Source organism: Dioscorea cayenensis, chromosome 19 (assembly GCF_009730915.1).
Source record: "Dioscorea cayenensis subsp. rotundata cultivar TDr96_F1 chromosome 19, TDr96_F1_v2_PseudoChromosome.rev07_lg8_w22 25.fasta, whole genome shotgun sequence".
Classification (NCBI taxonomy): Eukaryota; Viridiplantae; Streptophyta; class Magnoliopsida; order Dioscoreales; family Dioscoreaceae; genus Dioscorea; species Dioscorea cayenensis.
In genome coordinates, this window is record NC_052489.1 from 2413076 (window position 1) to 2534071 (window position 120996).

Consider the following 120996-nt stretch of genomic DNA (forward strand, 5'->3'; position numbering starts at 1 on the left):
ATCGACGAAACCGTGATCCCGTGAGCATAAATTATGTTCTTTATATAAACAAATTTCGACGTTATAGAACTACTTGCCCAACATAAGGTAGAAATATGTAATGTTAAGAACATTGATAATGTATTTTCTATTTGTACTTGAATGTAATTAATGTTTTCTAAACTACAAATAAATAATTCAATCAAAATAATAATAATAATAATAATAAAGTTATAAAAATAAGTTTTTAATAATAATAATTATTATTATTACTTAAAAATAAAAATATATATAAACCAATAATAATATTAATAATATATTTTTAAAATAAAATGCCGTTAAAAAAGTTTTGGTATTTTTAAAAAAATAATAATATATATTTTTTAAAATAATATATCTTTTAAAATAAATCTAGTTAAAAATTATTTTATTTTTTTGGTTATTATAAAAATAATAATAAATATTTATTAATAATAACTTAAGAAAATGATTTAAAAAATAAAAATATTTTTTGTTTTGTATTTTTTTTAAAATAAAGGGTGTTTTTGAAAAATGCCTGATATTTTATATTTTAAAAACACATGAGTGATGAAATGTGGTTGATTTGATAGTTTCACGGTTAGTTTGGTTAATATATTTTAAGTAGGGTTATTTTGACAATTTAAAAAAAAATCATAAAGCTATTATAAATAAAATAAACCAGAATTGAGCGCAATAGACTGAGGGGAGAAATGTAAATTATTATTTTTATAAAAATATATTAAAAATATAGGTGACATTTTTTAAAGTGTAAAAAAAAAAAAAGAGCTCAGTTTATCTGGTTCTTCAACCAAGTAAAAATCTTCCAAACTTCCAATGAATTTATGTGGAAGGAAATGGTTGAAGTGTATTGCAGATAATGTTTCATGATATTTATATTTTTAACACAAATATTGGATTCAATACATCAGTCATTCTAAAACCTTCCAATAAAAAAACAAATAATGTCAAATCATTTAAATTGTGCCTAAACTTCAAAAAAGAGAAAAAAATACTAGTATGACTAAACTATATAATTTGAAACTGATTGCAACTTTTAATTTATTATTTATTTTTCATATAACTCATTGACTAGCGAATTGCTTGAAAAAGTTTGTGAATGAATAGTCAATTTGCAAAACATGATGTAAGACTTAATCTAGATTGATGACGCATGTAATAAATTGGAGTTTATTAATTACATGAGAAGATTAATTTTGAATAATAGATGAGCGCTTTTTTTATCTTGAATATAAAAGCAGATCTAAAGACGATCTCGAAATTCGGATGTCGGTGTATGTCGCGGTATATAGATGTAGCATATGTGAGCGATCTTTGTCGGGAGGGATTTGAGCCCACGACATCCCTTATCTTTCAGTGATCGTCCAGTTTGACATTTTATCCGATGGTTATCGACGTCATACTAGCGTCAAATTTTTTGAAAAAAATATGTCGATTTCTTCAATTATTTGATATATTTTTATATTTATTAATATTTTTTTTTAAGACAAAGCTTATGCTACGGCATGAATCATGGGATCATGGCAACGAGTGTGGATGTCATTGTATTTAGTCAAAAAAAGAAAAAAAAGTAAGACAAAAGGAAAATACATTTGAGTACATGGGCCTATTTATAAAGTATATGTTGATTGATTAAAAAGTGTATTAGTTGGAAAGCATGATTTCCTTTTTTTTTTAAAAAAAAAAAAATCATTGTGGTTAAGTTAATTTAATTGACTTGGTGAGCCAATCTGCCAATGGGCATGTTTCATGGCCTAATCATTTAAGAGATGGTTCAAACGTTACACCTATTCGGAAGTGGGAACATGAAATTCATTGCGAATCTCATTTTTCATGCAAAAATTTGCAGAAATATTTGATCAAGAATGTATGGGAAAAGTGTTTTTATAGGAAGAAATTTAAAAATAAATATAAGAGACAAAAAGATTCATGAGTTCATATTACATGTTTCGAACTAGGGATATTCTTTAGTTCTAATCTCATCACTGTCCCTAACATGTGTGTGTTTTATTTTTATATGTTATAATTAATCAAAAGACACGTGTCAGGTTGTGATAAGTTAAAATCAGAATCACTCGATTTTAGAACCATGCAATATGAGCTCATGATTCATAGCTTGATCACATTGGTCTCACTGTGAAAAATATTGGTGTGAGACATTTAAGTTTTCAGTTCAAATTTTGTTGGACATATTGACAATAACAGATCCTCAGTTATATGGGTGCAGATTTGCAACCCAAATTACATGTCATCAAGTAAAAGTACATCAGCCGAATGATCAATTATCAACTCATACGTATGCCTTGACAGCACTACACATGTCGTATTTATAAAAAAACAAAAATGATATATATATATATATATATATATATATAAGAGATATTAATTATGTTTACATCAATTAGTGTTTAGTCATGGGACCATGATGGAAATTGTGTTACCAAAAACATAATGGAAAGGAAAAGTTGATAAGACAATAATAATAATAATATTAATAATAATTAAAAAAAAAATACAAATGAAGGTTAGGTTTAGCTGATATCTCCACTTCTTGAAATATAACTCGATCGAATTATTTGCTATTAATTTCAAGCAATATAATCCACATAAACTCTTTATCTTAAGTAAGTTATAAATCTATAATATTCAAAACAGTAAATATTCAAACAAAAGAATAAAAATTAATTTTTTTTAATTATAGTTTTCCGAACAAATTAATTTCCATGAAAAATGCAACACATAAAATATTTTATATAATTACATGCATATTTCTACAGCCTAAACGGTTGGAGATCATGAGATAAATTTGTTCGATTTTATGTTAAATTTTTATTTTATCAAGTATGAATTTGAGGGCAACTAACGTATTGCACCAACTTGATCACCTATTAATTCAAAACAATTTGAATTTGATCAATGAATAAAAAATGGTTTGAAGGTGGTTGTCTATAAAAGGTTATTATGATGTTAATAAAATTTTGCTAAAAATAATATAGTGAGAATGTCATGATAGTACTTAAAACATCACACTTTTTATTTGTGAAGGAAGAAATGGGATTAAAAACAAGTTTTTATATTTCTTTTGAAGATTTTGATTATTTAAATATATTATTTTATATTAATTGATTAAATTTAGATTATTATGGATGATTCGAGGTTAATCTCTTTTGCAATGAAGTAGGGGAAAAATAGTATTAAAAATATTAGTGATGCATGAGAGTTTTTCTAGCTAAAATGCAATTTCATAATATAATTTAATGAAGTAATTATTATGAAATAAAGTTTATATGACATCTTTAAATGGTTCTCCATGATTCATAGCCTTTGCATTTGGCATGGAGCTATTGGAGCTCCCTGATTTTAAGTGCAGATATTCATGAGAAAAATGATTTTTTTTTATTATATATATATTTGACAAATCGTCACACTTTACATAATGTGGGACAACACTTATCGTATTTGTAAAAAAAAAAATTTATTTATATCTAATTTATGCATTATAAATCCAATCCTCGACTTAATTACATCATAGTCAAATACCTTAAACTCTATATGTGATAGTCTTTTCTTAATTCAAAGGGTCACTTTATGGTAGGGTATGTTTGGTGCGGGGATTAATTTAAAATTTTAGGAAATATAAAGGAGGTAATTTATTACTCACTTACTCCTATGTTTGATATAAATTTATAAAATTATTCCCACATACATATCATTCCCACAACTAATGACCTTTAATATTCCCATTAGGGTTGGATATAATATATTCCTATATGTTATTCACATGTTTAATATGACTAATATATTTCAAGAATAATTTTTTTTAAACCAAATAAAAAAATGAAATATTTCTGGGTTTATTATTAATCTATATTTTCATAGTAATATTTCAAATTTTGTACCAAATGACCCCTTAAGGTATAATGTTAATCTCACACAATTATTGAAATAAATGGAGCCATTAATTTATTCCTAAAAAGTTTAATATGCTTGTTATCATATATGCATTATAATTAATTAAGATATTTCCATAATTAAATCACAACATGATCATTGACTTAATGATTTTTTGTTCTTAGGCTTAATTATTGTTAAATTTGAAAAGAGAAGAATACTTTAAATAGAAGAAAAGTATTTGAGAGAAGTATTTGTCATGAAAATTAATAAAAAGGAGAACCTGTATCAAAGTTACACCAAACCACTTACTTAACTTAAAGAAAATGCAAACCAAACCTTAAGAACCAAGACTCCATTAAATAGCAAACTTAATTTGAAAGAAAACTCTCTAAACAAAAAAAAAATGTAATGTATGGTTTTTTCCTTATAAAAATCATAGATTATTTTTTTTAAATTTATTTGTGTTGTATTTTATTTTGCTCTGTTTATAACTACTTACAAATTAATTTTTTAGTATTGTTAAGATAAATAAAATCAAGATTGCAGGGTATGATTGAGCTAAAAATCATAGGGATAATAATTGAATAGAAAGATATTTTACTTTGACATGACGTAGTTAAAAATTTAATGTGTCAGTGTGTAATAATTCACATTGTGAAAAAAATCAAAAGTCATGGACAATTTTTACAATATTTGTATTTTAACAGAATGCATAGTTTGATTTTTTATTCACTTTGAAATTTTTTGACAAAAAAACGCAAACAATGTCAAATAAAAAATTTAAAAATATTTGGGAGTCAATTATATAATCTGAAACCGAGTAAAACTTTTATTTGTTTATTTATATTTATACAAGTCATAATATGATTATTGACTGACCAAGGCCTTCAGAAGTTGGTAAATGAAGTAGTCAATTGCAACTTAATGTGATGCATGACTTGATCTTGATTGATGACTCATGTAATTAATTGGAGTTGGATGCATGACTTGATCTTGATTGATGACACATGTAATTAATTGGAGTTGTTCAATTACCTGAGAAGACTAATTAGTTATGCATAATATATCAAATTTGTTGTTTAATAATTTTTATAGTTTAATTTTGTTTTAGACAAATCTTAATATTGTTGGGCATGAAATGAATGATAAGATGAGAAATAGTGTGAGCATAATTGCATTTAGTCAAAAAGAAAGAAGAAAAAAGGGAACATGTTGGCATCATGGACCATTTAAAAGATGTTCATTCAAATGGATTTATTCGGAATGTTGTATACCTTCTTTTTAAAATGAAAGCATGAAATTTATTAATCTCGTTTTCATAAAAGCATTTCCAAAGATGTGTTTTATCTAAAGAAATTTAAACAAAAAATAAAAGCTATAAAGTAAGAAAAGAGAGATACCGACCTTGTTTATATCAATAGAATATATATCCAATATTAGGACCACAGAAAAAATTGAGTTGCTAAAAAACACTTTGAAAAAATGTGTAACACAAAAGATGAAGAAAAGTTAGGAAAATACAAATGAAGGTTCAGTGATGCATACTCATTGAGATTTGACTCTAATATTTTATTATTGATTTTGACAAATATAATTTACTAGAATTGCCCGTTTGGTGGACAGATAGAATATGGACTAATATAATATGAGGACTAGATAAGAGTAGAAAAGTATATAATATATCTTATCATATGTTTGATGCGTGCACCGGATAAATCATTAGATAGCATTTTGTTATTTTATTTTATACTTGAAGTGGATAGAATATGATATGCATAGTATGTAAATCATACACAAAGTCATCAATATCAATATGGCATAAAAGCTAGAGTAATAAACTCGAAAAATAAATAGATTATATCAAAATCTTTTGAAAAAATTATCATATTAGAGAAATTTAAAATAAACATGATTAAAAAAGAGATTTATATGAAAAATAATTTGCTCAAGCACGAGATCAACGGAGAAACTCTTTAAACCACTTCGAATGCGAAAAACCCTACTTAAAATAGTAGAATTAATGTCATATTTATTTCTTAACAAGTTTCTTGTCTCAAGTATCGTGTTTGAAAAATCAAAAGAAAAAAATACAATGAAAGAGATACAATGAAACTCTATATAAAGGAGGGAACCAAATAATAGAGAAAAAAAATAAATTTAATTTTTTATCATATCCTACTTATTTCTGTTTTGAGTTCCCACATAGGATTAATTATCATGTCAATGGTAGGATATATTGGGTGAAATGGTGAATATGATATGAATATCATATCCTATTGGTATACCAAACAAAGGATAATGGTAAAATATAATAGTCTATTCTATCATATCATCATTGTCATATCCACTAAACGAATCTTTTATATTAAAACTAGTTATAAATATCAAATTAGAACAATTAAGGCTATTTTATTTGCAAAGGGAAGAAAAAAGATTAAAACAAATTTTTATATTTTTTAATAAGTTTTTAAAAATTTATGATCATTAGATTTAATGTATTTTTGCAATGAGGTAAAAAAAAAAAAGATTAAAGCATTCCTTGAAAGGACAAAACGAAATTATAAAGATGAATTATGAGCCAGGGAGAGCTGTACTTTTATTTATTTATTTATTTATTTATTTATTTATTTATTGAGTTGATGAATGCCATTGTATAATACAATATAATGAAGTAATCATGAAATAAAGTTTACATGAACTTCAAGTGGTTTTCTATGATTCATATCCTTTATATTTGGCATGGGTCTATTAAAGCTCACTCCATAATTGTATATATTTCTTATTTTGTAACCACACACATTTTTAATTAAGGGACTGATATACATGCATAATTATGATAGCTTGCAAATCTCCTAAAAATATTTTTTTTACCATATAATCTTGAAGAGGAGAGAAAATGTTCCTTACACAAACTTCCTAAAAGAAACCTTGCATATTGTGAATTGAAGGGTTTAAATTTGAGATCCATCAAACCCAATGCCAAGTGAATAATGTTGGGCTCCCTCAAAGTGTTCATATTTGATAAAAAATCATTCTTCTCAAAACTCATTCCCAAATTACTTTTTTTCTATGATTTAGGTTTTTAATACTTGGAGAATATCATCATTGATTCAAATTCAAAGTGTCATAGATGTTAATATTTGGTAATGAATGATTCTTTGTCTTTAGCATTCTAATGTTATGAGTTTACTTATCAAATGTATGAGTTAATTTATATATATATGTATGTATGTATGTATGTATGCATACCTTTTAAAATTTTAGTACTTACCAAAAGTCCTTTGAAAAGAATTATTCATTCTCTAATTTATTATATGTGATTAGAACTTAAAAAAGATGCCACACACACACACACACACACACACACAATCAGTGTGTGTGTGTGTATATATATAATAAAATGGAATTGATTTATGACATGGGGATAAAATTGCCTTTTTTTTCTTTAAGGATTTTTTTTGGAGTAAATATCCTAAATAATTACCCAATAAAACTACCATTAATATTTTTTAAAATAATATACAAGTCTGTATTGGTGCCAATTAGAAATCAAGAAATCAACATCAACTGGTTGTGTAAGTTTAGTAATATTACTTATACACCCATCATATATTTGGCTATTTATGTGCACATGAATTAAGATAAATGATCGAAAAAGGTTATGAGCAAATAAGGACCATACAAGGTCTAGTGGAGGGTTTTGTGTGAAAAATATAAATTTAATTTTAAAAAATCATTAAAAACTATTTGAAAAGTTTAACTTAATTTTTTAGAAATATTTTTATTCTAATTTTTAAATAAGCAATTATCTAAATATTGACATTTTTCACTTTTCTCATAATATTTATACTATTTTTCATTATCCAAACTAACAAGTCTTTCACCTTTGAATTCTCACCTCAAAAACATAATATTAGATTTATATAAGAATCAACTCTGTTTCTATTCATTTATTTATTTATTTTAAAACCCTCTTTTTCCTCCCACCCTTCTAGTTTAATTAAACATATGTAATTTCATTATTTATATAAATATACATATAATTACCATTTTCTAGGGTTCCCACATGCAATGCAAAGTAGAAACCCTAATTTTCTCCATGATTGAAAACTCTTAAGTTTTGTTTTTTTGGAATATATATATATATATATATATATATATATATATATATAAAAGACATTAAATAGCATGAACATTTTCTAGTGTGGGGACTATAAACAATTTACTGCTTCTCCTGCACACTCTCTGTCTTTTTTAGGGTTCATGCATGGCAGCCATTGAAGATAAACCAACCTCCATGAATTCACATCTTAATAAATAAATTAATATTTATATATATATAGCAGACAAGTTGTGGTTATTCCAGAGTATCTCAGAGAGCAAACTAGGGTTTGCACTTGCTTGTCCAAAGTCCTGAACATCACAATTCAGTACTGCTTTCACTGTTGTTGTCTGCTCATGTGAATCTCTTATTCAATGTTCATGCATTAATCAGCCCCACATGCATCTTCATGTCCTCCATTAATATCATCTTAATTTTTTTAAAATAAATATGATATTCAGAGTTTGCACAAACGTAAAATTAATATTATATATATATATCTCAATAAATCTATATTGTCGACTGAATTTTGAACTCGCTTTTTTAATAAAACATGAACATTCTACATTAAAAATAGGTTAAGATTTTTTTTTACTATTTTTAAAATTATTTCAAGATTTTTAGCGGCATTAAAAACACACTGTCATAAAGATTGATTTTTAATTTATTGAGAGGATGAGAAAGTGGTTTTTCATTAATTTATTTATGAAATAGTACATGTTTTGGTTGAGTTGGATGGACTTTGAAGTGAAGGTTATTTATGGTTAATAATAATAAAGATAAAAATATATTGTAAATTAATAAATAAACAACTCACTGGAATTAATGACTAGACAAACCACATGTCTCTATGTCAAAAAAATAGAAACATGGACCATTTTAGAAATTATCCTCTGAAAAAAATACTAAATAAATATATATATAGCACTGTAATTGTAAAATAATAAATTTTTTTATTGGAAAAAAGGACAAATTGTTCACAGAGACAGCCAATTCTTTTTGTCTGATATTATTGCCAATAAAAATCCAAAAGAAAATGTGAAACTTTAGCCATCTGGTCATGTGATGATGTTTATTGTCTTTATCTATTCTATCCGTGAAAAGTCTTATTTACTCTTTACGTGACAGTGCACTTACCCTTCAACAAGGAGAATGACGGGAGGGTAATTAAGTCATTTAAACAAACCGGATCACGTGACCATTTTACAACGCTCTCGTTAGCTCGCCCATTGGAAAACCATGCACCTGTTCTGGTGTTCCTCCGGAACTCTTAACCAAAACACATATTTCTCTAAATAAATTAAATCTGCTTCAATATTTGTCATAAAATAACCTATATATATATCTCTTGATTATAATAAATAACAGAAATGAAAACAATACCTTTATTTTTTCTATATAAATAAAAAAACAAATATTAACTTCAAATATAAAATATATATATATATATATATCCATTGCAGTAAAATTAATGTTATTAGCACAATTACACTTTTTAAAGTTATATTAAAATACATTATTTAAAACATACTCTTTATTAATAATCTAATGAAGTTTAAATATACCACCTTTTTGTCTCATTTTGCGGCTCATCATAAGTTAAACAACTACAGCAGGAACACCATAACAAACTATACTTCACTTCTTAACTAGTTCTCCCTCCTGCCTTTCATTTCCTTCCTCACTTCCATCATCTTCCAAATATATCCTTTCCTCTCTCTCTTCATCTCTATCTAAATGAAGGGTAAAAGGGGAAAAGGAATGCTATGCCGATCAGATTCAGCAACGGCGGTGTGCATTTCCGGTGATCGGTCAGTGGTGGTGCCAAGAAGATCAGATCATAGAGCTTTGGTTAATGATCACTCAAAGTTAAGTGACATGAAGTATTCAAGGTTAGTAGCAGACTCTCAAAGCTTCAACAGTCCAAGTTGCCAAAACAATGGAGTCCTCACCTTGCCTGTTCACTCCAAGAAGAACAAGCATCTCCCTCTCAACCCTAACCCTAACCCTAACCCTAACCCTAACAATATCACCACCTTTCAGGTATATATATATACATACATAAATATTTTATCATTTCTTATATATGAACATAACCTATACTTTCTTTTCTTTATCTCTAAAATACTGAAACACTTTGTTTGATCAACAACAACAACAACAACAACAACAACAACAAGTCATGAATGATGTTATATATGTTGTTTTAATGAGTTTGGTTGGATGTAGGTTGTGGTCATGAGAGTCTCATTGCATTGTCAAGGGTGTGCAGGGAAAGTGAAGAAACACATTTCCAAAATGGAAGGTGTGTAGATATATATATGTATGTATTTATTTGTATAATAAATAGAAATGAAGTTGATTATATATTGGTGTGGTGGATTATATTATTAAATGAATGATGATGATGAATGGCAGGGGTGACATCTTTCAGTATTGATTTAGAGGCAAAGAGAGTGACAGTGATGGGGCCATGTATCTCCTGATTGTGTTCTTGAAAGCATCTCAAAGGTGAAGAAGGCTGAGTTCTGGTCTTGTTAATTAGACTGCAGCTTTAATGTATTTAATTAATTATATATATATATACTTTCTTTAATTGTGGTGTTTTATATTATTTTTAAGTAATTGTTTCTTTATGGATATTATTTGTAGCATTTAATTTGTTTGTGTTTAATTAATGAGTTCATGTTATTCATAACCTTTCCCTCTCTCTCTCTCTCTCTCTCTCTCTATATATATATATATATATAAATATAGCATGGTTTTTGTATGAGACAAATTAAAATACCAAAGTAATTATAAAAAAGTTTTTTTAAAAAATTCAATTCATATTTTATTCTCTTATAAATTAATGAAAAATTTATAAATTAAAAAAATCATGACAAGAAACTCATTGTCATATTTCTTGCTTAAAAAATTTGAGTGCATCACAGGAAAGGAAAGAGAACTTTAAAGCAGATATATTAAAATGAAGTTTGGAATAACTCATTAAATTAAAGTAATTCACCTTTGAAACACACAATAATATAAATATATAAATATATATATAATAACCTATTAAAAAAATGATGAGAAAGAAATTGATATGACTAGGTACTTTTACATTAGTTCATCAAAAAATTCCTTTCATTTTATGGTTTTAATACAAAAATCAAAACCAATTAAAAAAAACCCCAACATACTCAAATGGACTAAAAAGTAATTCTATAAATTAATTATATAGGACCTTTCTGCAATTATCTTAACACGAATCACAAAGCCATAAGTGTGTATCTCGAGGCAAAGCTATCCATGAAGATATGGTCGTCTCCTCGCGGCGCTGAAGGCCATTGAACAATGGCCCTTCGCGCGCTTCTTGGCCTTCATCTCCACCACCTCCTTCTTCGCCGGAACCCTAAATTCCACAAATTTCCAAATTTATTCAACCCTAAGTCCCTAATCCCTCGTTCTCGAACCCTAATTTCACGTTTCTCCTCCACAGGTACCTTCGTCTCTCTCTTAAATTTCAACCCTAATTTCAAAGTTTTGATTTTTTTCTCTTTATGACTTCAGTTTGTTCAGGAAAAAACTTAATTTTGACGAAGGATGAGAGGGCTGGAACTTCGGGGACGGTTGAAGGATCGGGGACTATCGCCGCGATTGTGACATCGTTGGGTGGTGGTCCGGCGGCGGTTGGGATTGTTCGGTTGTCTGGGCCGATGGCGGTGGATGTTGCAAGCCGGGTTTTTAGGCCTGCGAAGAGGAATGGTGAGGTTCCTTGGAGACCAAGGAGTCACTTTGTGGAGTATGGCCTCGCGCTCGATCTTGAAGGCAATGTCATTGATGAGGTTAGTTCATAGTTGTATATATTTACTTGAAGAGTTTGCTTCTGTTTTGATTTCAATAGCTTGGAAATGCGAAGTCTAGGTATGTGAATTGACATGACTATCTACTAAGACAATAAATTGATACTTGTTCACTAAAATCTAACACAATTCGTAATAGCGTCAAAGATTATCCCATATAGGGCCTTATAATGTTTTACTTAAATTTACCTTTTCCGAGTGGAATTATCATACACAAGTGTTTGTTTTTTTTAATTCTGTACTCAAAATGATATCATGCTAGTTGATCCTTTAGTTAAAAATGTGATTTTTCTGGTGGTGTGATTTCTAATCCCTTCTCTGTTCGGTCTACAATTTCGTTTTAGGTTTTAGCAGTACCCATGTTAGCACCAAGGTCTTACACCAGAGAAGATGTGGTTGAGCTTCAATGTCATGGGAGTGATGTTTGTTTACGCCGAGTGTTAAGAGCTTGCTTAGAGGCTGGGGCAAGGCTTGCTGAACCTGGTTAGTTCCTTCTTGCATTTTTGATGTATTTATCATTTTTATCTTGAACTTCAAAGGTGATGGTTTTATGAGAGCCAATGTCTTGCACTTATTAAACTTCTCTTCATGGATGACGCTCTTGCAAACTGGAAAAAATTTCACTCGTGCATCCTAGTTACTTGATATCTATAACTTGATCAATTGAGTCATATTGTGGTTGTTTTTAGTATGCCGTGTAAAACTGGATGACCGTGTGAGTTTGCCGGCAATTCAAACACTGCGCTTGCTCCCAGAACTTGGGAATGGAAGCCTTTTGTAGTTTAAGTCAATTATATTCAGAAATTCTTGTGTATAGCTGAATAGCTGCTTTGAGGACATCAGTAACCAACTCACCCTTCCTCAATGGGTGTCTCGGCAATGATCAGACGTGCATATTCGAATATTTAAAATTTTTTTTATTTTATGTGTTATTTTAAAATTTATTTGTGGTTACAAGAGGTTTCATAGGGATCATTTTACTATGCCTGTTAGAAACTTTTATCACTATATTTATTTATGTATTTTCATCATGCTTACAGACAACAGATTAACTCAGAGTGTTTGATCTGTAGGTGAATTCACACTCCGTGCTTTTTTAAATGGACGCTTAGACTTATCTCAAGCTGAAAATATTGGAAGACTGATTTCAGCCAAGTCTGTAGCTGCAGCGGATTCTGCATTGGCTGGGATGCAGGTGATTTAAGTTTATTAGTTTGTGTACCTTTGGTCTTTATATCATAGGCAATAATCTTGTATTTGTATAGGCTTATTCAAGGTGCATATCATAGGATTATCATAGGCAATAATCTTGTATTTGTAACTTTGGTCTTACTTTTTAATGAAAGCCCTGATATTTAAAACTGTAATTTATTTATCTGTTCTTTTAGGGAGGCTTTTCTGCATTAGTCAAAGGACTTAGAAAGCAGTGCATTGAGTTGCTTGCGGAGATTGAAGCTCGTTTAGATTTTGAGGATGAGTTACCAGCCCTGGACTCAAGCATATTGATTGACAAAATAAATCTCATGTGGTATGATGTCCAGCAGGCCCTGGATACTGCTAACTATGATAAACTTCTACAATCTGGTCTACAGGTATGATTCTATTGGATTTCTTTTTTTATGGATGCATCTTCACTATCTGTAGGGCTTATTCGGCATTGTTTTCTTAACCACAACACATACTTCTGAGTTATCTGTATCATTTTCATTCACTTATTTAACTAATTAGTATTTGTTTCTGCATCCCCTTCTTCTGTGTCTCCATTCACAATATGTGACAATGCATGATGTGAATGAATTTTTTTTTTTCTCCTCAACTTCCTGAATCTGAATTGAGTAGTTTTAATCTTTTGCAGATTGCAATTGTTGGCCGGCCAAATGTTGGAAAGTCCAGCCTCCTCAATGCATGGAGTAAAGTAGGTTGCTCGAGCTATTTGTGTCAATCTGAAGCTATATAGTTTAATTTTTTTATTTTGCTGATATATATTGGATGATGTTCCTCATTCCATGACATCTTATTGCAATTTTTAATCTGTTTTACTAGCATTCAGAGTGATAGAGCAATCGTCACTGAAATTGCTGGAACAACCAGAGATGTGGTGGAAGCACATGTGACTGTTCAAGGGATTCCTGTCACTCTTCTTGATACAGCTGGTATCCGAGAAACTGATGATCTTGTAGAAAAAATCGGTGAGCACATGTATGTCTGAAATCTACACATCTTTGTATCTTAAAGCCTGTCATTGAACAATGATCCCTTTTACTCATCAAGCTAGCATGTATCTGACTTGCAAGATGAAGTAATATTTTTATCTAGTTGATGGTGTAAACAATACATACAGGTGTGCAGCGATCGGAAGCTGCTGCAATGGGTGCTGATGTTATCATTATGACAATAAGTGCTTCTGATGGGTGGACTGAGGATGATAAAAAACTTATGGAACACCTTCAAATGAATCAGGTATTTATCAGAGCCTTTTTTTATTGAGTTCAGTTTTTAAAGAAGTTAAAGAAGCTATTTTCATGGTTTAGCTGCTAGAAGTTGACCACGGTTGGGATTTTTGCAAGTCTGACCTTGTGATCTACAGATGTCCACAAGTTTTGCTACACCGATCATCCTTGTCATCAACAAGATAGATTGTGCACCATCCATAACAGAGGAATTGTTCGAGGTCGATACTGGAATCTTCAAAAAACATGTCTGCACATGTGCTGTAACCGGGCAAGGAATCGTAGAATTGGAGAAGGCTATACTAGAGGTTAGGGGCTTGGATTCTATTCCTGCCGGGGGTCGCCGCTGGACTGTAAATCAGGTTCATATATGTATTATATCTGCATATTTGTTTTTGTTTCCCTCTGTTTTCATGAAAACTCGAACTGAATCTTTAGTGTTAAATTTGCTGATACTGTCCATGTCACAGAGACAATGTGAACAGCTTCTTCGCACCCGGGAAGCTCTGTCAAGACTTAAGTCATCCATATGCGAAGAACTGCCATCGGATTTTTGGACAATAGACCTGAGGGAAGCAGTGCTGGCCCTCGGCGAGATTAGTGGCGTCGACATCTCTGAAGAAGTTTTGTCAAGCATATTTAGCAAGTTTTGTATTGGTAAATGATTCATCAAATACAATATGATCTTGTAATTGAATCTTTAGTGGTTAGAATCCCTTTTTTAAGCTATACTGATTTACTATGCTATTGTTTGTTTTTCATTATATAATATTTTTATTTATTATTTTAAGTTTAGTTTTACAATCAAGCCGCCCCAGTTGCTCCACTTTTTTTTGTTTTTAATAAAAATTTTGAATGAAGTATTTAATAAATATAAAGCAGAAGAAACAGAAAAAGAAGAAAGCCAGAGTTTTATTTATAAATTTTCAGTCAATTTCTTTGTGCTGTCTGATTGTGAACTCTTGTGTTTTATTCTATATATGATCTGCTAACTATAAAGCCACTAAAATAAAAGTGTCAAGTTGCTGAGTAAGTTATAATATTTGATTAAATAATTATCCAGAGATTAATTAGTATTCAAACATTAAAAACAGACAAACAAGAATAATCAATGAGCAAAGAAACTTTAATAACAATACAAACAGTACAAAGAACTTGACTGAAAATTTATAAATAAAACTCTTCTTAATAGTGTGTTTGTCGCCTATTATTCAAAAAAAAAAAAATATAGACAGTAATTAATCTTCTTAATTTGCATTATGCTTCTCAGGATTAATTTGCATGCCATGCAAGTTAACCTGATCTTATATGCACGTTGGAGTTCAATGAACATATGGGAAAGAGGAGCGGGGTGAACCCACTGAGAGCACTAGGGACTTGCACTGGCTCAGGGTGGAACAAATGGGGACGGGCATGCCACGTGCCAAAACCACCCATACACAACCACTATTCACAACTCCCTGGAATGCGCTCACCGAGAATCGAACTCTCACCATCTCGGTGAGAGCTCTATCAGCGACCAGTGTCATCTAATGAGACTCGAGGAACTCTTGTTTCTTTGAATTGGTAACATATATAAATAAACAAACAAGAGAATTAATCAAAAAGGATGCAAGACATGATATACAAATGCATGAAATATTGGAAAATAGATAAGAAAAAAAAGGAATTATTCACATTAATATATATTAATTTCCATTACTAGTCTTCAGTTTTTCTCTTCTGTCAGACCTCAATCTGAGTTCATGAAGCTGAGCTTGCCATCTTTCTCTACAACACTTGATTCTCAACTCATTGTCATACATGCTTCTCAAGGTTGGATTAGATAAAGTCTCATAAGCTTGTCGGAGTTCGATAAACATTTTCGTCGACTCTTCTTTCATCGAAGGAGGACAAACATCGGGATGATATCGACGAGCCAAGCTTCTGTAAGCGATCTTTATCTCATCTATACTTGCTGTTTCTGATTCAAGAGAAAGAACTTTGTAGAAGTTTGTCTTCATTGACATGTTTATGGCTCTAGTCTTGCATGAAATAATAAAACTACTCTTGAGTTTTGCCTTTCTTGGTGTTAATACTACATCACTCAAACTCAAACTTAAATTATAACAACAACCCATATGAACTATATATGATCACTTACAAACACACACACACACAAATCAAACAGACAAATAAAAAGATAATTAAACAAGAATTGAGAAGATAGGATGAGTGAGGAAGAATGAAGAAGAGGAGGAGGTTATGATATATATATATATATATATATATATATATGGAGAAGAGAAGAATAAGGAAGGCAAACAAAGAAGACTTTTCAAAAGGGTGGTATGTTTGCCTTTTTAGTTTGGTTTAGGGACAATTGGACTAGTTTTTAACGTTATCAAAGTGTTTGGTGTGCTTATTAATATATTTTTTTTTTTTGAAATAATGTGGATAAACCACAGATTTATTGAATAGGAAAAGACAGTACAAAGTAGGAAACTACTCTCACCAGGGGTGAGGAGAAACGGAATACAGCAAAAGGAAGTAAAAAAACGAGGAAAAAAAAGATCTAGGTAGGTGGAAGACACCGTCTGGCATTGAGTTAAACTCTTTCTCTCTCGTTTTTTTTGGGAAGAGGAGCGGGGCGAACCCACTAGAGACCCCAGGGACGTGAACAAGCCTCGGTGGAACAAGTGGGGACTGGGGCCAGGCTCACGCGTGGCCTGGGAACCACCCGTACACAACTACTATTCACAACTCCTTAAATGTACTCACCAAGAATCGAACTCACCACTCGGTGAGAGTCTCATCGATGACCCATGTACTAAGTAGATCCAGGTGGTCTGGCACTCTCTCTCTCTCTCTCTCTCTCTCTCTCTCTCTCTCTCTCTCGTTAACTTAATCTAAATTAACTCATTTATAAGCATGATTAACACAAACCACTCTTAGAGAAGAATAAGATTAATTGCAAGAGTTTACCTTTGAGGTAGAGCTTTATTTCTTTATATTTTGTCTCCTATTTAAGCATGATCATGCATGCTTGTAAATATATGTTATTTACGCTTTTAATTATAATTAAACTTAAGTAATAACTTATGATTTTTTAAAAAAGAAAAAAGAAATATTATTGACTTTGCATTTGCCGGCCTATCTCTTCATGAAAATGTAGCTCAATGGGTAAACCTTGAAGTAATTGAATTTTTCATAGTGTAAAATAAAAATTAATTAATAAAAACAAAGCGTGTTGATACAACTAAAAAAATTAACCTCTATTTATTCTAAGTTGGATGATAAATTGAGATCATATAAATTCACTTGAAATAAATTATAAATGTTTCATTAATTCTTAATTATGATTCTGCCGGCCAAAGTGTGCAAACGTAGTCAAAGTCATGTTGATTAGGATGGCAAACACGTGAAGATATATAATACTTAATGATAGTAATTAATAATCATAACAATTAATTAAATACTTAAACAAGAACATGTTCATATAAATGAAGACAAATATATATATAAACAAAGAACAAAAAGACAAATTGTCAAATTGGGTGGCTAAATAATAACATAAACCAAGACGTGCGTTTAATATTTAATACTTCATGTCTAACCTTCAATAATTATAGAAACAAGCTCACCTAATTTTGCTTATTTTATAACACTGAAGATAACAGATACAACTCTGTTAAATTTTGCTTATTTTATCTAGTTAATTACATTATCAGTTCATCTTATCTTAATATTTATTATATATATATACTTGTTAATTAATAAAATACAAACCAAATTAAGAGTGTACATGTATTTATTTAATACTATTTTTTTACAAAAAAACGGCAAGCGCCGCCTCAGAAAAGGGTTGTCAAGATCAAACAAATATAATGGTGCACTGATTAGGGTGTTTTATTGGGATTTATTAACTCTGTCAGATGTCACATGGGGGCGATTATAGTTCTATCACGTTCGAGCCCAAAAGATTTCAAAAACTAACAATGAACAATGAATGAATAGTACTACTACAAGGTGAAAGAAATGACATCCTTGCACAGGGGATCCAACGAACAATGAATGAATAGTACTATTACAAGGTCTGTTTATTCACCATTCAAGTAACAATTCACTCTACTAGGTTGTGGTTGTTTAGATACTACCCTTTAATCAAAAGGTTTTCTTTTTATAGCATGATAATACTAATTATTTCTTGTCTAAAAGTTTGTAAGAGTAACATTACTTTAAAGGTCTAAAATTAGTTGTTTAGCTAACACTAGTATAGTCTAGTGATAACACATATTCTTTTCTGTACAGAGGACTCAGTGTTCAAAAATCCCAATATGCACAAGATGAGAGTAGATAATGCATTCAACACATACTCGTGCATGTCCTTGACTTCTTCGAGTGGTTTATCTACTTAGTCAAAATTAATAATAATAATAATAATAATAAAATTCATGGCTTATATGCATCCTATATATGCAAACAGAACTATAATAATAATTGATCTCAAAGGACAAGAAAGGTAGATTGTATTGTTAATAAGACCATGCCAAGAAGAAACAATCAAATAAACTATAATAGTTTGTTGATGTTTTTTTATATGACCAATAAGTAATGTGATATATATATATATATATAATTCTTGCTCATTACTCTCATGCAGCAAGGTCAAATATAGGATGCATTGGATTATCTGGATCCAACCAAACGAATGCAAAAAAACAACATAGACTTGGTTTTATGGGTATTAATGGTTTTCTATGAGTTTATTATTTATTTAATTGTCATCATTGACCACTTCCTTAAAACATGATGAATATAAAAATTAATGCACGTATAAAATAATTAGTGTGTTTAACATTAACATAAAAAATTGTTTTAAATCTATATATATATATATATATATATATATATATATATATATTAAATGAGGAACAAGAAATTATTGGAAAAAATAAGATACATTTGTTATTATTTATAAATAAACAAATAGAAAAAATGTTAGAAATTAACTTCTTTATTATTTAAACAGATTAATATAAGTTAGTCAACATTGGGAAGTTATGTTTAGTTATAAAAAAAAACAAGATGATCAAAGATTGGCTACGAGGTTAAATTTGTTATCCAAATAACAACGAAAAATCTTTTCATACTAAGTTTTACAAAAATATCTTCCATATAAATTTTTTTATTGTAGTAAATAAGATTTAAGTGGACAAAAATAATTTTTAAATTAAAACATAAAAATAGGAAAATCTCATTCATGTTTTCTTTTGATTTCTTACTCCTTAATCTCCTCATTATTATCTACAGTTACTAACCTCTCTTACTATTTACATTAAATTATAATTTCTTCATTTTTATTAAAAAAAATAAAAAATAAAACCAACAAGTGAATGAGATTACAAGCTCACTCTCAATCAGAGAACTCCCTTAACAAACCAAGTTATCTTCATACAACAAAAAAAACCAAAAAAATATTACCAAAAACACAATAAGAATCACAACAAGATTTAATCTCCCTCATCTATATAACCACACAAATCTCCTCTCAATTCCCCCCCATTGTTTTTCACAAACAAATGCCACCAATGAAAACTCCATTCCTCTTCCTCGCTCTCCTCTTCACTCTCTTCCTTCCCTCCCTCACTCATTGCCAAGATTCTTGTAAGTCTAATTTTCTTTCCCATTCATCTATATATATATATATATATATATATACCACATGTCAAGATTGTCTGCATGCATAGATTTTTTAATTTAACATATATTAACTCACACTCCATAATACCGATTATTTTAAGCCTAATTTTTTTTTTCTATTCATATATATATATATAAATCACATGTCAGAGTTGTATGTATAGATTTTTTTTTAAATATAGCATGGACTCATTTTCTATAGAGCCAATTATTGTAAGCCTAATTTTCTTTTCTATTTATCTATATATATATAAACCACATTTCGGAGTTGTATGCATAATTTTTTTAAAATATAGCATATATTAAGTCACACTCATAGTGCCGACTATTGTAAGCCCATTTTTTACTATTCATATATATATATATATATATAAAACCACATGTTAGAGTTGTATGCATAGATTTTTTATTTTTTTTTCACACTCTATAAAACCGATTATTGTAAGTCTCATTTTCTTTCCTATTCATCTATATATATAAACCACAGATCAATATGTGCATATATAGATTTTTTTAAATATAAAATTAATCCTCATTCTATAAAATCCAGAGAAATTCAACTCCTGATCTTTGACACGATTCAGTGCCAATAGACTAAGCAGAAAGCAATATTAGTATTTTATACGTATATAAAATTTATTAATAATAATAATAATAATAATAATAATAATAATAATAATTTTTTGCAGGGATAGCAAAGGCACACACACCATCTCATCCACCAAAACACTCACCGAAGCACTCTCCGGCGCCGCACAACTCACCGAAACATTCACCATCGCCACACCACCATTCTCCGACACCGGCACCCACACCGGAATCAGTACTACCATCACCACCATCATCTTCTACACCACCACCACCACCACCACCAACCTGTAGTTGTAACTGCACCTGCCCATCACCACCACCATTACCACCACCACCACATTCACCACCACCACCTCCTCCTTCTTATCCTCCTTGTACTTGTAACTGCAGTTGCTCACCATCACCACCATCACCATCACCATCACCACCATCACCACCATCACCACCAAGTGCAACACCACCTTCTCCTTCTTCTTATCCACCGGTTCACTCTCCTTCTCCGGCCCCTTCACCGATGCCGGTCTCTGCTTCATGGTCTTTCCGGCAGGATGCTTTTGTTTCTCTTTTTGTACTTATCTCTTTTCCCTTCTTTTTTTTTCTAGTTTAGTGAGTTCTTTTTTTAGTGTTTGAGTTCTTGTGTTTTTACTTGATTTAGTTTGGCCTATATGTTATTTGTGGTGATTATTTTTTTAATTTATTTATTTACTTTTTTTACCATTTCTTTGATTATTGAATAAAAAGTTTTTTTATTAAATAAATAAATACTGTGTTAACAGTTTATTATTTCATATTCTTATTGTTAATTTTTTTTTAAAATAGATAAATCACTCTGATTCATTGAAATAAAAGAAAAGATAAGATGATATAAATTAAAATTAACTAGGCTTGTGAGGATGATGGAGAGTTTTAATCTATAAATTATGATTATAATTATAATTAATGTTACATGAATAATTTAATAAAAATTAGAAATAAATTTTATCTTAAAAAATTACATCATAACCGCGAGGATTGTGTGGTTATTATTAACTTCCTAATTGATATGTCACTATCTTCAATGATCAGTTAAAGAGAACATGCATGCAAGCTTGATTGTTTTTAATATAATTTATTTATAATTTATTTATAATTGAGTGAGGAATATTTTTTTCTTAAATATTTCATTCAAAAAAAATTCTAATAAAATTAGTTATCATATGAGCCATGATCCAAATATATATAAACAAAACATGAATAATGTAATATAATTTAAAATAATTTCTATATATATAAAAAATAAAGGTTCCGAATATTTTAGCAATCTAACAAATCATATCAAAATAAATAAATTAAAAAAATTCTATCCTAATAAAATAGTAATGCAATGACTACTCATATTTATTTAATATAAAAATAGCATTCGCAAGAACAATCTTGGTCTTATTTATAATTAATTGATATTTTACCTTTTTCTTGAGAAAGAAAGTTACATTATTACCATCCTTAAAAAATTCTTCCTTAATATTTGAAGGAGGTTATGGATGTCTTTTCACGTGTTTATGGCATCACTTCATGCAAATAGACACACTAATTACTAAACTAATGGGCAAAAATCACATTTCATTTTTCTAACTTAAAATGGCCCTAAAAAATTCCTTCAAATTTCACTCATTCACATATTATTCCGCCAAATTTGAGTGTTCCCAAGGAGTCTTTTTTTTTCTGACAATATTTTTTTTCTATCATAAAAATAATTGATGTTGATATAAATAGTTATCAACTTTTTAAGCATAAACACATAATATTAAACGAAAATATACTATATATTAAATAAAAATAGAAATTATACATTTTAAGCAATGAATATTAGAAGATGAATAAACCCGATCGATATTACAGTAATCGGGAAAAAGTAAGTGTAAAAAAATAGAATGACGTGGCAATCAAGTGTCAAAGAGTCTGTCTAAAACGTTTTGAAACTTTCAGATATTTATAATTTATTTTCCCTTTCACAAAATTAAGAATCTAAATCACTATAGGATCCTTTGAACTTGTCTCGTTAAGCTAATCAAAAGCTTGATGACATTTGATAGTGGCTAACCCAGCCAATTAGCACAATATATTTATATTTTTTTCAAATCATAAAATTATATATATATATATATATATATATATGGCATCGTGAGTTTATTAAATGATATAAAGGTCATCTTTTTATTCTTGCTAAATTCTTCTGAATAATAACCTATGAATTAAATTTACTCTAGTTAAATTTTATTTTTTCCGAGTCTTCAATTACCAATAAAATTATCATTAAGATTTAATAATAAATAATAGTTAAGTAGATTATCACTCCCAGGCCTTTGTGTATAATATATACCTCTAAATTAATAGAATTTTACTTGCAACATTTTTAATTTATATTTTAAGTTTTAACTCATTTAAAAACAGAATCGATACAAGAATATAATTTACGGGATAATAATAACTCCTTTTTTTTTAAAAAAATATGCACATAAGGTCGAACCCTCTATAGGGAAAAACAACCAATTCTCTAGTTATAGAAGTGGTTAATCTATCTAGTTAATTTCAAAATTTTTACAACAGTGTATATATATATATGTATATAAGGCACAAATTATAAACTTGATCTAAATCCTTATTACTAAAAAAAGAAATGAAGAATAAAAAATAAAGCACAACAATAGTAATAATCATATATATAATTAAGTCAATAAGAGATAGCATTGCATTGACACTTTCATATGTGTATATATATATATATATATATATGCCAGGAAAACAAGAGTGCATTTGGATGCTAATTAAGAGACTAATTAAGAAGAGGGTTCAAATGTCCCAGTAATCAGTGATGAAGGATTTATAATGTTTCTTTTCATTGATGCCAGTGACCACTTCTCTTTTCTCTCATCATGCTTCATCTGTTGTTCCCTGCATTCAAGACTGCAGAATGCAATCTCACCCCTAAAATTAAACAATACCAATTCATCAACAAAATTTCAGCAAATTGAAATTTAATTTGAAGCATAAACTTTAATGAGTTCATTCACGCTTGTTCATCAGCGTACTTTTCTTTTACCAAAGTTGTGGTTTATCCATTTTTTTAAAAAACCATTTATGAAGTAAAATTAAGTTTCGCACATCATACCTATACATGAAGATATCTTTTCCGGGGCTGAGTCTTCGCCTACAAAGACCGCAATTCTTCAAGAAAGGTGCAGTATCGACGACAACAAAGTCAGCAGAGTTCCTCCTATTTCGGCCTCTCATCGTCGACAAATTAGTAACATGTCTTGAGCTAAGCCAATCTTGAGCTCCTTCAGATTCATCAGTAATCACTATTTTCTCATCTTTCAGATTTGCACATGTTGTTTGCAGAACTCCAACTTCAGGAATAAACTCTGTTATGCTCAGAGTACGCGGCATCTCCGGCCGCCTCTGCCTCTTCCCGAGCAACATCTTCGACTTAAAAGACATCGAGCCGAATTCAATTCATTCCACATAGCTTTACTCCTACTGGCATTTTATTCAGTTGCTTCCTGATTGCTTAGCAAAATAGAGTCTTGAGTCATGCAATGTATCATGATACTAAAAGTGATCAAGCTTTGATGAATTACATCACCTTTTGCTTTAAATTTCAATGGTGTTGATCCCCACTCGAGGCCGGCCGGAGAATGACAACGACATAAAAGAAATGCGAGAACATTTTTTATCTTCCATTCATTTTTAACTGTGAAAAGCATGTCAAAAGTAGTATGTGTTTGAGGAATTACACATCAGATGCAAGTTATTCTAACCACTTATATTTATTCTTTATGGAAATTAGAGTTAGAGGATCAAATGTGACCCTACAAAGCACAAATTAATGCAGCAAAAGTGATATACAAAGATGACATCCACTATGAATAAACTTTAGATGATCATGAGTTCTTGGGCATCATCACTAAGAAAGCCAAGCATGCGTTGTGTCATCTTTGATGCTCTGCTTTTGTTTGTTGCTTGGAGTTGAAGATGAGGAGCACTGTATACCACTGCTTCATTGATTCTTTTGCTTTTTTTTTTTCCTTCTCTTTCTACTATTATTATTATTATTATTATTTTTTTTTCTATGTTGCTCTTGCTATGAAGAAGATACTAAAGAGCTAATGACCTCGCGGAGCAAGAGAGAGTGGGACCACATGTATGTGGACGCTGGATCACTCGTATACGCTACTATTTACTCTCCGGGAAATATATTTTTATTTGTAATTTGAAATTTTTACCACTTGTTAAAGATTATAATGGGGACCGATATCAATAAAATATTTATACAAAGTGTTTGTGTTTTTTTTTTATGATGAGGTGGAAAAGTTGTAATATAGAGTTTAGAATATAATTTAATTATTTATTATTTTTAAAGTAAGAATTCTTTTATAAATTTTGTTATTAATTTTTGTTTTGGGGGAATTTTTTTTATAATGAGGATTACATTTTTTATGTTTATCATTAACAATTTATTGTCATTAATAATCTTATTATTTCTTTATTTCAGAGTTTTTTTAAAAAGAAAATCAGCTATATTATTTTTCATTCTATTATATTTTATTCATTATGACGATAATATTAGTAAAAAAATAAAAATAAATATGTAAAACATAATGGTTTAAGTGTATTATGGCCTTATTTGGGTTAGCTTTAAAAAAAAGTGCTTTTTTTTCAAATTGTAAAAGCACTTATTTTAAAAGTACTTTTGAGAGTAAGTTAAGTGCTTTTTAGTGTTTTATGTTTGGGTAGTTTCAATGTAAAAAGTACTTATATATATGTGAAGTTGTTTGGATATGAATTTTTAAAAGGGCTTTTAGGGTGTCAAATTACTAAAGTGGGCATTCATTGAGTTATTTTTATACATTGCTATTAATAGTGATTATTAAAATATTAATGATAATAATAATAATAACTTAATGTATTATAATTATAATTATTATTATAACTTAATGTATTGTAATTATAATTATAATTATAATTATAATTATAATTAAAATTATTATTAATTATTATAACTTAATGTGTTATGATTATAATAATAATTATTATTACTAATAATAATAATTATTATTATAAAGTAATGTATTAATAATAATAATAATAATAATAATTATTATTATTATTATAGAATTATTATTATTATTATAGTCATGTTTTTTTGTTATTTAATAAGCTAGGACTAAGGGTATTAATTTGTTTTAATTGTTTGAGGGTAAACCCGGTAATTTACAAAACCCAAAACAACTTTTTAAAAGTGCTTTTTTCAAAAGCACCTCTTTACTACATTTTTGAAAAAGTCGAATTTGGGCTTTTTAACAACTCACTTTGCGAGAAAAGTTTCATACAAACATCTTTTCTTATGTCCAAAAGTGCTTAACTTATGAAAAAGTGCTTTTGGGCTTCTAAGAAGCCAATCCAAACAATATATATAGAGAGAGAGAGAGGGGCTAGATCATCTACACGTGTAAATTCAAAATCTAAGTATGTTTGTTCTTGCCCGTTGGATGGAGATTCAACTCTCATGATCATCCTTTTTTTTGTTGTTGTGTTGGATGGAGATTCAACTCTCATGATCATTTTTTTTTTATTATTGTATTTATGAACAGTAGCATAGTAAAAAAAGTTAGATACATAACATTTGATCTGAACTGTTCAATTAAATCTACATATTAGTTTATATAAACAAACAAGAACACCCCACTTACCCATCCATTTTTCACTAGTACAAGATATTTGTTATCGTGACTGCCATCGTTACTAACCAAATGCAGTGCTGGGACTCATTAGAGGGTGTGGCAAAAAGTTGATGAAAAAAATTTCACATGATTGAATAAACATTTCGACCACTAACAAAAACTCGCATAAAATTTCCGATAGTCGAGTGAGAAATTTTCGATTTAATTTTTCTAATTTTTCAAAAATCTAAATTTTTTTAAGTTTTTAAAAAGACAATCAAAAAGATTTAAACAATAAAATGAATACAATTAAAATAAAAATATATATGAACCAATTTGAACCTAATAGATATATGAAAGAAGTCTGGTGTAAGTTGAATGTGTTTTTCCGTTGAAATTATGGAACTTTCTGGATGTTTGCGTGGATTTATAATCATGTACGCAGATGAAAAAAATCTAGAACCTTTGTAATTTATAATTATGAAATTTTTTTCGTGGGTTGTCTTGGTAAAATACTCCCAAAATCGGCTATTTTGAGGCCACGTGTTAAAATGAGTTCGTGACGACCCGTTCAAAGAAAGCATGTGGTCCACGCCGAGTCGGTTTCGGGAATTCTTCGCCTCACACCTCCACGCTTCTTCATATTCTAAACCCGACTTAAATAACTATTAAAAAAACCCTAATAATTAACTCGACTGCTCAATCCCACTCCAACCGCTTAATCTCCACCGCTCGTCTCGTTGCACAACCCAATCCTCGAGTCATAAGCCTAACAATTTTTTTCCCGTGCGAGGGTGTGGCGGATGTCCCTCCTCGCCACACCCCTGCCGCTTACTCGGGTTACAACTTATACATCCATTTCTTCCTATCTCTCTCATCTGATTTCTCACACTTACTTTTTAAATACTAGGGACGTTCTACGTCCCAGGAATATATTTTACTATATATATATAGAGCAATGTTTCACCCAGAAATACTGTTTAATAAATAGTATTAATGTGCTTAACACAGTAACTCAATCACTCTGAACCATTCATTCCGATTTCTTACAGAAATTTTTTTTTTAAAAAAAAGGTTCAATTACCAGATTGGTCCCTCTATTATAGTGAAAGTGCCTTTTCAGTCCCCTTATTATTTTTTGTCCTTCTGAGATCCCTCTATTTTACCATTTAGTGATATGTAAGTCCCTCTTAGGGACCTTTTAGGGACAAATGATATGAGAGGGAAGAACTTTTATTTCACTAAATGGTAAAATAGAGAAATCCCAGAAAGACAAAAAATAATATGGACTGAAAGGGCACTTTCACTATAATAGAGGGACCAATCTGGTAATTAAACAAAAAAAACAACACCAATTTTTGTTTGACTCTCTCTCTCTTATGTTCTTTTTTTAAAATCTAGAACTTCTTTTGTCGAAATATTATATATATACACACATCTACCTCCACATAAAAAACGGGTATTTTTTATTATATATATCTGCAAGCTATAGGTAATTATGCAGGGAAATTAACTATTATTTGAAAATTTAATCTTAATATTCAATAATAAATATCTATAATAATATATTAACAACTTTCACATTAAGAGTATATTCTTAAAAACCTCTTTTCCTTGCTAAGTCAGGAGTTTAGAGATCAACTCCTCCTCATAAGCATGGGGTGAGAAGGTTGTTTGTTCAACTTATTAAAAAAATATATATATATATATAAATAATAATAATAATTATTATTAAATTATAAAGATATATTTTAAATTTCTCAAGATGGAATCTAGACCATCCATCAAGTTTTAAGATCAACGGTCTCTACTAAACCGGTGGCTAATATCTTGAGTTTAATCTCAGCCGTAAATATACCTCAAGATCGGTGTTGAAATCAATCAGTTCTATCTCCTCTCCCTTCTCTCTCCTCTTCGTCTTTTCTATTACGCCCTCGGTGGCGGGAGGTCGGCGGCGCCGGTGTCGAAAGGTATGCCCAATTCCTTCCTTTATATCTTTGATTCCATGAATTTGATTGATATCTATTCAATCGTGCACTGAACTGCGCGTTTTCTGCTGTTTTTGGCGATTTATTTGATATATAAATGTCATAATTTGATTGATGTTTAGGGCTTGTGTGATGTATTGAATTGATTTTTGATAGAGGGGATTGGGAATTTGGGGATGATTAGGGTTCCGTTATTGATGTATATAAGGACACGAATTTGATCGTGATTGGGTTTTTTTTAGCTGCGTGATTAGGGTTTTGGATTTGAGTTGTAGAGTATTGAATGCTGGTTTTCGTGCTTAAATTAGCAGTCTCTTCAGTGTTCGATTTTGGATTAGTTTTGTTAATTTGTGACCAATTATTTGTGCAGATTTACACAGAAATTCTCCTTGATTATTTTTAGAATTTTTTCCCAAGTAAAAGCATTAATTTGAGCTGTTCTGGGCGAAAGAAAGGTCAGTATGAACGGAGGGGAACCCTTTTATCAGGATGCGGATCTTGGTGACTTTGGATCTAGGTGGTATTTCTCCCGTAGAGAGATCGAAGATAGTTCTCCATCTAGAAAAGATGGTATTGATCTGAAGAAAGAGACATATCTCCGAAAATCATATTGCACATTTTTGCAGGATTTAGGCATAAGACTGAAAGTGTAAGCTTTCTATTACATCATTTCAACTGTAAAAGATCGGTCTTTCTGTGAGTGTGTATGTTCTATCTTGTTCTATCTTTTCTATCAAATTAATCGAAATTTGATGTTTTATCAGTATACTTTTCTGTTGTGTACTTTTTTTTAAAGTTGAAGGTTTGACTGTTAGTTTTCCTGGGAGGTTATGGCCCTATGTTAGCCTTACCAGAGGAACATTTGTTTAAAGTGAAGTTTTTCTTTGTAGTTAGCTTATTTCTGAAAATTTTACAGAGTAGGTGAATACAAATTATGAGTTGTTTGAAGTGTAACTTGTAATTGACAGTTATGACTCTAGGACATGCTCTTCAGTATGTTACTTAATGAGTTCAGTTCCCATGATAGTTTGTTTGCAGCTTTTCAGATTGAAAAAGAACTTGGTTTAGTATTGCTGTACCTTCTGTCAAAAGAAAATTCATAGCAGACATTTGACATTGTAGACCAACCCGACATCCACCCACTTAGCTCTTTTCTACTGGTTCACATGGCCAAACACAAAAATGTATGCCCTCTTGATTTGGCAAGATTCCTCCAATTTGAAACAAATTTATGCACCCGTTTTTCGGCCATTTATTTGCTATCATTTTGAATTATGTTTTATTAGATAACTGACTAATTCTTTTATGTGATAATGCCATTTAAATTAGACTTACCAAAAACAATGGTTATTGCAGACCTCAGGTTACAATAGCTACTGCCATAGTGCTTTGTCATCGTTTTTTCCTTCGACAATCTCATGCCAAGAATGACAGACGGGTGAGTGTGTTTCTATTCTTATTTACCTCTTAAGTAACTGTGGGCTAGTTAATACCATGATGTGTCTGTTTAGTTTTTTCACTGGCTTCCTATGAACATATGCTTAGGCTTTAGCTATAGCAAATATTTCATTCTATTTCTTGTGACAAAATTGATGCTATTATTGGGTAAGATTCTCAGAGTAAAGATTTGTGATCTCATCCTTGTTGGGAAGTGCATCATCCTTTGAAATGGCTCTTAGAGAGGCAGTAGATAAGATTGGCATTTTAACCAGTTTATAAACTTCAGTATTTGTTTGAGGCTCTATATTTTAGTACAAGATTTTTTTCACGTTTTTAGATAACATATACTTGCATATGTGTGAGTTGATGTTGTGCTGTTATTTTAATCTTCCTAAAAAGCTGTATGGTTGTTCTTTGGTTGCAATGTGTTGTTTTCTGATCTTTAATGATAGTCTGACTTTGTGCTGACAAAATTTGCTTCTTTGGTGTTTATTCATGTTCATCTGGTGGTTCTTACCTTTTTCCTTGTCTTGCTTAATTGAGACTTTCTACATTTTGGTTAGCTTACTTTTTATCCATGTTAAAAAAATTATAATGTTGATTGATACATCTTTATGTTCTGTCCGTTAAAATTAACAAAAAGAAAAATGAAACACAATTGTATAATTGTGGCGCCTTTCCCTAACTTTACTGTGTATGCATTATATAGACCATTGCAACCGTGTGCATGTTCCTTGCTGGGAAGGCTGAAGAAACTCCTCGTCCATTGAAGGATGTCATTCTTGTTTCCTATGAAATCATGCATAAAAAAGATCCTTTGGCTGTCCAGAGAATTAAGCAGAAGGTATAGTCAGGTTTTTTATTGTTAAGCCATCAGGGGTTATTAATTGTGGTTCTCGTGAATGGAGTCTGCCTTTCTTATGCAAATTTGTTAGTTTGATGTTATAATATTTTGCTTTCCAATACACTTTCTCTTGTTTGTCTGAATGAAAAAAGTTAGATGATTGTATTATAATTGGCTCAATCTTCCCTCCTGTTATTTTTTGCTTCAGTTTTCTTTGCCTCAATTGTCTGTGTGCTGTGGATTTCTGAGGCTATTGTTTCTGTTACCATGTAGGAAGTATGTGACCAACAGAAAGAACTTATACAATTAGCTGAGAGGGTTGTTCTCTCCACACTCGGTTTTGATCTTAATGTTCACCACCCATATAAACCTCTTGTTGAAGCAATAAAAAAATTCAAGGTTGCGCAGAATGCTCTTGCACAAGTTGCATGGAATTTTGTCAATGATGGGTATGCTGTACCTGCTGTAACTCTTTATTTATTTATTTATTTTTAGTGATTTAGGATGTAAAGTAGATTGGTTTTGCTATTTTGCATGGTTTTTTTTCTTTTCTTAACTCAATTGAAACCTTTTGCAGGCTGCGGACATCACTCTGCCTGCAGTTTAAGCCCCACCATATAGCTGCTGGTGCCATCTTTCTTGCTGCCAAGTTTCTTAAAGTGAAGCTTCCATCGGATGGTGAGAAGTTCTGGTGGCAAGAATTTGATGTCACCCCACGGCAGTTAGAAGGTTTTATAATAACTTAGTTGCCAGAGTCATGGAAGGTTATCAATGGATGTACCTACTGTGCTTATGCACTTGTATATGTTCTTGCAGATGTCAGCAATCAAATGTTGGAGCTTTATGAGCAAAGTCGACCTGTGCAGGCTTCACATGCAAATGAAGTTGAAGGAAGCACCAGTGGTGGGACAAATCAAACTGTGGTTACAAGTTCAACCATTAATGAGAATCCACCATCAACAAATGTCCGTTCTCATGCTAGTGAGGCACTTAACACCAAGCAAGTGGTCCGAGTACCACAACCTGCCAAGCTAAATGTTCCTCCGACGGCATCTGATTTCCAAACCTTGCCTCAAAGTAGTTCGCTAACCCATGAAAATGCCAGTAGCGAGGTTTTTGACCGGAAAACGGACAATGAGGAAGAAGATTGCTTGCATAATGAAGTAGGGCAGCATGGCCGCAGGAGCGAAAACATGGCAGGTGCTTCGATGCATACCAGCTCCTTTACTGATAGACAAGCCCGGGAAACAGTAACTAGCTATGCTGGTGAAGCAATTGAAACAAGGGAGAGAAAGGATGATGCTTCAGCTTCAATTTCAAAGCTCGACAGGAACAAATTTAAAGCTGCTCTTGAGAGGAGAAGGAAGCAGGGAAGTGATGCTTCCACTGAGACCAACTTAATGGATGATGATGATCTCATTGCTAGGGAGATCGAAAACGGCATTGAGCTCGCTGTGGAAGGTGAGAAATTAAAGCAGGAGAAAAGAACTGGTTGGCCTAAGCCCCTGAACCATGCAGGACCCAAGAATCAGAATGTGAATTCCGAAGAAGGAGAGCTTTCATCTCTTAAATCATTCAATGGAAGTGATAGAGCTCCAAGCAAATGGCAGCATGATTTGCCCCATCAATCAAGAGATGCAGGTGGAAGATCATTTATAGAAAACACTGGAAGGGACCATAAACGATTAAGGCATGACGGTTATGCATGAAAGTACAACAGCCAAATCTATCTACTAACTGAACATTCCTCTCTTAATGTTTTGGGCATGAATCAACAGGAATGCTTCATAATTTTTTTTCCCCTTCATGGATATTTTTCGGGAATGTAAATAATGCAGTATGTAGAACTTCTGAACTTAATGAATATCAAGCTAGTTTTGTTCACTTGTGGAAGAATTTGTTGTATTTGAGACGGCACACAGGAGATTCCAGTTTATGCACTTTGAAATGCAGGATGTTGATTAGAACTAAGAATAGCTGGAAATGATGCATCGTCTCTGCTGATAACTGCTGATCTTTGTGTGGATTTTTAATCTCAGGTCACTTTCTTGTAGCCGTCTCTAATGAAAGCTTCTCTTATGCCATGAATGATGCTATTAGTATCCCATATACTCCATTGTAATCTCAGGTAAGCTTTGTTCTCATCTACTCACTTGACTTCTCTTGAGCACAATGCATTATAGCTTACACACATACTGCCTCCAGTTTCCACTATGAACATGATAACATCCATGAGACTCTGTTTATACTTTAACTGTTTCATCATCTTCCTCTTTGTCTTCTGCAGAGAAGTTCTAAGTGACAGTGATGACCGGTATCTCAAAGACGAGTACTATGCGCTCATCGCACTTAAGCAAGCTTTCAGCAACCCGCCTTTCGCTGCCAATTGGTCTGGTGAGCAGTGCTCTGTTAACAGTTCTTCATGGTTAGGCCTCCAGTGCATCAACAATCGTGTCGTCTCCATCTCTCTTTCCGGTCTAGGCCTCTCTGGCCTGATCGGAGACCCGCTTATCCTTGCCAACCTCACCGAGCTCACTCTCCTCAGTCTCAAGAACAACTCCATCTACGGCGCCATGATGAACTTCTCTTACAACCAGAAACTCACCATCATTGACCTTTCCCTGAACTCATTCACTGGTCCCATCTCAACCTCACTAACAACTCTCAATGTCCTGCAATCACTACATCTCAACAGGAACCAGTTCAATGGATCAATCCCTCCCTTAAACCAATCAACACTGAAATCATTTGATGTCTCCTTCAACAGCCTCTCCGGCGAGATCCCTTCCACCGTCACTCTCCGATCATTCGGTCCCAGAGCCTATTTTGGCAACCCAGGTTTATGCGGTGTACCAACCTTCAAAACCTGTGTGATTTCTGAAGAGAAACACAATAAGATCAAAGAGTTCTTGCTAAAACCATCACTCATCTCCATTTTGATTATTCTTGACATCATTCTGCTTCTTGTTCAAGCATACAGCCTCTATGTCTTCTACAAGAAATCCCACAACAAAGATCAGAGGCAGAAGATCAATGACAATCCCAAAACTACTACTACTGCTGCTACTACTAGTACTACTACAAATACATCTTCTTTTTACACTGACATGATGATGCATGTTGATAGACAAATGAAGGTGACACTCATGAATGGATCAGAAGGTGAAAGTCTAGACTTGAAAGAACTATTACAGTCTCCGGCCGAAGGGCTCGGAAAAGGGAACTTTGGAAGCTGTTACAAGACGACGATGGATTCCGGCAGGTCTTTGGTTGTGAAGAGGTTGAGAAACTTAAGGCCACTGAGCCATGAAGAGTTCAACAAACACATGCAATCACTAAGTGTTCTACAACATCCCAACCTCCACCCTATACTAGGATACCATTTCTCCAATGAAGAGAAGCTCTTAATCTCTGCTTTTGCTACCAATGGCAACCTCTTCAACCGTCTTCATGGTAAATGCATTACATACATATAATAATCTCCATTCTTCAACCAAATATATTAAACTGCATTACCTAACATTAACATCATACTATCAATATGATATATTAGGAGGAAGAGGAGGAAACAGAAGAGCATTTCAATGGAACACAAGGTTAGAAGTGGCCAAAGGTGTTGCTAAAGCAATGGCATACTTACACAAGATGACTACTACCAATGATAATAATAATCTTAATGATACTAACTTCATCATTCCACATGGAAACTTGAAAGCTTCCAACGTTCTGCTTGACGACAATGACACTCCATTGCTCACTGACTATGCTCTTACTCCACTCTTCCCGCCACCTCTCGCCGCCAACTTCATGCTGGCTTATAAGTCACCGGAGCACCTTCGGTGGAGAAAAGTTTCCAACAAGTCTGATGTGTGGAGTTATGGTTGTCTTCTTGTGGAGCTTATCACCGGAAAGTTTCCGAAGTATTCCTCACCGGAGGGAGGGAATGGGGTGGACTTGGGGAACTGGATTCATAAAGCAGTTAGAGAAGAGTGGACTAATGAAGTGTTTGATATGGAGATTAGTGGGAAGAGGAAGGCTGATAAAGGGATGTATATGTTGTTGCAAATTGCTCTTCGGTGTTGTGAGAAGTCGCCGGAGAAAAGGCCGGAGATGGAGGAGGTGGTGGAGGAGGTGGTGGCTATCAAGCCATGCATGGCTGAAGAGGATGAGGATGAGGATGAAGTTGAAGCTGAGTCTACTAGTACTTCCAACTAGCTTTGCTTCTTCTTCTTCTTCTTCTTCTTCTTCTTCTTCCTCTTGTTGATGCTGCTCTCATTATTAATTTTAGCTTTATTTTGTTGTGTGATTTGTTAGGAATTTGATTTTTTGATTTTTCTTTTTTAAGTTTTTTTGTGTTTTAGTTTTTTGTTTTATAGATGTAAGAATTTTTAATTTTGAAAGATGTTATTGTATGATGGTTGCTTTTTTTTCTTGCATACCTTTATAAATTAATAATAAACTAAACAAAAAAGTATATGTATTTCTGATTTTAATTAAGGCTATACACACAATAAACAATGTTGCTAATTATATAAAAAGTTATAAATTATGGTAAAAAAAAGTAAACAAAATTAATACAACCTTCCCTAGTGTGTCTAGGATATTAATTTGGTTGAATATATATTTTTTTATAAAATAGGTAAATAATAATTTTATTAAAAAATATAGATTTATGAGAAAATAACAAAAAAAGCACAAATTGCATCATATATATATATATATAACTGATTCTTTAGTTCGAATAATGTCACTCGATTATATCAAACTGACTGCAAATAATCTTTTTTCGTCCTATGAACTTTAAGGTGTATGAAGTCTCATATTTGACTCTTGCGGAGGAGTTGATAGAGAGTCCATTTAACTTAGATTGACCACAACGACCAAATTTATTATTTTTATACATAAGGATAATAGGTTACCTAGTAGAAAAGATTTCAAAATCATCACAAACCTCCCATTTTTCTTTTCTATTGCAATTCGAATCATCCACCGGTACATGGACAACTATGCGGACTGATTTACTTATATGAATACACTATTTAATCAAGTATCATGTACTAGAATGTAACAGGATATATGTATATTTATATTTTTACTTAATGAAAAGTTCTTAATGCTAGTTGAGTCCTCAGTTCCCCAATTGATTGGCTAGCAATAATACGTACAGTTTTTCTCAATTCAATCAGATCACAATGAGTGGGACTTTGATCATAACATAATTGATAAATCCAAGATGTATCTCTTCAAAAACATCAAAAAACGAAATAAATAGAGTTTTTCAGTGATAACGTTTGTGAATGGTCATTCGTCGAGGGCTTTAGAAGTCCGTTGAGATTTGAGAGTTCTCCTCATCACTGGTCAAGATGCATAAGAATTCAAAGTTGCATTTATAAGGATAGATATATAACATATCATCTAACTTGGTTCCCTTTTAATCTAAAGCAACAAATAATAAGAAAAATAAATATATATGATCAGTTTTTTAATAACAATAAAGGTTGACTTGGGAAAATATTATTATTTCTTTTTCAACCAAAAATATAATATTTCAAATAATGGTTTCACATCACATGTGATTGCCCCTGAATTTTCCCCATTAACAATAAAGGACCATTAATAATATTCATAATATATATATATATATACCCGGAAAGTAAAAAAGACGAAATTGCCCTTGGATTTCCCTCAAAATCACAAACGACAAAATGGAGTCAGTCCCCAGACGCAGACGCCACGAGCTCGCAACAAGCTCCAGCCATGGCCGTCGAAACCCTACAAACACTCCTCCGTAGCCTCAAATCCACACTCTATGCTGTCATCTCCCCCAGTTTTCAATGGCGGCGTGGTGGTCCTCGGCCCTCCCTCTCCTCCTTATCGCTTCAGCGGTTTTCATCAACGAGTGGATCACGAATCCGACCTGCACCACCTCCGGCCACCCCAGCAATGGTGATATGCTGCGCTCTGGTGATCTTCGGGTTATGATGGTCTCCGATCTCCTCCTCGGTGATTCCGACGCTGACCTTGCCCAGCGTCTCGCTCGTCATACTTTCCTATCTAAAGCCCTCAGAGTAAAACCCTAATCCCCTTAATCCTCTAGTTCTAGGGTTTATATATTGGTGTCTAAAAATGTGAAATTTGAATTCTTGATGGCCAGAAATCTGTGGAGATGGTGAGGCCTGATATGATTGTAGTTTTGGGGGATCTCTCTGCTGGAGGATCGGATTTGAATGTTGGGAAGTGGTTGGATGAGTTGCAGGAGTTTCAGTGGATGCTGGGACCTTATGTAGGGCTGCCTATGCATGTTGTTTTGGGTGAGAGGGATATGGGGAGGTGTGGTGAACTGAATGAGGAGTTCATTGGTGGGATTGCTGGTTATTTGCCTGGGATGGACTCTGCTGGTTGTGGGGCTTTTGTGATGAAAAAGGTTACCTTTGTTTCCCTTAATGGTGTTGCACTGCAGTGCAAGGATGGTCAGTTGAGGTTTGGGGTTGAGAGGGTTATAGAGAGGGAAAGCATGGAGTTGAGGAGCACGGGTGCAGGAGACTGATGGAAATGGTGATGTTGGTGTAGATGAATTCCAGTGGAGAGACAATGGAGTGGAATCTGGTTCCGGCCCTGTTGTTTTGGTCCATTTTCCATTGCACCAGATGGGTGTTGATTACAATGGTGGAACTAGTTCAACAGAAGATGATTTCTGGATAGCTTCTTCCATAGGTTTTGGGAGTTATAATGATAGGTTAGTTTTATTATCTTTCTCATTATTTTATTGTATCAAACTATTGCTGAAATATGGTTTGAAATATAGTTGTTTATTATCTTGGTGAGTATTGTAAGAAATGCCACTTGATGATAGGTAGATTTCTGATTTACTGTCATTATGGTCTTGTATTAAACTAATTCTGAAATATTGTTTATTATCTATCTTCATGAGTAATGTGAACAATGTCTCTTGATGATAGGCAAATTTTAGTTTTTTGTGGTTATGTTCTTATGCCAAACTATTGCTGAAATTTGTTTGGGACTTTCTTGTTTATTATCTTCATGATTAATGTGAGCAATGTCCATTATGACTTGGAGGCTGTTCTATCTCCTGTATCTTGACGATAAGATCAATGAATGCTGTTCATAGAATACTTATATGATTAATGTTGTAAACTAGCTAATGAGGAGAGGAGCTCTCACTGTTGATGTAATTTTTTAGTGAAATGTTTGAACAAGTTTGGACGTTGTACATGCATATGCGCAAGCATATAACCATAAATTAGCTCAATTCCATTTTTGTTATTTAATGCTTGTAATTGCATGAATGCTGTATAATACCTGCACATATTTATCTCCCTCTTGGAGTCATGCATTCCATGGTGTAAAATGGAAAGTTAAACAGAAAAGCCCCTGCTGAAATGATAAGCCAAAAGTGCCTTATGTTGCCAAGGTGTTCTAGAAAGTTTAAAGAAACTTAGCTTGAGTTTCTATGGTCACAGACTTGTAAGCAATAACAAAGAAGTGTAAATACAAATCTCAAGTTTCCCATGATGATTTCATTTTTTTTTTTTGTTGAAAATAGCATTGTGACTGGTGAGACTTGACTTAAGATCAGGAAAATGACCTCTTGTTGGTCTTCAAGCTCTACCACTAGTCCATTTCTACTCGAGTGCAATCAAGATTATGAAATCAGGACAACTTTGTGTTCTTTCTTCATAATTTTAACTTGTCATCTTTGTAGCCGTTGCCCTCATTATCTTACATGCATTTATGTTTCATGGTAGATTCACATTTATTGTCCCCTATTACAACATTTTTTTAATTATGTTGATTTAGCCAGTTGACTTGTTCTCGTATGTGCACTTATTATGAAAGTTCAGCTACTCCAAGGTTTAAGCTCATTCTTTTTCCTCTTGGGCAGTGTGATCGTTGGCGTAAAACAATATGAGTCAGTAGACAGTCTTCCTGTGAATGCAACCCAATATATCATCCATGCTCTTAAACCAAGGTCATATTTATATTTGGAAAGCTGTTACAATTTACCATGTAAACTGTAATTATCTGTAATCATTTTCTTTTGTCTGGTACATATATGTGCATTCAAACCTACCTGTTGCTGTGATAAATCTGGGTTCTAGTTTATGTGTTTGTCTCGGCAATCAGCCCTTAATAATGAAGTGTGTTTGTCTCGGCAATCAGCCCTTAATAATCAGCCTTTGGGAGATCTAATCCGCAGCTTTCTCTTTTCTTTCAAGGCATGGAGCGTCCATTTTGGATTGATGAGCTCTGCGAGCTCTATAATCTCCTCTTTTAGAGTTGGGTTGTTAGCTTAGTTTTTTAGTTTCTTTTGTTAGCCTGTGCGCTTCCTTGTCAAAAAAAAAAGGATTGCTAATTTAGATGTCTAGATCTTTTCATGTTTGTCAGTGCCTTATTATTTATTCTTCTTTTGCAGGATTGTGTTTAGCGCTCATACCCATAGTTTCCATGATCAGATACACAGTGATGGTACAAGGGAGGTGACCATTCCAGCCTTGAGGTGGGCTCCAGGTATTCAACCTGGTTTTGTAGTCTCCACTTTTGGTGAGAACAAAGCAGTCTTTGTGGAGATCTGTTCTTTCCCTGGTGTATCAGGTCTTGCAATGTGTTTTAAGTGGTGTGTGTCAATCATTCTCATGTTGATGACGTTGGTCCTTGCAAAATTATATTTGCATTTCGTAAACATTGATCTGCACTGATTTGAAGGAAGAAAATATTTAGTTTCTCATTGATATTTGTGCTTTGTGTATGATTTCTGTACCATTTCTTGGTAGGTGTGACCTAGACTAAATGTGAAATTGCTTCATTTTGTTATGTGTAATGATGGGTAACATCCTACGTACTATAGACTATACCTGAGCTTGGATGATGATTGAATGTGAACAGACCCATAAAGCAAAAGATATAAAGAGAACTTGAAGGATAAGGAATTCAGAATATGGTGACATGTCTGAATGCTGCTTTGTTTTCTATCTTGGCTGCAGTGACCAACAAAAAGCTTGGCATTGCCCGGTTCACACGTTGAATTCCTGTAGTCTGTTAATTTTGATATGCCAGGTCAGTGAACAATGAACGCGGCAACTTACGAGTGAAAATTTCATCTTCCGAATGTTGTTATCATGTGGAACTTTTTTGGCTGTAGATTCCCTGCATGTATTCTTGTTGACATTCTTTCTTATTCACTAACCAATGAGGCCATTCTCTTTTGCATTGTGGTTGTTATGCTAGCTATGTTGACAGGAATGGTGTCAATGGATGAGGCTATGTCTTTTCTATTAAAACATACTTTGGTTGGAGAAAGTGAAGTGCTATCTAAAGACTACAGTTCAAATTGGATGCTGGGATATGTTCCTCCTACTTATAATATTTATTTTTTTCTCTGCACTTTCTTTTCCTTTTTGGGTGTTGTTTTCCATTTCTCACTTTATAAAATGGTGTTCTTACAAGCCTTTGTGAACATCCAAGCTATGCAGGGTTGTCATTCTTCAGTTATGGAAACCAGTTCTAATCTTACTAAGAAATATGAAGCTGATTGCTTTTATCTTCATTCTTGTTTCTCCGGTATGCCTTCTTGAGCTCATGATCTTATCATCAGGCAATGTTTTCATTCCAATTACTTATCAGTTTTCATTTATGTGAAATGACAGGCAAAGCAACATCGAGTGATCTGAGAAAGGTTGTTGAGATCCTCAGCTACAGGAACTCAGATGAGCTCAAGCTCATAGTCCAATCTTTCCATGTTCTCTACAACCAAGATCTCTGTGACCTCACCTCCAGAAAGAGCTGTCTTTTATCTGTAAGTCTAACATCCAACCCAGCAATGCATAAGATTTAGCTGCCCAATGCCCTTCATCAGGCTTTTTCATTACACTGCAGAAAGTTGCCAATCTTAGAATGAACGATCATTGCCTCCGGGATGCCAACATGATTAATCAAGCACTGTTTGGTACGAACTTGGATGCCAACATTGTGATGGAAATCATCTGCACTCGATCATCCTCCGAGCTTAAAGTCATTAAGCAAACTTATTACAATAATTATAACTCCCATCTTGAGCAACACATTTCTGTCAAAACAAATGGTAGTTTCCAAGAGGTACCTAAACCGATTCTCTTTGTTGAATTTTTTTCCCTGTTAGCCTAGATAAAATTATACTTGACATGTATTTTATGTGATCTCCAGGTTCTTCTCGCATTCTTAAACTCAGCCAAGCATGAAATTGGCAGGACAAACACAAGCATGGCTATGTGTGACGCAAAGACGCTCTATGAAGCCATTGGTAGCGGCAAATCTGTAGACAAAACGACCATCATCTCTCTCATTAGCCAGAGAAACACAAACCAACTGAAAATAATCCTACAGTCTTACAAGCAACTCTATGGCCATGACTTCATCAAGTTCTTGAAGATAGACAAGTGTGGAGAATTCGGGAGGCATCTTCGAACTGTGATGCGATGTGTTCAGTACCCGGAGAAGCATTTTGCAAAGCAACTCCGGCTGACGATGAAGGATGGTGGTGATGTTGGTGAGGTCTTGATTCGAACAGTAATCACTAGAGCAGATATTGATATCAAATGCATCAAGAGAGTGTTTGCAGAAAAGACTGGTTGGTCTTTGGAGAGTCTTATAATGAAAGAGTTGTGTTGTAACACTAGAAATGATTGTGATCACAAAGGCTTGGTTGGGGATGTGCTTATTGCTCTTTTGTAACAACTGAACACCTTGTTTATTGTTGGGAGATTTGCAAATAAATAATCCATTCAAAAGTTCATATTTCCTTGAAGAATCTTCCTATAAATCAAAAGGCAATTGAAATATTTTATGAAAAACAATGACGCCATAATTTCCAAACAAAAATTCGTTGATTTTTTTATCATATACAAACATTTCTATTCTTGGACAAAATTCGTTAACTTTCACAAGTTCATGCAGCAGTGACGAACAGGTTTACTAGGGTGAGTTGTGAATCAAATGATACAGGAGGTGGTGGCTTGGTTTATTTAAGACATTAACTTAACTTTCTTTTTATCAGTTTGTTATGAGTCCTGAGTTTTGGTTGGGATTGATGTTTAGGTATCAATTTTGATATTTAAATCAGATCCAGAGGAAAATTTTTTATTTAAAAGAAATTTAAAAAACACACCAACAAAAGTAATTTTATAATAATTAAATACTTTCAGGGAAAAAAAATTTCATGACTTTGCTGAGAGCCAACAAGCTCGACCAAGCTGATGTTTCGGCCCGTCTCAGCAAACTCTGTGAAAAGAAAAAAAAAATAAGGCGAAAACAAAACAAAACAATAACGCCAACAAACACAAGAAGAAGAAATTCCTGTCTGGTGAATCAAAATTAATTACCAAACTAATAGCAGACAGAAAAGAAGAATAAAGGACACACAGATAGATCAAACTTTATTCATACTGAACACACATTCATAAAGTTCCAAATGTGACAATAAGTACTCTCTTGGATATAAACACACTCCCGCATAAGCAACACGAGATCCCAACAGTCTTTGAACCAAACCTGAGAACCATAAATATAAATATATATATATATAAGAGGACTGGACTTACTGCTATTTGACAGACCCTGCTTCACCACCGCCTATCAAGAACCCAGTTCTGCAACCAGAGACCAGAGACGGTGCTACTGACAGACTCACAAGTATGACGACAACAAACCACACTATGACTGCTGATAACATCCCTTGGAAGGAGAAGCAATGCAGACCCGGCCTCGGTTCACTTCTTTTTAACTGCAGACTTGGTCACCTTGGCTCCTGATGGATCCTTCTTCTCCACGCTCTTGATGACACCGACCGCCACCGTCTGCCTCATATCCCTGACAGCGAACCTACCAAGAGGTGGGTACTCGGCAAAGGTCTCCACCACCATAGGCTTAGTTGGAATCATCTTCACTAGTCCAGCATCACCGTTCTTGAGGAACTTTGGTTCCTTCTCCAGCTCCTTACCAGACCGCCTGTCAATCTTGGTTTGTATCTCTGCAAACTTGACAGCAATGTGAGAGGTGTGGCAATCCAACACTGGTGCATAACCATTGCCGATTTGCCCTGGATGGTTCATGATGATGACCTGGGAAGTGAAGTTGGCTGCCTCTTTGGCTGGGTCGTCCTTGGAGTTGGAGGCAACAAACCCACGCTTGAGATCCTTTACAGCAACATTCTTAACATTAAAACCAACATTGTCACCAGGAAGAGCCTCTGGTAGAGACTCATGGTGCATTTCAACAGACTTGACTTCAGTTGTGAGACCAGTGGGTCCAAAGGTGACAACCATTCCAGGTTTAAGAATACCAGTCTCCACCCGACCAACAGGGACAGTGCCAATGCCACCAATCTTGTAAACGTCCTGAAGGGGGAGGCGGAGTGGCTTGTCTGACGGGCGCTTGGGCTCCTGGACCATGTCCAGAGCTTCAAGGAGGGTAGGGCCCTTGTACCAGTCCAGGTTGGTGGACCTCTCAATCATGTTGTCACCCTCAAATCCAGAGATTGGCACAAATGGGATCTTGTCAGGGTTGTAACCCACCTTCTTGAGGTATGAGGAGACCTCCTTCACTATTTCATCGTACCTGGCCTTTGAGTACTTGGGAGTAGTGGCATCCATCTGCAAACAACCATAATACATCATTAGACTACAAACCTAAAATTATTGTAAAGCAATGACAAGGCATGAAAAGTATTTCTTAACAAATTTACCTTATTACAGCAACAGATCATCTGTCTCACACCAAGAGTGAAAGCAAGAAGAGCATGCTCACGGGTCTGGCCATCCTTGGAGATTCCAGCTTCAAAACCACCAGTGGTGGAGTCGATGATGAGGACAGCACAATCAGCCTGAGATGTTCCAGTAATCATGTTCTTGATGAAATCACGATGCCCGGGAGCATCAATGACAGTGCAGTAGTACTTGGTGGTCTCAAACTTCCACAAGGCAATGTCAATAGTAATACCACGCTCACGTTCAGCCTTCAGCTTGTCCAGCACCCAAGCATACTTGAATGAACGTTTGTTCATCTCAGCAGCTTCTTTCTCAAACCTCTCAATCACACGCTTGTCGATTCCTCCAAGCTTGTAAATAAGGTGACCAGTGGTGGTCGACTTGCCAGAGTCGACATGGCCAATCACGACAATGTTAATGTGAACCTTCTCTTTCCCCATTGCTGTTCTAGTCTAAAAGCCAGGAACTGCAAGAAGACAGAATTAAATATACGTAAATATAAATATTAGGTCACATTTAACAAATGAAAGCTTATCAAGACTGACAGCATCAAATAACATCCACATAAAAACAAGCGATGCGAAAACTTCAACAAGACACAACAAACACATTTATAGAAATAGAAAAACTACAGAAATAAAATTCTTACACCGCTAACATGATAACTGCACAATCAAAGAGATCAATTCAAAATCATTTCAAATAAACTATGCACAATAGGCAAATCAAATTGCAGAAACTTTGGTAAACTTCTAAGGCAGGTTAAACAAGAACCTTAGCAAGTTCTCTAACATAAGAAGCCAAAAGAAAGACAGTTGTGTGATCTTACCATCATCAAAGCATGGCTACCACTAATATTCTTATCAACCCCCAAACAAATTCAGTTTGGGGTTTAGGCTTAACAGCAAATAACATGACAGGTTAAAACACAACTAATAATACATTGTCATCTTCATTTCAGAGCATAAAGGGCATCTCTCTCAGATATATATGTGAAAAAAAGTTACAATATCAATTCGAGAGTTCAATGAAAACAAAAAGTAAAGATGATGATAAACATTATGACAAATAAATAAATAAATCACACATAACACTATTTGTTACGGTAAACCAAATAACAACCTGAACCCTAAAAATCCAATCCATCATGTCCCGCCATGCTATTAAAAATCGAGCATAAAGCTTCAACAAAGCTCTTAAAATTTTTCATCAATTTCTAACTTATGATGACTTATTAACATATAATTACCAAACTTCTTACGAAAAGATGCTATAGAGATTTCTTAACAAAATTTTTAGCATATTATAACATACATAAATAACAATTATGAAAAATCAGGCATATTTCTAAGGCTCCTGATAAAAATCAGATCTTTAGATTCGCAAACTCGTACAAAAAAAATTATATAGTAATCAAGAGAATAATTCCACAAAAATCTACAATTAAAATCCATCAAAAAACAATCAAAGAGATCTAAATAATCACAAGAAGAAATCATCCAATAAAAACACAAATTCAATTCATAATAACCACCGGCCCAATCAAATCATACAAATCACACAAATTCGACTGGAAAACATCAAAGATCCACACAAACCTAAAACCACAATTAAATCCAAACCCTCAAACACCAAAACTACCATACAAAACCATGCGATCTCGATCGGGAATCCAAAATCAAAAACACCATAATTCATACCATAAAAAAGAAGAAACAAGAGAAAGAGATCAAGAGAACGCTCACCAAAAGAGATCCAAAGAGCGGCCGAGGTCACAGACGAAGACTATGGAGAGAAACCCTAGAACGGAGCTCAGCTATATATAGAACAAGTATGATGACTAAATTACCCTTAGATTTTTTACTAACGGATAAGGGTATTTTCGTCAATTAGTAGGAAAAGGCGGTGCTCTTTCGGCCGTTGAGATGCTTTGACCGTTCGATCGTTGATCCACGGCTGTGAAATTGGGATGTTATCGTGATCAAATAACAGCCGTCAGATGGATCACCAGCACCGTTTGGACTGGATTATTCTGATGGATATTTATTATTTGATATTTTTTATTTTGTTTTAGATTAAATTTAATCGGATAACTTTATTTGATACCGCTTATCTATATGTTTATACAACTCAAAGGAAAGATAACAATTGTATAAATTTTATGATAAATATTGATTATTTTTAAAAAAAATATTTATCATTGAGTCACATCCCAAAAATCAAGCAAGGACAACCACATGGTAGTCCAATAATTAGTACTATGTAATATTATGTAAATATTATATAATATTATAAAATTATTGTATATATTATTTATTTATTGTTCATTTATTATTTTTTTAATAACACTTGTGATTTTTTTTTAAAAACCCAAAATAAAATATTTTGACTAACCATAAATAATTAAGGTTAAATAATAAAATATATGTGTCATTTGTTTAAAAATTTCAAAATATTAATACAATGGAATTATGTATTTAAAAAAATTATCTATTTATTTATAAAATAGATAAACCACGGAGTTAGTGGCATCAACAGGAGCAAATAGTGAATATCCGATCCCTACACTCTCATTCGGGATACAAAATTTAGTAAGTCCGTGTGTTGGTGAACTATGAACTCTTTAGTAATATTTAATTTTAATTATGCATTTTAAAAAAATTATTAATTTATGATTTATTTTATTTAATTTATATTTAATTAGTTTTACTCTTCTCATTCCGGTAGAAAGCAAGAACCATAACAAAAATGTTTGAAGAAATGAAATTTCTACCGGTTACTTAGCAGTGCTAGTACAGTAGTACTATTTATTTATTTATTTATTTATTTATTTATTTATTTATAGAAAAAGAGATGAAACATGTGAACCCATGGTACTATCACAACATGCCTTTTAAAGCATTAATTATAGAAAGAACCTCCATCTTTCTGCCACCTTTCTCAGTGCTCTTTTATTATTATTATTATTATTATTATTATTATTATTATTATTTCACTCAATATAATAAATAAATAAATAAATAAATAATTCAAGAATTTTCCAAAATTTTTTATTTAAAAATAAATGACCATAAATATCATACAATAATAAAAGCTTCTGACTGTTGCTATCTCTGAACTCTGAATCAGCTCCACACTGCAAGCTCTGTTCCTCCTGCAAACCCATCAAATCTCAGCAATCTTTTCTCTTTTATCTTGTCACCAGTCTTCTTCTACCAAGCCAATCAAATCACTAGTGGAGATTCATGGGAAAGCTGGAAGCTTTTCATGTGTCTGTGAAGAAATTCATGGTTTTTGCTTTGTGGTGATCTTGGAACCTCCCAAAGATCACACCTTTTGCTGGTTTTTAGAGCATTTGGGATTGGAGACTATCAAAGATTCTAGCTTTTTGATGATTTCTAATAGCCCTCAGAGAAGCAGTGGGAGCAGCCCAGAAACCCTTGGTGATGTGCACTGTAGTGCTAAGAAGACAAACAAGAAGAAGAGGTTGAGGAAGAGGAAGAGGAACAAGAAGAAGGTGACTCCTGAGCTTATTCTTGCTTCCAACTATGTCTACCATTGGGCTTTTGGTTGCCTTGCTGATGATCCTGATAAGGTTGCAGACCGTGTCTTGTTTGAGCTCCATTGTCATTCTTCTTGCAGTGATGGCTTCTTGCCGCCCTCTGCGGTTGTTGAACGAGCTCATGGCAACGGGGTGAGCTTCCTTCGTCTTTGAATCCTGCAAAGTTTCATTCTCTGGTTGTGAAAGTTATTGAGTTTTAGATGTTGCATGCAAGGTGCTTGATGATTTTACCGAATGAGGAAACCAAAAACCAAACTTTGTTTGCCCGTGGGTTCGTCATTATTGAACTGTTTTCTTGAACTCTTTCTTGCAGTTTTAAGTATATTTATGCTTGCTTCGCAAATTAATAGTTATTGACATTGAGGATGATTTGCATTAAACGGCATGATAGGAATGCTTTGTGATCAGAACAGGTGAAGGTACTCGCATTGACGGATCATGATACAATGGCTGGTGTTTCAGAGGCCATGGAAGCCGCTCGCAAATTCAATATCAAGGTCATACCCGGTGTCGAAATTAGCACTGTCTACTCTGCAAGGTAATATTTTTCTTCTTAAATATAGTTATCAGTGCATGTTCATTGTTTCTTGGTGTCTAATATCTTGTCGATTTAAAGGGAAGAGACTGAAATTGAGGAGCCTGTGCATATACTTGCATACTATGGTAGTTGTGGGCCTGCAAGATATGAAGAACTAGACCGGGTATTGGTTGCCATTAGAGAAGGTCGTTACCTTCGAGCACGAGAGATGTTGATTAAACTCAGTGAACTTAAGATGCCTCTTGAGTGGGAGCATGTTGTGAAGATAGCAGGGAATGGAGTGGCTCCGGGGCGGTTGCATGTGGCTCAAGCTTTGGTAGAAGCAGGGTATGTGGAGAATTTAAAGCAAGCGTTTAGTCGATATCTGTATGACGGTGGACCTGCATATGCCAAGTAAAAATTCCTACCATTTGCAAAATGACTTTGACCTATCTGTATGTTTTGTTCATGGTATACTGAAATATTCTTGATGCAGGGGCAATGAACCATTTGCTGAAGTAGTTGTGCAACTAATTTGTCGCACCGGTGGTGTAGCTGCTTTAGCTCATCCTTGGGCATTGAAAAATCCCCTCACCATTATTAAGAGCTTGAAAGCTGCTGGCCTTCATGCGATTGAGGTTTACAGAAGTGATGGCAAACTTGCTGGTATGATATTTCTGATATTCCCGGCTTCATTGCTTGTTTTGTGTGTATAGTGTTCTATAGTTCTGTGTGCTCGTTATTTGGACAGGCTTCAGTGACCTAGCTGATACTTACGGGCTTGTGAAGCTCGGAGGATCGGATTATCACGGAAGAAGGGGTGACGATGAGCCTGATCTAGGATGTGTTGATCTTCCCGTCTTTGATGTTTATGACTTCTTGAAGCTGGCTCGATCCATTTGGTATGATGCTATGAAAGGCATGCTATTAAATTTTGCTGAGAAACCAGTGCATGTGAACATAGATGAACTTTTGAGGTTCGGGAAATTAAATGATGACACTATCAGTGAATGCTCGCCTTCATTGCTAGATAATGAAGAGAATGCAGCTGCTGAATTTGAAGCCATTAGACTGAAACTTTCTCACATTATGCTTAACATTAGTGGTCTTCAAATGTCTGTGATGAGTGGATAGCACATTTTTTGTTTCTGTCAGAGTGTTTGTTGGGTTAAACTATAACTTTGATCGATTATTTTTCATACGATCAGTTTATTGTGATATTATTTACTCGCTGCTCTTGCTCTTGATTCAAATTTATTGCAAGAACAGAGTTCATCACCAAAGTATTCAGAGCTAACCGTCGAAATAGAATTTCTACTTGTTTGGAATTAGTTTTCATCTGAAATTGCTCTGTTTCTGATGTTTGTGAATATTGAATTTCATCAGTTTATAATCAACAGATTATTAGAAAGGATTGCAATGCATCTTCATGTTTACATAAATTTTATCAGTTAACTTTTGAATGTTATTGGTTTATCATCAACAGATTATTATCTCTATTGTTTGTTTTTTTGGTTGCTCTTTGTAAAACTTTTGTTTGTTTTCTTTAATGTCTTTTTGTGAGTAGTTAAGATGTCATGATAATTTAGATTATCTTCTGTTCTCTCTTCTAAGCCTTAATTGCTTTTTTTAATTCTCATTTTAAAAAAATGCCAAGCAATTGGGTAATAAAAATAAAGAAACATCATTACAGGGCAATTCTTGTGCATGATTAGAGCTATAAATGAACTAGTGTGTTCATTAAAAGCTGGAAAGCTCGGCTCGCTTATTTATTAAAGGAAATAAGTGGGTCTGAATTCAATTTCTAAGTTTGTAAGGTAAATGAGTCAAGTTTGAAACACTATTAAGTTTGGCTTGTTAAGGCTCAAGAACAATTTATTTATAGTATCATTATCACAGCGTATTTATAAGAATCATTTATAAAATTATTTGTAGTATAATTGATAAGTTTAATTAAATACAGTATTTATAGAACCGATTATAGTAACAATAACCCTGTTTCTTTATGGAATCATTAATAATAATGTCACAAAAATATTACCCGGCATTTTAGTATTAATTAAAAAAAATGATAATAAGAATTGTGTATAATTTTTTACTACAATAAAATTAATATTATTTTTAAAAAAAATGACCGAGTTTTATTGAGTTAACGAATCGAGCCTGGAGCGTTAAAATTTCACAAAACTTGAAAATTTCACAAAACTTGAAATAGGTTTGCGCTCTACTCGAGCTCGGTTAAAATAGGTTTGAACTCAATTTAGACTCAGTTAAATTAATGACTAGTCAAACTTAAATATGTCCAAACTTGGCTTGTCTTGTTTACAGCCCTATGCATGATTGGCCGGAGAATTGGAGATAATAACTTTTTATTTTGCATATGCACCCTCATAAAGCATCATAATTCGTATACACCCCTGTGATAACTTTTTCTTTGTGAGAGATTTAAATTATTCCTTGGTTTGGCTAGAATTTAGCATTTGCATAAAAAATATCTATCACTGTTTATCAACCTTCAATTGAAGAGAGACATGTGTCCCCAACCTCACTTTTATAGACTAGTCAATTAGAAAAATCTTTCATTCTTGGTAGTTAAAAACAATCCATCCATGTCTTTGATTTAGACGTTGATTACTTTTAGTTAAGATAATAATAATCGCTATTAAATTACCTTACTATTGTGTCACCTTTCAACAATTACAATAGGCCTTGTAAATATAGATATTTCCAAGAATTTATATGTATTCTACACTTAATCATATAAAATATTCATACGTATTTTTTACTGCATCAAAAACTAAAATTATAAGATTTATAATTAACATTCTGTATTTTTTCTTAAATAATTATTTTAATTTTAATAAAATGTAAATATAATTAAGGATAGGGAAAAATGATTTATTAATTCTTGACAAATTCAAAACGTCCCAGACAAACCCTCTGACATTTAAATTTTCTAGATATACCCGTTTTGCTCAGTACATTTTTTTTATCACTGTAGTTTATTCCGTCAGTTTATTTTATCTTGTAATAAGTATTTTCCCACTTAATATTTATAATTTTTATTTAACATTACATATTTACGTATAATCACATAAGTTTTTACTTAAAATCTGACGTTCTAGTTTAATATTATGAGTTTCGCTTAAAAATCTGATATTCTTATTTAAAATTATATGTTCAGTTTAAAAAATTGAGAGTCAATCTTGTCAATATTAGCTTGTTAAAAGGCCTAAAAAATAATCTTAAATTTTTTTAAAAAAATACTCAAAGTCACAGAATTTTTGTATGAATACCTTGATTTCAGATGAACTATTTGTTCATTACTAATCCAGGATATTATCAAGGATAAAAAAACCCTTTTTCCGTACCCAGTGGGGCCCACGGTTTGGACCGTGGACTCATCGGATCATCGAGAACACGGTAGCCGGTTGTTAACCGTCATTTTACCGGGGTTAACAGGTGTTACTTAACGGACCGTTATATATCGTCTTATAAATGATCGTTAAGGTGATGATGAACACGTGTCACGCGATCTGCATGCCATAAGGATTACCGAGGCTCAACAGTCGACCACGTGGCGTATCTAAACACACTAGTGTCGGTTATCATTATACTACTTTTATTTGGATATAAAGTGCTTGTGGACCCCGTTGGTACTTTGCTGGGTTGATAGGACTCATTTGGATGCTACTTGTCTTCATCTTGACCGTTGGATTATATCTCAGATATTTCGACCGTTGGATTTTAATATTCTAGCGATGTATGGCCAGATACAGAAAGCAAGAATAATACATTTTAAAAATTTTAAATTTTTATAAACATCGGTGATAATGGTAAGTTCACAATCCAAACTTTTTATCTTTGATTAAAAATACACGGATTAAATAATTAATTTTTAATCAACTATTAATATCAATTTTTTTAACTCATAAATGCACATAATTATATAACAAAAAATATAAAAAATTCAATAGTGAAAAATGAGATACAGAGAGTTATATACAGTATGTTTCATTTTATTCGGCTGATTATGATTTTAATAATAATCCAATCAATCATAATCAGTTGGATTCGGAAAAAATAGAATTTTGGATACTATTTATTCCATTATTTACATATTTTTTTGTGTAAGTCTTTTGCTGTTTGATTCTTTTTCAATTTTTTTTATTCGGTTGATGAATCACCATCTATATATATAAATTTAAATTTTAAATAATTGAATTATTTTTTTCTAAAAAAAACTGTGATTTGACATTTCAGCAATCAAAATTCAAAATTAATATTTTTTTAATAACAGTAAAAAGAAATAAATAATAATTTAAATTATTGAAGAAAAAAAAAGAATGCAGACAAAATACGAAGGCGGTGACAGGAGCACAAAACGACAAAACTGACCATGAGGTCAGGTAATAAACGGCCGTTAACGGCGTTACTTGGCGGGCCCCACGGCTGGGGTCCTCTCGCTTCACTGTCGCGCCATTTTGTCTATTTATATCACTAGGGTTTCAGTATCTCAAGATCCTCAGAACTCTTCGAGAGCTTTTGGAGCTGCGATTCAGGTATATATTTTCTTTAATCTGATGTGATTGTTGGTAATTCTGGATCGAAATCTGGTTTTGGATCGGAGAATTGAAGGTGTTGGTTTGTTTTTTGTATGATAATTGTGATTTTTTGGGTGTTGTGTTTTTGTTTTTTTATTATTATGGCGAGGATCATTCTGAAGCTCGTTTGATTGAGTTTCAGGCATTATAAGGTTTTGGCTGCGTTTTTGGAGTTGGGTTTGGCTTGTGGATGGGGTGGAGTGTCTTAGTTGTATACTTTCGTGTGTTTTGAATGAAATCCTTTGTGGAGAGCTTGTTTGATCGGTTTATTATTATTATTATTATTAGTTGTTTTTGTTGTTGTTGTTTTGGTTTTTGTTTTGGATTATTTGTTTTTTAATGTGAACTTTGGTGGTTTCCCCTGTTCTTGTTTGATTTCTTTGAGGTTTCTTGTTATTTGGCAATTGACTGCATCTTGGAGTTTGATTTATCCAGTCATTGTACTTTGGTTATGCTCTTACGGGAAAAGTTGGAGAAATTAGAACCCAAAAAATGAAAATTTTCTAGGGAAAAGTAAGGATAGTATATAAAAAAAGTTCCTTTTTATTCCATTTCCCTGAATCCAGCACACTATATGCCGTTATATTTGGCTCTGCTTGCTTGGGGAGGCGGTATTTTTATTTGCTTCCTTAATTTATTTTTGTCTATTCGGATCAGCTGTTTTGTGGTATCTTTGGATTTGAATTGGTTTTTTCTCTCTGTGATGTGATTTTTTTGATTTATTCGTGCTTGGACACTTGTCTCTTTTATTCAGAAAAAAAGGTTATTCTATTGATGAACAGTATAAATTTGCTAGATCCTCCAAGCTGGAAATTTGCATATAATACCTTTTCCTGATTCTCTTTTCCTTTGTAGCTATGCCCAAAAGTTCTTAATATAGAACTGCACTGTTTGCACGCTTTATCCAGTATCTTCTTTATAATTTGTCCTGCTGTCTATTGGTCACTGTATTTGTGATTGGTCTCGAATTATTTTTTTATAAATAAAGAAAAAGACAGAATTGCTAATTGTAAGTTGGTCTATATTGAAGCTATGGCACAATTCTTTAACAATGATCTTGATTATGTCGTGGAAGACTATTATGACGTGGCGGAGTTTGATGACAATCCATTTGAGAATGATGATAATTTTGGCGAAGATGAGGTATGCTGATTTCTTTTGATTCTGAATATGAAATATCTGATCTTGTTTTAGATTCTGATGGTTGAAGTGGGCACTCTTCCTTGATTCTTCAGGGGAAGCAGAAGACTGATACATCAGCTTTAGATGCCCGGAATGGGAAGGATATACAAGGGATTCCATGGGAAAGGTTGAAACATACCAGGGATGAGTACCGTCAGTTGAGGTTGAAGCAGTATAAAAACTATGAGAATCTTCCTCATCCAGCTGCTGGTCTCAGAAAGGTATGCATCTTTGTATTTGTTTAAGGTGGTAGAGCAAACTCAGATAAGCATAGCAGCTCCGAAGAGCTGCAATTGCCTCTTTGTCAAAAAAGTAGGACTCAAACTATTGGCGAGGTTTCCCAGTTTAGTAAACTTTTAGGCTATTGCTTCATCCCTTTTCTCAAAAAAAGATTGATCTGTTCTCCATCAAAATAGTAGTTGTTCTTTCATGGCAATATCTTGTCCATTACAAAATGTCCCTCCTATTCATAATTCTTGGAAGTTATAACAGCCATCGGCTGTGGAGAGTAATTTGTTGAATTTTAACCTTCTTCACTTTCTCCAAGTGAATCCTTGGATCTCAATTGAAATCTTAACCATATTCTCAGCCTATGTGGTGCCACAAATCAATTTAATGATGGTCTATCTTTTTTTTTATGACTTTGTTACAACACTTGCAACAAATTTCTTTTGGATGTTCCAAGTCCATCTATACCCTTGCATCACCAATCATGTAGACATTAGCCGCACATTTTCTAGGACGTCTACATTTTGACTTAGCCACCTGCATATGCATGGGTTTGTGGTTCTTTTATGCTGCTAGGTGGTTAGTGTTCCATTTGCCAGAATCAATTGGAAAAGTAATTGACAATTTTCTTGTATGGGTTTTTGTAAATGGGCTTTAGCAGGAATGCAAAGAAGTGGAAATAGGACGGACTTTCTATGATTTTCAATTCAACACAAGGCTCGTGAAATCCACTATAGTGCATTTTCAGGTGCAAATATTCTTCAATAACTATTTCTGCATTGTGAATTTTGTTTTCTTGAATATTCTAATAAGGAACTCAGTTAGGCTACTCTTTATTTCTTAGTTTATGCATATTAGTTATACTCTTCAGTTACCACAATTGATTGCTTTCTTGTTGCTAATTGTATTTAAAATAGACTGAAGGAGGAGTATTAATTTATTTATGGATACAGTACATTAACAAGGTTGCTATAGTTCCTTACAGCCAATTAGATGTATTTAAAATGGTGCATTTTAGCTTGCAGTACTTCCATGGTCATCATCCCATGTGATGTTCTGCCTTTTTTTAATTATTATTATAGTTCACTTAGGGAGCTTTTCAACTTCTCTTTGATCATTTTACCATCATTCTCAGGGCATAAATACATAAGCTTTTAGAATGTTAGTCTGTTATTGATCACATATTTTGCACTCAGTTCTAATTAGGTGCCTGGTTAAAATACTGAGATAGTTACGTTTTATCACATAATGCTCAACACAATTTTAAGTCTTGGAGTTACTGTCTTGTCTCTGTGAGGCTGGTGGACCAGATTGGTGCATTTTACTTTCTCTTCTTCTTCTTTGTGTGTGTATGTGTTTTTAATGTTTAAATTTAGCTATTGTACTTCTTTGTGAACTCTTAATTCAAAACTGTACTGGCATCAATTTCTATATTTGGTAAAGCCTTGTAGTTTTGCAGGTTATCTGTGCATACCCTTTATTTTTTGTATGGAACTGTAGTTTGACTATCTTGTCCTCTTGACTTAATTTCTATTTGCGTCATCCAGCATCATTGTATTTCTAATAAAGGTAAGAATTTCATTCTTTTTGTCAAAAGCTAGTATTAAGTTTATAATTGTTTGAGGCATATATGTCATTGAGTTTATATTGCAGTTAATTCTTCAAAATAAATGATTCAATGTTCTAGTCTTATTATCTTATTTTATATAGATTGGATCCCTAATCTTTTTGTTTTGAACAGTTAGCTTTGTAAAAGAAATTGTTCTTAAACTATTGGCAGACGGGGTGACTGTATCTGTTACACATGTGGCTGTGATTTATTTGATTAAGTATGCTAAATCTAATATACAGTCATTGGAGGGATGCTTGGCTATGCATAAGTGATTGCTTTTTCAGCTCTTAACCTAGCTTGCATTCTCTAATAGATTGATTCTGGCAGCATTCCTTGGTGCAAGACCAATAATAATAGTTGATTTCTTTAACTTTGAAAGATTCAATGTTATTTATGGATATTGGTGTTGTGCATTATTTTGCTGATGCATATCAGTTGGTTCCCCTTACTGTTACTGCATTAATTGTGAAGACCTTTTATTATTTGCGGTTCTCTGTATCTTCATGTCATCTTGTTCATAGACTGCATATGATCATCATTGGATCAACTTTAACAGTGTTCCATGCTTGCATTCTCATATTCTGCTGACGTTAATAGTAGTTATATCTGCCTTAATGAGTGCTCAAGTACCATGTTATGTTTGTTGTTCATCATATCTGATCGATAAACAATTGGATTGATTACGATAAATTTGTTGTTGGTTTGTGCTTTTACAATTTCAAATCTTGATCTGTTTTAATGAACTGATAACAATTTGTTCTTCTTAACCCCTTATGTCATCTCTGATATTTAGCAGTGGGCACATTTATAACATGTTCTACCAACATTAAAAAGCAGGATGATTCCTGAGAAGCTGGCGCGATAAGGAGGCCTTTCCATATGGTATGATGGGATACATTTTGTGTTTAACGGCCTCTTGGTCAACAGTCAATGTGCCCAATCTTTTTTTTGGAAAATTTTGGGACATGAACGGGCCTTCCTAACTTTCTACTGCATAACCCTTCATGTTGGGCGCCCATCTGCAAAGTTATTCATAGCTATGATTTGATTTTATTCTCTATTGCTTATTCTTTTATTCTCTCACACTAGGCTTAGTTATTACATTAGAGAAGTTATAACTTGACTACAATGTTTTGTGCTTAAATTAAATTCTCTTGTCTTGGATATTGTTTGCTTATGTGTGATAAATGCATGTAAATTGTTATTATAACTTTTCATTATTTACTACTTGAGTGTAACACGATAATTGTTGAAACAACTATAACCCATTTGATTGCCTGTGATGCATAAAGTAGATCATCATTCTGTTTGTGTGCTTTTCACATCTAAGAATTTTTCTTGATAGACAGAATGCACATAACTCTGTGACGAGGAAAGATGCTGTATTAGGAAAATTTGTTAAAAAGTGAAAACTGCTTAGTTTGAACCTTTTTGTCTTGTTGAGCCTCAAGAGACTTGTTTTTGTGACTGACTGATAATTCCACGATTTCTTCACAAACCAGTGAATGGCAACTTAATTTTTTGCATGCATTTGTGATGCTATTGTTCATGCATTAACAAGTTATGAACAACACATCATGTGCACCAGGCTTCTATGTTCATTCGCAAACCAATCAAAATTGTTGAGCTGGAGGGTTCTTGACATCTTGCACTAATTCAATCAACATTTGCATGTTTAGCCTGTGAATGTTCTTATATGATCCTAATACTTCATATTGGGTTGGTTTTTCTTTTTCTTTTTCTTTTTTTCTTTCTGATGTTCCGTATGATCAATTTTTCTCTTCCCACAACCTGAAAAATTGATTTTTATTCATTTATATGCAGTCATCATTTGAATGTGACTGGCCATGCATTGCCATCATTTTCCCCCATACTACATTGTCATTTTCTTCATGCATCTCATATTTGGTTGGTGGATGGAAATGTGTGAATTTAATGCACTAAATATTTAGACATCATATGCATTCTAAGCTGGGATTAAGGTCTGGGAAATATTCTTTTAGTTTCTTATATTACCATTTTATACTGACAAAGCATTCACATTCTTTGATAACATTTATCTGGAAGTGTATTCCTCACATATGTGAGAGTGAAACAAGTGATTTAATCTTGATTTCTGTGTGCTGCTGAGCAGGCAACCTTACAGAGATCAATTTGCTAATTTTAATGGCTAACAGTGAATTCACTTATGTGTCTTCATGGTTATTTTATTATTTTATTATGGCAACACATTTCCCTGGTTCTATCTTGCATTTTTACCTGGGTAGAATTCTTTATGGAGATTTAATAGCTTGAATTAGCACTTAGAACACTGGGTGTGTATTAATTGATTGATATATTTCACTCTTAATATGTGTATTATTTTCAATTGTCTCGTTGAATATATTAACCTCAGTGGCCTCTACTCTCTGTCCTTTCTCATGCTTGCCCATGTTACTCCTGTTAATTTCCCGCCACATGATTTTCCCAAATTTCTTGTTATAACTACTGATTTTTTTATGATCATGACCTCTTAGCTGTCCATATACATTGGTTATTGTGATACGTCATTAGTTTTTCTTTCTAATTCATGATTTTACCGTGCTTCAATGCAATGGGATTCATACCTGTAAGTCATGGCTAAATATCGGCAGTGATGATCCCTTATTAGCCATGTGATGTTGTAGGCTATCTGTTATTAGCTTTGTGATGTTGTAGAACACACCCTTTTCTTTGCCAAATTATTGTCATTTGTGGTATCAACACATTGGCTATATCTACGAAGACATTTTTCTTGAGGTGGACTAAATGAGGCTGATAATGTATAACCACTAGAAGAATGAGTAGTTCCACTAGTAATGTACAAGTGAGATGTGGGTTTGGACTCACAACATTAATGGTCTTTCAACATGGTTTTATACTGAACAAATATGCTAGATTTTTCGTTCTAGATAGAGAATAAGACAGTTTTTTAGTTCTAGTGAAATTTGTACTGATTATTCTATCGAATGCTATTCTTGCAGTTGAGGAATTTGCTGTGGGCAACATCAAAGCACGATGTTTACATGATGCAGAATTACTCTATTAAGCATTGGTCATCATTGCTTCAAAAAAGCACTGAAGTACTCAATGTAGCTGGGCAAATTGTACCAAATCAGGTTCTGCTTGCTCCTTGAGAAACATAGTTTTAATTAGAGTTCTCTTTGCGCATCTCCATTGAGTCATTTCTCCAATCACAGGAACACTGTGAAGCCCCAACTCAAGCTGTTTCACGGGTACAAGTCAGCACCATGGCAGTAAAAGACGACTTGATTGTTTCTGGTGGTTTCCATGGGGAGCTTATCTGTAAGGTAACATACACCTAATATCTCGTAATACAGTAATGTCGTTATTGTGTCAACCTCATTTTGTCTTGTTTATTTTTCATCAGTATGTGAACCAGCCTGGTGTAGCCTTCTGCACAAAGGTGACCAGTGACGATAATGGCATTACAAACTCGGTGGACATTTATGAAAGCACCTGGTAAGTGCCGTTCTACTTGCACAATCAATTGTATCTTTAGTGATAATTTCTGATGTCTTTCTCTCCAGTGGTTCAAGACGGATATTGGCCGCTAACAACGACTGTAATGTGAGGATTTTTGATATTGAGAATTTCACCCTTCTCAACTGTTTTCCTTTCTCTTGGTCTGTGAATGTAAGTATCTCCAGGGCCTCATTGATCTTCTGTTAGTTTTATTTTTGACGGTTTGCATGCTTGCTTCAGTGTTCTATTGCCAGCCCAGATGGGAAGTACCTTGCTGTTCTTGGTGACAGTGTAGACTGCTTAATGGCTGAAGCTCACTCTGGAAAGGTACATTAATGTCATCACTTCATTGTTATGAGCAAGCACCAGACGCTTATGGGAATATTCATGTTCATGTTCATGTTCATGTTCATGGTCATTGTGTAGGTTATTGGTGCTCTAAAAGGCCACCTAGACTACTGCTTCGCATCCGCCTGGCACCCTGATGGCAATATCTTGGCTACTGGTAGTCAAGACATGACTTGCAGGCTGTGGGACATCCGAAACCTCTCAGAGTCAATGTCTGTCCTCAAAGGAAGAATGGGTGCTATACGGGGCATTAAGTTCTCCAGCGATGGCCGCTTTCTGGCCATTGCTGAACCTGCTGATTTCGTTCACGTTTATGATGTTTCAGCAGACTACAATAAAGCTCAGGAGATCGATCTGTTTGGGGAGATAGCCGGCTTATCTTTCAGTCCTGACACTGAGGCCCTTTTCATCGGCATTGCAGACCGCACATATGGCAGCTTGTTAGAGTTCAAAAGAAGACACCATTATCATTACCTGAACTCATTTATGTGATCATTTGTGCATCCCTTGGGTTTAGTTTAATAAGTTTTGCAGTGATAATCAAGGTTGAAATTGTTTTTTTTCAACAGGTGTTGTATTTGTTCCTGTTTTTGTTCTATTTTCTGTAAATAGGTTGTGAATTGAAGGATTATATTTCCTCAGTTTTATTGTGAAGCCAAAGGTATCTTGTTCAGCATGCATTGTCCTCTAATAGCTTTTTAGGCATTCATTCAACATTAGGCATGATTTTCTTTGTCAATGAATTGCTTCACATGGTGGGAATTGTTGCCTGCATGCTAAGATATGTGTCATATGACAAGGACTTGATCTTGTTTGCCAAATTCATTTTTGCCTTCTTCTTTCATTTCCTCATCAGTTTTTTGTCCTCATGTCTTCCATGTGTTATGTGTGTCCTTTGTTATGGGCTTGTGCTTTCTAACCTTGTCATCATTGCATCCTCTCTATTCTCTTCTCCATGTTTTTTCTTTCTAACATGATAACAATTTGCTAAAATTAAAATCTATTAATTATTCATGCAAAAAAATAGAAAAATTTTTAATTATTACTTAATCCAAGATTCCTAACTATAAATATGTCTTGTCAATTCCTTTATCTCCCTTTGGATCAAAACATAGTCTATATATTCCATAATTTTAAAAAATAAAAATAAAAAAATCTTTAATTTGCCACCAACCAAAACTAAACACCATTTAATGTGACACTGAATAATATATTATTTATATTATTTTAATATTGTGTACAAAATGAATTGATATAAATAATTCAGTCCCACTATCACACGCGCATTCATTGAACCCACCCGTTTCCTAACCGCATCTCATCTCCTCTTCATCCAATGATCCAACGGCTATTATTCTTCCCAAACCGAACCTCGTGGGACCCTCCACGCGACTCACACATGCCTCTACTTGTAACTTGTAAGTTATTATTAGGAGATGCTAAATGATGGGGCCCACTTCTCCTTTTGACTTTTGACCCAACTACACTTTGACCGGCTGATCTAGATGACATTGACAGGTGGCCACATCTGAACGGTCGATGCTTGATGGGCATCTGCCATGTGGGCCCCAACATTACATCGAATGACTCATTGACACGTAGACTTCCGCCGGTTTCGTCGCAATCTTGAATTCGGCCGATTCTACAAGGACTTGGAGCCGATGTCGTGGTCGTTGGGGACATTAATGTGGTGGTTTGGACCGGAAAAACCGGTCTAACCAAACCGGTTTCATTTTCCATATATATATATATATATGAGAAGCCATCGTTTAGGGACGTCTCTATATTTCAAATCTAGGAATGTCCCATAGTAGCCCAGTCGGATGAAAAATCGACGAGTTTCTTATTATATGAACAATGAAAAACAGCGTTCTACGATGTTAGTCATGGTGATCATGAACGATAAAAAGGTAGTACAGATGTTTATATAATCAATCAACCATCGGATGATGATCCAACGGTTTAGATTTAAAAACATCCCTAGATTTCAAATCTAGGGACGTCCCTAGATGATGTTTCCCTATATATATATATATATATATATTTAGAGAAAAAAAATCATTTAAGTAGATAATGTTTTCTAAGTATGTTTGACCGAGAGCCATTGGATCATAATCTAATGGCTCTTATTGTTTTCTTATTACCGTATTTTCACTATTTCAAACTAATGTACATTGTTTGCTAATATACATGAATTATCATGGATTTATAACCGTCAAATGCAAATTAAATGGTACTGTAGCGTCTATCGATAATGTTTTTCTAGAAACGTCCCTAGATGATGTACCCTCATATATTTATATACATATTAGTTTTTTTTTTCTAATGGTTGTTTCGATGAACCACTTGTAAATGGATTTAATTCATACAGTTACTAGATTCATTTATGTTTATAGAAATATTAATAAAGACCTAATTTTAGTAAATTGAATTATGTATTTTAGAATTTATTATAATCTAAAATTTTATTTATTTGTTTGTCAAACTATCAAAAGTCAATATGTAAACTAACTACCGATCACTTGATTTGATTTATTGGTACTAAGAGCATCTTTTAACTCTCGTTGAACAAAAAGCTCAATGAGCGTTTAATGTTCAAATGCTCCATAAAAAGCTAATAATAACCATTGAGAGTGTTTTGCAACCACCAAACGTTCAATGGTGGGTCCCATGAGTTACAACTTCAAAATTTGTTTTTTTTTAAAAAAAAAATGGAAGGCTTATAAGTTTTTTTTATATTATATTATGCAAGTTTTAAAATCGTTCAAAATTTATTATTCATTTTTAAAATCACACAAATTATCCAATTTTTATTATTGGTGCAATTTAATTAATATAGTAGGAATGGGTAAGAGGTTAATGTGTTGATTATGAGTCATATTTTAGAGTATAACTATTATGCAAAATAGTTTAATGAATAAAAATTTAATGGATTGATGAGGTGGTATAAGTATCAAATTCTATATTAGTTTAATAATTAAAAATATCTTAAATCTCTTGTCTAAAGTGTTCATGTTCTACTATGGTGGCGATTTTGAATCTCGACTCAAATAAGATGAGAACACTGGTGTGTTAAGAGACTACCTCCATATCCGTAAACATTGCTAATATGATATGTTTATTTTTAGTAAAAAAAAATGTGTAAAATAAATAAAAACAAGATCATTATTTTCAAATGTTATTAAATATAAAAGTCAAAGATAACCTAGTTTCTTGATCAACAAAATTGAAAAAAAAAATATTATTTATTTATTTATGTATGGTGATTTATTTGACTATTGTGTTTGGAAAATAATTACTAACAACATATTGACAAAAAAAAAACATAATTCAATTGTATCAATTTTCTTTTCTTGTCCAACAATGATTCGGTTCGATTTAGTTTGATATTTTTATGAACCTCTCAATATCTAATCAATTAAGTAGTTGAGAATTAATGCTAGATTCATAATTGGGTGAAAGTTAAGCGTTAGTGATGATTCAATCCGAAGGATGAGGGAAAGGAATCTTGTAAAAGTGGAGAAGTAAAGTGAAAAATATATAAATAAATAAATATATATATAATAAATAAATAAATAAAAAGGAATGGACTTGGTTTGTGTAGAATCCAAGGCCATCCCATGCGGCGCAGTGAACGCGACTTTTGTCCTCACTTCATTATTTTTTAATTAATTGTTTATTAAAATTTATTTAATTTAACACAAGCATCTTTCTCTAGATCTTAAACTTCATATAAATATTATGAAGTTTGTGCTCTCCTACTTTCGTTTTTTAAGAGATAAGCTGATATTTTTGTCGAAAAATTATTTTTTAAAATATAAATTATCTCGGTCCTGCTAAATAATTCAAAATTTTGTTTTTATAAATTCATATATGTATATATAATATTTGTATTGTATTGTTGTCAACAACCTTCTGGCCCTATTGCAGACACGGGTCGCCGATAGAAACTTTTCACTGAAAGTGAGTGAGAGTTCGATTCTAACTGAGTCAGACAGTTTTTTTCCAGGAGTTGTGAATAGTGATCTCTAGTGGGTTCACCCCGCTCCTCTTCCCAAAAAATAATAAAAAAATATTTGTATTGTTCTAATATGTGTTATTTAAATAATGATGTATTTATTGTACTCTTTGTTATTAATAATATTTTAGAATTAAATTTTGAAGAGTTTTAATAATTCTTCGTCAAAAAAGAGTTTTAATAATTTTTTTTTAAAAATAAATAAACCTTAACTATAGGTAAGTAGGAAAATGTTTCTAAATAGATAAATTAGTCTTAGATATTAATAATGATTAAGATGTTGGATTAAAAAAAAAATTGAAAAACAGTAAAGAAATAATAAAATTGATGGAATGAAAAATAATATTAGTCAAATGAGAAATGACTAGTCAATAATGACATCAAATACTAATTGTTGAATCCGTAATTATGTCTACAATTAGAAGGTGACAATGGAGATCAAGACTGCTCCAATTTATTCCTATTCAGAATAGAATAGTAGATAAAAAAATACGGAAAAAGCCACTAATAAAAATAATTTTATTTAATTAAAAAATATTTTTATATTTTTAATTATATTTTTTAATTCATCAAAACATGCATATTTTTTAATATTTATGTATGTTTTTGTCATCTCAAATTCAAAAGAAAGTGTCAAATACAGAGGAGTGTACTTAGGGGGTGTTTGTTTGAGTGGATTTGAAAGTCAAAGGATTTGAAAATCCTTGGATTTGAGAAATTCTTTGTTTGTTTCAAAGGATTTGAATTTACTTTGTATTTCCAAATCCAAAAGTCATGGGATTATGAAATTCTACTAAAAATGATCGAATTCCAAAAATCTCATCCAAATGAATCCCTCACATACGAAAATATATATTAATTATATTAATTACTTATAATATTTAAAATTTGAATTCATATTTATTATATTAATTACTCATAATATTAATTACACTATAATTATATTTTATAAAAATATTAAATATAATATAATTATAGTGTAATTAATATTAATAATATAATATATAATTGATATATTATATTATATTAACTATTTTTAATAAATTATTAATAAATTGTATTTATTATAACAAATTAAGTATATATTAATTATTTTTAATTACTCATAATATTAATTACACTATAATTATATTTTATAAAATATGAAATATAATATAATTACGATGTAATTAATATTAATAATATAATATATAATTGATATATTATATTATATTAATTAATTTAATAAATTATTAATAAATTATATTTATTATAATAAATTAAGTATATATTAATTATATTAATTACTCATGATATTAATTACACTGATTATATTTTATAAAATATTAAATATAAAAATAATTAATATATGATATTTTATTATAATAAATTAAATATATATTAATTATGTTAATTACTCATGATATTAATTACACTATAATTATATTTTATAAAAATATTAAATAAAATATAATTATAGTGTAATTAATATTAGTAATATAGTATATAATTGATTTATTATATTATATTACTTATTTTTAATAAATAATTAATATATTATATTTTATTATAATAAATTAAGTTTATATTAATTATATTAATTACTAATAATATTTTAAATTTAAATTCATATTTACTTAAAATTAAATGTATATTTTGTAATGTATATATTAATTATTATATCAAATCAGACATATGTTTTCTAAATCCAAATTTACAAATCCCTTCAACCAAACACAATATTCTGTGATCCAGTATTACAAATACATCTAACCAAACACTGGATTTGTAAATACAAATCCACTGCATTTTCAACTACATTCAACTAAATGCCCCCTTAATGGTAGAATTAGAAATAAAATTAAAGAGCAATAAATTTAATTTTTAAAAAATTATAAATATTAAAATAACAAATACTGTAATTAAAAACCAATTTAATGCGAATTTACAATTTAATTTAATTATTTTTATTTTTATTTTTTGGGATTTTCTACTAGCTAGTAACCCTACTTGATGTTATATATACAATTTTACTAAATTTCAGAAATTTATAATATAAAATCCACAACACGGAGAACTCATACACCATTCAAAAACAAAACCCAATCAGCTCTAAACACCTGTCCCAGGAAACCCACACCTGTCCAGTACCATTTTTGACACCTGCTGGTTATCTTAACACGTGCCAGTTTCCCATTGGCCAAACTCCATTGATTGGTGTGACTTACATCATCTTAATTAATCCCTGTAATTAATTAAAACTAATCGCAAGATTAACAAATCCAAAAACACAAAATTCCAGCTTATATAATCCCCTCCATATCCCCCTTCTTCTTCCCCAGAGAGACTCCTCCACCTCCAAATCCCTAATTCCCAATTCCCAATTCCCAAATCCCTAATTCCCAATTCTCAAATTCCATATCCCCTTCCACTCTCCGGTGAGCTCGAGTGACCCATAAAAATCTCACCTTTTTTCTTCTCCAAATCATCCCAAAGAGCTTGTTTTTCTATTAAGCTCTCTGGATTTCAGCCTGTTCTTTGCTTTTGATCAAGATTCAGGTAGTGTTTTTATCTCCGAAAGTTTCAATCTTTCTAGTAAAATCCACAAAGAAATCCATGGCCACAGCTATAGATTTCTACAGTAACTGGCCTAGCTTCTCCTCTGATCCTTCTCAAATGGAGCTCATGCAAGCACTTGAACCTTTTTTCAAGAGTGCTTCTCCTTCTCCATCTTTATCTCCATCATGGGATCAAAATCTAAGCTTTGATTCCTATTTGAGCTTTAATGGCATGCAAAACAACCAAAAAGGTGGGAGCTTTCTCAGTGTGCAGCCACTTCCAATGAAGCACGCCGGAACTCCATCTCCGGCCAAGCCTGGCAAGCTCTACCGTGGCGTGCGGCAGCGTCACTGGGGCAAATGGGTGGCCGAGATCCGCCTCCCTAAGAACCGCACACGGCTCTGGCTCGGCACCTTTGACACCGCCCATGAAGCCGCTTTGGCCTACGACGAAGCCGCCTTCAAGCTCCGCGGTGACTTCGCCCGCCTTAACTTCCCCAATCTCCGCCACTCCTCCGCTACCTCCCTCCACTCGTCCGTCGACGCCAAGCTCCAAGCCATCTGCCAAACTCTCCAAGCTCCTGATTCCACCTCTGTTTCAAAGACTCCAACAACCACTAACACTTCATCATCACCATCATTATCATCATCATCATTATCTTGTGATCAAGAAGATGAGTCCTCTGCTGGTTCTTCTCCAGTTTCAGAGATGCAGAGCTTGGACTTCACTGAGGTTCCATGGGATGAATCTGAGAGCTTTGTGCTAAGAAAGTACCCATCTTGGGAGATTGATTGGGATGCCATTCTCTCTTAAGTTTTAGTAATTAGCTAGTTATAGTGACTGGTGCAAATGGAGTTTTAGACATTTGTCCACTGGTTTTTGTGTATTTAGTTGCAGATCTTTAGTCTTCTTCTTCTTCTTCTTGGTTATGCTGGTTTTTTCTTGGCATTTAACCATGGAGAGAATTGGTGTTTAAGTTTCCTATTATTGTTATTATATATATATGTCTTTGTGATTGTCATATGTTTGTAAGCATTATGTATTTGTTTCTTTGAATATTAGCTTTAATGTTTTTCCTGGGGTGTAACTGCTTTCAATGGAAAAGTATCTTTAGTTTCACCAAAGGCCTTGGAACTCAGCCCCGGGTCCTCTCTCGTTTAGGATAGATACGAGTTCAATTCTTTCTACGCTCCCCCATTTTAAAAGAGTGAGGCCATTGCAGTAATTTTTTTACCCGCATACACCTCAAAGGGCTTGGTACTTGTCACCTTATTTTTTTTTAAAACGTATCTTTAGTTTCTCAAGTGATGTTTTCATGCAACCAACATCTTGTGCTCATTGGGAGAAGTCTTGGTTGATAAAAGGAAGAGTTAGTGGTGTGTGTGTGTGTGACATGAGGAATCAGAATAACTAGGATTGGAAGTCTTTAGCCATAGAAAAGGGGTACCATTTCTTTCTTCTCCTTTGTATCTTTCTATGTAGTAACAATGACATTTATCAAAAAGTTTGTGACCAATAATTATCCTTTGCAAGTTGTCACAAAAGTGGGAATATATTCATTTCATATTGATTGCATTAAGTAATTGGCTGTGGGAGTTGTCTAAAAGTCATAAACATTAATTGAATTTTATGAATGTTTAGACCTCTACATTGATGCAATCCTTTTGCTCTCTTAAGGGCAAGGAATAGGGCAAGGAAGGGGGTTTATTTTCAGCCCAAATTGATATTTTAATGCACATGATTTCTCCATTTTTATTCAAAAATGAATTAATAAACTTGTCAAAGGGTAAATATTTTCTGGTAACAAATTAATCTGTTCAAAGAATCAATTGATTTTACCAATTCTATAGCTTATATATATTTAGAGCAAATATATGTAATTAGTTTTGTAAAATAATCATGTAGTCCATAAATATATATATTGCTTTTTGATAGAATGCATGAATACTTCAAGTTTTTCATAAGACATAAAGGAAAAAAAAATCTCAAGCTGAGCGTTCAACTCGACTAACACATACACATGTCAATCGCTTTCTATAATAACCTTAAAGACGTATATCAATTTTACCTACTATCTTTGAAGTAATGTATCATAATGGCTGAGAAGATCGAGTTATAAAAAAATAACAAGGTTTATACAAGAATAAATCTTTATATAACCTTCTTCACAAAAATCTAATCCTCTTTGTTGAGATATTTTTCATATATATATATATATATATATATATATATATATATATATATATATATATATATATCGTTATTAAAGATAGTTCATATGAAGGTTATTCATATACTAGCAAAATTAATCAAATAGCTAGCCCATTTTATCACATATATACATATTTTTCACATTAGCTAAAAGGATGATTTAGCTTTTGATTAAATTAATTTTGAGAGATGTTATGTATAAATTGGAAATAGGCTTGGTCCTCAGAGCACAAATTAAGTAAATATGTTGGCCTAAATACTGAACAGAACTGTTCACAATGAATTGAAGCCCAGGAAGATGTATACCCTTGAGATATTTGCCATACTATCAAATTTGATCAAACAACTCTTCCAAAAGCATTAATTGGTTTCTTTCTTATATTAGATCTCATAAATGTCTGACTTTTATCTTAGTTTTAGATACTATTTCACAGCAGTGAATAAACATTTTTTTTTAAAAAAAACTCACATGACAGGATACAACAACTTGATTTTATAATCAAATGCTATACTTAAAAATCAAATTACAGTGCAGGATATTATTAGTCACCTAAACACACACACACCACATAGAAAAATAAATGTAGTAATACTCATACTTGAGATCTTTTGACGACTGCCAATTACATCTTGGGGATATCAACAGTAAAAACATCCATGCAAAAAAACCAGTAAAAACATACCAATTGGAAATGTACGTGTTGTTTTACAAAACCAACTTAATCCTTAAAAATCAGTCAAGCATGATCAAGAGCACAATATCTTTAGATATATCATGGGAATATATGATTTAGTTTCTCTAGCTTTTGCATCAAGATTCTAATGCTTGGAATTAACAAAGCAAGCAATTTAGATATTGTATGCATACCTCTATCGAGCAAGCAAATCAGCATAAGAAATGACAAGTAATCATCTTATATATTCCAAAGTTCGTCGGCAGTATTTTCATTGGGGTTTAAGATACATGCATCAGAGAATAAAGAAATATCAAAATGATCATATGCCAAACAATATCATCAAATCTTGAAGTTTCTTAACTATTTCCTCAACTCTTAATTAATAAACCGAAGAAGTCAATTGAAGAATATAATATAAGAAAGAATAAAAATGGTGATAAGAATATATATGACCATAATTGGATTATGGTTTGCATATCTATCTATGTTCGTTGATCATTTTATCCCATGATCGTACATGATAAAGTGAGGGTTTGAGACTTCTTGGAAATTAATGGATGATTCTTTTCTTTCATTGAGACAACAATGGTCATGGAATAGCATATTCCATTAGATATAGTTCAATTGATGTAAGTGACCATAGAACAATATCTATCTCCAACTAATTAATATACACATAGTGTAGTTAATTTTTTCATTCATTTATTATAACTCATGCATGAATTGTTCCTCATATGCAAGATCTACTTGTTAGAAACTTGGATGCATGTATACTCAAAGAACAAGTGTAGAATATAATCAGGATCTACTAAGAACTTTTAGGATTGCTAGATCATTAATTAGATCAAAAAGAAGAATATGATGTTCATTAATTAGCCTATATATGTAAGTTGACAATCTTTGTAAAGAAGTTGGCAATTAAAAGTGAACAAGATCTAAGGCCACAATTTATGGACTTTGCTTTTGCCACTTGCCCAACAAAAGTTATATATTAATATGATCACTTTGCATGTGCATATGAAGAATATAATACATCAAATCCTACTATGTTTTTCTACTTACTGTTTTTTTTTTAAAAAAAATATAGTTATCAATTTTTTTTGTCATTAATATGTTATATATGCTTGATTTAGCATGCAAGTGTCTTCAATAATAACACATTGTCAAGTTGAACTGTTCTGTTATGAAGACATGATTGGGGGAGTATTCATTGAAGATAAAAGAAGAGCCAAGTTCATGAGCACACATGAGATCAATAATAGAGAGTTAACAAAAAGTAACAACTATACATGATCATTGATGCTCCAAATTATATGACAATTGATAAACAAAAAGGCAAGATCTGATTTGATGCAATGGATTTGATCTATGTCTTAAGTTAAAGCATAGATTTCTTTTGGAGTACATAAGGTTTAATTTGATAAGCTTTCTTTTGATTACTTTATTATGAATCTATAGAGATATGAAAGCCTTAAAGTGGTTTGTTGGGATAATTAGGTAGGCTCCACTTGGGTAGTTAATCTAGTTAATCTTTAGAGAGTGTCCCACAAAAGATTTTATGTGCATATTAAAAACATTGGCATCAAAAGCATCTCCCAATTATATTTCCATAAGCTTTGTGCTACTCATTATTAACCATTCACTTACAAAGTAATACTATTTTATTACCTAACTAATTATCACGCGTAAACCATATTAAGAAAACATTAATGTATGCATCTAGAGATCTTGTATCTCAATGTTATCTAATTACAAATTAAAACTCAAAAATTAGGTCCGATTCAATATATCTCACTAATATGATTATTATTGTATTTTCTATAACTTATTAATTAGCCTTTCCTTGATTGGTTTCATGTCATTTTCTTGATATCTTACTTTCTATCATGCTTAGCCTAACTTATTGAGAAAAAGTTGTTCCCAAAATTCCCTTTCCAAACTTGACAACTAGTCACCCAATAAAGACTCAAAAGAAAATATACTTAATATATATTCTATGGTTAATTAATTACAAAAGCTAATGCCAAGAAGGTCAATAATGAACAACATAAAATGTTCTCATTGTAACCAAAGTTCAAAGTTTCTCCCAACTTTCTGATTCAGCTAGCACAATTAAGGGGGACAATGGAGGTGGAAATACACTTAAACCCTAAAGTTATAAGAGTTAGTTGCTTCTTGCCAACTCTGAGGCAGTGATGAATTTAGGTTGGCAATGTGCTAGCTCTAATTGAGTGGGTCTGGTTGTTTGATCTCTAGCTACCATATACAATGAACCAACATGATTATTAATTATATGTTGGTTAACCTTTGGCTTTCATAGGACAAGTACTTGGTCCTTCAACATACAACATTGTCCTGCCATATCAACACACCAAAGTGCATGCGTGCATGTTGTTTGGTAGACATGCATTGCCTCACTCCAACTTCAGACCAGAGTAGAGGACTCAAATCTAATTAACCCTAGACAGCTAGCTAGCCCTAACATGATTTATTTCATATGACTAGTTGGTCAACATTTTTGTCTGGCTAGGAAGGTGCATGGCCAGCTTCTCATGTACTCATCATGCATGCTTTGTGGTTAATGAATCACGTCAACAAAGCAAGCTATATGTCACTCTACATACAACCAGCACATTGTTTGTGAGACTTCATATCAATCAAAGTATGTTAGATCCTATATATATATATATATATATATGTATTTGTGAGTTGAGTTGCATGCACGCATGCATGCATGCATGCATGCTATTTAATTTCTTGACTTACGTGTGTCTGGTGTGTAAAGTGTTTGGAAAGTCCCATGTGGCATTTATTAATATATTTCTAAATTAGAATGATATGCTAATTTAGTCATTGCCAACAAAGACTCTTCATTACTTTTCTTTTGTTAAAATAGAAAAGAAACAATAGTTGCAGATCCCTGTACTAGTGTAGCCTGAGTCTATATTAAGCACATGATCTAATAATTAAGAAATTGTTATTATTTTTTAACATTACATTAATTGATTTCTAGGAAGGTTCATGACCATTAATATTTAATATAGACTAGCTTCCACTTAATTTATAACAAACTAAATATTTGCCAATTATTGATGGCAAACTACTACATATATTAAAGAAGTACTAACCTCATGACTTCTTGGGCAATTATTGGTGCAAATGCATCTTCAAAGGTGCAACGTATACACAAATTACACCATAAGATCTTGTTAGGATATTTATTCAAACCATATATAATTAACAACATATCTTTGAGGCACTTGAAAGCAAGATTTAGAAGGAATTTATCATTATAATTATATAAGTTCAAAGTTGAATCTTCTCACAGAGATCAGACAGAGAGAGATATGAACCACAAGTCTGGTCTTTCCACCAACTTTGTAGCATTTGTTTTCTAGTTCTTTTTTCTTCTTTTTAGTGACAGAACATTCTCCAAAGTCCTAACCTACCCACCTGAGTAGTGAAAGCAATAGAGAAGCACAGCCTTTCCATGTTTGGGCTTTTCCTAGACTTCTTAGCTTTACAGTAGCTCCTTCCCATAAAGCCGATTTGTCCCGTCCCTTACCATCAAGGGCACCCTCTACAAACATCAAACAAACACCCTTCATGTCTTCCACAGTAGAATGAAAAGATTGAGAAAGATATATAAGTTAGAGCAGTACATAACTACGTGAAAGTGCTGCATGCCTGCATGTGTTTCCTCTGCAACCCTAGAGCTAGGGATAGAGATCACAAAGTTAGGGGACAAATGGCTCAATGAGAGGGTTGTTTAGGGGAGGGGCCCCCCCCTTTGTGGGAGGAGAGCTCTAATGAAAAAATGAAGCCTTGTAGAACATGCATGGTGGTACTTCATATTTTCTATGAATTAAACTGCATGCAAATAAAACCATGTACGCATGCATTCACCACCTTTTGAGAAACAGATATAACTTCTTCTTATTTGGACAATAAATTCAAAGGTCTCTGAAACTCTCAGTTCTTGCTCCTGTCTCCTTGACCAAATGTTTTTTTTAAAGTTTCTAGATAACCTTTCTACCATACATACATACACACACATATATATATATATATATATATCTACTTATATCTTTATGAATTAATGTTTTCAATGTTCAATTCACATATGTATATATATATCAGTAATATATAATTTATGTTGTTAAAACAATCAAGAAATACAAGAAGAACTAAACAGTGCTCTAGAATTACATGCATTAATATTAATAATCACATTTATCATTATCAACTTCTTTATGTCCACATCTGGTTGCAAGGACAAAAACATAAAGTCTTAATGAGAGAGAAAGGTTGAATTGATTCAAGATGAAGTTATTTCAAATGAATAGTTATTTATTTAGTTTCTAAAAAACCATGACCATTTTATCACATTGATTAATTAATGTTTCTATAGTTATTCAGCCGTGGAAGTTTGGAGAACTATACAGTACTGTTTGATAAGTGATATAACACAACAAAAGGAATCAAATGTCTTGAAAATTTTTTAAGCAAGAGAATCTCAAGTTTTCTTCTTCCATGTGAGTTTAATTAGTCAAATGTAGATGAATTTTGGAAACTTTGTTCTAGATCATTACAAGTCCTTTGTATCATGCATGTTACTATTTGTATCACAGTCTTCTTTATTTAACCAGAAAAAACCATCATTTTCTAATAATAAGTAAACTTTAATTAATTAGCAGATCAATTACATACATATAACAAAGAGTTTTTAACAGATACAATGAGAGATCTAAAACTTCCATTTTTGTATCATTAATTTCTAGAATAAATCTCAAACTATTATAATTGACTTTCTTCACATAGATACAAATACTCATGCAAAAATCTAGAACCATAAGAGTCTCATTAGAAAATTAATTAATTACTTCTCTTAAATATTGTTTTTAAAAAATATTTCATGCAAAAATTCCAGAACCATAAATTTATTTCTTCTTTTAGAGTATTTTGTAATTAAATTTATTTATCTAATAATTTTTTCCAAGAGAAAAAAAAAATCAAAAGATTTAGTAGAAGTCTATGTAGTGAAAAAGCAACTTATTAATCACCATTCATTAGTACGATGAGAAACGGATTGAGGAATCCGTTTCCCACGTTTCCTTCCCCAAATCAACAGACATAAACGGAGTTAAACTACGTTGTCGTTGGTGGGCCGTTACGTGAAACACGTGCACCAGGCCACCAAAGAAGCTCGTGGCACGTGCCAAGAAGGTGCCAAGCTGGCACTAGATGCTGCCTTGCCTTCCACGTGGATGTGGGCCCCCTCCTTCTCTTCCCGCCCCCTCCACCGGGTCCCACCACCTACTCCTTCTCCTCCCTATAAACACCCCACCTCTTCTCCCTCTATTTCGCCACCCATTTTCCAAACAGAGCTCTTCTCTTCTCTTCTTTTTCACTCTGTAGAATCTCGCCGGAGATGACGAAGCAGAATGTGGTGGCGCCGGAGGCGGTGGCAATACCATACCCACCACTCAGAGTAGCCTCCTCCACGGCGGCGCCAGGAGGTGGAGGGGCAGCAGGCTACCCCATCCCAAGAAAACTACTAACAAAGTTGGAGCTTGGTGGAGCTACCAATGGCTGGGTTGAGTCCATGTTAGCCTCATCGCCAACGCATGCCAAGGCTTCCGCCGCCGCCGCCGTTGCCGCGGCGGCGCTTGACGGCAACACTAGCTCTTGGACTGTGAGTTGCTCTCAAACTCAAAGATGAGATTTTTATTGTTTTTTTGGGTCTCTGTTTTTTAATTGTGAGTTTGGAGCAGGTGAAGCATCCTTTCTGCACTTGAGTTGTTTGATGAGATTACGAAGATGTCTAAAGGGAAAAGAATAGTGATGTTCTTGGACTATGATGGGACTCTTTCTCCCATTGTTGATGATCCTGACCTTGCTTTCATGTCTGATGCTGTTAGTGTTCTTTAACTCAAGCTTATTTATAATCAGCTTGTAATTCTTTCTTTGTTTTTGGATCATCATTGTGCTAAAGTTTGCATCTTTTTTAATCACTTTGTTTTTCTTAGATGAGAACTGCAGTGAGGAACGTTGCCAGATGCTTTCCGACAGCTATCGTTACTGGTCGGCGTCTAGATAAGGTACATTTAGATGTTCTTGTTTATTACTCCTCTTTTGCATTTCAATCCATGATTTTGTTTGATGTTTAACCTCTTTGGGATTATACATGCATATAGGTGTATGAGTTTGTTAGATTGGCTGAACTTTACTATGCTGGTAGTCATGGAATGGACATCAAAGGACCAGTGAAAGGACCACGCCATGCAAAAACCAAGGTATATATATAAACATATGTACATATATATATATATATATATGAGAGAGAGAGAGAGAGAGAGAGAGAGAGAGACAGTAGAGATGAGTTGTAACTTGTGTTTCTTTAATTAATGAGCTTGATGTTCATTGTCTTTGTGGATGTAGACCAAAGCTGTTCTCTTTCAACCAGCAAGTGAGTTCCTTCCTATGATAGACGAGGTAATTAATAACATACTTTTAAAAAGATAATTACTTTGAGCTTTAATTATATAATTAACTTCTCTTGAATCAAAGATTGAAGCTTTCTTACTGTTTGTAGGTTTATAAAGCATTGTTGGTGAAAACCAGGTCAATTCCAGGGGTTAAAGTGGAGAATAACAAGTTCTGTGCATCAGTTCATTTCCGATGTGTTGATGAGAAGGTAATAATTAATTAAGAAAGAGATAAATTAATTAATTAATTTCTATATAGCTTTTGCCTAATTAAAAATAAATAAATAAATAAACTTTTTCCCTTTTGCCAACTTTAGAGATGGAGTGCATTGGCTGAGCAAGTGAGATCAGTGCTCAAAGAGTATCCCAAGTTAAGGTTAACACAAGGAAGAAAGGTGTTAGAGATACGTCCCACCATTAAATGGGACAAAGGCAAGGCCTTGGAGTTCTTATTAGAGTCTTTAGGTAATAATTAATTAATTAATTAATTAACAAAACTTGTTAATTAAAATCTCTTGTATATATATATATATATATATATATATATGAACTCACACTAATGTTATATATATATATAGGATTTGCCGACAATGAAGAAGTGTTTCCGGTTTATATAGGTGATGATCGCACCGACGAAGATGCTTTCAAGGCATGAGTAATAAACATTTCAATTGTTTACCATCATGTTCACATATATATATATATATATAGAGACAATTAACAAGATGGTTAATGTTACAGGTGTTGAGAGATAGAGGACAAGGGTTTGGTATCCTTGTCTCCAAATATCCAAAGGAGACAAACGCTTCATATTCACTCCAAGAGCCATCTGAGGTAAAGTGTTTGCCAACAATGTCTTTCAAAATGAGTTGGGATATTAAATGTTAAGGTCCACTTCCATTATAGTAGTCATAGAGCTAGGACCACAAAGTTGATGTCTAAAATACCAAACCTTAACTTTCTTCTCTTCTATATTGTTTCTTATAGGTCATGAACTTCTTGCATCGCCTTGTAGAATGGAAAAGAAGCTCTCTCAAGCATCATTCAAGGGTATAATTAACTTAAGGAAAAAGTAGAGAAGATGAAGGTGAAACCACCCCAACCATTCCACCATGAAAGCTATGGATGCATGATATATATTAATATATTTCATATATATATATATATATATATGGTTATGTATTCTCTCCAACAAACATTGGAGAACTACTTTTGTACTTTACCCCCTCTTTTTAGGGGGTTCTCTTGTGGGAAAGCATACCAAAACAGGCTTCCTTGCCACCACACAAGAAGTTTTCAACTCTTGTAATTATTTTCTATGTATAATCCAAAAGAATATAGAATTTTCAACCCTTGGTTTCCAATTCATGCAATGGTATATGCTCAACTTGTTGCTATAATCATGAGAATATGGTTCTCATGAATGTTGTTTAATTATAAGTTCAGTGAATTGAATCACATGTTGGATTGGAAGCATATAATAACTATATGTAAATATATATATATATATATCTAAGAGCCTCATCAAAATGAGACAAAGTTATATGAATCTCTTAATAGTCTATTGTGCATGCGCTACCGATCTCCAGTTTTGTTATGTTATCATTTGCATTATATATAATAGTTATTTTTTTATTCAACAAATTAAAGTCTATATTCTACTACCACTAAATCTGAATAATAGAGATATATGAGCTCTGTTATTCTAAAGAACTTGAGGTTTAATTTTGATGAATTATGTTTATGTTGAGCATAAATGAACTTAAAGATTCAATTGAGTTAATTAATTTCAACAAGTTAATCATTTAGAGGTTTAGTGGGAAACGCTTCCACCCAAGTTATAAATGATTGGTAAAAAACTCTTTTTCCAATTGTTCTTGTCATGCTTTAGATAGAAAAATCATTTTCTTAGAATATTTAGAGATTTGTGTGTTAAAAAGATGAGCTTTTCCAACAGCCAATGGCATCACACACACACACACACACACACACACACACACACACACACACACACATATATATATATATATCAAAAGAGATATTCATTTCTTTCTGAGTTCTTAGCCTTAATCTTTTAGGATTAGGGTAATCATAAAGACTATTAATTAACTAAGTGTTAAAAAAAATAAAGGAACTTAATGGAGATCTTGATTTGCTAAACAAGTATGTAGCTTCAATCATAGTACTTGAGGCTTCCTATTTGGAAACACCCACCCACTGTCCTTACTTTGCATTGAATACAATAATACCATCGATCTCTATCCAGTTTTACATTCATTTATGAATCAAAAAATGATGATGATCATAAGACAGAAGAAGATTATAGAAAACTGAAGAGAAAGCTAATTAATTAATAAAGGAAAAGAGATAAAATATCATGAGTCACTATCCAAGTTCATGTTGAAGACTTGACTGCAAACAGTTAAAGACACAAGATTCAAAGGCCTAAAGAATCAAGTGTCACACATCCACATTATGTGAGAGTTGAGTTCTCACTGCTCCCCCATATCCCCACAAACCTATACTTTTGAGTAGACTGAAAAACTAGAATATAATAGTGAGAGTTTGGCTTAGATTTATGGTGCCATTATCCATGAGATCCCAACTCAATGTACAAGCAAGATACTTACAAATAGAATAAGATTTGCAACCATTATAGGGTGCAGCAGAAAATTAGTAATGTAATCCTTGCTCTCAGACCAAGGAGCATAGGCAAACTCATTGGTCACATGACTCTAACTATAAGTTATATGTTGTATAGATATATATGAATATATATATATATATATGTATGATATTTCACTGGTTACCTTGGAGATCAGTTATTAGAGCCACACACATGGCACACATGAAAAGAAGAAGGTGGAATCTCAGCATTTTCAAGGCTTATAGGCATGGCATGAATGGGGAGAGCACCCACTAATGTTTAAAAGAATGCTTCCATTGGTTGAGTTGGAGTTGGATTCCACTTTGTGAAACTTGAGAGAAATGTGGAAAGATGGTGTCCACTGTGTTCAACTCATCATTGGTGCCCTTCTTTTGCACTAAACTATGTCCTCATTATTGATACTTTCTTCTCCACAAAAGAATATTTAAAAAAGATATTGTGAATTTCATGCATTTGAAATATATATATCAAGAAGTTGGCTAGAACCAAATGGAGAACTACTGCATGTTTTCAAGATTCCTTAATGGATGGTTGGGTGCATGGTTGTTATCTCATGATGACCATCTTGTACATGTTGAGCATGAGTGTAAAGATGCTAGTGTGAGCTTGATGATGAAGTTAAGTTGATGGTGGAGTGGATAACAGTCTAACAGAGAGCACATGAATCAACAGTGATGGCAACTATGTAATGTAGGAGAAGGCAATGGGATCTAGATTTGAAGCCCTGAAACAACACATGGCACAACAGTGTTATACTATATATTGACATAGAAAGGATTTGGATTTGACATCTTTATTACTTCAAAGTACAAAAAGACAACATGTACCATGTTTTTCTTGATGTTTTCTTTTAATAAAAATAATTAATCATCTTTTATAAACTATATATACATATATATTTTAAATATCACACTCTCATGGTGTGGATAATTAGTGAATATATATATATATATAATAAAACAACAGTGGGGTGGCATTATCAATGGTTAATTAATTAAAGAACAAGAAGATATATTTGTCAATGTCTCTATTTGAATTATGTTGCATTAATTATTCATATTATTATTTTAAAAAAGAAGTTGAAATTACACCTAATTAAAGAAATGTTTTTGTCATAATCTTAGGTTGTTGTAAGTACTCAATCAAAGAATATGTTGTCCACAACACTAAAAATTTTTTTTTATTTTGAGTGATTTATTAAAGAAATGCTTTTGCCATATATATATATATATATAAAAAAATGCAATATGATGTGGGCTAATGCACAGTGTAATAATGGTCTTCCATGTTTATCAGGAATCATAACTCCATAATGGTAAATATCTCTTTTTCTTTACAATTTAGGAGGAATCGAAAATACAATTGCCCACAAGAAATTGAGTTAACAATAAATGAACAATACTCCATAATTTTAAATTTTAAATTAAATATTTAATATTACTCTTGTTGATGATGTCATCAACGACTACAAAAATACTTGAGGATCATAAATATAATAAAAAATTAGTGAAAAAAATCAATGCAAGTTGCAACTAAAAGTGATTATAAATAGGAATTTATAAAATACCACGATTATTAAAATTAATTTTTTTTATAACATTTGCTTCCAACCCCTAATTAACTCCAATCTGCCCTAATGACCATCCTAGCAAATATTAGTATCACCCTATTGGGTAGTCTAGGGTGAGTGGATATTGTTTTGGCAAATATCAGCCAAAACTTCATGGGCTGAATACCCTTCCCAAATTTGGTAGCTTTCCAAAGCCCAATAACAACAAGAATGGGCTTTAAAGTAACAGCCCAATAGTCCTTATCGGGTCGGGTAAAAAAATCTAAAATCCAAGACCCGCTTCCTGCTTCTCCTCTTATCTTCAAAACTCAACCATCCAAAATACATCAAGATTCGTGCTCATATCGTCCTTCTCAAAACTCAATAGAACCAAACCCCCGATGAACTCCCGCGCCGTCCCGCCACCATGCGCCACCACTCCGCCGTCTCCGCCGCCGAGCAAGCTCTCGTCCTCCTCAAGCACAACCGCCCCCTCGCCGCCGACTTCCAGCCGGCTTCCGCCGTCCATCTCCTCCGCCACCTCCTCTCCTCCCCTTCCCTCCCCCGCCGTCGATCCCTCTCCCTCTCTTTCCTCCGCGCTTCCAAACCCTTCCCTTTCTTCTCCCCTCCATCTCCTCCCCTTCTCCTCCTTCTCCTCCTCCACCTCCTCTCCTCCCTCCGCCTCTACTCCCCGGCCCTCTCCCTTGCCCGATCCCTCCTCCACCTCCACCCTCTCCCCAATCTCCTCCCTTCTCTCCTCTCACTTCCTTCTCCTCCCTCCCTCTCCCCTCTTCTCAACCTCCTCATCAAATCCTACTCCTCTCTCGGTCTGCACCCTCAAGCCATCTCCATCCTCGATTTTGCCGAATCTCATGGCTTCTCCCTCTCCATCCTCGCCTACAACTCCGTCCTGGACTCCATATTCCGCGCCTCGCCACCACGCAGTGATGCAGCTCACCAATTCCATGACCGGATGGCGAGATCAGGCGTATGCTTCAACGCTTACTCTTACAACATCTTGATTCGAGGTTTCTGCGCTTGGGGTGACCTCCCTCGCGGCTTCTCCTTCTTCCATGAGATGGTGCAGGCGGGGTGTTCGCCGAATTGCGTCACTTACAACACTTTGGTTGATGCTTGTTGCAAGTCTGGGAGGACTGATAAGGGCCTCCGATTGGTGCAGGAGATGCTGGAAAATCAAGTAATGCCCAATGTTGTTACTTATAATGCTGTCATTAATGGTTTGTGCAGGGAGAAGAGGGTGACGGAGGTTGATAAGGTTGTGGAGGAGATGGTGAGACTAGGATTGGCTCCGGATGAAGTCACTTATAATACTATCATGAATGGTTATTGCAAAGAAGGAGATGTGCATAGGGCGCTTGTTGCGCATGCAGAGATGACTCGCAGAGGGCTGAAGCCGAATGTTGTCACATATACTTTATTGATCGATGCAATGTGTAAAGCAGGGAACTTGAAGAAGGCAATGGAGTTTGTTGAGCAAATGCGCGAGAGAGGGATTGGATTGAATGAGGTGACTTATACTGCACTAGTTGATGGTTTTTGCAAGAAAGGATTCTTGGATGATGCTGTTGTGGTTTTGAATGAGATGAAGATGAGTGGGATATTGCTGTCAGTTGTGTGTTATAATGCACTTGTTCATGGGTACTGTGAGCTGGGGAGAATGCTTGAAGCAGAGGGAATTGTTCGGGAGATGGAGGGGAATGGACTGAAGCCAGATATGGTGACCTTTGGCACGTTGTTGAATGGCTACTGTAAGAATGGGGATTTGGAAAGGGCATTTAAGTTGAATCAAGAGATGCTTGATAAGGGCACCTTGCCGGATGCCATTGCTTATTCTTCACTCATTAGGGGCCTTTGTGAGGCGAGGAGGCTCGATGATGCATTTGGTCTTTTTAAGCAAATGCTGAGCGTGAACGTATTACCTGATGAATTCACTTACACAACATTGATTGATGGTTGCTGCAAAGAAGGGGATGTGAAGAAGGCTTTTGCCCTTCATGATGAGATGATACGGAAAGGAATTCTTCCTGATGTTGTAACATACAGTGTGCTTATAAATGGCCTGAATAAAACTTCCAGAACAAAGGAAGCGAGAAGGCTGTTGTTTAAGTTGTACTATGAGGAGCCTGTTCCTGATAACATCATGTATGATGCACTGATGGATTGTTGCAATAAAGCTGATTCAAAAGGCACTGTATCATTGATTAAGAGTTTTTGCATGAAAGGGATGATTACTGAAGCTCAGAAAGTGTTTGACTCAATGACAGAGAAAGGTGGAAAACCTGTTGAGGCGGCTTATAATGTGATTATCCGTGGTCATTGTCGTGGTGGAAATGTGCATAAGGCTCTGGCTTTATACAAGGATATGTTAAAGCTAGGATTTGTTCCTAATGCAATAAGCATCATTTCTCTTATCAAAGGGCTTTCAGATGCAGAAATGCAGACAGACTTAAATGAAGTCATTCAAGAGTTGTTGAGAGGTTCTATGCTAACAGATGCTGAAACTTCAAAAGTTATTATTGAAGTAAACCACAGGGAAGGCAACATTGAAGCTGTGCTCGATGTACTTACTGAGATGGCAAATGATGGGCTCCTTCCAAATGGTTCTGTTAACATATAATCTTGGGGATTCACTTGTTCAAAGTGCTGGTGAGAACCATATTTTGTAGAGCAAGTTATGCGCAATTAACTTTTTGTTGCCAATTGACTGATCTTTTCACCAGGTTTTGACAAGCAGCTTAAGGGTTGACAAACCAGGAATCAGGTCTTCATCCAAGTTTGTTGAAGATTCTCCTAGGTATGGAAAATACTCATTTATAATATTTATGTTTCCAGCCGCATATGATAGGATAATAGTCTTTGCGCGTAAGGCTGTTTTGCATCAAACCTATTATTAAGTAATTTGCAATCTAAACATAACTCAACTTCCATTCCGCGGCATCATAGTTATTTTGAAAGTAGGGAATTTACATTTCGGATTTCTGATGTCAAAAAAGTTATTAAAGGTGATTGTAGCCTTTTTTTGAAAAACTACTGCTAGTAAGTGACCAAAAAGAGTTTAAAATGCAATTTAAGCCCAGGCTTATATGTACATCTGAATGTTTATATGATGAAAATTTCATTAGATTAGATTCTTAGACAAGTCATCTGAGTCTGAGAGCAATTACCACCATGAGCATAAAGACTATCACAGTGAACATACTCCTTAATTTGATATTGTGCTCAATTGACAAACTAATCATGTACTGAACCTTTGGTTTTGGAGTTTTGGCATAACATGGAGTGAGAATTGATCAGGACATTTGCCAGGATATTTGATGGTGGGCAAATGCTGACAAAACATTTGCAATTTTGCTGAAATAGTAGTAGTAGCAACAGCAGTAGCATAAGTAACAATGTTTCTGTAAAAGTTATAGTAGTTTTGGAAGATTTTCTGCTTTTATATTTAGTGCTGCATTGTTTCTGTAAAATTTAATAATAACTCATGATATTTTGCTTCAGTTATCAACATTTTACTTAGATTTTGATCTAGATTTCAGGATTAGTGGACAAACAATTGGAATGACAAAGCCTGGCTTAGTGCTGCTGGGTGTAAAGCAATTCATCTTGGTAAGCATCAACAAATTGGTTTTAATGACATGAATCCCATTACCTTTTCCAAATTTCACTGAGATAATAAACTCATCCATTCCAGTTTGTACTTTGCAGTGGTGATGTGGATGAGAAACTTGTATTGGAACATTGAAATGGCCAGGCATCCTTTCCCCTTGAATTAGATATTAGATCTGTCTAATGTTGTGGCTCTGGTGAGAGCAGCAAAAAATGCAATGCAATGTTGGTTTGCATTGGAGGCTGCATGCGGTCCAGCGCAGCCCTGCAGGTCCCTAACAATAAGCTACATACTTTCCCCTGATTTCCAACATGTAACTTCTCCTCCATGACCATTTCATTTCCCATTCCTACAATGCCCTTACTTCTTCCCTAGACTCTTCTCTGTCTTATCTTTTTTAAGCCAAGGGTAGCCTCCTCTGTTGCATGGTAAGCAATAAGCATGCTCCCTCACTTCCTGATTGTCACACAAAACTTCATTGCATGGAATCATCCCCCTTCTAGAGGCACAGGCATGGAGTATTTCTCCATTAAATGGAGGAGGCCACACCAAGCTTGTTTGCATGGCTACTTACATGCTTGCAAGATCATCAATGGATGCACTCCAAGGACTCACTTGCTCTCCGTCTTACTCTCAGAGCCTTGTCATTCTCCCAACCTCCCTTTCTCTATGGCCCTTCCCTCCCTTCCTTTTTGCACTGACAAAGAAGCCAACAAGCTCCATGACATCTTAATGTTAATCTAGTTGGAAAAGAAGGTGCATATACATTACGGGTGCGTTTGGATCACGGAATGGGAATGGGGAATGAGTATGGGGGGAAAGGAAGTAGGGTGAATGAAAAGGAGAGAATAAAAAACCAATGTTTGGTTTGAAGGAATGTGTATTGGGAATGGAGAAAAGTATGAGAGAGAAATTGTGTAAATTACTTATATGCCTTTTAATTAATTAATGGATGCAATATAAGATAATGAATTAATAAGTAACTATAGATAATTATCGTATAAGTAAAAAATAAATTAAATAATTATCGTATAATAATTATTAATTCGTTATAATTTATATAATTGAATTAGAAATAATTTTAAATAATAATTATTATTAATTTAAATTAAACAATTAACTTTAAAAATTATTGTATAAGATAATGAATTAATAAGTAACTAAAGATAATTATTGTATAAGTAAAAGATAAATTAAACAATTATCGTATAATAATTATTAATTTGTTATAATTTGTATAATTAAATTAGAACTAATTTTAAATAATAATAATTATTAATTTAATTTAAACAATTAACTTTACAATTATTGTATAAGATAATGAATTAATAAGTACATATAGATAATTATCGTATATGTATAATTAAAATAAGAATAATGGTTACTTTGTTATAATTTATATAATTGAATTGTAAATAAATCATTGCAACTTCACTAAAATGCAAAAGTGTAAGAAAAACTCTGGAAACAACTAGGTAACAAAGAGGACTCGAGAAACTCTTGAAAGATCAAAGCAAATTTGCAAGAAATTTCAGATACCCTACTGAAAAATACATAGATAGTACATTTTCCTTATGAGGAATAACCTACTGAAAACTCGCACTTCTTCTGATACCCATTTATCAATGGCGACTCTATGATGCCTTCTAGCTTACATGGAAGGCCACCTACAGTTATACACATGTAGAAAATTCCAATGATGATAAACATGATATGTTGCCCAAAAATGGGTAACAACAAAACATCTGTCTTACATAACAACATAATAAGGAAACAACAACAACAAAGTTTAATGGGTGCAATCCATACTATCAAACAAAAAATCTGTCTTAGATAAAAACATGATAAAGAAACAACAATACCCATAACAACAACAAAGTTTCATGGGAGCAACCCATAATATCCAACCAAAAACCTGTCTTAGATAAGAACATGGGACATAATACCCATAACATGAAGCACATCAAATAACATCACATGGGTGGGTGATTTGGCATTCTTCCTATGAGTAGGTGATAAAAACGGAGCTTTCTCTCGTTAGGTAACTCCCAAAACATGTTTAGTTGTTCCTCATCTTTTCTAAGAATTTGCATTACCATTAAAGCTTCATCCTCAGTAAGGCCATGGATATTGAAAATGACATCATTCAGTAATTTTTTTCGTTCATCAACTTCTTTCCGAGCTGCCACCATATACGCTTTGGCCTCAGAATCACGAACATCACATTCAGCTAATGTCTTGAACCCCGGTCTCACAAGATCCACGAAATGGTGAAACTTTGCAGAAATTGCAGCGATATTCTGTTCATTCGCACAATTTTTCCTTTTTCTTCTAATGGAACTTGAGGCACAATTATCATACAAATTAGGTGGTGGAGAATCAATGTGGTCATCCATGGGCATAAAAGAATCATCACTTGATAATGGAACAAAATTTGCATTATCATCCATGTGCGCATAGGAATCATGCATAAACTATTCTGCATCATCTCCAAGGTCACCCTTTGCATTTCCCTGAGCTCTATCCTTTGCAAAGACTGGGGCGAGATCGTTGAAGAATGGAAAAGATTTTCCATATAGTCTAGCAGCTTCTTTGTGAGTCTTGATACATAGCAAAATAAATAAATTAATTAATTAAACATTAATTAGAGTGGTACGGATTAAAAGGACTTCGTGTACGAAACAAAACATAATTTAATGTACCTTAACATATTCATCATACGCGCTTTTCTCGCACTCGATGGTTCTTGGCTTTAATTATGTAAATAAAGATGAGCATTGAAAGTGCATGGCCTATTGCCAATGGCCACAACACATGTATGATTGGTTCCAATCAACATTGCCCATGGTTTCATTGCTTTAAAACCATTTGAAACACAAACCTTATCAAGTTACTCTTCTTAATTCTGACTCAGCTAATTATTGTAGTTTTACAAGTAATTAAGTCACATATGGTAGACTTGATGTATTCTCAACACATACAATATAATTTTGTATTTTGTATTCTAATCAGATTCACTATCATCATCTCATAATATAATAGCAATATTTACTAAATTAAACAAAACTTAGTAAATATATGGAAAGAATCAATGATTCCAAGTTTATATATATATATATATATATATTAATATGTACACATAGGATGTGAGGTGTACAGTGACAGGGAAGATAAATAATCCTTATGCAAACTGATGTGTACTCCAATGAAATATAAACTATTCATGGCATGAATGGGCATGCATTAGTATTAAGTGATCATTGAAATAAAGGAAAAAAATATCTACAGAGAAACAAAGTCCACAATGCAAATGGGTCAAATTTTAACCTTTTGCTTAACAAATGCTATCTACCTAGGCAATAAAGAATTCGATCACGGAAATAAACTATAATTCATAAGTGTTCACAAATATTTTGATATTAAAAAAAAAAGCATGAAGGTTTAGAGAAAAGTTTAAATTTTTCACACCTCGAACGATAGAATTGTGACCAAATTCATAAAACTTCATCAACAAAATAGCTCAAGGGACAACTGAAAACTCCAAAAGCATCAAAGCACTCAGCATCATCTGATTTGAATTTATCAGATGATGGGCTATTATCAGAATTGTTCACATGATTTAGATGGAATGAAAAAATTATTAACTGATGAAATAAATTTGTTTTATTAGATGTCAGGTTTCTAGAATTCTTACCTAATTACAACCGAACGGATCTATCACAAACAAGATAATACAACTAATTATCAACAAAAATCTAATCTATATCTCTAATTTAAACACTAGACAGATAAACAAATATTGAAAAAATTGTTCATCTAAGATCTTGAGAAATGAAAATCCTACCTAATTACCACGCAAAGGAAGATCACCGACGGCCCTTGTACATTCCAAGAAGAAGAGATGAGAGACACCCTTGTACTTTCCGAGAAGATGAGATGAGAGACACGACGACAAGCTTTCCCTGGAGAGATAGTGACGAAAGGGTTGGAAGAGACCACCGGTGGGCGGTGGCTGTCGTCCTGTCCTTGAAGCTCGGGGTCGGAGGAGAGGCAAAATGAGATCGCTGGTTGAGAAGAAGAAGAGAGCTAGGGCATTCGGGTGAAAAGAGAAAACCAAGTTTAAAGATGGGCAAAAGGGTAAATTTACCCCACATGAATCAGACTACCCCCAAATTTGGCATCAATGGGACTCCTCTACTGTTGGACTTACCAATTCTTGGCCCATTCCATTGCACCCAACCAAACATGTGATAACAGTTGTGTAAGGAGTCTTATTACCAATCCTTGGGAGTCAATGATCCATCCAAACGCACCCATACTTGATCTCCGTTTTCTTTGGTTATGACTGTTATATATATATATACACAGAACCAACGACCAAGTGGTCTATTGGTAGCTGGATCCTTAATAGAATTTTTCGCAAGTGGTGAGTTCGAATTTTAGGTGAGGGTACATTTCAGAGTAACGTGAGTAGGCAGTGTGCGCTGGTCCTCCAGTGCCTATGTGTGTATGGGGTCCTGCTCCCATTTCTATCCGTCGAGCGTCATGTACATCTCTCGTCTGCTTTTTAACGGTTATATATATATATATATATATATATATATACAGATTTTGGGTGTAACACAACAATGGTGGAGAATGGATTGAGTGTGACAAGGATAGGAGAACAACAGGGTTGGAAAGGATGTTAGAAAGGGTTGCAAGGACATCAGCAGTGGTGAAGCTGGTCACTGAAGCTCTACATGCATCTTCACCTAGTGTTTCAGAGAGAAGGAACAATAGCGATGGAGGCTTATGGTTGACTAAGTTGACCTCTCCCTCTCTCTTTCTCTCTTTAGTCATTGGTTATTTAGGACTAGGGAGTTTCTAGCTAGTTGGTGTCTCATGAGGAAGTTGTTTTCTAGTTTAATTTCTCCTTTAATTTTTATTTTATTTTATTTTTAAATGTCTACCATTTGATTTTCGTATTGTTTTATATTTAATATTTGATATTTAATTAGACAACATAAGAACAAGCAGATGAGAGAGTAAAAACTCTAACCTCAATTTTGATTGTGTTTTTTTCGAGATTAGATATGTTAACGATAATTTTTTATTTTTTATTTTAGTTTTACCCTATTTGCATGATAAGCAATGATAAAAGAAATTGTGTTGTACTGGATGATAAATCCTTGTTTGTTATATGTGTTACCTGGTAACACAATAGAAATTTCAGAGGAGGATTAATTGAATATTAGTTTTTAATTTAGAGGTGTATGCATTCAATCTTTTATGAATGTTTAACTAATGAAATAAATTATTTTTGAAAAAAATCTTACAAATTTAATTTATATATAATAAATGGATGTGAAAAAGTAAATTGAGTATTTAATCTTGTGTCAAACAAAAATGGAAAATCATAAATGCTATCTTTAAATGATTTCTAGTGACAGAGGATTGAATTTAGAAGTAAACAAAATATAATGGTTAAATAATTTAAATTTTTAAAAGTTAACAAAATTAAGTGAAAAGAGGTATTGTTCAGGTTAATAAATTTTTAGATGATTGATAAATCATTCGTGTATCACAATACTTAAAAGATATAATACCCGAGCGGGTTTTTCTACTTCTATTTTTCTGTCTCTACTTGTAAATGCGACTTTCATTAATTACTCTACTTTTAAAAAAATAACCTAATTTAGATCCATCTACTTTTTAATTTTTTTTTCTATCTACATTTCATCTATTTTTTTAAAAAAATACTGACTACATGCTTTTTAGTAGTAGAAAAATGACTAAAGTAGAATTATTTTTTTTAAAAAATAGATGAATTATTTTCAGTAAAGATTTTCGAAGTAGAAGCGATAAAAAGTCAAAGCATAAATAAAAAGTAGAGGGGCCAATTCAGATATTATACATATTTAAAAAAAACTCGGAAAGGAGTAGATGAGACGTTGAGAAGGAATTTTAAACTTGTTTAAGGGTTAACATGTAATTTTTCCTTCCCTAAAATTTCGAAATTACCCTTCTGAAAACCTCATCGATCTCCATTCTCCATTGGAGCTCGTCGAGCTCGAAGCTCTCCCCGAGTGTCGACGATGAGCTTAGGGCTGCTGCAAGGGTACTCATCAGCCGAGGAAGAAGACGATGATCGCCTTTCCTCTTCTTCGATCGAAGACGAGGGTGACGATGATGGCTTATTTGGGAGTTCTCGCTCTAAGAGGGACGGGAGGACCTCCTACTCTGCCCCCGCTCAGGCCGGGACGAACTCTATCCTCCCCTCCGCGCTCGATGCATTTGCTGAGGTATTTCTCGTTTTCCCTTGATTTCTGGGTTGATGCTCTTGGTTTGATACGTTCTTTTGGTTTGCGGTGCTGTTCGAGAAGGTCACAGGGCCGCCGGGGTTCTTGAACAATTGCGTTGGCGCCGTTGAGGAGAACGAGGTGGATCGGAGTGAGAGAAGTCGCCCGAGGGAGAAGAAAGGACCCTCTGTTGGTTAGTGTTCATCATAACTCAAATTTGTTTATGTATATAAATTTGGATTTTGTTGGTTTTATTTAGAGATTTTCATGCTATATTTTTCTAGTTTCTTGTTTTTTTCTGATGGAAATTGAGTGTTGGGCATTGGATTGTGGGTGATTGGGGGATAAGAATTTTTAGTGTGTTTGTGCACATCAGGTGTTTGATGCTTGGATTCTACCTATTTATGTTTTATGAAGTACTAGTTCTGGTTGCTAAAATTCTTAACACTAGATATTTATAATTTTTTTTATGTAGCTGTTCTCGTGCTGATGGGCTTTGTGAGTGTATTGACTTTTTGTTCATGTCTTGGTTGGATGGAGCTAGTGATTGAGGAACTGATAAATGGTTGTAAATATAAGAGAGTAAATTGCAATTAAAGAACATCTAAAATTTCCTCCTTTTCATTTTTTTTTTCCTTTCTTATATTTGAATTTAATGCTTGTTGTAGCAAATTTTTGAAGTTAAAATGTACCAGTTTATGTAGGATTTAATGCCTAACCTAAATGAATTATTTTTTTTGTTAGTTAGTATTGATTGCTGAGGTATGAACATTCACCGACTTTTCCTTTCATGGAAAACCTTAAATGTGTTTTTTTTTACTTGGCTGGTGCATTTGCACCATTCCTAATGATATTGGTAACATAATATTTTTTTTCTTAGAATCTCCCACAATAGTGTATTTCATCAATTGTTTGCTTTGTTATTCTTTGATAACATAATAGCTTGTTCGTTTCTAGGATACTTACTGGTTCGCTGCCAATCGTATGATCTATTGCGAATTTAAGTTAGATGTGACGCTATACTTAAGATTATAAAATATCGGTAGAAAAATATTTTCCAGATAAAGTTTTGTTGCATAATGCTTTAACTGTTTAACATATGTTTTAATTTGTGTGAATAGATGACGTAGGGCACAACATGCCTTTTATCGATGAGCATTGCCATAAACTGTCATCTAGCTTCATGGATATTTATCTACCATTACCATTGGTGTTTCTCTTCCCTTCAAACAACAGTTCTCAACGCTCCACGAGCTCCCTTACTTTTTGTGGAAAATGTTATTACATACCTGAGTGTTAGACCCATGACCTATTGATGGTGTAAACCATGACTAATCTAAGGTAACAGTTCAAAATTATTTGGTATCTTTGTGTATGTGCTCCTCACTTCAGTATAAATTTGCTGCTAATATTTTTATTTTCCTAGAACTATGAGGCTGGCTACATTATCGGATCTAATCCACTTGTAAGTTATGATACTTGTGTCATAGTTTAAGCAATAACATGATTATACTGCTAATTTGTATAACATATTCGCTTTATTGGTTGAGTTAATGAGGAATTTCCATATAGTTTTTGAAGAGGTGAGGCCCACATTTGATTGGAAGCATGTGCATTGGATTAGAGAATTAGCATTAAATTATTCCGGTAACCCTTAGAGTTGCTTTCCCTTCTTTGTATAACTAACCCCCTATCCTCTTGCCACTTTATTTTAAGAATGGTTTGTGTGCTAAGTTTATGCTTTTCTGATAGCTTTCCTGTAGTTTGAAAAACCTTTGGCTAAATTTAATTAAAATTAGGACAGCTACTTAATTCTTTTGCTCTTCACATAATATATCTAAATATTTTGTCTATCAAAGACTTTGAATTGAAGGTTGTAAGGTAAACACGCAACTTCAGCTGCATTCTTCTCGTTTTCTGTCTATATTTAGTGGTTCATGGACTTTGTGTGAGATGTGTCCTCTTTGAATTTAATGCTAGTTCTTAGACCTCTGGGTCTGCTTTGATTTTCTTAGTACAATTTCAAGAGTTAAGTTCTATGCTAACTAAGACTGTTTCCAGGTGTTGTTTTGGAAGCTAAACCTCAGTTGGTCGGAATTCGTGACCATGTAAGGAGTGATGTTGAAGGTAGTGCTCCTCCCTCAGTCTCTAGCAAATCCGGGGAAGGGAAGCGAGTTGTTACTGCAACAAATCCTGAAGCGAAAGACGCTGCAGATTTGCTGAGGTTCTCTTCTTTGTTCATTGCAGTAAACCCAGAAAATACAAATCTTTAATACGAATGAATCAAAATTTACTCCTCACATGACTACTAATCAAATAAATTTTAAAGTGGTAAAACATACTCATGATTAGGCATTTTCTTGTTCAGGATGTGTTTGCAGTGTGGAATTCCGAAGACTTATTCTAATGCGAAAGGCATGGTGTGCCCGCAATGCAATGATCGGCCTCTGGATCAAATGAAAGAGTCCGAAAAGAAGAAGGGATCGACCATCAAAGATAAGGAGAAGAATAAGCGAATGAAAGGTCAATCGAGCCATGCCACTTGGAAGAGTGAAACCGAGATGCAGCTCCGGCAGCAGTTTGATTAACGCCAAATAATCAATTCTGTAGATTGTACCATCTTCAGTTTAGTGTTCTGCAGTTTCCCTTGGATTTTTATGCCAAATTTTGAAAGTATTAATTTGACAGTAATTGTACTTTGTATCATGCACTTATCGTCGAAACAATTTAAATCTACTTCTTTGTTCTTTATGTAAAGCTATTGATAACTACTAAAATTTGGGTGATTGTTCATCCTTCAGCTCTTAAATTTCACAAATTTATTTCTTTTGGACTTTCTGTGGTGAATTAGTGAAAATGTGTCACATATATATATATACATATATGACGATGATGATGATGATGATGACATCAAATGTGAAAATAATTATTTTCAAAGATTAAACAAAGTTATAGTTTGGCTTTTGACTGTTGATGAGTTTGATTAGGATCTTTATTAATTCATTAAAAAATTTAACTTAAAAAAATGAACTTATTGGAATGCATCACACCAAACTTCATATCCATCCTCTTATGCCATGCCTAACATTTCTAGCATTAAACCAACCCCTATCTTCATACCTAACCCACATATTGGTTGGTAAATAATCACACTAGTTCTAAAAGTAGCCAAACATATTTCCTTTTTCTAATTTTTTTTTTTTTACTTCAAAGAAGAAGCAAATTTTCAATTTATCTTTTTTTAAAAAAATTATTATTTTAAAACAAATAATTTAAAGAAGCTCATGAGAAGGTTCCTCTAATCCACCAAAAGGAACACTAGTGGGATGGAGGGCCACATCCACTACTATTAATCTCAAATGCATTCCCCCTCATAATAGCCCACCTCTTCTTTAATATCTCCCACACATCACACTTAGTGTAAATATAATTTTCCTTTGGCTTTATGTTTAATCAATGTCTATAATTAAAGAGAACAATTCTTTCTTTCTTTTAATTGTCCTTTTATTTTTATAAAACCTTCAATAATCCTTCACATAACCTTTTAAAACAGTACTAGTGAACTGAACTGAACTCTTACACTTTTATCTCTAGTTATAAATCTTATTCAACATTTTGACTTCATATGTTTAAATCTTTACTTTATCAAGGCATTAACAGTAAACTAAGCAATGATATATATATTAAATATAATATATCAAATCATTAACCAAAATTCATTAGCCTAATGAAGACTAAATAAATATCTTTGTCTCACAAATGGTGATTGATCAAAGGAGTTGAAGAAGAAAAGATTAAGCCAAAAATCACAGTTAAACAGAAGAAAACAATAAGAATAGAGAGAGCAGCAATGTCATTGGATCATGAATAATAAAAAAGTTCACGTAGTAGGCCTTGTTTCTTTAATTATTTAAGCAAGCAAGCAAGCAAGCACTCTGTGAGCTAAGAGAGAGCCCCACAAATACAATGGATTCCTCACTTGTGATGACAAAGCCTAAAAGCAAAGGGTGGAAAGAAAGCTACAAAGATAATGAATGGTAGCTAGTGAGATAAAGAAAGAGAATTAATTATTTATGAACAAAAAAGAGAAGACATAGTTGGCATTTGGCATCCTTCTTCCTTTTAAACCCTCACCATTCTTATCATAGAGATAACCAAAGCTTGAATTTTTCATTCTAAGAGATCAAGAGAGATGAGAGGGAGAGTTGGAGGAGCACATGGAGGAGCTCCAACTGATCTTTTAGTGTGTTTTCCATCAAAGGCACACTTAGGATTGATACCAAAGCCCATTTGTAGTCCTTCCAGGCCCGGTGAACCCGGTAAGAGAAACGGTGGTAAAGCCGGTGGTGGCCGGGGCCAGGCAAGCCCACTTTTCAAGAACAAGAGCAAGAATTTGAGCAATGAGATTGCCGATGAACCGACATCGCCGAAGGTGACCTGTGCCGGACAAATCAAAGTGAGGCCTAAGCCCAGGCCCAGGCCCAATAGTAATAGCAAGGATTGGCTGTCAGTAGTTGAAGAGATTGAGAGGTTTCATAAGGAGAAGAAGAAACCACACTGGTTAGAAGGTTTAGGTATCAAGAAAGACATCATGCAGTTCATGGGAGCTCTTCGGGGACTTCGGTTTGATATGCGGTGTTTCGGTTCTTTCCATGGAGCTGTAGACTGCTCTTCAGAAGATGAAGAAGAAGATGATGAAGATGAAGATGAAGATGAAGAAGATGGTGATGATGATGATGATGATCAAGATGATGAAGATAAAAGTAATAGTAGCAATTCAAGAACTATTTTTTCAAAATGGTTCATGGTTTTAGAAGAGAGCCAAAGCAATAATGCATGCAAGAAAGAAGAAGAAGAAGAAGAAGAAGTGGAAGAGGAGAAGGATGTAGCTACAACTTCTTCTTCTTCATCTTCAGTGCCACCTCCAAATGCTTTGTTACTGATGAGATGTAGGTCAGCTCCAGCAAAAGGATGGATTGAAGGAGATGAAGGAGAGAAGAGATTGGAAGAAGAGATAAGTGCAAGGACATTAAGAGAAGAAGAGAAGGAGAAAGAGAGGTTGATACTGATGAGTTATGCACCAGATTTCTTCAAAGTGTCAACTGATATTGCTAAGGAGACTTGGGTTGTGAGTGGCATGGATCCATTGGCAAGGAGCAGGAGTTGGAGAAAATGATCATCAAAATATATAGTTAGTACTGTGTTTTTTGAGAATAAGTTTCAAGGTGGTGGTGATGATGATCATGGTGATGAATAGTTAGTTTCTTCTTCTTCTTCTTCTTCTTCTTCTTTGCTTCTGTTTTAAATAGTACTTGTGCTTTTTTGTGGTTTCTTTTTCTTTGGTTTTGATGTTGTTGTTGTTCATGTGGTTGTTGTATCTGTTTCATTCTGTGTTAAAGATCAAAGTGTAGAGAAAAAGAGATGAGATTGATTTGATATTCTGTTATTTTTGTACAGCTTCTTGATTTGTGATGCTTTTCTTTGGAAAGTATTATGACAGATTAATCTATAAAAGCTTTTTATAAATATCTTTTTAATATATTTATTATAATCAACCAAACAAAGTACTCATTTCATAAAAGCTCAAAATCAAACTCTAAAACTCAGACAACATAAGAGCATACGCGCGTTGAAATATTAACTTCACGTCTTTATACATTCCTGAATTTTTTAAATGAAGTATTTATCACTTATTTGCCATTATGTATATCTATATATATAGCATCCATTATCTGCGAATGTCTGTAGATTTTGAATCTACGGACGTTTGTATCGGTTGTGCACTATTTGATGAACAATATATTTACTAAACTTTAATTAACACTCACTATATATAGTTACCTAATTGTTACTTTGCTCAACTGCGAACGTTCTATGGACGTCTGCCGTTGCCGTATTCTATAATATATATATGTGTGTGTGTTTTTTTATATATTTATCTGAGCGGTGTACTAATTAAATCTGATTAAAGTTTTTGTTGGTGATGATACTTTATGAGCTAGAGAATCAGATGTCTGTTGCCTTGATCTTTTAGTGAAACACAGCATGCCATCATCAATCTGTGGACTTCTCTTTTGGTCTGTTCATTGGCAATGCATTGCTAGAATATCATCCATGCCACTTTTGTACTACTTGCTGTAATTTAGCCAGATTCTTAATTTTGCTACATTTAATTAATTACAAATTTTATATAGAAAGCAAAACTCTCTTTAATTTTTGGAGGAACCGACAACTATGAAGTTAAATTCCAAGTTTTTAATTTGAATAGAGAAAATTTTCTCTCTTTTTAATTAATTAAATATATATATACAAAGATGGCTATTTAATAATAAAAATAATAAATCACACTTCTTCTTATATTAGAGTAGTTGGTATTTTATTTCTTCGTTTGCTCAAGATTTTTAAGTTCAAATCTTATTTGTTTATTGCTTTATCTACGATTCACACTTCATTCATGTTTTACAAGTAGAAATGATGTTAAATAAAAATTTAAATAAATAAGTGCAATTAAAAGAATGAAGACAAGCGCCATCAAGGTAAATCAAATCAACCATGATGTTTAGCACTTATGAAAAGTTCATTTAGTTAAAAGGAAATGAACATATCATTCAATAAACCATGATCATGTATGCACTGAAGCTTATATTACACAAGAAGAACAATCAAAATCATGATAAGAGAGAAACAACACAATGTCCAGAATATAAACAAACTTAAACAAAAAAGAAAGAAAAAAAAAAGGAAAAGCAACATAAATATCATCATATGAATCCCCACTTTTGCACATCAAAGAGGAGACAAGAGTGTAACTTTACATTAAACCCATTCATCATACACCATTTCTTTTTCTTTTTTTTTCTTTTTTTCATTTTCAGCATTCTGTTTTTCTCTCCCAATATATGAATTTCTCACTTTGTTCCACATGTAAATAAAAAAAAATGCCTCAATTTTCATACATATATTCTGTTTATTTTCCGACCGAACTTTTTATCACTTACTTGAACATCTCAAGATCAAAGCCTGCTAAACATTGAAATATTTTATCTGTCAACTTTGATCTGAAAAATTGATGCATACCAGTTTGCAAAAATATTGAAGCAAGTCATTGTTCAATTTTTGCATTGCTTCATTTTAAGTTGTTCTTGAGCCTCAAACAAAGCTTTAGCAATGTCCTTGTGTTCTGGAATCTCATTAATCAGAAATTTATAGTCTTCAATTGATTCTTCCAATCTCTCCAGCTATTAAAAAACATATACCAATAACATTAACACATGATCAAATTTTCGATATTTTGTAAATTGTAATAAATACCTTGGCATTGCAGTAAGCTCTCCTTAGACGAGCTTTATGATATTTAGGCCGAAGAAGAAGCGCGGCATTGCAATCTTCAATGGCTTTCTCCCATTGGTTTAATTTTGATCGACAAGCGGCTCGGTTGCAAAGAAGAACAGCATTATAAGGATCATAATCAAGTCCTGCTCCGTATGAGGTACAAGCTTCTCCAAACTTGAATGCCTTGAAGAGCTCATTACCTTTTCGATCGTGCCGATGCTATTGACCGTATTCTTTGCAACACAACCCAAATTTCCTGATTTTTTCGGTCTAACTGAACAGCCATTTCTGCTGCTGTAACTGCATCTTCGAACCTTAAGGACCAGCCGAAGAAAGGGTATCGATCAAACTAAAGCAATGCAATGAAATCAATTTCAAAATTAAGCATCAACCATGCTAACTAACCTTCCAGCAGCCGCATCGACTAGTGCACGGATTGAATGGACATATGCATTGACTGCTGATCCAAGGAATTTTATCGATGCAGCGGAGTTAAATTTTGGCGCATTACTGATTATTGAATCAGCTTCTTCATGCTTGTTGAGCTTCAGCAGTGCCTCTGCTTGCATTGCAAAAACCTTAAAACACATAAACATTATAATCAAGAAAAGAAAAAAAGAAAATTAAAGATTGAGAAACAAGTAATGTATTGTGAATAAAATTAAATACTTGTGGAGCAGAATCAGAACCAGCAGCAGCCACAGAACATGATTCTTTTAGCAAACTCTGCCATTCTCTTTGTTTTCGCACTTCAATGCACTTTGCGAGATGGCTCTGCAGACTTCGTGCTTTCGAAATTCCATTGGAGCTCTCTTCGCTTCTTGATAACTTGAAATGATGGATTGCCTTCTCGAATTCTCCTAATCTGAGATTGATCAAAGACATCTTAATTTTCTTCTAAACAAAAAGAAAAAAGAAATCTAAAGCAAATGTGATGCTTTTAAAACAGAGATGCCACTCTTCTGTCCAAAGATTGGAAAAAAAAAAATCAATATAAAATGGAACCAAAATCTTTCATTTCTGCAGATTAATAAAATATTTTGTCAGATTAACAAACATATTTTTTTTTCTGCAGAAAGAGTATTAAAAGCAGAGATGTTATTCTTCATTCAAAGATTGAAAAACAATAAAATTCAATACAAAATGAAACTGAATTCTTTCATTTCTGCATATCAACATTAAGAAAAACATCATTTCATCTGACAAATGAAAGATTGATAAGAACAGCAGTAAATTAAAGTGTGAAAAATTCAATTCCAAAATTCTTTTTACTGCATACCTGAGATAAAGATTGGCCAGCCTATGATGAGCTCTGCAATAACAAGGATCAATCCTAACAGCCTCCTTGCACTCTTCAACAGCCTCAAGAATTCTTCCCAATCCAATCAAAGCAGCAGCCTTGTTACTCCGGTACGAAGCCTTACCGGAATCAATGAGTATCGCCTGATCATACAACGACACCGCCTCCGCAAACCTCCCCTTCCTATACTCCTCATTTCCCATCTCCTTCAACTTCTCAGGTTCCAAACTCACAGACAAAGCTCTACAAACCACTTCCTTGCTTCTCCTCCTCCTCACAATGTTTCCCATCACCCCATTGCTCCCAAAACCAATCAAACTACTTGAACATGGCTTCACTAACGTGCCATTCACAATCCCCTTACCATTACACTCCCTATCATGCACAACTCTTTGCTCTTCTTTCCTCTGCATGGCTGAAGGAACACTAGATGAATCACCAGAGACTGCCATAGACCGACGTCGAAAAACACGGCGGTAAATGACTAGAACACCACAACCAGACTGTTGTTGCTGCTTCTTCTTCTTCTTCATCTTCTTCTTCTCATCCATTTTCTCTTGCAGAACCTTAAGATGATACTTCAAGGATTAATACAAGTAATGTTTGCAATGAATGCAGAGCACAATGCAAGTGCTTGTCTTTACATTGGACTGAAATAGAAAAGCATGAGGTTTGACATCCTTTATGTAGTAGTGATTCTGAAGGAACTGCAAATTAAGACTTTATTTATTCAGTAGATATAATAAGAAATCAGTTGATGAAATATGAATTTGTTTGAATGAATTGGAGTTGTTAGTTTACAGAAACAGCTAGATGTGCTCCCCACGTACATCACAGCTACCCAGTAGGTTGTCTTTAGAATCTCATAAGGTGACCAGATAGTAGATAAAAAATAAAGTTTAAAGTAAATCTTCTTGATTTTTTTTTGAGTATACAGTTAAAAAGAAAGAAAAGAAAGAGCCAAACATTCAAATATTAACAAAATTTAGAGCCAAATAACACACTCAAAATGCTCTTTGAAAAAATTTAAAAATATTTTCACTTTATATATATATATATATATTTTGACACATAATGATAAACACCGTCATTTAAGGTTTAAGTCAGGGACGGGTACAGATGTGGAGCGCACTCGCAAGCTCAACAACATCTTGCCTTTTGATGTAAATATATTTATAAGTAAAAAAAAAAACATATACCAAACCAATATATATATATATATATATATATATATATATATATTGAGAGAGAGAGATAAGGTTGGAGAAAAGAAAGAATGGGTCCGGGTGAAATGGAATCGAACCGATGAGCGGGTGAAAAGTAGTCAAAAGAAGTGGGCCGGATGGGCCGGAAAGGGCCCGGTTCAGTCGGCAAGTAGGTGAAAAAAGGAGGAAAAACAGAGCCCACGTGACTTGAAGCTCTTGGGCTTGAAGCAAGCACGTGATCCCTGGCCTTGGTTTTAGTCTCATTGCCGCAAAGGTACCCTGGAGAGGACCTCTGTTTTCACACTCACAGAGTGAGGCTAATCATGAAGGATATAATTTGTTTATTAATTTAATTCTTTTTTTTCCATATTTTAAGATATATATTTATTTTAATAATTATTATTCTTCTTTTAGTATGATTAAAGATGACAATGTAGGCCATAAGTCCAATAATTCCATCTATGTCCTATTCTCCTTTTTTTTTTTAATCTAGATGCTGATTTTTATCAAAAGAGAATTTCATTTTTCTCATCAACTAAACAATGAATAAAAAAAAGTTATCCCATCAATTTTCATTTTATATTTATAATTAAAAAAAATGAGCATAAATAAAGAGAATTTCACAACACACAAGAAGAATGAGCACTCTGATAGCAAGAGTAAATGATTTTACAGCTCAAAAGGCAAACAAGCATGCTAATGAAATCACAAAGATTGAGCATATGATTCCATGAATTCAGGCACTTCTTTTTAACTCTCTCTCTCTGTATGTTGAAGCTATTCAAAATTTCAATTCAAGAATTTGGTCTGACAGGGGCGGAAATAAAGACCATCCATTTACAACAATGATTTTTGAGAACCTAAACTCTGAACATCTGTAGAGTGATTGGGCAAAGAAACATTGTGAAAATGTAATTAACCTGGAAATGTTGGTCACTTGGATGTTTTTTGTGCTTCCTTCACAATTTCATTTGCTAATTGTTCTGGGGAATACTCTGCCCCAAAAAATCTCACAACATCCATATTTGGGTCTAACAGATACCTGCCATCAAGCATGTCAGTCTAGAAGTTAAAAAGAAATCAGGGCTAATAGTAAAATCTGTTAAATTGAAGTAAACGGAAGAATGTACATGTTTTTGGAACATTGGACCAGATAATCTTGGCCTTCTTCATCAACTTTCTTGAAGAAGACACGGTATTCTTGTGCTATCTGTCTAATGGCGTCGATTGGGCCTGTTAATCCTATGATTTTTGGATGAAACTCTGCAAAGGCACTAGATAAATGACCTGCAATGCAGCGTCGAAAGGGAGTAGAAAACAGCGAAATATTTCAGAAACTGACCTTTGAGGTAAGCTTGGAGTTGTGCAGGAGTATCACGTTGAGGATCAATAGTAATAAAAACTGGTGTGATCTCTAGATTGTGTGCAGTCTCTAGTTTCAGATGCAATAATACCAGAAAAAAGTAAGCACCATCAGTAGAAAAAAACATTCAAAAAAATGAGAATGTCATAAATATTTCCCAAAATGCTGGAGTTCCAAAGAAATCAACCGTTATTCTTGGGAATCCAAGTCATGACTTGAATTTTTCATTAATTATGTTATAGCGTGCAACTTAGTGGTACCAAAGAAGAGTATTATACAAAAGCAAACAACGCATATGCAGGTGTTTAACAAAGTATCAAGGATCAAAGGAATTTACATTAGCTTTTGCTCAAACACATAAGCAGTATGGTGATTGTTTTCTTTAAATCATCAAGATTAATCTCATTGCCAACACATCATTAGTTTGCATGATTATGCATAATGACTATACAGTTCAACAGAAGATATGATCTCAAAATGATTTAAGACAATCCATCACAAAGATCATATGCTGTTAGCAATAGGAATGAGTTGGCAAATCATTGCAAGGAGATATTTTACCTAAGATGTCAATGACATTGGCCATCTTCCTGACCTCCTCTGGCCCAACATCTGGGCAGGAAGTGTAACCAAAATAGATGAGGGTCCAATTTCCCCTAAGATCAGACTCAGTCACAGCACGATTATCTGTATCGAAAAGCTTAAATGGACCGCCAATAGCCGGTCTGTTCAAACTACTATTTTCAGAGAAAGTGCTTTCTTTGGATCCTGTGATGCATAACACAAAAAATCAATAAAAGGCCAAACAGGAGAGGAGAAGAAATAAAAGAACACTGGTAAGATTGGTCTGTAACTTCTCTCCAATTTCTCTCTAGTTGCTATGCCTGTCATTACCAAAAAGAGGCATAAATATAGTTTGTTACTATAATCATATGATTATCCTAAAACTTAACGGCTAGGAAATCATGTTATAATAAATAATTTTAATTTAATCCAAGCTCAAAACTTCCTATATCAAGCAATTTAATTTTGGTTATTTATTTATCTAATTTGCAATGCAAATACCTTAAGAATTGGAATATACCTTTTAAAATAGCCCTCTTCTCATCATTATAGTGGACATACATGCCTGCTCCAGCAATTGCCAGTATGGCTGTGGGCTGAAGAAAACCAATCCACTTATGCATATTCTATCGAAATGAAAAACTTGGGAGGGAGAAAGTTGAAACACAGTCTAGTCCAAAACTCATTGGTGTTTAACACAAAAAAAAAAAAGGCTTGAGGCTACCCAGGAAACATACAATGGCATAATTAAACCACGACCGAGAATGCACTGATTCTTCATTTCCCGATAGCTGCTCAAGTAACTTAGGGCCCTTCTTGGTTGTTTTTGCATAAGCTCGACATTGGTGAAAAGGACCATATCTGCATTACAGAAAAATAATGTTCAACACTATCAAAGTTGCAAAGAAAGGAAAAAAAACACTCTAATCTGTAGAAATTACTCGCGCATTTTGACAATAATCTCTTGATGTGCAAAAAAAAATAGAAGAAGTTTTGCAGATAATGGAAAAGTCTGTTAGGATAAATAAGTTATAGATGGTATATCCAAGAAATTTTTTAACCTTGATGTTCGAGAAACATTTCCTTGTTCCCTGCTTAGGATTCCCTGCACAAGCAATACCACTTTTTCTTCATTGAGTTAAAGCTTACCATTTCAATTTTTATCAAGATAAAATAGATAACTAATGTTGATTGATGATGAAGCTGTCAGGAAAAAATAATTGCATGACATCCCAAATGTTCATGTTTCTTTAAAGACAACATCATGTCCATTAATCTTGTAGAGAAAAGAAGAGACTTAACTTCATTTTCCAAATAGACCATATAAAAGAAATTCAACCAAACACGCAGATATTGCCACAATAGATTCTGATGCAAATAACGCACCAGGATTCAGATGTTGATTAAAAAATTTCAAACTAAATTTTAAGATGCATTCATCATTAATATATGAACCTGAGGTCTTACAACATTAATCAACTTAGGAATAGGTTTATCTTTTTCACCCACAAAATTCCACATTTCCTGTCCAAATTCCTCAAAAAATGTCTGTCCAAATTACTGGTCAGCACAATCTCCCAGTGCACTGGCAACACACAAACTTGTAATGCTAAAAATTTTGCCAGACATTAAAATCTACAACCCAAATACTTCACTGAGGAATATACACAAACAACTGTCATACAGACACTTTCCTCACAGCTATTAGCATATAAAACCCAGCAACAATCAATCACATTCATGGAATCACAAAACACTGATTCAAGAACTAGGGCATTCAACAAAACCACCCAGTACCAACAATCTACGCACTTGAAATGCTAATTTAAACTTATATGCATTCAAACTTGCAAGAATCAGTACAAAATTCATGAAATAACTGAAACTTGATTCAAGAACGCAATCATTCAATCCATGGAGATAAATATATGAAAAAGAAGTGGAGAAAAGCTCATTACCGCGAAATCGAAGAAGCTCTGGAGAAGCGGCGCAAGTGCAGCAACCCAAGGAGGCGAGAACTAAGCATGGCTTTAGAAACGAGAGGAAGGGGAATACCAAGTCTAGGTCCGAGAGCTCTTGTTCATTCTCCGGAGAAGCCCTCCATGAGAAGAAGAAGAAGAAGAAGAAGAAGAAGAGCTTGAGTGGTTTCTTGGAGCTCAAGTAAACAGGCCAAATAACTGGGCTTTATGGGCTTTGCTTGTTGCTCAAATTGGGCCCATTTATTAAAAATAATAATATTTTTGAAATTTTATTTGTTTATTTGATACATTTTTATTTAATATTTTAAATATGAATTGAAAACAATTTGGAGGAAATTTATAAACAAATATGCTTTTTATGTAGAAATTCTTTTAATGTAATTTTCATATATTCATATATATATATATTAGTTATTTTTGTTTAAGACTTAAGTTTAGTGCATATTAACTAATTACATTAATTAAATTTATGTTTTATCAAATTAAATATCGTAATTATTTGAATTAATCAATGATAAAACTTTCAATTTATACAATTTCACATTACATATATATATATATATATATGGCACCTCTCACAACTCTTCTGTGAAGGTAGAAACTTTTATATATATATATATATATATATATATTTCCAATATTATCACTATTAAATACAAAAATTAATAAGAATAATAATTGTCCATAGATTCACAATACAAAGAACCATATAACCCATATGATAACATATTATTTAAACAGACACATATGCATGCATGCATGCATGATTTAATCAATGTTATGAGTACGTGAATTATATATGCAATTAATTAAATGTATATACTTGTATTGTTGGTAGAAAGAAGTTAAATCAACAACAAGATCTTTGATGATGAACATATGAGGGAGAGGAGTGATCATGGTGGCAATAATGGAGGTGTTTGCATCTATAGGTTTAAGGCATGCTACTGTGTTATCACCATCAATATTCATAGAGCATGAACCACATATTCCTTCCCTGCATGACCTCCTGAATGCCAAGCTTGAGTCCTGCTCTGCCTTTATCTTTTGAAGCACATCCAAAACCTATACATATATATATATATATATATATATATATATACTGCATGTTAATTAATTATCTATAAAAACATATATGTTATCATGCATGTAATATTGAAGTTAAATTAATTAATCTCACTGACCATTGGACCACAAGAAGTCAAGTCAACATGGTAAGATTGAAGGAAAGGTTTGTGAGGCTTGTCAGGGTTCCATCTGAAGATTTTGAACTCTTTAATGATCACCTTGTTACCTTCGCTTTTGTTTAACCACCCTGAGACCTTTTCATAGTACTTAGTTATCCCCTTTGCTTTCTCTTTACCAACTGGATGATCATCCAGTGTAGGGAACTCCTTTGAATTACTTCCCTTCTCCTTTTATCACTCCTTCTACCGCCTTTCCTACTCCTTCCTTCATCCTCTCCATTAATGGTCCTCTTCTCCTCAACATCTCTTTCTCTTTCTGTTTTAGTTTCCATCAAATATTAATTAACTAACTAACTAACTAACTATATATATATATATGTGAAGTATTTATTATGTGTTGCATGGAACCATATGAAGTCTTGTTTGGACACGTTCTTGGACACGTGTTGTGGAGTTAGACCTTTGTTTTATGTCGCATGATGCTAGAGTACTCTTAAGCACAATGTGTGGCATGGTCTAGCTTTAACTTATAGTTGGATTTTGTTGGCCTTTTGGGCTACTTTCTAGTTCTAGACCATATATATTTCATAGTTAGCAATGTTTGTTTATCTAATTTTTTTTAAATAATAAATAATAAGTGTTTTGTTTTTTTTATAAATATAAATAGTACCAAACAGTACTGAATTTGGATGTACAATATATATATAATACAAGAATAATATAAGAATCTCCGACGAACAATTCACTCTTTTTAGACTTATATTTTTTTTAACAAATAAATAATTAATAAATAAGTACATTTTACATGAACAAAATATTCCATAAAAGAAAAACCTAGCCCAACTTGACTAAAATATTTCAAGTTAAATAACTTGAACTATATAAGCTGAATTAGTCAAAAAAAAAAATAAAATCAAATCAAATCAAATTATAATTTTTTTAATTTAAAAATGGTTCATCATATCTTGTGGATGAAGGCAAGACCGAGTAAGATTAACAATGGTGCAATTTAAAACTATGTCAAATCAAAATACATATTATAAGATAATTAATATATAATATAGTTTAAAATGAATAAAATATTTATTATTAAAACATCAAATTCAAACCGTATATCCGGTGACAAAAGCAAACACTGAAGCACACAGTGAGATAAATAAACAAACACTGTTTTGATAACAAAACATAAACTAGAGCTAGATTAGGATGGAGGGTTGAACAGTAACTCTGATAGGTTGCTTGCAGAACCATCAAACATGAAGAAATTAAAGACACTTTGAAAGCTTTATATATAATCTTTTAGTGGTGTTAGTTAGATTGCACCCCCTCCATATATTGTTTTTAAATGTTCAAAACCTTCATGGCTCCAACTCACAACCTTGTTATTATATAAATACTTCTTTTAGTATCATCAAATTGCTTTTATATAAATAGAAACATTTTTTTTTAAGTCATATTTTTAATTCTAAATGGGTTCATAATTGGTGCATGTGTCAGTCCATGCATGCATGGTGGAAGTGAGCTTTGGAAGATTTTTTTTTAGGGTTTTGAGATCTTTTGAAGATTAGGGTTAGGGTTAGAGTTAGGTGATCAACCACAATTAGCTGAATACTCTAACTGATTTGTCTAGTGCTAATTGATGTCAACAACAAGGTTTCTTCTTTTATTTTTCTTCTCTCTTTATTCCATATATACTTTAAGATAATCAAATGTATGTTAATTAACAATTAATCGGGTTAAGATAATATTAATTATCATTTTTAGTTGATCACAAGGCAAGGCAACAAACTACACCAACCTCAAAACGTTCACAAAATATTTTAAGTTAGCTTAAAAAAATCATGCAATTATTTTTAATTTGATGGTGAATAAAATGAGCTTATTATATATAATTTTCCCTAGAAAATTAGAAATCCTAGAGAGAAGACAATTAAAGGTCAAATTGACCATATATATTTTTTTATATATATACGGAACGTCAATAACTTACTATTCTTTGTGTCTAAATGTACATTTTATTGTTACTAATGACTATTCAATTGAGGGTCCCACAAGATGAATAGGACTAGTCAAAGGGATGACTAGTCAACGTAGTGGTAGCTTCTCTTCTGGTACGTAAAGATAATTTTAATGGTGGTGTTTATTAGGGTTCACCAACTTGGTCATGCTGAATTGAGACAAGTAACAAAGCAAGTCCTTCATGAGGTTTTTATGTATAAATAAGTACTCTTTTTCTTTTTCTTTTTACTTGCATATTTTTAATCCACAAAAAAAATGTGTCTAAAATAGGTGATATATATATATATAATTTTTAAATTTTTTTGGTAGTGCTTTTAAAATAGATATAAAATATTTCACAAAATTTTCATTTATTGTTAAATTATGTGTTTTTTTCCGAAATCAAGGCTACATACATCAACATGCACAAAGACTAAGAATTAATTATCCAATTCATGCATTTTTAACCGGGAATGAGGGGTTTGAGCTATGAGTCTACCAACATAACCAGTCACCCGTTACCATTATTATTTTCAACAAGTGTTAAACTCGAGATCTTTTGATTGTCCCACTTTCGTTTTCCGTAATAAAGCTAAATACCATTACCTATTAGCTCTTTAGTTGAATTATGTGTAATAACCCATGAGCAAAAAAAAATCAATTATATAAAAAAATATATATGTAAAAAAAACAATAAAAAGAAATTAAGAAAAAAGGGGAAATTGTACAAAACTTATGGGTCACATTCCCTGTCTCCAATTAATTTCCAATATCACCATCTCCTACCTAAACCCACGCTAGACACAGCATTCACAACAAAACAACCACACACCAAAAACCCACCCAACGAAAGTAACCCAAATCATATTCAAATGACATCACCTCACCCAAAAATGACGTCACCCATGACCCCGACCCTTAAATTAAAACCACACGAGTCCTTTTCTCGGGTCAGTCTTTCTAGTCTCCTTCCTCCTTCCCTCCCTCTCTCTCTCTTTGACCATCTACCAGCAATGCGGGCCCCACTTCCTTTTGCTATCTCTTTAGTATCTTTTAAGTGGAAACATGAGCTAAAGCCGCCCTCTCTTTTCTTCATCACCCTCTTCCTCCTTCTTCTCCTCCTCCTCCTCCTCCTCCTCCCTCTCTTCAATCCTTCTCCTCATCCCCTTAACCAGAGAGCACCAGACACAGAGAGTACCACATCTCTCTCTCTCTTTCTCAACCATTTAAGTCTTTTGTGTGTGTTTTTGAGAGTGTCTAGCTCTTTAATTTCCTATATATATATATATATATATATACATCCCTTTCTTATCTTCTCTTCTCTTCTCTGTCCTCTCTCTCTCTACCTCTCTAATATAACTGTGTTTGTTTGTGTGTGTGTGTGAGTGAGTGAGTGATCATAAGTCTCTCTCTTTAAGTCTTGTGTGTGAGCGTGCGCGTGACTGTGAGAGTGTGTGAGTGAGAGAGAGAGAGAGAGAGAGAGAGAAAGAAGGAGAGCATAGGGGTCTTTCTCTAAAGCAAAGTCCTGATCTTTTCCTCTCTATATCTTCTCTTCTTTGTGATTTCTTAATGATCCACTGATCCTATATATATATATATATACACATGGAGATACACACATAGAAAGAGTGAGAAGAGTGAGAAGAGAGAAAAGAGATCAATGGATTCAGGGAATAGTGGAAGCTTACAATCATCTAGTGGAGGAGATGAAGAGTATGACTCACTCATACCCTCCTCCACCGCCGCCTGCGCCACCATCTCCACCACCACCACCACCCATCACCACCATCATCCTCATCCTCCTCCTCATTCTTCTCTCTATGACACCCTCTCATACTATGACTCCTTTCCACGTTCTCCACCCAATCCATTCCTCCACTTAGAAACCCCCTGGTCTCGTACTCCTTCCGCCACCGACATCACCGGCCTTCTTCCCACCTCCACTTCCACCACTACCAACACCACCAACCCTTTCTCCCTCACCACCCCTTCCAAACCTTCATCGGCACCACCTGAACCTCCTCCTCCTCCTCCTCCTCCTCCTCCTCCTCGCAACTCCAAGAAGCGTTCTCGCGCCTCTCGCCGTGCTCCGACCACTGTACTCACCACCGACACGTCCAACTTCCGTGCCATGGTCCAAGAGTTCACCGGCATACCTACTTCTCCTTTCGCCACTCCTTCCTCTTCTTCCTCCTTCCCCCGCTCTCGTCTTGACATCTTCTCCGGCCGCTCCTCCTTCAACGACTCACTCCTCTCTCCCCCTCCTTATCTTCTCCGCCCATTCCCTCAAAAGCTCCAACCTTCATCTTCCTTCCCTCCTTTATCCTCTTCATCTTCTTCCTCTTCTTCTAGTCTTAGTGTCACTGCTTCTACTCTTAATGCAACCACCATTGCTAGACCTAGTTCTTCTTGCACCACTAATCCAAACCCAACCAATAACTTCCAACTCCCTCATGATCATCATCATCATCATCATCATCATCTTGGTCTTACCATGCAAAACCAAATGTTCACCTTCCAATCACTTCTCCAACCTCCAATCAACTCTTTGTCCAACATCCCGGCTTTCACCGATAAGTCTCGTTCCAACGATCATCATCATCATCAAGCTATCCCTGACTTGGGTGCTGGCAATTTAGATCATGGAGATGTTAATAACCTCACCGGTAACCTATCTAGTCTTGTTGGCAGTGCTGAAGGTGGTGATTGCAAGATAAACTTCTAGTCAGAGTTGAAGGTATGATATGCATGGATATATTCAATGTTTTCATCAAGAAGTCAATTTTATATTGTCAAGAAGACACAAGAAGTTTATTACTAGCTTCTTCTTCTTCTTCTTCTTCTTCTTTCTTTCTTTTGCCTTTTGTTAATTAGTTCATCAACATCATCAGTTTCAGTATATATATACATCAATCTGTTTCCTTTTCAATGTCTATGTGAATAGGGTTTTTGCTCTATATATGCTCTCTCTTTCTCTCTCTCTCTCTACAGTGATGATGATAAATATATTAGTTGTGGCATTGTTTTTCTTGGTGGTTCTTATGTCTTTGTCTATCTAAACCTATCAGAATTCTCCTTTTCTAATAGAGAGAAGTCTCAACAAGTAAACTGTTTACCAGTTATCCAAACAACCCTAGCTAGCTAGAAGAGATCTTTATTAATGTGTGTGTGTGTGTGTGTCTTTATATATATATATATATATATATTTATATAAGCATTTGGAGTGATTGGTGGCGAGATTTGAGGTAACGTTAGCCGCCAAAAATTTTATATGTATATAGAAAAGAGCAATGGAGATGATCAAAGGTCATATAGTGTTGAAATGTTTAATTACAACTGCTCCACAAGATGAGGCTTCACTAAGAATGCACTGTCCTCCTCTTTTAAAAACCAATACAGACCAACAAGAACAACAACCAAATCTTTAAAGCTATGTGCCAAAATAACCAAAGATTCATAAAAGGTCAAAAGGTTTATTACTATATTATTTCCACCAAAGAGCATGAAGTTGAGTGAGAGACATTGGGCCACATTGCCATCCTCCCATGCTCCTCTTCCTTTCTCTTCTTTCTTGTGTGCTTGAATAATGTGCTTGAATACTTGTAAACTATATAACATATCCACACACACTTAAAAAGATCACCTTTGCTTTTTAGAATGGTCTAGGGAAAAGGAGAAGTGTAGCCATAAGAGATTGGGAGATGAGATAAGGGGGAGAGAAGGGAAAGGTGTGAATTATTTAATCATAATAATTTCCAAAGGTGGTGATTGAGCTTGCAAAAGTGGAAGAGTGATCAACTATGGGAGGATTAGGGAGGGGGGCCTTTGAGGTGTGACATGTGACTCAAGTATTGAAATCATGGTGGCCCATGCCAGGGAATAATCTGTTCTCTAGCAATGATGGCTTCTTCAAACTTCAATCCCTCTCTCATTATTCGGGCTTCTTCATAACCCAAACCCGGCCCGAAACCGCTCGGTCATGATCCAACGATATGTATCCAATGATTTAGTATAATACGAGTGTTCGAAGAGATTTTACAGTATAATAATTTCTCATATAAGTGCTAATTTGATTGTGTTATATTTTATTTTATAAATATTTTTTTTTATTAATAGACGGATATGTATCTCCATTTAAAAGATTGTCAAAGGAACATATATGTTTATTTTATAATTTTTAACTAATTTTCTCTTTGGTATATATAAATATATATATATATATATATATTGGTAATAAAAAGTTCATGGTGAGATGAGAGTGAAATGATGGAATGGTTGTGCCCAAACTCCAATTTCCAAGAATTTGATCTCTGGTTCATTATACTCATCACCTCACAACAAAAGAGTTCCAACTTTGAGCCAACCTAAAAGACACAAAGCTTTTCAGTATCTCAGAAAGCTGGCAGAGAAGACACACATCCATCTCCTTGAATTCAACCAAATGCTCATAACCATCCTTAATAATTAAGTTATATATATATATATATATGAATTACATAAGTTTATATATGTGGAAAGAAAGCTAGAAATTAGCTAAAGTCATGGGGGCATGAGAAGTGAACAGAACGCGGTGAAAGATACATCAACAGGTGTTGTTTCTCTTTTTGCTTTCAGAGAATATGGCCCACGTGATCAACATTGGCATGGTTGCACACCAAATAATATGTGTGTGTGTGTCTATATATTATTTACATGGAATATCAACCATGAATGAAGTTGAAGTGGGAAGGCACTTAGAACAAAATGGCGCCTCTAATTTTGTGACATGACATGACTTCAACTGTTTCATAAGACATGACATTATGGAGATCGAGAGCCAGTTCCTGTTGCAACTTGCTTTGCACTCATCATAATATTCCCAACAGAGATTGTTTGCATGCCAACTCTTTCAGCCACTACAATGTGTATGTGTGTTATATGTTGAAATTTAAAATAATATAATAAATAATTAATTACACAAATTTATTATTCAATTTCTATTTTTTTTTTTTACAAATATAACAAAGGTGGAATCCACATCTATAGACACAAACCAAGAAATGAATGCATTCAATTAATTGTTATGCACATAAGAGTCCAATAGAGAAAGTTAGCCCTACCTTCATATGTACATGGACATTCTCTCAATTAGTTAATTTGGGACTATATATGAGTTCATTATATAACACACCCATTGAAGCTTGACGCCCTCATCAGGACCTAGCGTGAAGCTATCCAACCCAGACACCAAGGTTTGACTTCATCTAGGGGCCCATACTGACACTCATGCATAGGTCAGAGAGACCCCATTGCAAAGCAACCCCAAGCCCTAGTCCAAACCCCACAATTGGCCTCTCAACAAAATGTACCATTGTTATGCATACAATGATGAAATCCATATCCCCAAAACACTGGCCAAATAGAGAGGTTAGCCCCACCCTTATATGCATATGAACACTCTCTTAATTAGCCGAGTTGAGACTATACATGAGTTCATTACACCAGTATACCCTCACTTGGCAATGCGAGATGCTTGTTACAAACCAGCACTCACAACTGACCCGTTATCACCACTGCGCCCAACTGAATTTGAACTTGGGACCTTTTAAATATTTTACATAAATGCTTTTTGCAGTAGGGCCAATACTATTGTGCTATATATGAACCTTTTAGTCACAAAATTTTGACATTACAATTCCTACCCACATGTTTATAAATGGAAGTAATTAACTACTAAAAGATAAGCCAAAATAGTATAAAATCACAATACAAAACTTTAATTAATAGATTTTTTATGGTATATTTTTAAAAAAAAGTGCATCAAATTTACTTTGTGAAGAACTGACAACACTACACATCTCTCTTTTTTTTAATTTGTATTTTTATTTTTAAAATGAATAGATTGTAACCATGTATTAAAAGGAATTCAGTCACAGAGATAACAAAAATAAATAAATAAATAAATTACAATGACAAAGATAACAAAAAAAAAAATGTCAAGTAAGAACAATATAGAGGCAACAGAAAAGACACCACATACCATCAAAGATAATTAAGTGACCTAACATAAAAAACAGAGGGAAAAAGCAAAAGTTTCTCCTAAGAAATAATCACTATATCATTTATCCTGGGCAACACAAACAATCCGAACATCAAACTCCATTTGTCAAAGTAAGTGCAAGCTTGCTTAAAGCAAATGTGGTATAAACTAAATCAAGATTTTGCTTAATTGAGGCAATTAAATCTTAAAAAAAATAAATAAATCTTGGGTTGCAAATAGCTAAAAATAGTACATAAGATCAATTCCAATGATCATTAAATTAAATGGAGAAAATAACTATTAAATATGCGTTTATTGCACCCAAACAACACTTCCAAAATTTAGCTTTAAATAAAGAGCTCTTTGGAAGCATGGATACTGTTAGAGCTAGGCTCTATATATGGCATCATTTGATACGTGTCAAAGTTGACGTGGCAACTGAAGATGATGTGGTAACTATGATGATGTAGCATGATAATGTGACAAGATATGACATGAAGATATGAAATTATCTTTGGAGGAACTATTTTTGGCAAGACAATCAATTTGAAGGATCTCTCTTGAAAATCAAGCGATGCCCAAATGAAGGCATATCTATATTTGGTTAGTGAATCCTACTTGGGAGTTCAATTAAATGTATAGAGGCCAAAATTTCATTTAAGGTAAGGTTCTTAACAAAGATATCTGGGGGCATAAATCATGAAAGGAAGATTTAAGTAAGAAACCTAGGATCAACAAGCCTAATTGAAGATCAAAGCTATTTATGGTTGGAGCTATTTGAAAATATAACTATACATATAGAAGATTTGAGAAAAGATCATGAAGAACCAAGCTTTAATGAATAAAGATTAAGTTTAGAAACTAGATGACTATGAGAATCAAACTTGGATGAATGAAGAACAAGTTTGGAAAGAAAGATTTGAAGACTATTAGAAGATTCTTTGAAGATTATCTTTGGTATTGTTAGAAAAATAGAGGATCCACAAGGGAAATAAAGAGGACAATAAAAGACAAATACAAAACACACAAGATTTATGAGGTTCGGCAATGTGCCCATATATGTCCTCGGGAGTGGAGCGGTCATATTCCTCTTATTCACTCATCTCTCCTTACAGTTGAGACAAAAGAGTAGGGTTACATGAATTTATAGGTAAAACTAAAGCTTATTCGGATTGAAAGCTATCCGGTTCCAAATTATATCCAGATTCTAAACCTACCCGGATACAAATCCTATTCGGATACAATTTATAACATTATCGAATCATAATCCTAAGTAGATACAAACTACCCTTATATCCTACCACGGGGGTGTTTCCCCCGCACCCTAACCTATCATATCAATGCTCCCCCAATAGGACAGATGTTGTCGCACCACTCCACTCCGTTCCCACATATGCTCGTTTACTTGTGTATATAAGCCATACACAACAATCTCCACCTTGGCGAATATATTCCATGAAGATATAAATCAGGGAGCTCCTCATCATCCAGATAGGTTGAGTGCCATGTCTACTTATCATTGGAAACATTCATCAAGTCCAAGCAATGCTTGAACTTCTCTGTAGTGATTACCTTGATTTGATTTTGTAACTACAATTGCAACTCCACCTACAACTGTATTTCCCATCAACTTATAGATATTTTCTGCACTTCTTTCCCCTTTCATCAATATCAAACCATATTTACTCAACTTTATGCAATCCTTTTCAGTTTTATAGCAAAAACCGTTTCCATACAAAGTAAACAGAGAAATCAGATTCTTCTTTAATTTTGGAACATGTCTAGCATCACACAAAGTTCGAACAACACCATTATGCATCTGAATCTTGATCTACCTCTTTCCAGCAATAGCACATGCTTTATCATTGCCCATGTAGACAAAACCAAAATCCCTTGATTTGTATGAATCAAACCAATCCTTGTTCGATGTCATGTTCAACGAACATCTGGTATCTAAAATCCATGAATCTGAGGTTTGACATGATGAAACTGAAAACAAATCCCCATCAGTATAATCTGAATCACTGCGTTGGATCACATTAGCAAACTATGATGAATCACCTTTCCTTTCATCAATCTGTTGCTTCCTGTTTGGACAGTCTTTTCTAATATGCCCCATCTGTTGGCAATTATAACATTGAACAAATCTTTTGACTCTGGGATTCATTTTGCTAAAACTATCTTTTCCTTGCCTTTTCCCAGTTTCCTGGTTCCCTTTCACATACAACGCTTCCATCTGAGAACCTTCAACATTATTTTGCTTCCTATGATTGTGAGGCAACAACGTCGTAGTGATCTCATCTACTTTGAGCGTATCTTTACCCCACGTGAGTGTAGTCACAAGATGCTCATATGAAGGCGGCAAAGAACACAGCAAAATCATAGCTTTGTCTTTATCTTCAATCCCAACCTCAATTCTCTGCAAATCACTGACTGTGTGATTGAAGAAATTAATATGTTGTACTAGATCTGCATCCTCCTGCATCTTCAGACCATATAGTTTCTACTTCAAATACAACCTATTTGTCAGAGATTTTGACATATATCGACTCTCCAATTTTCTCCAAACCTCCACCGGAGATAAAAGATCCATGACATGATACGTAACATCATCCGCCAACCACAACTGCATAAGTGCCACCGCTCTTGTTTATAAATCCAACCAGACTTGGTCTTCCAAACCTTGAGGCTTTGTTTTTTCCAATGCTTTCAACATCCCCTGTTGTACTAGCAAATCCTTTACCCTCAGCTACCACCATAGTTATCAAACCCGGACCGGCCCGGCGGTCGGACCGGTTGACCCGGTGACCCGGTGCTTCAACCGGTCCGGGTCTTTAATTAGACCGGTTATGCAATCAACCCGTTCTGACCCGCATTGACCCGCTTTGACCCGGTGGTTAGACCGGTTGACCCAGCGGTCGGACTGATTGACCCGGTGGTCGAACCAGTTGACCCGGCGGTCAGACCAATTGACCCAGTTTGATTTGTAATTTCAATTTTGAACTTTGGTTATATATTGGATTGAGTTTGGTTTGATAGTTTGATAATAAATTTAAACTTTTATTGTGAATTAGTATTGTTATGTATTGATATTATGTGAAGTTTGAGCTTTTTTCCTCTTTTCTACTACTTCCAAATCAAATATTAGCAATTGTTTTGTATTTTTTCCATCAAATTATTTATTTGATAACTAATAATTCATGGATATTATTATGATATATCATTATATAATTAAAAACTAATTTATAATTTTAAAAATAATATTTTAAAATATTTTTATTAACCCAGTATTGACCCAAATGACCCGACGGTTGAACCAATTGACCCGTGACCCAGAGCCTTGACCGGGTCAATGCCCGGGCCGGGTCTGATAACTATGGCTACCACAATACAAAATTCCTAGTTCCATTGAACCTTTCCACATCGAATTTAGTAACGGATTTTACCCTTCCAGGGGAATCTCTCTCTGATACCACTTGTTATATAAATAGAGGATTCGCACGGTAATCAAGAGAGCAATAAAAGACAAACACAAAACACATAAAATTTATGAGGTTCGGCAATGTGCCTACATCCTTGAGAGTGAAGTGACTGTATTCCTCTTATTCACTCATCTCTCCTCACAATCGAGACAAAAGAGCAGGGTTACATGAATTTATAGGTAAACCCTAAGCTTATCTGGATACAAAGCTATCCAGATCCTAACCCGATCTGGATCCTAAACATATCCATATTCTAAACCTATCTGGATACAATTTACAAGATTATCAAATCATAATGCTAACCATATACAAATTACCCTTGTATCCTACCACGAGGCGTTTCCCCTGCACTCCCAACCTATCAAACTGATGCTCCCCTAATAGGGCAGTTGCTGTCGCACCACTTCACTCCGTTGCCGCATCTGCTCGTTTACTTGTGTATATGTGCCATACATAATAGGTATGATAGAGATGCACGCGCCATATGGGGTGCGACCCTTGCGAGAGTACTGTTGATAAAATGTGAGGAGATGAACTAGTTTCAAGTAGATGGTAGGTCAAGATATGCAGAATTTGACTACATCAACTTAGACTTGGACACATTCAGGAGGACTAGAGGCGTATGTAGGTCGCATTGCAACGGAAGCTACAACTGAGCCAAGGTCAACAGGTGGGTTGCATTCCAAGCTTAGTTATAATAGGAGTTGCAATGTCTAAATTTGTATAGTGTCCAAATTAGGTGCCGCGGAGATTCTAAAAGAGGGATGTGCTATATTAGGGATGTAGAGACGTCTATATAAGAGGCTATGCTGTGAGATTTAGGATTATTCATCGGAGAAACTCAGATGTGTAGGTGTGAGAGAGTAATTTCTAACTAATACACACCCACTAGAATTAACAAATACAACAATTTAGGTTTGACCTTCAAGATAGTCAAACTTCAACCATAGAGATAGGGTTATTAAAAGGCCATAATACAAAACTAAAGTAGCTCCATATTCTACTAATTTATAGATATCTTTAAACAAAATTAAAAAAAAATGACATATCATTTCTATAACAATATTGTAATGTTATACACATACTACAATTTATAATTTGTCGCAATCCCCTCTTACAAGATAATTCAAAGTCAAGTTTTTGTTATTTCATCCAAGCTAATTAAAAATGATAATTTTATAAAAAATAACTGCTCTTTAGCTAGAATATTGGCCTCAAAATATACATGATTCGTTCTTATTAGATTTTTATTGTTTCAAGGCTCCTAATTCTGGAATCACTTAAACTAGAGGAGACTATAGAGAAACAAATTTAGCTTTACAAAATTAAAGAAAGAGAAGATGTAGAAAGCATTACTTAAAATCCCCAGATAGATGTAGCCATGGGATTGGAGTAAGTGGGTTAAATATCTCAAGGTACTCTATTATTAGCTCAACGATCATTTTAGAAAAAATTGAAAGCTCCATCGCGGATGTGCATAAGACAAGATCAAAATTCGCATAAATCATGTAAGATCTAGTCTAGAAAATGATTTTTTTTTTTCTTCGGGAAGATGTGAAAAGGTCATAGGGGCAACCACTACCCCAAATCTAATCGATACTAATTTTCCACCACTACTTTTTCAATACTAAGTTGTTGAAATCTTAAAGATATATAAAGAATTTCTAATTTTCCAATCTATTAACTAAAACCTAATTGGTCTAAAAATCCGGCCCGGATTGGAGAAATTTTTAACAAACTTTATCAATCACTCAAATTGCCCACATGGGAATTATGTTTTTCTCTCATCTCTCTCTCTCTCTCTCTCTCTCTCTCTCTCTCCTAGTTCCTTTTGCTCTTTGTCATTCATTAATTTCTCACACATAATTAAAAAATAGAAAGATAGAGAACAAAGACGACAAGGATTGTTTTTTCATCCTTTATAAAATTCGGTGTTCTATGGAATGCATACATAGAGTACTATTTATATATATATATATATATAGGTTAATTATAACCTTGATGAATAATTGTATTATTAGATGGTGGCGAAGACTGTGTACATGTGTGTCTCATGTGTAGTAGCATATTTCATTGGTTAACACACTAACATCACATGATAGAAAACGAATCAAACGTTAGTCATGATGAAATTAAAGAAGAGTACGTATAAAGACCGTGACTTGTTGTGAATCACACCAACATGCATGCATGAGAAAGTTGACCAAGACCAATTAACACTAGGGACCAGTTTAATTTGACTAGTCAACAATTTAGCATTTTGGTGGTTCCATGGACCACATAATCCTCTCCAATTAATGGAGTTCATTGATTCCTCTATTGGATCTATTTGCATGGTCTTACACCATGCCTCTGGGAAACTTCTTTAGAGATTAAGATGTGTCCCTCTTGGACTCTTCTCTTTACTACTTTTTTTCATCTCTTGGACCACTACACCATGTCCTCTTCTCATGCTACATAACTTTGCTTCCAACTTAGCATAAATTGTATTATTTATCAAGCATATAACTTATATTGAAGGTCATTATTATGATGATGTTGATATAAGTTATAGATGGCTAACTTATAGTTGTTTTTTTGTTTATAAATATATATAAATTACAAATCAAACAGTTATTTTTTTGAGTTGACAAAAAAAATAGAATGCTAACTTTTCTATTTTGAAGGTGTTATTTTTAAGTTAATAATGTATTATTATAATATTTATAATGCCAATTTTATGCACATTTTAGTAAAAACGAAAAATACTTTTGCCATTGATTTATTGTTTCAAAAAGTTTGAAAAATACTAGTATTTAATTCCTATTGAGTGTTTTTTAAATTTTTTTGTAATTTTTAAATATTATCACTATATTGAATAATTATATAATAAAAAATAATATAGTCATTTTATGAGGAATTTTATTAAAATTAGAGTTTAGCGATGATTACGATCAATGATACGTAAAATACATACCGACATATACTTTTAAGTTGCAAATTAATCAACCACAAACACAAAGTCACATTGTTGTAGTAGTGGTGGTTAGTATCACATGTAGGGGGACCAAGCATGGAAGTGAATACTATAGTTGTGGGGCTAGCCGTAGTATGACTTAGACCTCTCAATCTCTATATGCATGTTGGTCCACATCATGTGTGATGCTTATTTAGTCACACTCTTTTTTTTTTTCTTTCTTTTTTTCTCTCAAGGTAGTTGTTGAGTTGAGTTATGACTTGTATTCAAATGATCAATGTCTATCATGATGGATTGCACCATGTAAACTTTTCTTTTCTTTTCTTTTCATTTTTCTTCTTTTAATTATGCTTTTTTTTATTGAAATCTTATTAATTAGTTGATAAATTTGGAAGAGTTTTATTTTAATGGTGGTTGTGATTTCCATGATCATCTTGAATTGCTTGTGCAAGTAGAACTCATCAATATAATTAGCCTTTTTTAATTATTTGTGAGGTGTTCTCCAAGTCAATTCCAGCTTTGTGAGTAGATTTTTGGCTCTTGAACATGTGTCCCTCTTAAATGATGTTAGGTAATCTCAATATGGAGAAAGGAAACACATGAGAAATTAAGTTAGTGGAATACATATCCAAAGACAATGATACAAATAAATATTGAACTTTAAATTTTATACAATGTCTTATCATAAGTTTTGCATGAATTTCATGATTTTATTGAGCTATATATTTGACATGCCTTTCCAGTTTCCACCATCAAAATTATAAAATGTTAATTATTAACATGCTAGTTAATTTCTCTTGTTTCAAAGCCATAGGCATGAAATCAAATTTTGATGCTCCTCCGGTTTTAGTTATATATATATTTATTCTAATTAATTCATACATATTAAACAATTAGTTAAAATTAATTGATACTCTTAAATTTATAAAAAAATTATATCAACTTTTTAAAATTACTTTTATTTGTGAATCCATCAAAATTTCATTAACTTCTCTCTCTATTTAAATTATCTTCCCTTTCTCAACCACAGTTAGAAAATTGAAAATATTTATTAGAAAGTATAAAAGTAAAACATTATTTACATTAGAGATGAAAGAATAAATTTGAAAAAAAAAATCATAAATTTTCTAAATAAACATATTAAAATGAACAGAGATAATAACTTTTAATTTTCAAAAACATATAACATTAGTTTAGGAAATTACAATGTATTGTTAATATGTTTATCTCTTCAGAAATAATTTCTCTATTGTTTTTAGTGATTTATTAATTTTTCTTATAATTATAAATCCGAATCATTATGACCAACATTAATGTCCCCATTACTTATTTGTGTGTGTTTTTTCATAATCATTCATTCACTTTAATTAGTTTGCATTACTTTTGATGGTGCATAGCATTGAGTACAAAATATTGTGTGGAATTATTTGGTAGTAATGGAATATAGCCTATGGCTTTCATTGGCAAACACCTTTAAATTCATTGAGGTGTAAAAAGATGTGGATCATTGAACTTGAGCTTTTTATTTGCACCATCTAACAATAATAGATGCATCACTATACCCCATTCTATATCTAAATAATTAGCCTCTAATTAATTAGCAATTTGTAATGTTAATTAAACCCCCTTAAATTTATAATTTTGAATGCCTACCTAATTACTACCTAATCGTTTGAACGTTTATTAATTTTTAAACATTATTAATTAAATATATATTAATTTCATGTCATCACCACCAATCATTGTTATATATATATATATATATATATATATTGGTCTATATGAAAAAATAAAACGGAAAATAAATATTCATGATGATGATCATATAGAGAATAATTAGTGTTGTTGTTATGTAATTGATGGTTGGTGAGAGTATTATTTGCAATCTTTAAGAGCATTATATAAAAATATTAAATCTAAAGATTTGAGTGGTTAACATGTCATTCAAGAAGATTTAAGCTAATACTACCAAAATATAGGCGGTTTTTTTTAAGAAATCTAACAGGAAATGAGAATCAAATGTTAATTTTGATTAATTTTATGCAAACTTTAGTTTAAATATCTTTAAAATTAATTTTTCAAAAGACACTTTATATGAGAAATTTTTTAATAAAAGTCAATCCAAAATAGTACTAAAACACATGACGTGTTGTTCTATTATAAGACAAAGACACCCCACAGACAATATCTCAAATCAAACCTTATTTATTAATAAAGTCTATAAACTAAAAAATTCTCATGCAATCTTAGGCTTTAGACAAGACAATTGTTTGTGTCGATATCTCTATTTAAAATTAATTAAATTTAAATAAAAAGTTGTTTGATTCAAGTTATGATAAGACTAAATTAATATTAATGTACAAAAACAATTAATATTAACTAATTTTATTATAAAATCACTTAATAAATAAAATGTTTTGACGTACTTTTATCTTGGTTAATTATTAAGATTTCCTATTCTCCATCTTATATATATTTCTCCAATATATATATATATATAGGGTTTCATTAATGCATGGGATGATCCATCTACTTGAGATACATCTCCTGAGCTATAGAGAGACATATATCTATTTACAGTTTGATTAATGCATAAGAAAATTCTTCTAGTTGAAATGAAATACCTTGAGAGAGTGATAAAAATGCCTTCAGATATATATATATATATATGTGTGTGTGTGTGTG

The 120996-nt window shown here is 33.3% G+C and overlaps 18 protein-coding genes across 27 annotated transcripts; 14 read left to right on the plus strand and 4 right to left on the minus strand.

Moving 5' to 3' along the window:
• Nucleotides 1-9529: 9529 nt before the first annotated feature.
• On the plus strand, nt 9530-10610 carry LOC120250191 (protein SODIUM POTASSIUM ROOT DEFECTIVE 1-like). Its single transcript, XM_039258982.1, is given in 4 exon segments — nt 9530-10057; nt 10244-10319; nt 10433-10482; nt 10484-10610. Coding segments are annotated over 4 exon segments (504 nt in total). The 5' UTR covers nt 9530-9751; the 3' UTR covers nt 10556-10610.
• A 700-nt stretch (nt 10611-11310) lies between these two features.
• Nucleotides 11311-15099, plus strand: LOC120283455 (tRNA modification GTPase MnmE). Of its 4 annotated transcripts, none has more exons than XM_039290150.1 (10): nt 11311-11495; nt 11567-11841; nt 12204-12342; nt 12933-13054; nt 13248-13451; nt 13715-13774; nt 13910-14048; nt 14201-14319; nt 14447-14617; nt 14780-15099. In XM_039290150.1, exons 1-10 carry the CDS (start codon nt 11351-11353, stop codon nt 14972-14974), a joined length of 1569 nt encoding a protein of 522 aa, XP_039146084.1. In that variant the 5' UTR covers nt 11311-11350; the 3' UTR covers nt 14975-15099. The 4 variants fall into 4 exon arrangements, with proteins under 4 accessions (XP_039146084.1, XP_039146083.1, XP_039146082.1 ...); XM_039290149.1 differs by having other exon boundaries at nt 11313-11495; nt 11576-11841; nt 14447-14671; XM_039290148.1 differs by having other exon boundaries at nt 11314-11495; nt 14447-14671.
• Nucleotides 15100-23253: 8154 nt separating this feature from the next.
• On the minus strand, nt 23254-24180 carry LOC120250163 (FCS-Like Zinc finger 7-like). The gene is made up of 2 exons (XM_039258949.1): nt 23731-24180; nt 23254-23546 (listed from the first exon to the last, which is right to left on the minus strand). Exons 1-2 carry the CDS (start codon nt 24057-24059, stop codon nt 23399-23401), a joined length of 477 nt encoding a protein of 158 aa, XP_039114883.1. The 5' UTR covers nt 24060-24180; the 3' UTR covers nt 23254-23398.
• Nucleotides 24181-28151: 3971 nt separating this feature from the next.
• LOC120250071 (cyclin-T1-3-like) lies at nt 28152-32446 on the plus strand. The gene is made up of 7 exons (XM_039258833.1): nt 28152-28251; nt 28640-28918; nt 29626-29707; nt 30419-30553; nt 30827-31002; nt 31131-31282; nt 31370-32446. Exons 2-7 carry the CDS (start codon nt 28731-28733, stop codon nt 32260-32262), a joined length of 1626 nt encoding a protein of 541 aa, XP_039114767.1. The 5' UTR covers nt 28152-28251; nt 28640-28730; the 3' UTR covers nt 32263-32446.
• Nucleotides 32447-32784: 338 nt separating this feature from the next.
• On the plus strand, nt 32785-34796 carry LOC120283298 (pollen receptor-like kinase 4). Its single transcript, XM_039289941.1, has 2 exons — nt 32785-33815; nt 33970-34796. Exons 1-2 carry the CDS (start codon nt 32785-32787, stop codon nt 34766-34768), a joined length of 1830 nt encoding a protein of 609 aa, XP_039145875.1. The 3' UTR covers nt 34769-34796.
• Nucleotides 34797-36254: 1458 nt separating this feature from the next.
• On the plus strand, nt 36255-39628 carry LOC120250057 (metallophosphoesterase 1-like). The gene is given in 6 exon segments (XM_039258810.1): nt 36255-36621; nt 36708-37084; nt 37086-37289; nt 38457-38543; nt 38988-39082; nt 39556-39628. Coding segments are annotated over 6 exon segments (1038 nt in total). The 5' UTR covers nt 36255-36387; the 3' UTR covers nt 39597-39628.
• LOC120250056 (annexin D5-like) lies at nt 39560-41344 on the plus strand. Of its 2 annotated transcripts, XM_039258809.1 has the most exons (5): nt 39560-39628; nt 39800-40132; nt 40219-40367; nt 40448-40666; nt 40754-41344. In XM_039258809.1, exons 1-5 carry the CDS (start codon nt 39622-39624, stop codon nt 41279-41281), a joined length of 1236 nt encoding a protein of 411 aa, XP_039114743.1. In that variant the 5' UTR covers nt 39560-39621; the 3' UTR covers nt 41282-41344. The 2 variants fall into 2 exon arrangements, with proteins under 2 accessions (XP_039114743.1, XP_039114742.1); XM_039258808.1 differs by lacking the exon at nt 39560-39628 and having other exon boundaries at nt 39668-40132.
• A 606-nt stretch (nt 41345-41950) lies between these two features.
• On the minus strand, nt 41951-45127 carry LOC120249717 (elongation factor 1-alpha-like). The gene is made up of 3 exons (XM_039258328.1): nt 45057-45127; nt 43290-43777; nt 41951-43197 (listed from the first exon to the last, which is right to left on the minus strand). Exons 2-3 carry the CDS (start codon nt 43749-43751, stop codon nt 42316-42318), a joined length of 1344 nt encoding a protein of 447 aa, XP_039114262.1. The 5' UTR covers nt 43752-43777; nt 45057-45127; the 3' UTR covers nt 41951-42315.
• Nucleotides 45128-46414: 1287 nt separating this feature from the next.
• Nucleotides 46415-48668, plus strand: LOC120283310 (5'-3' exoribonuclease-like). 2 transcript variants are annotated; one of them, XM_039289956.1, is made up of 5 exons: nt 46415-47005; nt 47287-47411; nt 47490-47804; nt 47887-48056; nt 48142-48668. In XM_039289956.1, exons 1-5 carry the CDS (start codon nt 46703-46705, stop codon nt 48522-48524), a joined length of 1296 nt encoding a protein of 431 aa, XP_039145890.1. In that variant the 5' UTR covers nt 46415-46702; the 3' UTR covers nt 48525-48668. The 2 variants fall into 2 exon arrangements, with proteins under 2 accessions (XP_039145890.1, XP_039145891.1); XM_039289957.1 differs by lacking the exon at nt 46415-47005 and adding an exon at nt 47093-47144 and having other exon boundaries at nt 47282-47411.
• Nucleotides 48669-51910: 3242 nt separating this feature from the next.
• LOC120283816 (uncharacterized WD repeat-containing protein C2A9.03) lies at nt 51911-59544 on the plus strand. Of its 5 annotated transcripts, none has more exons than XM_039290564.1 (10): nt 51911-51952; nt 53025-53137; nt 53230-53397; nt 54063-54152; nt 58019-58153; nt 58235-58345; nt 58426-58517; nt 58586-58691; nt 58761-58847; nt 58947-59544. In XM_039290564.1, the coding sequence occupies exons 2-10, from the start codon at nt 53027-53029 to the stop codon at nt 59358-59360; spliced, it is 1314 nt and encodes a 437-aa protein (XP_039146498.1). In that variant the 5' UTR covers nt 51911-51952; nt 53025-53026; the 3' UTR covers nt 59361-59544. The 5 variants fall into 5 exon arrangements, with proteins under 5 accessions (XP_039146498.1, XP_039146499.1, XP_039146501.1 ...); XM_039290565.1 differs by having other exon boundaries at nt 54066-54152; XM_039290567.1 differs by lacking the exons at nt 51911-51952; nt 53025-53137; nt 53230-53397 and adding an exon at nt 55813-55898 and having other exon boundaries at nt 54066-54152.
• A 5652-nt stretch (nt 59545-65196) lies between these two features.
• On the plus strand, nt 65197-66501 carry LOC120250718 (ethylene-responsive transcription factor RAP2-13). Its single transcript, XM_039259556.1, has one exon. The coding sequence runs from the start codon at nt 65482-65484 to the stop codon at nt 66235-66237; it is 756 nt and encodes a 251-aa protein (XP_039115490.1). The 5' UTR covers nt 65197-65481; the 3' UTR covers nt 66238-66501.
• A 7190-nt stretch (nt 66502-73691) lies between these two features.
• On the plus strand, nt 73692-76163 carry LOC120283625 (probable trehalose-phosphate phosphatase 6). The gene is given in 11 exon segments (XM_039290334.1): nt 73692-74007; nt 74087-74098; nt 74100-74228; nt 74342-74413; nt 74510-74608; nt 74754-74807; nt 74908-75009; nt 75118-75265; nt 75379-75449; nt 75542-75634; nt 75788-76163. Coding segments are annotated over 11 exon segments (1113 nt in total). The 5' UTR covers nt 73692-73743; the 3' UTR covers nt 75857-76163.
• Nucleotides 76164-79444: 3281 nt separating this feature from the next.
• Nucleotides 79445-83593, plus strand: LOC120283300 (pentatricopeptide repeat-containing protein At5g39710). Its single transcript, XM_039289943.1, has 4 exons — nt 79445-81684; nt 81759-81832; nt 82568-82644; nt 82744-83593. The coding sequence occupies exon 1, from the start codon at nt 79445-79447 to the stop codon at nt 81653-81655; it is 2211 nt and encodes a 736-aa protein (XP_039145877.1). The 3' UTR covers nt 81656-81684; nt 81759-81832; nt 82568-82644; nt 82744-83593.
• A 5057-nt stretch (nt 83594-88650) lies between these two features.
• On the plus strand, nt 88651-91677 carry LOC120249822. Its single transcript, XM_039258491.1, has 4 exons — nt 88651-88929; nt 89011-89119; nt 90988-91150; nt 91295-91677. The coding sequence occupies exons 1-4, from the start codon at nt 88723-88725 to the stop codon at nt 91512-91514; spliced, it is 699 nt and encodes a 232-aa protein (XP_039114425.1). The 5' UTR covers nt 88651-88722; the 3' UTR covers nt 91515-91677.
• A 1193-nt stretch (nt 91678-92870) lies between these two features.
• Nucleotides 92871-94362, plus strand: LOC120249821 (nucleolin). The gene has a single exon (XM_039258490.1). It carries the CDS (start codon nt 93119-93121, stop codon nt 94100-94102), a length of 984 nt encoding a protein of 327 aa, XP_039114424.1. The 5' UTR covers nt 92871-93118; the 3' UTR covers nt 94103-94362.
• A 1403-nt stretch (nt 94363-95765) lies between these two features.
• LOC120283842 (inactive TPR repeat-containing thioredoxin TTL3-like) lies at nt 95766-98111 on the minus strand. The gene is given in 6 exon segments (XM_039290605.1): nt 95766-96164; nt 96238-96462; nt 96464-96572; nt 96664-96836; nt 96928-97123; nt 97538-98111. Coding segments are annotated over 6 exon segments (1404 nt in total). The 5' UTR covers nt 98110-98111; the 3' UTR covers nt 95766-96035.
• Nucleotides 98112-99581: 1470 nt separating this feature from the next.
• LOC120283549 (protein SCO1 homolog 2, mitochondrial-like) lies at nt 99582-102816 on the minus strand. The gene is made up of 7 exons (XM_039290250.1): nt 102649-102816; nt 101428-101551; nt 101211-101286; nt 100688-100894; nt 100106-100195; nt 99894-100026; nt 99582-99805 (listed from the first exon to the last, which is right to left on the minus strand). The coding sequence occupies exons 1-7, from the start codon at nt 102714-102716 to the stop codon at nt 99697-99699; spliced, it is 807 nt and encodes a 268-aa protein (XP_039146184.1). The 5' UTR covers nt 102717-102816; the 3' UTR covers nt 99582-99696.
• Nucleotides 102817-106936: 4120 nt separating this feature from the next.
• Nucleotides 106937-108832, plus strand: LOC120250689 (mucin-2-like). The gene has a single exon (XM_039259522.1). The coding sequence runs from the start codon at nt 107515-107517 to the stop codon at nt 108577-108579; it is 1065 nt and encodes a 354-aa protein (XP_039115456.1). The 5' UTR covers nt 106937-107514; the 3' UTR covers nt 108580-108832.
• The last annotated feature ends 12164 nt before the right edge of the window (nt 108833-120996 follow it).

Coding starts and splice junctions, on each gene's coding strand:
- LOC120283455 (XM_039290148.1), top strand. CDS start 11,351: ATGGCCCTTCGCGCGCTTCTTGGCCTTCATCTCCACCACCTCCTTCTT. Junction 11,496..11,566: donor TTCACGTTTCTCCTCCACAG/GTACCTTCGTCT, acceptor TTATGACTTCAG/TTTGTTCAGGAAAAAACTTA. Junction 13,452..13,714: donor TTCTACAATCTGGTCTACAG/GTATGATTCTAT, acceptor AATCTTTTGCAG/ATTGCAATTGTTGGCCGGCC.
- LOC120250163 (XM_039258949.1), bottom strand. CDS start 24,059: ATGTCTTTTAAGTCGAAGATGTTGCTCGGGAAGAGGCAGAGGCGGCCG. Junction 23,547..23,730: donor AAAGATATCTTCATGTATAG/GTATGATGTGCG, acceptor GTTTAATTTTAG/GGGTGAGATTGCATTCTGCA.
- LOC120250071 (XM_039258833.1), top strand. CDS start 28,731: ATGAACGGAGGGGAACCCTTTTATCAGGATGCGGATCTTGGTGACTTT. Junction 29,708..30,418: donor ATGCCAAGAATGACAGACGG/GTGAGTGTGTTT, acceptor TGCATTATATAG/ACCATTGCAACCGTGTGCAT. Junction 31,283..31,369: donor CACCCCACGGCAGTTAGAAG/GTTTTATAATAA, acceptor ATGTTCTTGCAG/ATGTCAGCAATCAAATGTTG.
- LOC120283298 (XM_039289941.1), top strand. CDS start 32,785: ATGAGACTCTGTTTATACTTTAACTGTTTCATCATCTTCCTCTTTGTC. Junction 33,816..33,969: donor ACGACGATGGATTCCGGCAG/GTCTTTGGTTGT, acceptor TTAATCTCTGCT/TTTGCTACCAATGGCAACCT.
- LOC120250056 (XM_039258808.1), top strand. CDS start 39,691: ATGTGGAACTTTTTTGGCTGTAGATTCCCTGCATGTATTCTTGTTGAC. Junction 40,133..40,218: donor TCTTCATTCTTGTTTCTCCG/GTATGCCTTCTT, acceptor GTGAAATGACAG/GCAAAGCAACATCGAGTGAT. Junction 40,667..40,753: donor CAAATGGTAGTTTCCAAGAG/GTACCTAAACCG, acceptor TGTGATCTCCAG/GTTCTTCTCGCATTCTTAAA.
- LOC120249717 (XM_039258328.1), bottom strand. CDS start 43,751: ATGGGGAAAGAGAAGGTTCACATTAACATTGTCGTGATTGGCCATGTC. Junction 43,198..43,289: donor TGATCTGTTGCTGTAATAAG/GTAAATTTGTTA, acceptor GGTTGTTTGCAG/ATGGATGCCACTACTCCCAA.
- LOC120283310 (XM_039289956.1), top strand. CDS start 46,703: ATGATTTCTAATAGCCCTCAGAGAAGCAGTGGGAGCAGCCCAGAAACC. Junction 47,412..47,489: donor AGCACTGTCTACTCTGCAAG/GTAATATTTTTC, acceptor GTCGATTTAAAG/GGAAGAGACTGAAATTGAGG. Junction 48,057..48,141: donor AAGTGATGGCAAACTTGCTG/GTATGATATTTC, acceptor TTATTTGGACAG/GCTTCAGTGACCTAGCTGAT.
- LOC120283816 (XM_039290564.1), top strand. CDS start 53,027: ATGGCACAATTCTTTAACAATGATCTTGATTATGTCGTGGAAGACTAT. Junction 53,398..54,062: donor CAGCTGCTGGTCTCAGAAAG/GTATGCATCTTT, acceptor AATGGGCTTTAG/CAGGAATGCAAAGAAGTGGA. Junction 58,518..58,585: donor GACATTTATGAAAGCACCTG/GTAAGTGCCGTT, acceptor CTTTCTCTCCAG/TGGTTCAAGACGGATATTGG.
- LOC120250718 (XM_039259556.1), top strand. CDS start 65,482: ATGGCCACAGCTATAGATTTCTACAGTAACTGGCCTAGCTTCTCCTCT.
- LOC120283300 (XM_039289943.1), top strand. CDS start 79,445: ATGCGCCACCACTCCGCCGTCTCCGCCGCCGAGCAAGCTCTCGTCCTC.
- LOC120249822 (XM_039258491.1), top strand. CDS start 88,723: ATGAGCTTAGGGCTGCTGCAAGGGTACTCATCAGCCGAGGAAGAAGAC. Junction 88,930..89,010: donor CGCTCGATGCATTTGCTGAG/GTATTTCTCGTT, acceptor CTGTTCGAGAAG/GTCACAGGGCCGCCGGGGTT. Junction 91,151..91,294: donor GACGCTGCAGATTTGCTGAG/GTTCTCTTCTTT, acceptor TTTCTTGTTCAG/GATGTGTTTGCAGTGTGGAA.
- LOC120249821 (XM_039258490.1), top strand. CDS start 93,119: ATGAGAGGGAGAGTTGGAGGAGCACATGGAGGAGCTCCAACTGATCTT.
- LOC120283549 (XM_039290250.1), bottom strand. CDS start 102,716: ATGCTTAGTTCTCGCCTCCTTGGGTTGCTGCACTTGCGCCGCTTCTCC. Junction 101,552..102,648: donor AGAGCTTCTTCGATTTCGCG/GTAATGAGCTTT, acceptor TCTGTAATGCAG/ATATGGTCCTTTTCACCAAT. Junction 99,806..99,893: donor GTCCAATGTTCCAAAAACAT/GTACATTCTTCC, acceptor GCTTGATGGCAG/GTATCTGTTAGACCCAAATA.
- LOC120250689 (XM_039259522.1), top strand. CDS start 107,515: ATGGATTCAGGGAATAGTGGAAGCTTACAATCATCTAGTGGAGGAGAT.